Genomic DNA, 144179 nt, shown 5'->3' on the forward strand with positions numbered 1-144179 from the left:
GAAGTTTACAACATTAACTGGATAGAGGCTGCTGTTCTTTTTTGGTACTGTATTCTGAAGATAATAGGACGAAAAGACATAAATTTAATGTTTCGAAAATACAAGCTAAGTTACAGACAAGACAGTTTTGTTTTTCTAACAAGGTAATTACTGACTTATGGAACAACTTGCTATGGACAGTAATGCAAACTAATAGTTTACAGGAGGTTAAGGAAACAGAAACATATATTTACTCATGTACCTCCTGGTGCACCCTAGTGGCTCAGCGGTATGTCTGTGGACTTGCAACGCTAAAAATTAGGTTTCGATACCCGTGGTGGGCAGAGCACCGATAGCCCCTTCTGGAGCTTTGTACTTAATTGAAAACAACAACTACCTCTTAGTATTAAATTAATAAAAGTAACACATTGTTTAAATCGCAATTATTTATTACTGTAAAAATAAGAATGTTTTGAAACATATTTTCTGTGAGAATATTTAGAATAAAATAATGCACTCATAATATAAATGTGTAGTAGTAAAAACGTTGTCTATTTTTTGAAGTAGAAATATTCAATGTGCTTACACTTAAACCTTCAGTTAAAAATGTTAACAAATAATGTTCTAATACTGTCAACATTCACTGTAAATTTGAAATGCATGTGATTGCACTAGAAAAAAAAGACAAAACCAAGTCGAAAAAAATGTAATTTACTAGTAGGATGTGTTTTTCTTATGGTAAAGCCACATGAGGCTATCTGCTGAGTACACCGACAGGAATCGAACCGCTGATGTAAATGTTGTAGATCCGTAAACGTAACGCTGTACCAGCGGAGGGAGTTACCAGTAGGGAGAGCAATGATTACACGTTGTTTGTTACTGAATTTATAGATGAATTAAATGAGCATGAGTGCACATTTTTTTATTTGATTGTAAATTACCACCACTACCCACTCTTGAGTTACTGTTTTACCACTAAATAATAAGATTGACAGCACATTTTAACTCCCTATGGCTGAAAGGATAAGTATATTTGGTGGGACAAGGATTCGAACCAGCAGATAGCGACGCGACCACTTATACACCTGGCCATGCTAACCCTGATTTTATGAGTGGAAGACGTCGCTGTAATTTTATATGTTTTATAATGGCTAGTTTAATAACTCATTCTTCTCTATGTAACCACAAGTTTTTTTCACATCTTTCATAAGTTACTTTTAAAACCTCTTTAATAACAATCTTTATATGCAGTAAAATAATAATAAAAAAGAAATAATTTCGTACCACGCTTTAATTTAAAAAACAACAACGATAAAGCTAGATTGTGTAAATGCGTAGTTGTGGTGTTCGTTTATTATGTAGAAAGTACACATTTGGATTTTATCTAATAAATGGTTCCAGGTGAACATGGATGATGGTGAAATAATGTCTTTGAATTATTAATATATTTTTTCTTCCTTTAATTCTGAGGCTGCATGACTTGCTCGAGGGATAACGAGAATAGTTTTTCTAGTTCGCTAGCTTTTCTGAATGACAACAAAGATAATTCATGTAAAATAATAATATTAATAAATAACGGGTCTTGTTAATCCTTATCATAATTATGATGACTAAACGACTTCAAATAAAATTTATGCTAATTACAGTTCACTTATTTAATTTAGTTTACAGCATTACAGTTATTTTTTGTGGTTTGTGCAGGGTCATGTAAACTAACCGTTCCTGATTTAGCAGTATAAGACTAGAGGGAAGGCAGCTAATTCATGATTGAGATAGCACTTCAACTACTAGAATGTATGTTGTATCCCAATTGATCTGATGAACCGAATATAGTAGGTATTATATGTTTGGCATACCATTACATGTTATTCTTTTCCTTCACCCATAAGTCCTTAGAATCATATAGAGTCCACCTGTAGCTCAGAGTTGAAGGTTTGTAACACTAAAATTCAGGGTTGATATCCGCGACGGATAACGCAGTGTAAATTATGTGTTGAAACAAAGAAACGTAAGCTACATGCTCTGAATAGAGCATTGTGAAACAAGAGCCACAAAAAGAAATACATTGATATTAAAAACTAACTCATTTACCTGTGAAAGATTTACTGAAATTCATGATGTGTTGTCTTAAGTCTGGAGAAAAACAAACTATGAAACGTATGTCTTCATTCTAATGAGTTTAGGGTCAAGTTATGGTACTGTTGTATAAGAACAGAGCATTGATGTTTCTAGTTACAATCTTGATCAATGGTAAGAAAAATTCCATCTTGATGAAGAAAACGTCTCTCGTACTCAATTTTATCATCTTTACAGAAAGGTCGCACGTTCCTGAACAATACCGTTGATGTGAGCTGATTATTAAAGACTGCGCACTCCTGGTGGCCTCACTACACCCGGATATCGTCCTGAGGTGATTGACTTAAAACTTACCAGACAGCACGCATCTATTATCAAGGTCAGTTGTTAGGTTCGTGCTTTTCATGGGTTTCTTACCGATACCGATAGCCTACGAGTGGGTTTGCAAATCTCCACACATATCGGCTTGTTCGAAAAAAACAACAAAAAACAAACAAACTGCAGTAGCTAATTAAACACAAACGAAAATAAACTAATGATTTGTATGACAAATAACGAGGTTATAAAATAATTCAATCGAAATATTACAATTCGTAGTAAAGTTTAAAAGATTGATTTGAGATAAACTATTCTACATTTGATTAGGCATTTCAGGCAAAACTTACAATGAAATAATCCCTAATAAAGAAATGAAACACAGAATACAACTCAAAAGTTGTTATACACTTGAGCATAAAAAAAGATACCTTTAAATAGTGTAAGGTAGATGTAAGGTAAGCAATATATATATATGTCCTTTCCATAGAAATATTGTATAATTATATAAATAGCCATTACCCAGATCAGGGTTGAACTAAATAAGAAAATAAGCAGTCTCATGTGTGGCTTGGGATCTGGCCAAATGTTTTATATAAACACATTTTTAAAAATATCAAATTATCTCTACTTGAACAGTTCTGCATGGCCAGGTGGTTAAGGCAATCGACTACTCATTTAACAGTCGCGGGTTCGAATCATCGTTGCACCAAATATGCTCGTCCTTTTAGCCGTAGGGGCGTTGTAATGTGAGGGTTAATTCCACGATTCCATTGGTAAAATAGTAGCCCAAAAGTTGGCGGTGGGTGGCGATGACTAGCTGCTTTCCCTCTAGTCTTACAGCCCTAAATTAGGGACGACTAGCACAGATAGACCTCGTGCAGCTTTGCGCGAAATTAAACAATCTATAAGTGCGTTGCGCTAGAACTTTTTTATGCTAACTTTACAAACTGTTGCCATAGGGCATAGGTGAAACAGATATATTAAAACAGCGGGAAAGTTTTGCTGAGATAAAGTTTTCTTATTTAAAAAGTGTCAAGCCTGGTTTGCTTATCTTGGATATTCACGCCTTTTTTTTCTTTTTTAAGCTACTTAGAGGTCACATGGCCGTCTTAATTTTAAGAACTGAGATACTAGAAATAAAGCAGCTAGTCAACAGTTCCCACCGTTAAGTCTTGGGGTATTCTAATTGCCTAGTGTGAGTTTGACTGCCACTCTTGTAACGTAGCAATAGTCTTAAAGTGCGACGGACCTTTTTCTTTTCTTATGGTGAAGGGACACAAATGCTGGACCCACATATCCATGGTAACTACAGGTCCAAAATTAAGACAGACAGCGCAGACACTGCTTTTGTTGCTTTACGCGAATAATGAAAACAATTTCTAGAAAAAAAAAATATTTGATAAGAATATCTTTGTTTTATATTTAGATATAATTACATTTTCACGAATCTAACTGCATAAGACGTTTGTTTAACCACGAGAAATTTTCTATGCAGTAATAATTATTGGTAGTGTAGTATAGCCATTACACCTCAATAAAGACATCTTATATATTACTTGACGTTTTATAAATGCAGCATATGTTCCACATACACGATTTTAAAAATTATTCTTTGTCTATATCTATCAATAGGCCACTAGAGATGACCCACAGAAAAATAAAATTCATATATTGTTTGGTGAATTAAAGTTTTTATTACATTTTCGTTCTTAAATAAAATCATAGAATGATTCAGTGGGAAAAGTCATTCAACTTTTGTTTGCCAACGATGAAGATGCTAAGGGAATCTTGTAAATGTTTACCCCCCTTTTCCCCATAAACTCAACATAAACCAGACTCACCAGATTGTTTAATTAGTCTGTAGGCTCGGTTGCCTGTTGAATCAAACGAAGTTTCTGGGGTCTTGAAATCTGAAGTAGTTCTACGAAAAAAAACCAAAAAAAAACCGGTGTCGCTTTTTGTGAACTACTTGGAATCATACAATAAGTGATCTTTTACTAAGACGTTATTTATTTTTGTCATACTTATTTTTTTCTTTTAAAGAATTCCATTGTGTAACTACATCTGTTATTTCGGAATTGATTATGGCTATAGCTTAATTAGGGTAAAAGTTTTAGAAAAGAAACATTGGGAAGGTTTATGTGGTTCCTCAACTGATAAGATCTGTTAAAGAAGAGGGGGGGGGGGCTGAGGTAATTTCCTACCACAAGACGCAATGGATTCTTATAATCATTGGTCTCAAATTTCCGAGCCAGCGAAGGCAGTTACTTTTATGTTTTGGGTAAGCTATACTCCGTTGATGACAGTCACAGAAAAAAAAAAAAGTGGCCTTTTTCAACTAAAAAGATATGCACGTGGTTTACTTCAAGAATCCGCGGTTATAATTACAAGTCCTGATGATGGCAGTAGCCACAAAGCAAGTGTGTGACACATGGCCAGAGAAAACATGGATATCATATGACTCAAAAAACCGCGTGCAACAGCTGTGCATAACGTCAAATCACCTTTCTTGTAAACCTTTTACAGGCAAACTGAAACCATAATATCTATGTTTTTCTTACCCAGTGTATACTATCACACTTGCAAGAACATTAAAACGAGAACGTTATTTCAGTGAAATAATAAATAATTTCATAAATTCACTCCCAGCGCAAGTATGAAGGTAAAAGTTATCTGTCAATAAAGAGTGCTTTGTTCTGTAGGACTAATGTTTTAGCAATGTGCTAACGTTGATGAGGCATGTTAACAAGAATTTAATGGCATGCTTCATCTTTCTGATGAATATCTTAATATCTGGCAACTCATAGGCTCACTTGATATATAACTTGTATGGACAAGCAACCGTAAAAAAACTTACTTTGTGAATGTTAATGCTATATACCCCAATAAATTATTAGTTCTATGTTGCCATGCCAAACTACTTTATAATGGACGTTTGCTACTTAACATTAAACTGTTGCCCAGGCGCTAATATTATCATCGTTCTATCTGTTTAAGTGCTAATGTCACAGTCACGCTGGCTGTTCATGTGCTTATGTAACCATTGCACTGTTTTAGGTGCTAATGTTACTATTACACTGCCTGTTCGAGTGCTGAGGTTATTATTATACGGTGTATTCAAGCTCTAATGTTATTGTCTGTTCACGACTTTTAGATGTTTGTTTCAAGTTGCAAACAGCCATAAACTCGGACAAATGGATGTGTGTAAAAAATCAGCATCAGGCGTTAAAATATTCATACTATCATAAAATTAAAATATTTTCACTGAAGTTTTGTTATTAATAAATTATTTAAAATTCAGAGTGAAATCCATGAAATTTGCGGTTACATCTGTTAATGTTTCAAACGAGCTAAACCGGATGCATACATTTAACACGTTGTTAGTTGCTCTTTATTGAAAAGTTCGGATGTTGTTTTCTTTGACGCGATAATGCTGTTAAAAGGTATCTTAATAAATGTTCCATTCTATCAGTATAAGAAATTGTGACATTCCCAAATTTTCAGCTCGTTACTTGTTTGTAGATATTTATAACTAACTTTCAGTTGCTAATCACGAAAAACAAAAGAGTTAATATACAGTTCTGCTAAATAGTTACTCTGTTCAGGAATCAAAGTTTATTTAAAGTATATTACTTGCAGTTAAGAATTATCCTTGGTCCATTTTATTTATTACTAACTTTTATATTTGTTTGTAGGTCTGATTCTCAAAATTAAGTTTAACAATTAAACACATGTATATGTTTAATTAGTAAATATCCTACATTTAAGTTGTATTCTTGTCTAATTAACACTAACTTTCACATTGCTTATCCTTCAAACCTTACCATCCCATAGCATGATTCCATAATATTTACAACACTTGAATACTTCACTGAATGCATGCTGGTGTGGTAGTCAACTAACAGTGTGATTTTTCTTTCTTCACTGAATAACGATTATTACTCTAAAGATAGATTACTGCTTCTTTGTGGTGATTAAAACAGTATTAATATTTGGCATCAATCTATACGTTAGAAAAAAACCCGTAACTTTAACCACTCAAACTAGTAACCCTATTCAACAGTTTCTTACCCTGACGTAGCGATGTAAAGAAAAATACTATTCAGTTTCAAACGTTCTGGCATTCTGATAATCAATCAGTCTTGATAAATAGGAATTTGAAGCATCCACAGAAACTTATTTCGTCGCAGTGATCTGTTATCTGTTATGTGGAAGATTGGGTTAGGATCCTCTAAGTTGCTGAAAAACATTGTCTTCACGAGCTTCAGCTAAAGCTTGGCAAAATCCCTGTTTTGTGCGATACTGTAGACAGAGTTCATTAGGAACTGGCACTGAAGCATCGTTTATGAATCCACGGTCTTTAACTTGACAAGCTAAGTTGAAACATCTGCTCGTGATACTTTAGAATGTGTGAATATGTAACGCATGTGTCTCCGTAAATATATAAAAAGCTTTTTTTTAAAAAAAAACTTTCACGAAAAAGTGTGTCAATCCTTACTAATATCGATAGAAAACTGGAATAGTTACACTTGTATATATAATCATTTTCTTCGTCTTGATTTTTCAAAACAACATTTATAGTTACTGGCAATTGCGTTTTTTTTAAACTATACTCTAACGGATTTTTATTAATTCAATTTTCATTCTAAATAATAGCGGGAAGCTTAAATAAAGCTACTTAAAAATGATAAAAAAAACTTGTCCCATAATTTTAACTATGCAAAATTTACAAAATTATATATAATAAATGCCATTTAGATCTCGAATTTATCTTTTGAAGTTATTTTAAATAGATTAGAACCGGAGCAGTATTTTGTATCAGGGTAGAATAAGTTACTTATGCAAAGTTTTGTTTTGTTTGAAAGTAAGCACAAAGCTACACAATGGGTTGTCTGTGGCCTGCTCACCACGGGTATCGAAACCCGGTTTTTAACAGTGTGAGTTCGCAGGCATTCCGCTGTCTCACTGGTGAACTTAAGCCTCGCTACTTCGTTATATTCAACATTACCTTTCTTAAATAGACGGGATTGTGTTATATAAAACTGTTTGACTTATTCACTTAGCGATATTAAGAAAACTCGTTAGTCCTAGTGATTTAGGTTTTTAATTAATTTACAAAACTTTTATTGAAGTACCTGAAGGAACGTGTTGTAAGTCCTTATATTGCTGACTCGTTTGACAGTAAGCACTTATAATATCACTTTATATTTTGCATTGCAGTTTTTCATTATATTTTTTCAAGAAAATCATACAACTTAACATGTTAAAAACAGTGGGAATATTTTTAATGTCAGCAAGAACACAAAATTAGCTCGTAAGAAACTTGGTAAAGTATTCTACGTGTTAGTCCTTAGTTTTAAATAGGTGTATTAGCAGGAAGGTAACCAAGCGCTTAGGATTCTCTTTACTAATCAATAGTGAGATTGACCGTTACATTATAACGCTCCATGAGGGAAAGAGTGAGTTGTGAATATGAAATATTCGGTTTACGTCCGGTTGCTGCAAAATCGTGTTTTGTACTTTCTGCTAGTGGACGCGTTGTAAGAAAGACGGTCAAATCCACTACTAGAATGTAGTTCCCAAGAGTTGGTGGAGGGTGCTGTTGACTAACTCTCTTACATTTAGTTTATTAGTTCAAAATTAACGACGGCTAGTTCAGGTAGTTGTTATGTAATTGTGTGCGAATATCCGAAACAAACAGAAATTAAACTTAATAATTATATATAGCATGTTTTGATATAGAATCTTTGCAAACACATTTCCACTCCAAGAAACTAATAGTCTCATCTTACCAAGTTTTTTTGTGTTTTATAAATGATATTAACAGATGACAGTGTCCTAATTTCGGTAACTTTTGTGTGTTGACCCTTTTTTCAATGAGGTAGAAAAACGACTAAACATTATTGTCGGTTTGGTTAAAATGTGTTAACGTTATAACACTATTTATAATACACGCACTTTCTAACCGCTCAAACAGCACGATACACTTACTATAGGGTATCCTAACCAGTGCTGTTATTGATTAGATACAACTTATTACGAATAATTAAGATTGAGTTTCAGTGAAGATACGATCAGTGTGGGATCTAAACTTGTTCCTGATATGTTTATTTTATTTCCGAGTTATTATTAGAAACATTTTAATAACAACTACGCAATTGGATAAGTTCTTTATTCATAATTTCATAGTTAGGAAATATTTGTAATTTAAGGTTTCGTTGAACATGAACATAGGCTGAGGTACTGAACTTAGGTGTTTTATTTCCCTCCCACATTCTTCCACCTAACAACTTTATCCGTTCCCGCGATTACTTAACATAGAACAATATTTTCTGGAGCGTCCATTCCATTTTATAGGTTTGAGTACTTAATTAAAAAAAATCATTTCGAAAGAGCCCTGATTATTTCATCTTATAATAGTGAGAAAAGTTATTTTTCTCTGCAAGAGGTTTTTGTTGTTTATTTGGAATTAAACACAAAGTTACACAATGAACTATCTATGCTCTGTCCACCACGAGTATCGAAATCCGGTTTCTAGCGGTGTAAATCCACAGAAATACCTCTGTGCCACTGGCGAGTATTGCACGAGCTAATGAACAGGATCAACAATGGATGATTTTTTTGTATACTTTATTTGTAACACCCCATTTCTTGCAGTTCGTGTTTTAAAAACCTATAATAATGGCGTTAATATAACAAGGTCGAAGAACACTTTTTTTTTCAAGTTTCATTTGTAACATTTCTGACACCCATTGTTGGACTGGGGAAAGGGACAAAGTGTGTCATTGATCCCTCGAATCGAAGAATACTTCAATGGGAGTGAAATAAAAAATCTAAAAAATAATCGATGTGCCATTGAAAATCATGTTTCAAACTGTGTCAGTCTGACAACAGTGACTTCATGGCCAAGCGTGTAAGGCTTCTACTCCGAGTGTCGCGGGTTCGAATCCTCGTCATACCAAACATACTCCCCCTTTCAGCCGTGGGGACGTTATAATGTGACGGTCAATCCCACTATTTGTTGGTAAAAGAGTAACCCAAGCGTTGGCGATGGGTGATGATGACTACCTCTCTTCCCGCTAGTCTTACACTGCTAAATTGGGGACGGCTAGCGCAGATAGTCCTCGAGTAGCTTTGCGCGAAATTTCAAAGAAACAGAAACAACAGTGACTTACTCGTTTCGTATAAACCAATGATTTTGTAATTTTTCATTAACATATACTTATATCTTGTTATTTCATAGATATTTGCTCGATCATTTAATAAAAATATCATTTTTATTATACAAAATTGTTGCCATTACTGTATATTTATTATAAATATTAGACTTAATATTTTGTGTATTATTTACCAATTATATAATAGTATTGAACTATATTTAACATATATATCAAGTTCAGTTTTAAGCTCCTTCCTTATACAAAATATTCCCCGAGTCTCCTGTTTCTAATCCACTCCTGCTAACATTCCACAGTTTTTCATTTCGTGTTGCAGAAAACCTATAATATTAACTTTAACATATATATGAATTAGTGTTCTTTGTACGGAAAGAAAAGGTTAACAACATTTTAGTGTATCCATAAATAGCAAACATAATATGAAAATTGATTTTATAATATTATATGCTATGCAAAGAATTACGTTGAATCTACGAAATAAAATCACTATTGGCTGGAATGAAAGAGCACGAATCACAGTAAAACCTGGGATACATTTAGTAAATCTCGCTGCATTTTATCAGATTTAGTATTCTACCTTAATCTCGTAACTTCATTATGGTAAACACATATCAGGATGAAGTGTCGCTGAGACTTAGTTCATGTTAATCTGACGCCAGACGTAAATTAGTTCAAATTCTCATTTTTATTAAACAAATACTGTTAACTTTATTGTATATTTTGATATGACAATATCGCCAAAAGTTTTGATCAATTCATATTTACATGGCTTATTTGTTTAATACTGTTTAAAGTTGAGATAATACACTCTAAACAAAATAACGTATCATATTTTACGTCTTATAATGCAAAACTATTTCAGGCAATGTATAAATGTTACTTTTAATTATCACAGTTCAATGGATTGTGTTTGAAATAACGAGTTAACATTTTAACATACAAACAAGTAATTCAGATCGCAGTGGAGGAAAATAAAAAGTATTGTGTATCTCAGAACGGCTGGTATGAAGATGACGTAGGAAGGTCGAAACGTTCTTCTCTGTCAATAAAAGTGTTAATACCCATACCAGCCTTTCTGAGATACATTTTTATTTCAAGCGGGTTTCTCGTCATCAAGAAAAAGTATTATATGGTGAACATTTTGTCCAAACGGCCTTCATGAGTCTATATAAAGGTCGTTTAACCGAAGCTTTTACCACATAATTTATTTTGTTTTACAATGATTGTAATAACTTCAGAGTATTTGTCACTCTGTTGGTGCTTTTCTAATATGGTAACATTTCATAATGCTTCTTGTATATGTACAAAATGTTTAATAATGAACTGCTTAATAGTTTATACATGATATTTATTTCTGTTTATTAAACAGATAATACAAAAAAAAAAACAAGCATTCATAAACTGTCTTATCGCCTGTCGCTACACACAGCAAAAATAATCACACTACTATTTTTAGAATAGTACTCTGTATTCATTAAATATTGTGGAACAAATAGTCTAAATAGCCAAATTTAAACTTCCAAGGCTAAGGTATGGCCGTCTTTAACTTCAAATTGCAAACTGGAATAGAGAAAACAGTCAACAACGTCTGCCACCTGCACGGCTATTCTTAAAAAGATAGCGGGGATGATTGTTACTTTTATAACATGCACAAAGCAAAAACTGCAGAGTATGTTCAGCGGCATATCGCGGACTCCACCATTACAATTTTTCATCCATGTTATTTGGCCACACCTGGCTCCACTCTTTGTATATGTGTGTGTTCGAGTGGTTGAACTTAAGCATAAAACTACATCGTGGGTCATCTGTGCTCTGCCCATCACGGGTATCGAAATCCGATTTCTAGCATTGTAATTCCACAGAAGTACCGTTGTGGGAGTTAGTTCCACTGTTTGTAAACGAAAGGTATTTACCTACGAAGTCAAATAGTAAGCTCAATATTATCCAAAGGCTCAAAACAGCTTACGATACAAGCATGAAGTCTAATGTAACTTATGTATTAACTGAACTAGGTACTCCTAATTCACTCTCTCTAATATAAAAATTAAACCAAATAACCAGTTATCCTTTTTTACTTGACATCTTTACATAAAACTAAATGTCATGGTGGTTTGCCAAGATCGTCGATTTTACTTTTTTTTTCGTTCCTAAATTTTAATAATTAGAGTGAGAGCATCGCTATGAAGAAATATGATTATACGTGTAAATACGTATATACATAAACGCATTCACTCATGACAGAAAACGGTTAATACTTTTTTTAATCTGGACTTTAAGATTCAGTTAAGATTACTACAAATCTTTCCTTCAACAGATTTTATAGTTCATATTTTACTTTTATGATTAATAAGTTAACTTTTACACATTGCTTCGTATATCTTTTACATTATTTACACTAATTAACAAAGGAGATATTGTTTTCACTGAGAATTTATGTCGACAAATTATTAAACATACGCGTGCATCTTCCAGTTTCTGTCTCTACACATAAGGAAATTTCAGTTTTCGACGTCAAGAACTTCTGGAGGATGAGACTGAGAGCTTCTGGGCTCAACATCTTGGTGAGAAGAGACGCGCGAAGACAACGAACTACAAATCATCTTCTCTCCTGGCAGGTCGAAGGCGTGAGTAAGAACGTGCCGGCGAAGGTCACAGTTTCGACGGAAAACCTTACTGCATGAACCGCAATTATATGGCTTGAGGTCGGTGTGGGTAAGGAGGTGTGTTTTCAGGTTACTCCTTTGGTTGAAAGTGCGGCCACATGTTGCACACTTGTGAGGAGAACTCTCCAAGTGGAGAATTCTGTGGACCGCTAAAGTCCTAGACTGACAAAAGCCTTTTCCGCACTCCGAACACTTGAACGGTTTTTCTTTCGAATGAATGTACCTAGAAATGTAGAAGGTAAAACAAAACTTAACATACTAGCTATTTAGCCACATTTGATACATAAACCAATTCATTAAAATACTTTCTAATTATGTATCCTTACTGTCCAATTTAGCTAATATTATTCAAGAAATATGATTATGTCAATCTTATACATAAGTTAAAACACGAAATAAAGGAAATTTAAGTTACATAGAATTACGTAACGATAAGAGTACTCAGAAATAGTAGTCTTAACAAGTAAAAGCTATTCGTGGGGTATGGACCGCCCTCTTCCACAATTTTGAGTCATAATGTACGATCCGTTCGATCGATGCCAAGGTACCCGTGATTAAACGTCACTTACATTTTGGGGCGTTAGTTTCACGTATTATGCTACCGATATCCTCGCTTAATTGTGTTTGTGTGTTTTGTCTATGGCAAAACTATAAGACTATCTACTGCCATTCGTAATTTTGAACAGCTAAACAGAGAAAAGATAACCAGCGGGCAGTATCAAACGCCAATTCTTGGGCTAAACGTTTATCAACGAATAGTAGATGTTAACCGTCATACTGTAACGCTCCCACTGCTGAAAGAGAACGCATATTTCGGCGCAAAGTTCTAATAATACAACCCGAAGATTGCGAGCGAGCGCCTTAACCAACAGGCTTTTTTCTCGCTTGTGCTCTCATTTGTGTTATTAAAACGGTAAACTGAAATGACTGTTAAACGCAAACTATTCGTTTGAAGACATGCTCTTTTCGCTGACACCAAACAAACAAATGGGCATTTCTTTTTTTTATGAATATATATAAGTTCATTTTATGGATATCTCATTTTACCCTATGAGTCCCGGCATGGTCTCGCAATCTGAGAGTCGCAGGTTCGAATTTCCGTTCCACCAAACACGCTTGCCCTTTTACCTGTGGGAGCGTTATAATGTGATGGTTAATCCCACTATTAGTTGGTAAAAGAGTGGCCCAAGAGTTGTCGGTGGGTGGTGATAACTAGCTATCTTATTTCTAGTCTTTGTTAAATTAGGGACGGCTAGTGCAGATAGCCCTCGTATAGCTTTGCGCAAAATTTAAACTAAACCAAATTTCACAAAGAATGTGATAAAGAGGAACGTAGAGGAAAATAAGCAACCTTTACTTATTGTTTAGAGTTTCACAAAAATAATATTTTATTTTTCTCTCATGCCACTCACCAGTCTCTGATCATTTGTGATTACTAAATTGATTCGTTTGGTGTGTTTTGAATTTCGCGCAAAGCTACTCGAGGGCTATCTGCACTAGCCGTCCATAATTTAGCAGTGTAAAACTAGAGGAAGGCAGCTAGTCATCATCACTCGCCGCCAACTCTTGGGCTACCCTTTTTACCAACGAATTGTGATCGTCACATTATAACTCTCCCATGGCTAAAAGGGCGAGTATGTTTGGCTTGGCGGGGATTCGAACCGGCGATTCTCAGATTACGAGTCTAGCGCCTTAACCACCTGGCCATGCCGGGCCTACTAAATTGAAAACAGTCAAATTACTAGGCATCTATCAAAATTCACAATCTGTTTCACTGAGCACAAACGTTTTGTTAACATGATAAATCTTTTTTACTGTAATCTTTAAACTCCTATTAAATTGTGCTTTGTTTAAAAGTAAGCAAATTACTTTCTGCAAACATAGGAGTTATATCTGGAAGTGAGATACTAAATAGTTTATTTCTGCATATCAATTGACTTTGTAGCGCTCACGACAATATTTGCAAAGAAATCAGTAATAAACTTGTACAGCATTTATTAGAACATAAACATCTGAAATATAAGTATCTGAAGCCAGTGACTTCAAAACAGACAAAGCGTAATAATTATCAGAGATTCTACAATGACGGAAGAAAAAAAACAACGTAGAAACCACGCCGCAAGATATTATTAGCACTTCTTACAAGCGCCTAGTGTAATATTCACGTGGTGTCATACGCATGCATCTCTGGCAGGCGATTTTTAAACTCGCACGTGAAGCCCACCATTGAACTATTAGGTGTTAATGCTTACCTTGACAAATGAAAAACGTACATATTTATTTAAGATGTAGTCAGTTATAATCTATTAATTTCCTCTTCGAAAGAATTTACTGATTTTGGAGCAGGTTAAGATAAAATGAGTTCTGCCTCTTCAATCACACATTACTTGTGATAATGGGAAAATACCTTGTACGATAATTCTGTACAGGGAACGTATATTGCACTATCTCTAATCCTACATTTATTTTTAACATGCAAGTATAACTTTAGAAGTTTAACCCTTTCACTGTTTGGCACAAATTCATGACCCAGCCTGTGATGCTTTTTGACCTATTATATGAATTACTTAATTACTAAAATATTTTTGTAGAGTTATTAATTAGAGTATGCTCATGACTGTGACACTTACAAAACCTGATTATCGCATGTGACACTCAAGCGTATGAAGGTGTTTTTACTCTTGCTACATCTTGAGTATAATAAATGATTGATTGTCATAATTGGTCAACATTCCACAGTATTACATCATCATTGCCACTTGCCCGGTATTTGTCTATATAATAGTTTGAAGGGAAAATTACACTCTTCTTACACGTCTAGTAACAATCAGAGAGTAAATGGTACGCTTGATTTTATATGATACTCAAACGTGTCAGTCGAACCACGCGAATACCAATTTTGATACTCAAAACAATGAGACAGTTAATAATTAGGTGGCTGTTTATTCCCTTACTTGAGAGGATTAAACTAATAAAATTTTTTCAAGATGTCTTTCGTTTACCTGTGATCTCTGAGATGATCTTGTCTTCTGAATGCTTTCTGACATACATCACAGGTGTAAGGGCGTTCATCAGTATGTGTCCGTTCATGAATCAGTAAGTTGTAGGACTTTGTAAACCTTCGTTGACAGTACTTACAGATGAATTCTTTCTTGGGGCGCGAAGTGCATCTACCTCGTGTCCCTTTACGGCTAAACAGCCCAGCGCCTAAATTAGTGTAGTAAGGCGTTGCTAGTGGAAAGGTATGGCTGGCAATGATGGCAGACATTGATGTTTGGGCTGGATTGTTCCGTCCTTGAATGTCTACGGATTTAGGACGAAAACAATCCAGATCATCGTCTTTCGATGTAGCGGATTCAGCTAACTTAGAAAAATCAAACCTAGGTTTCTTTTTAGACAGAGAAGTGGATAAGTCAAAGACTAAAGCCTTTTTCTCTAATTTGTCATCAGAACTTTCAGTCCTCTCTTGACCCGCTTCCGGAGTGTGAGTAGATTCTGTCATAAATATCGGGTACCTTCCCACGTGTCTAGTACATTCGATCATTGCGACAAAAGGATGCGGAAGCAAGGGGAAAGGAGCTGCGATATGCATCTGAGGTGGAGAGTAAAGGTTCTGTAACATCGTGCGCATGGTGCAAGAATTCCCAACTTCCGTAAACTGATGTTTGTACGCTAGAGAAAGCAAGCTGTTCCACGACGCTTGTGTCTCTCGTTGGTCTGTCACTGAATAACCTTCATTAACATGCATGGATGAACACTTCACACAATGAGGAGTTGTGGTTTTCTGTCGAGCGACACCTGTCGAGAAGATAAATATGTGTATATGTGTAAACAACACACAGATAAAAAATCGTATCATTACAAACTTCTATGATACTGTGAATATTTACGGAATGTCTTTTTGGTGTCGTGATCACGTAATGTCGATTGAAATATTTTGAGATAGCTAAGTTCAATAATCTGAAAATTTTCGTAGAATTAATCACACAAAAATAAAAGGTAAGATTGATTAACATATTTAAACACCATGGAAGATATTTCTGTTTAGGCTAGGACTAAATATTATATAGAAAAAAATTGCAAGTTAATAAAAATTATGATAAAAAAGTAGAAAAGTATAGTACACTGGGTTTTATGGCTTTTGATACTTTTAGTTAACTTCAGAAACGTAATTTGGATGCAGCGTTATGGTGCCAAGATAATGAGATGTATACTTAAGTATTCAAAATAAGAAAGATATCTGTCTGAGTCGGCCAGAAGTTTAGAGATTTGTTTTGAAATTTCGGACAAAGCTACTCGGCCCTCCCAGCCGTGGGGGCGAGCATGTTTAGCGCGACATGGGCGCGAACCCGCGACCCTCAGATTTCAAGTCGCACTCCTTACGCGCTTGGCCATGCCAGGCTCGAAGTTTAGAGCGATTACGTGTTATTTCCGTAACGCTGTTATTTTACTTTAATTCAGAGCTTCTGGAGCACTAAAAAACTGAGTTAATGAAATGAGCAACGAAATATACAACTTAACATTACATTCAAAGAATAAGCTTAAGTTTAAATTTTCAAAATAAGTTCGCACTTCACAACAATGTTGGAGGTTACATAATATATTTGTGGTTCTGTAACCGTGAGAATGTACAAGACCTATATAATATTAAACAGGCCTCGGAACAACGACTACACCACATTCATTAAATGAGAACACATGAATCGTGATAGCCTCGTTTCTATACTATAAATAAGGACATAATTTTGTAGACTAAGCTTTGAGTTATTTATGAAAACATTATGGGCGCCATAGTGTGCGGAAGAATTCGTCAAGGACTTCTTGATTATGAACTCACCTGAGCACTTGCCATCAAGTTACGCATAAAGTCTTTAAGCAATATCTAATGTCTGAAAGTTGAAATATTGCCTATATAAGGTTAGTGGCATGGGTCTGAAAGACAAGTTTATATCTGATATGTTTCTGCTTTTTTATCTTCTTTTCTTGAGTCGTTAATACTAATAATAGTCACGTGAGTTGCAGATCCGCGCAGAATGGAGTCAGTGGCTAAGCCATTTAATTTTAACTTTAAAAGCCTAGCAATTTTCGATGACTTTCCCATATTTACCCAGTTCACCAACAACAGCCAAGCCCAAAGCCGTAGCAAAGTACACTGTAATTTACTAACAGTTACACAATAATTTTACATGGCTTAGAAGTTGGTTTAGGACTCGGTAAAATTTTTTGAGAAAAATGTTTGAGTAGTTTGGTCACGTCTGTCTCTGAGACCAACATAAGCTCTCGTGCATCTGCCTCCAAATTTCGGAGAATGACAATAGAAAGAAAATTGTTGTCATTGCTACTTTGAAACTTGAGAGGTTGAGTTCTATGCTATTAATAATACCAGCTTGCGGTTCGTGCTTCCTTCTTTCAATAGACACCACACCCAACCACGCGCCCTTCTCACACCCAGCTACCTTCGTGCTTTTCAAGGCTACGCATTCCCTAAGTTAAACCACTGAATTCATCTCACGTCAGAAACCTTTCTGTCTGAAATATAATAATTTAGAACCGGTAGAAATTATGCTTTCACCTATTATTATAAATTCTGTTAGATGGTTTGTCTGTAAATACACAAATTCACAGGCGAGTTATTCCCTGGTTACACCTGAAATCTTAGTTTCTCGTCTTGTTTCAAAAATGTTTCATGGCATGGAATCTACTTGCTACTTGAGAAGGCTATTTTGTGTTTAGGTATCGTTTAAAAACAACTGATGGTTTAGGCTAGTCATTTAGGAATGGTTAGGCATGAATTAAGATCAAAAGATCGGGTTGGTACACCTTCTAAATGACTGATGATCATTTATAGCAATGACGTTTCGGCAAGTTAAGTGCTACTAATAACTGTTATTATATTCTAAGTCTAAAAGCAACGACTCACAGTTTGATTAGATGACAGTTTCCTAACTTTAATATAAAATACGAGGACACCTTACATCAGTATATAAAAATAATATGTCCTGAAATGAAAATAAATCATAATTTTAGTGTCGTACATAAACCTTATCATACAAAGGGAAAAGACAAGTTCTGGTTTTTACAATATATACGAAGGTATAAACTGGGAATTATAACCATCCTATAATCTGCAAATATTAAATTATACCCGCTTTATATCGCATTCATCAAAATATACATGAAGGTTGGTGATCTAAGCTTCTTTATAGTGTCCACAATTTCATTATTTTACTATAATTAAGCAAGAAATGCTTTCAAAATTTTGATTTCATATACACTATAATCGTAATGCAAAGAATATAAATGAAATAATTCCGGAGTAAGTATATAATTTGTGATTAGTATCGACACAAAGAGTGGGTGAACAAACAATACTTAAACAATACTTTTTATGTAAAACAATAGCGGATATACACAGTTATGCATCTGATTCTATAGATTAACTTCTGACAAAGCATATTAATCCATTTACATCCACATAGGATTATGCCTTATTTGTCTATCAGTATGCACAAAAGGCACAGACTGTACCAATCTCCAAGACCAAATATGGCCTATTTCAAAACTCTAATTTTACAAGAATATAATTCAAACATTCGTTTTTATTTATTAAAATCGTATTTTTAATCACGGAATATTTATTTGACAGAATTTTACCACAGTGTACAAGCACGAGCCACGTTTTTATCACGTGATTTACTTAAGTACTTCAAAAACAGTAAAAATAAAAACAGCTTTAAAAACAAAACAATACGGCCAAACAAACCTCTTGAAGCTACGTTTTACATTAATAATGATAACTGTAGACAAAACATTTCTTTTCGTTTAGTTAATGCTATATTTGCGGTATTCTTACAGCGTGAATTTTGTTTATGTCAAGTAAAATGTTATTTTTGTAGCTCTGCCATATGTACAGGAATAATTGAAATACTTGATTCTTTGACAGATTTCAAAGAAAAATAGGTATTAGATATTGTATATATATATCTGAATATGAAGGACAGAACATAGCTAGAATTAGACATGTATTTACATGATAATAATAAAGGTATTTAGAATAGATTTTGTAAAATTTGTTGTAAATATATATATTAACTGAGTTTTCATTGATTTATGGTTTCGAAAACAATTCTATTTCAGAACTTCTACTGGTTGACTCACGACTTGCAACAACAGATTACCTTTTTAAATTCTGTTGATAAAAACAAACAGTTACACATTGTGATGTCAGAAGACCAGAATAAAAATAAGTCCTAATAATTCTCTTGCAATTAAAGCGACACTTACAGAAACACAACTTATTTTCTACAGATAATGCTGTAAAGCGTAATTTAGAACTTTTTCCTTGTTAATTACCTTAGATTTTGTTTTATCTATAGTTAAGCACAAAGCTACATAAAGGGCTATCTGTGCTCTGCCTATCACAGATATCGAATCCCGGTTTCTAGCGTCGTAAGTTCGCAGACATGCCGCTTTGCCACTGGCGCCAATTACGTAAGGATGAAAGAAAAGGAAAAAAAAATCAAAATACTTGGTACCTCTGTGGTTCTTTATGGAAAATGCTTATGCAACTGTTTCACTTTTTCTGACATGAAAACTAGGTAAAGTTTGTTTGTTTGGAATTAAGCACAAGGCTACACAATGGCCTCTCTTTGTTCTGCCCCCCACGGGTATCGAAACCCGGTTTCTAACAATGTGAAACCGCAGACATTCCGCTCTCCCACTGGGAGGGGCTATGGAAAGGCAATAAATAAATAACAAGAAAAACACATAAATTAAAATGAAATATATTAAAATATCCTTATTTCTGGTTAACTTGACAGTCAAGTAACTGTAACTTCTCTCTAAGTTTATTTAAGTTTTAAATGAAGTAAATAGAACAGAATTTTATAAACAAATAATATCACTGCAGCCGCATCTTTTAATAAGCTACTAGATAACATACGTGAAATAAATTTACTAATAAAGAGGTTCTTTATTGATATATATTAAATGATCATAGCAGATAAGCAGCTGTAATTGTGTGGTCTTTATCAATATGCATTAGAACAGTTTTTCTCACCCAACGGTTCGTGGATTGGAGTCGGTCCGTCACAACCACATTAATTATTCATGATATTTCATAAAACAAATAAACAACAGACAAGCCAAAATGATAACAGAATATTCATATGCATATCCTAATGATTGTACTTACATTTACCTGGTTCACAACAATTTAAGGATGCAGCAAGACAGTTTTAGGTTTCGAAAAGGTTAAAAGACATTGTACTAGAACAGTAGTTCTCTTGCTGGGGTTCGCGGGAAGGTTTCATAAATACCGAAAGAGATAGCGTTTCTAGATCATGGAGCACATTCGATATAACTGACCTTAAAATTCAGCTATATAAGCAGAATAGATGTGTGTATGTGCGTAAATTAAGAGGAAAAGCCTAAAACTCTACGTTATTCGGCTTTTGAGTGAGCAAATGTATTCTTTAATAGAGGCTTTTCATGCAATGTAAAAATAATGTCTTGGGTACCGATTCATCCATGAAAGAAGAAGGACACTTGTTGGAGCTTTCTAGCAACAGACCTCCCAATGGCACAGCGGTTCGTCTGTAGATTTACAGCGCTAGAAACCGGAGCACACATAGCTCATTGTGTAGCTTTGTGCTTAACTGCAAAGAACACAATACTAGCAACAAAAATTAAGGTCAAAATTTTAAAAAAAATCATTGTTAAAGAATTGGACTCAGAAAACTGGAAAGTATCCAGAACGTATAAACAAAGCAGTCCGTTTTCTGATGCGGCCCTAAAAATCAGATACAAAGCAGGATGGACACTGAAACTGACCCAAGACTAACGAACTGACGGACGTTGTATGAAGGAAATTACAGAATTTTATTAAAAATAAACAAAAACAGGCTCATCTACTACATTAAGAAGTAAAAACTTAAGTTTGTTGTTAATATCATACTGGTTTTAATGCGCTTATTTTGTTTTGCTAAACTATACGGTAGTTGTTTGGTGTGCTTACTTTGTTTTGTTAAAGTATATCGTTATTCTGTGATCCGCCGAGTCTCCTTCCTCCAAAAAAAAATAATTATCGGATGATTTGAAAACAAGAAAGTTTCCGAACCATTGCTTTAGAATATTTTAAATATTGAGTTATTTGAAGCAAAATGTTGTGCGTCAGTACAAACAGAAGTAACTTGTACTTAAAACAGTTGACTGATAAATGTGGTTTTATAGATTTCCAAGACAAATTCAAGTAAAGAAACAACAATAATAAAACACACACTTTCCATGTTTTTGACCCAAACGTCTGGCATTGTGCAGTGAAAAATGAGTCAGAAATGAATAAAATAAAACGATACAGAGATCATTTATGACTTTATCTTTTCGTAAGGCTGGTTCAGACACAACCTTGTCACCAGAACTTAAAACGAACGTTATGAACATCAAGGAAATCTAGTTAAGATTTTGTAAAGTTTGGTAAAACATTATTAAAAAATCAAGGTAATCAATCTAAATGTTCCTTAACTCAGACACTTTTTCTCCTCACGAACGGACATATTTATTTACTCCACTTACAAATGGTAGGTCGCCCACTTGATTTTCTTCTTTTCCAACGCAATGCTTTAAACCGAAAATGTTGAAGAGATGATTTGAACACATTTTTTATTTTTTGTGTCATTCAAATTTTTTTCTTCTTCGTTTTCTTCTAAACTGCACAAAAACGACAACAACAAAAACACACGCGTAAACCTACACATGGAAGCTCCCAGTGGTCTTCGATCATCATTAATGCGTTAGCGGCATAAGATGTACTGTAGCGATGTTGACTGACGTCTGTGAAATCAGATCCTAGAGCACATTAGAGTTTTATGCCCCTCGTATTCAATTTAAATATCCAGCTCTAAAAACAGTGTTTTTAACTGAAGAAACATATAATTTAATCCTAAGTGCTATAGAATTCTAAAGTTACTTTGAAAGAAATCAGATCCTACATTAGTAAAGAAGGAGTGATTGAAAATTCATTCATGAACTACCATCTCTGTCGCCCACACATATTGAGCTTAATAGCATTAGGATATTAAACTATTATTTTCACACCGCTAACTTAGACACACATAGTAGTTTTCAAACATAACGCCATGTTTCGTGTATAATGGTTTACTTTCATTGCACTACTTTACGATGCGTATAATTATGTATTTGTTGCACTAACAACCAAAGCGCAATACTTTGGTGAACAGTATAATTTTACATAAACAATGACATGAGAACAGGCTTTCTTGGAAGGTTTTTGAATCAATAAAAATTTTGTAAGGCATTTTAAAACCATGAATCGGAGTTCATTAAAACCATTATAATTATCTTTAAAATGTCATAATTAACTCTCATATTTCAACTGTTTCTTTAAATTTTGCTTAGGATTGTTTTTTGAATTTCGTGCAAAACTACACGAGAGCTATCTGCGCTAGTCGTCCCTAATTTAGCAGTGTAAGACTAGAGGTAAGGCAGCTAGTCATCACCACCCACCGCCAATTCTTGGGCTACTCTTTTATTAACGAATAGTGGGATTGACCGTCCAATTATAATGCCTTCACGACTGAAAGGGCGACATGTTTGGGGTGACGGGGATTCGAATCCGCGACCCTCAGATTACAAGTCGAATGCCTTAGCCCACCTGGCCATGCCGGACCTCATTTTGCTTACGAAAAACTTGTAAACGTAGTTTTATAAAACGAAAAATTATACACTAAAAATGCTAAAAAATATTTATTACTGTTTTTTCTGTTTAGTTTCACTCTTTTCTGTTTGTTATGAATAAGTTCTACTTACATGCAGATTAACTGTATCAACATAAGCTGTTTTTATATTTTTCAAGAATGTTCAATTCTCTTTCAAAGAATTCCGTGAAGACCTTAAACAGTTTTTTAAACAATACAAAATTATATATTTAGGAGAAATAGTTTATTTGCAAGTCTGAAATAAATACTTTATTTTAGGTGATAAAATATAAATATTCTATCAGAAATTTTACAGATTGTTTTTTTCAAAGTTATATGTTAATTTGTCATAAACATAAGCCTGGCATATTACATATTACTTTTTGATACGTCATTCCTAAGAACGCGTAACATACTGTGAAGTTAGAAATAAAACAGAGGTCTATCACGCAGTACGGAAGTTATTCAATTTTTTGCAAGGGTGATCTCAGTATACTAAATAGCGACGTGTCGTCTATAGTACACTTTTAACCACACCATATTATAGAACCTAACCTCCCACTTCGTAGCTAACTGAAATAGTTTTGAGAAATCAAGCTTCACCAACAAAACGATAGAAAAGTGCAATCGAGACAGTCAAACTTTGAAAAATTCCTTTACGAGCCAATCAAAATTAAGATGATTCATAAAATAAATTCGGGGCGTTTTTGAAGAATAATTGTTGTCGAAAATCAGTTAGATTTACGACTTGTAACATATAGAAAACTCAGTACGTTTTGGTAACACTATGAACCAACAATGTTTTTATGTCATGTCGCTTAGCAACATAAGCATATTTTAATATTATTGTTAATCTATGTACTGAAAGTATAAAACTAGCTATATAGACAACAAAACTGGTAAACAGTTTGTTGATTTCTGAAATTAAGTCTTCGTTGATTAAAGAGGTTTGTTTTTATTATAAATATCAGTGGTATTATAGTAAATAGTTTAACTAAAAAACAATGTAAATTTAAAATTGAATCAAAATTTTTACTTTCATGATAAATTTGGCTCTAGGTTAGGTGATCCCACACTACGTCTTTACTTCAGGCTTAATATACCAATATCCCCTACATTTATACGTTCTCACGTCCCCACTCACTAAAATCGTAACTGGCAAACAGTAATCGAACTATTATATATGGAGAAATGCATTTTAGCTTTTACGACTCCTCCTATTCCAAGAAATCAAGCGTGACGTGTCACACACTCTCTTTTATATAGGTTAGATTTTTTTTTTATAACTACTAAAGTTCACAGTTTCTTTTATTATATCACACAGGCATGAATAATTAGAAATGTTAGTATTATTGAGACCTAACACGATGGACAGACCCGACTGACGCTTTTTCACTGGCTTGATTTAATAGGGTGTTAGAAATCTGGTTCTCCACCCTTAACTACTTGTCAGTACCTCCTAAAATAGTCCGGCTTGGCACAGGGGTTATTTGTAAAATAATAAAAAAAAACGTTTTGCTGTTCAAATCTTAAAATGTATTTCGTGATTGTTTAATTCTGACGTGCTGTCAACAGTGATAACCATCTTGATATGAAGTGTTCTTGAACATTTGTCTTTCGCCAGGTAATTTTGACAGGCGTCACTTTGTTCTAATATGAACGACACAGCTTGTATTTATAAAACCTACATAAAACAAAAAAGCTCTGAAATACTCTCGTAATTTTATTTGTTAACAACTAAGCAGTAAATACACATACTGCTCTTTCTAATGAGCAAGTATGATAACGAACATTAATATAAGTGTATGAAGTAAGTTAACACAGAAACTACGTGTATAGATGTTCATGATTTCCACACGTTTATTTTTTTCCCTTTTTATGCTAACTAAAATTTACAATTTTTGAAGTTTACAAGTTCACAAATGGGAGGGAAATGCAAATTCTATAATTCGAAATGACGGCTTCTAACCGAATTTTTAAGTAATGGATTGTGAGTTCGATAGTTTGAAGAAAAACTATTTTAACGCATTAAAGTGACCTGGAAGTAAACAACATATAACATACATGTCAATTCACTTTTATATGATAAATTAAAGTTACCTCTATACCTATAGTTTAAAGTTTAGTACAAGTTTCATGGCTTACAGTTGACTACAAATTACGTAGCTTTAGGTTTCACGAGTTGAAACATCTAGGCATTACATATTCGTATTTTGGATGTGAAAATGAAGAGATTAGAAAAGATTAATCGTCATTGATAAAAAAAAACAAAACGTGTAGTATAAATGTTTATGTGCTAATTACATTATACGTGATACTCTTTAAACAAGTCTATGTATTGCGCACATACACTGGGTAATGAACTACAAAGCATTTATCATGTTATAAGAAACAGTTATTCCAGGCGGAAAACAATCAGATAGAATTACTAACACCTATGGTCATCAGAGTTAAATGATACATTTATTTATAACTAATGCTATAGGGAGTCGTACAACACACTCAGCAGTAAATGACTTAACAATTCCTGGGATTCGTATTTTTTCCACTTATATTTGGAATGTTTTTGATATGTCTGGATACTGTTTTTACCGAGGATTTCAATGTTCTTTTGAGAAAAGCAAATGAAGATACTCGAGTGTCTAGTCAGAGGGTCTGAATGAGTTGCAACGTTTCCCATTGAGGACTGAAACGACTAGTTGGTCTTATCAGCTTGTTGCCCGAATATCAGATTTATTGTACTCGCTGTCACTGGACTCTCATTCGCAACAGCAGAAAGACATTTTATAATGACGTTTAGCACGGTTGGGTTACTAGTAATGAGTGTATATTTTCTAAAGGTGACAGGTTAGTGGGACGCATATCTTACCCCTGCCTGATTTAGCGACTAACTCTACTTGTGCTTCGATTATATAACTTAGATTGCAAGCTCTGCCTCTTATTACTGTGACACACATGAAATAAATACTGCTCCTATGTCTTCAGAATACGAATAAATAAATAATTTTCACAGATAAATTCATTAAGGGTATCCCTTACAACCATTTTACAATTACCATATACCTTGCTTAGATCTCACATTAATAAATTAATTTTGTTTGTTGGTCATTGAGTGCTATATCCGTTCGTTAAGAATCGAAATGTTTATCAACTGGTTGACTGTGAAGATATTTCACTAAATCACAGATTGCATATTAAGTGCACAACGCTCCTCATGAACGTTTATCAGTTTTGCCGCGAGAATTGACAAAAACCTGGTTGAAATATTTATGTGTAAAAGTGCTATTATTTTTCAGTTACTACTCGTAGTTAAAATGTTATTGTTCTCAAAGCTAGAGCTAAAGTTTTTCTTTGATGTTGGTTAAAGACAGATGTTAGGTTAGAAATAGGATGTTATAAGGCTATATGTTAGTAGAGAAAGAGTCAAATGTCGTTTGGATATTTATAACCTTCTGATAAATAACTTTTATTAGTAGTGCTCAGTAAACAATAACAACATGTTAAAAGGAATATGACCATCTACTTGACATATTCTATGGTTAAAATATATGATTTTGAACAGAAAAGAAAAAAATTAGGTTGCAATATTTCTTCGATAAATTTTGGATTTCGAAAATGTTTTTATAGTTAATTTGACGTACTTTAATACATATAAAGCTATTTAGCAAAGGGCTGTCCTAGATAAAGGATATTTTTGTTCTCTAGCATGGTTGAATTGGATTATAATAATGACATTCTTGTTGTGTTTATAGTTGCTGAATGCCGTGTTAATAGGATCAGAGAAAAGATATTTAATCTAATCAATTTGAGCTAACATATATTTAGAGCCTTTGAGAGTTATGGCTTATATTTGTTTAAAGTGAAGCACGAAGCTGCAGAATGGGTTATCTGTGCTCTGCCCGCTGGGGTATCGAAACCCAGTTTCTAGGGGTGGGAGTCCGCAGACAAACCGCTGTACCACTGGGGGAGGCAGGGCTCATAATTATCGGTTGTTTTTTTTTTTAATAAGAAAGGAAACACATTAAGAACTAGTGTTTATTATTGTTATTGGATAAACTGATGCACCGTAATAAATAGAGAAAATTTCAAACAAATCAACGACTTTTCTAGATTTAACTATATTATTATATCAGCATAAGAAAGCTATGTTCTGAAGAAAACCTACGTAGTCAGGTGATGAAGCGATGAGAATCTATCTGTATATATATATAAATAACAATGTTAATAACTCTAATCTCTAATATAATAGTAACACCTGTCTGATCCTGTGGGTTGGAACTCAGCTCAGTTTCAACACATATTAGATTTTTAAAGATCCATGGTGGAGTTATACAAAGTACAGCACGGTATCAGCCAATCTCAGAATACTATTGAGAAGAGCAAAAGAAAGTCAAAAGCAAGTGGTAAATTAGTAAAACTGTATCTAGAGTTGTCGCTCTATGCATGTTTTTGTAATCAACTGGAACCTATGAATACTTATACTTTAACTGCTCCAACATGAATAACAAATATCGATAACAAATAACAATCTTAACCCAACCCTATGACATTTCCATTTATCCCTCTCTATCGTTTCCCCATCCTTTTGGTCTATCTATCAATACAAGTGAGAACTTAGCTTAAAACTGGTAAAAAAATACGTGGAGGTGTTTGGAGAGGAATGCGATCGATAATATAACTTTTAACATATTTATTACTTTAAAATTTATATGATGTTAATAGTATATAACTTACTCATTAGATTTTAAAAAGATAATACTCTGATAAATCACTCAGACGTTTTCTATGAAGAATCAAACGACGAGTGGCTTGACAGTTTATATCTTAATTAAGAAACGATGTATGGTATGCTAGACAGGGAAATGTCCATAAATTTAGAAATCAATAAAGATTAATTAAATAACCTATAATAAAATACAGTAGAAAAACAAAAGTATAGTGTTAATAATACTTTTTTTTTCTTTCCAAAACATAATTTTGGTGCTTAATGTCATGCTTCTAAATTTAAAGGAAGATAGAGGTATTAGGACGTTGTTGAGTTAACCATTGAATGTGACTTATTTCATTAATAACTTATATGAGTACGGACAATCGGACACGAAACTGTAAACGTATTGAATATTAATAGCTTGGCAGCTTAAATTAATAGTATACACACTTTTCTAAAGGTCACAATCTGTACAAAAAAAAAAAAAAACACGAAAAATTAGTGTGAAAGCGAATATTTTTAAATGATTTATTTTCCGTAGAGTTTAGTTGGCCTGAAGTGAGTATGGCTAATATTTTCAAAGGTTTGATATAAAAATAATTATAACGTCATCTGAACCTGCTTTCTGCTTCTCAGTGTTATTGTTTTATTTCTATTATCTTGTAACATTTTCTGGAAACATACCGTAATTTGTTTTTATTTATGTGTTTCTGTTGATTTACATTTCTGTATATCAGTATCCTAACAATGCTCTTCCCATAGCCATTGTTGACTTCTGTTAGTCTTAAGCGTATAATATTATTTAAGACGAGCAAAATATTTTGTATTTGGTTTATTTACTTTGATTACTTTTATTTATATTTATCAACCTGGAAATAGATAACTTGTATCACTTAGTTCTCAAAGTTTACGTTGACTTCCCATGTATTAAGAAATCCTGCTTATTTATATTAATTTTGTCTTAAATTTCAAAGTATAGTGTTAGATGTGAATTCCTCTTTCAATATATTACGTAATATTTACTTTAGTTCATGCAATAGCTTAAAAGAATTTTCCAACTTGTTTGTACAAAGTCGGTTTTGATGTTTCACAAGGAACTTACTAAACTGAATAATTAATTCAAAATATGAATAACAGCGACTTTTACATTCAAAAAACAAATATAATGTAACTTTTACCTGATAATGACCCAATATTACTGTTCGAAATGTAATAATTAAAATCAGAATTTGCCCACTGTAAAATTGGATTTTGTGCTTTTGTGTAACCATACATAGACACAGTAATTTACCCTTGTCCTAAATTTGTTACCTAACGAAAAAACATTAAATAGTAAAAACACGTAAAATTGAACAAATTATAAACGTTCGTTAAGATAAAAACTATCATCTTTAAACTATGAAATATAGAAGAAACACTAAATTATTTAATATAAAAAATATTTTAGTGTAGTTTCTACACTACTTAATTTTGTTGACATCACTAATCTATGTGTATGGTGCTTAAAGGCATGTTATATTAACTAACCAGTTTTAAATCAACGAGGCTTAAGAATACTAGAGGAGAATTCAGTAAGAACGTATTTACAATTTACGACGTAACCTGTTTGGTCCATGAAAGAATCTAATAAGTCTTTTCTTGTGGCCAATTAAAACTATATCTAAAAAAAAAAGAGGATATAATTTCTTTGGCGGCCACATGATTGCATATGCGAAGCTGGTAAGTTTAACCTCCCTTCCCCTTCGACTCTATAATAATTCCACTATTGAAAGTTGTTCTTGTCTAAGGGAGAAGTTCCGGGAATCATTAAATGTCAACTTGATCTAATCTTTTTTTCATCAGTTATACTCTCTTTAACATCACATGTCTACGAATATCCTATCTTCTATTTTGTTGTTACCATTTATCATTCATGAGGTAAACTTAATCCTCACCAAGGACACCTCAGCTTGCTCTTACTCTCAGTTATCATTAATCCACCTGTGTCATACATGCACCTAATTTAACCCTGAACCAAACTTTTTCATCAATGCGCCCTCTTTTGGCACCAACTTTAATCAGAAATTCTTCTGAACCAACAATCCTTTTTCTAACAAATCTTCCAGCAATTTTTGTTTTTTACCTCATTTTCTATGCTAATGTGTTCTTCCAACTAACGTTAGCAGTTCTCAAACTTATATATACATATAATTTTCTTCTGTTAAATTATCCGTCTTAAACTTTATGCTTTAAAGTTCTGTATACTTTAAACAAAATTCGAATATCTTATAACTTTCTCAACAACAGCCGAATATCATGTTTGATAGGTAATCAAATTTTCCTTGTCTGGCTCGCATCTCAGCAATCTAGTCTAGTGAACATCTCAACAATCCAAGTATCAACTTTTCCTAGACTGGCGAACATCTCAACAATCCAAGTATCAACTTTTCCTAGACTGGCGAACATCTCAACAATCCAAGTATCAACTTTTCCTAGACTGGCGAACATCTCAACAATCCAAGTATCAACTTTTCCTAGACTGGCGAACATCTCAACAATCCAAGTATCAACTTTTCCTAGACTGGAGAACATCTCAACAATTATTGCAAAGAGAATGATGGAAATCTTTGACTACATTTCTCAACAGTCAAGTTTTTTTTTTCTTAGTCTGAAGCTCTTCTTTACAAAATGAGAGGTCAGCATGATCCTTAGCCATATTGCCTGCAATTAACGCTCCAAAATTTCAAACTTAAGGATTATCACCCCCCTTTGAGTTAATATTGTTTGTACTCCTCATATCCCCTAATAAGTACGATATCTCGGCTCCTTAAAATATCAAACTGTACATATTGAAAATGACTAGAACGCTTACTTGTGCTTACTGAATACACCGCGAATATTTGAATATGAAAGAAGCTTTTATAGACCTTTGGCACACTGACCTCCTGCAAGCTAGAGAATGTTGATAAGTCCCTTCACCTGTAACCCTTACCATGGACTTCGTGCCTGGTTTCCATTCTTTCCCCCTTTCTGCCAAGTAACCTATTGACTTCTTGTTCCCGCATCTCCTCATGTTTATTACTTCATTAACTAGCTACAAACTCTACCGAGTTGCTTCTCAGCACGAAGGAAAATATGAACAGCCAGATGTTTCTAGGCCTAACATGACGACCCGTGGATGAACAGGAAACACAGCAGGACCAAATTAAGTGCTCCTCCGTACTCAACCATTATGGTGATTTTCTATTTACTGACGCTGGACCTACTATACTTAGTATCAAGATGCAATCTACATCCCATGGTTCACGCTGACAATGTTGAGCTTTCATCTCACAAAGCTTCAGATCTCGATCTAAACAGTTTCTAAGCGCCAATCACTCAAAGTATTTTTAACTACGATTTTATATTCAGGAGACCTGCAAATAAGTGGCACTAAACTATTCAGTAGTACTAGAAAGGAACAAGAATTTACCGAAACGTAGGTTCAAACCTTATCTTTTAAAATATTAAAGAGGCCCGAACAAAAACTGTGTCTTTCTTCGAATTATATTTCTTCTTTACTTTGACTCGTAAGTTAAAAACTTTGAGTATAAAAAAACCAAACAAACTCGCTAAATAAAAGTATTTAGTAAAACATACGTTGAATTTTTACACCTTATGACATTTCTACGTAGCGAATATTTTGTCCTTCTCACGGATTTAGCTGTAAGGTTACGAATTTAGAATTCTAAAATCCGGGTTCATTTTCTCTCGATAAACAGTTCGCAGGTAGCCCACTTTGTTTAGTTGCGTTAAAACAAACAAATAAAGTAAAATATTTTTAGTGAGTATCATAATGAGCAAGACATGTAGTTTTCTTACGAAACAGGAATTTTACAAGGCTATTGAAAAATTATCACGATATAGTTTAAAATAAACAAACGTAAAACGACTGACCTCACGTGATTAAAAATAATTGCAGAACTTGAACTATAATTAGCATAAAATTAACCATTATTTTCAGTTTATCTAAAATTAAAACAGTCAATAAATATGTTTATTTGTATTGGTATACAAAAACAAAATCCCATAAAATATGTTGGAAAACTAAGAGTTAATAAATAAACGGTTTTAAAACAACTTAAAAAGTATCTATGATGGATGAAATTAAAGTTTCAAAGAATTACTTAAGTACCGAAATTGAGTGTTAAACTAAGCGGGAAATACAAACCTGTAACCAGAATATCTTAACTATATTCTCGGAACTTGGATTAGAAAATCGTAATGAACTAAATAGTCAAAAGTTGTACTGGAAAACCTAAATTAATTATATGGCTCGAATTTGTTTATTTTGAATAGTGGTACTGAATGTAACATTATAACGCCCTCAGGGCTGAAAGGGCAAACATATTTGATGTGTTAAGGACTCGAACCGATAGATCTCAGATTAGAAGTCAAACGCCCTAACCAGCTGGCCATGCTGGGTCTTCCTAATTTACCTAGAAAAGTATTAGTTAACTGTGTACTCCACACTCCGAACTTCTGAAAGTCGTAATCAGTTATAAAGTCCAAACTTGCACCAGAAAATCTTAATTAATTATATACTGCGAACTTGTATAAAAAACGTAATTAACCTTATACAACGTACTGGTATCGAAAAGTCTTACGGATAAGATGCAGTTTTTCTTTAGAATTTATTAAACAATGGAAGTGAATGAATATCAGGATTTTAATACTTAATTTGGATGTATTGTTAAAACAGAGACTTTGTCCAAATAAAACACTTTGTAAAACATATCGATCAATTTCAGTACAATACATCTGTTCTTCATGGTTTTTGTTTGTTTGGTCCCGATTTTGTACAGACCTACACAATTCGTACAGACTTCCCTAATTTTGAATTGATATATATAAGGAAAGCAGTTAGTCAATAGCATTCACTGCCAATTTTTCGATTATTCATGTTTGACCAAATTGGCCCGCCTTGACCAGGTAGCTAGGACACTCTAGTCGCAGTCTGCAGTTTGCGGGTTAGAATCCCCGTCACATGCATCATGCTCACCACTTCAGAAATGGGAGCATTATAATGTTCGGTCAATCCTACTATTTGTTAGTAAAAGAGTAGCCCAAAAATTATCGATGGGTGATGACGACTAGCTGCCTTCCCTCTAATCCTACGATGCTAAATAAGGGACGCCTAACATAGATATACTTCATGGTTTGCATGGAATTCAAAACAAACCAAACTGATTAAACAATGGTATCTGGTCGTCGTGGCTCTGCACGAGCCTGCATCTCAAAGCGCGGAGCACGTTTCAGCGGCTTTTGTTTGTTTGTTTGGGAATTTTGCACAAAGCTACTCGAGGGCTATCTGTGCTAGCCGTCCCTAATTTAGCAGTGTAAGACTAGAGGGAAGGCAGCTAGTCATCACCACCACCGCCAACTCTTGGCTACTCTTTTACCAACGAATAGTGGATTGACCGTCACATTATACACCCCCACGGCTGGGAGGGCGAGCATGTTTAGCGCGACGCGGGCGCGAACCCGCGACTCTCAGATTACGAGTCGCACGCCTTACGCGCTTGGCCATGCCAGGCCGTTTCAGCGGCAAGAACACAAATAATGGTTCCTCAGGTTAACAGCCTTATGACGTAAATACTGGGCCACTCACAAGCCAGCTTTATAGAAATTGATAAAGTATACATTATGTAGTATAAATGTTGAATCTGAAATGATATCTGCTAATGTAACCTTATACATACTAAAACCGTTGTAAATAAACCAAAACATGAAACTAATACAATCACAGAAAAAGTAAATATAAGTTTGCAAAGCTGAAAAATAAAGAAAATCCAGTAATGTTTTAGTTGTTACGTTTGTATTTGTGTTTTCTTATAGCAAAGCCACATCGGGCTGTCTGCTGAGCCCACCGAGGGGAATCGAACCTCTGATTTCAGCGTTGTAAATCAGTAAAATTACCGATGTACTAGCGGGGGGCCAGTTGTTATGTTATCTACAATATTTCCCTATAAAAGAGCAAAACCAAAACAAAACTTTAAAAAAATGTACAAAACGTATGCGATGTTTTGTGTACTGGATTAAAACGTAGAATTAAGAACTAAACGCTCACCAGAAGTAATAAATTTTGTTGCATAAAATAAAATAAGCAGACTTAGACATTTATTTTCAGAATGGCACAGAGCTTCAAAGGAGGTCAGAATTCGATCGTTGGTGTATTATGTTTAGAAAAGGTGACGTGGTTCATTACTAACTTGTCAAGTAACACAACTTTCCTTTGTTGTTTAGAGCAAGAACAGAACTACATAACGAGGTACCTGTCTATTACGGGAATCGAAACCTGGTTGCTAGCGTTGTAAGTTGGGTGACATACTGCTGTGCCACTGGGGGAGTATTGTAACACCAGTGGATCAGTTTAAACTAAATTTAAAAACGCTGCAGTACACACTCAAATGAAGATGTCTGTTAATTACTATTATCACTTTATCGCATTAAATACTGTTATAAGTTTAAATGAACACCGGTAATAAATATCTGGTTTTATTTTTCGACAAGTCATAGTTTTATATATGCTATAATTATTCATTGGTTTGGAAAATTCCCAACTGAAAAAATTCTCTCGTAAGTAATAATTTCATTCTTTTGTCATTTTTTAAAAAAATTGTTTAATTAACTTACTTTTTTTTTTGTTTTGGAATTTCGCACAAAGCTACTCGAGGGCCATCTGTGCTAGCCGTCCCTAATTTAGCAGTGTAAGACTAGATGGAAGGCAGCTAGTCATCACCACCCACCGCCAACTCTTGGGCTACTCTTTTACCAACGAATAGTGGGATTGACCGTCACATTATACACCCCCACGGCTGGGAGGGCGAGCATGTTTAGTGCGACGCGGGCGCGAACCCGCGACCCTCGGATTACGAGTCGCACGCCTTACGCGTTAGGCCATGCCGGGCCGTTAAATCTTACCTTGATTTCTTTCATCACAACTCTTTTTTTTTTTTTTACCGAAAACCGTAATTGATGACAACTGATTTGAAACCTACTACTACTTTTCACTGGTGATTCATTTTCACTCAGAGTATACTTCTCATTGAAACATCATTAAGAGTATTCTTACTCATAATAATTTAATCTTTTTTGAGCTGAAATAAGTTGTTTAGTGTTTTGCTCATCAAATATCTCGTAAGATACGCGTGTCTCACTTTGCTATGCATACATTTTACAGTGTTGTAGAAATTAGAATGCTTCCTGGTGGCTCAGTGATAAGTCTGAGAATTTACAACGTTAGAAATCTGGTTTCTATACCCTCAATGGACACAGCAGAGAGCCCGTTGTGGCTCTGTAATAAAAAAAACACACACACCTGTTAAGCGTGTGATAAGAATGCTCGGGCTGAATTCCCACATATTCGATCACGAAAGTGAGAGCAGTTATAGAAAAGCATCCTGCATCATACTCATTTACCCAGCATTAAAATGATATAAAAACTTCATTTCTTTTAAAGGATGCTCTTTTGAAACAAGCTCTTTAAAGTGTTCAAAGGAAACGATGTGAAGAAAAGGTTCTAAATGAGGAAGTAAAATTATCACATATGAAACATATCTTTAAAATAATAAAGAAAAATAGCTGGAGATGTAACATATCTTTAGATAATCACATTGTTGATAATTCCAAACAGACTGTGAGCCCACTAAAGAAAAACAAATATCACAACCTTAAACGATCGCATGCATAAGCCCATCAGAAATTTTAAAAAATACTGCATGAAACAATGAAATTATTAACGAACATTACTATGAAATACATAACTTACCATTCACTATTTCAAGGTGTCGGCGTTATGATAAACTCACGATAAGTACTGGTCTCGGGTAAAGTACACATTTTCTCTATTTTGTTTTACAAACTGTTTGCGTATGGTTAATAAGATGTATAGACTTATAGTAGAAAAACTTAGTTTTCTTCTTTAACCATTTATAAAAATGAAAACAAAACACCCGATCATAAGTCGTGCATCTCTGTTCATGAATGAAACTCGTGGTGCGTTGTGTAGTGCATTTTTCATTCGTGTTTCTTGTGAGATCTCACTTTGTGGCAAATTTTTGTAAGTCACTGCAGGTCACGATGTGTTGCTTTAAGAAATGTACATGATATACCATGTGTGTGGTGTCTTATGTGGACAATCAAACAAACCATGAAATATTATATGTATATTTATTTATAAAGGTTTAATCATTATCTTTTATACTACAAGACAAAATTGATAAAAATAAGAATTGAAGAAATCATAAACGTGTTTAATCTAAACACAAGTATTACTTTTGGACGTATTGGTTTTCGCTAATATTATTTGAAACAATTATTTCGATACCATGTTGATGATTTTAGCAAAGTTAAAGAAGCTTATCTGGTTTAAACTGGAGAGGACGAAATATTCTTCAGTTAAATCACAGAACAATGTGATGACATTAAAAAGAAAGTTTACTGTCAGTCCTAATCTTTGATTTCAGAATGCGAAGTACAGATACTGCGGAGAGTGTCACAACATAGATATAGAAGAACATTAAAATATGTTTAATTAAAAGCGGTTTAAGCTCAACAGCTAACTGATTGGCACCTAAATAAAGGGCGTTTACGTGATTTCTTACCACTGCTCTTAGTTGAAACAGAAAAATAAGTGGCAACACGTGGTTGCTGTCAGACCAAAGAAAGAGACCCCCCGCCTTCTAGCTTAATGTGGTCGGCAGGGGACGTTAAGGTGTTCACAATAACCGCCCTGGATTGGCCTGTCAGCTTCTAGATTAATATCAGACACCAATTATTTACGTGTTATTTCTCAGAGAACTAGAAGTGTCGTCCCCAACTACACTGTAAAAATCTGTTGTTTGTTAACGAACAGAGCAATTGTTATTTCTAGCATATAATTATAGGTAAAAACTGTACATGTAATTATATTTTGAAGCTTCTGCAGCATAAGGATGTTACCTTGAAAGAAAGGCAGGTTTTACTTTTATATCCTGTGACTTTCTCTTGATTCAATTAGTTCAGTCTTTCTTTTTTATTTAAGACTCCTTTACTTTCATGCTAGTAAAAATTACGCCATTAAATTCAAAAGTTTAAAGAAAATCATGTAAAGTAAAACCTCCTGTAACGACATTCTAATTTACTGAGATATTTTAAATAGATTAACGTACCTGTAGATTGGGCTGCCCGTAACTGAATTAATAACTGTTTTTTTTTTTTAAAGCAGTACTGTCTATACTTACTTGCTTGTATTCAGTAGCCTAACTAAAGAAAGAAAGAGAAGTGAAGAGACCGTTGAAGACAGTAAGTACGAAAATAAAAAATAACAAATGATGGTACTGATGAGTGGGGCATAAAGTATGATTAAAATTACCAAATAACGACGAACTAGAATACATAATAACCGTACAATAGGTATTAATAGTTGTACATGTTGTGACTGCTATATTATTAATAACAATTAAATAAGATAACAATTGTGATACACAGGTTTAACGTGCACGATTATACGAACATTTTCCAGCAATAACTGTTTTCTTGTGAAATTTGAGTTGGAAAAGCTTGATATACCTTTGCGTGTTTGGATTTATCTTTGTCCAAATGTTTGTTTTCTTTATAGCAAATCCACATTGTGCTATCTGCTGAGCCCACCGAGGGGAATCAAACCCCTGATTTTAGCGTTACAAATCCGTAGAGTTTCCGCTGCGCTAGCGGGGGGGAACTTTGTCCAAAGTGATTACTTTGTGTCAATATAATCCCAAATTACCTATAAATAAATTATACTGAAAGACTTATTCAAGAAATCCGTTTATGTGAACAATAATTTTGAATTTTTGTTCTATTATATATATTCTAGAAATGTATAAAATGTACGAAAAAGCAGCGGTACTAATATTAACTAAATTATCACTACTCTTAATATGTTTCTAGTCTAATCTAATGTATAATCTAAGTCTGTATATAAAATAGTATTTAACAGTAACGATGTGCATAAAAATCAACATTCTTGTATATTACAGTTATTCATACAGGACACTATATAAAATAGTATTTAACAGTAACGATGTGCATAAAAATCAACATTCTTGTATATTACAGTACAGTTAAAATAGTATTTAACATTGTGCATAAAATCAACATTCTTGTATACAGGACACTATATAAAATAGTATTTAACAGTAACGATGTGCATAAAATCAACATTCTTGTGTATTACAGTTATTCATACAGGACACAAGGGCTAGAGATATACTGGCGAGAGAACAATCGATCATATAAATACTTGTTCACGTGTTTAGATTTGACTTTGTTTTATAAAATAAACATTGTGGTTATTTAGATGCCGCATCCAATTTCTTTCTTTTGATAAAGGTTCAGTTTCAGACAGAGAAAATACAGTGTTGCTCTTTAATACGGTATTATACAGGGTGTTCGGAAAGTCACTGCGCACTTATATATTTATTAACAGACATGTTTCAATATAGAATACAGGAGGTAAATATGAATGGCAGTTATAAAAAATGTTGAAAGTGACCCTCATTGGCATCAATACAGACTTGAATTCTTCTTATTTTGTTTCTAAACACTGCTATCAGTTGCTGGCTTGAAATAGACTTAATAAAATATGATTACAAAACTGCACAGTGACTTTCCGAATACTCTGTAGAATCCTCCTGTTTTTGAGGTTTCTAAGGCTACTATTAAAATAAAATCAGGATAATTAAGATACCACATTATTATAACTACTTCAAAAACAAAAACAACCATTATATTTTTTCCAGGTCCCATACTTTCGTTAGCTCATCTTTATAAAATCAGCCATGTAATTTCATATAGGAATGAATCGTTCAGCTCTTGTTCTGTATATGTATAATTGTCTTACACAGTTTTGTTTATGTTGCCTTTTTAAAATAATTCATGCAGTTTAAAGCTTTTTAAGTTGCCCTTAAAGAGTGGATAAGCCTCAGAAAAGACATCTTAATAATTCTCTCATGTGAAGATCTACTAGGCTAATAGAAACTTGCCAATAACAGTAGACTGCTGTGAATTAGGTACAAGTTTCTGAAAGTATCGCCGACAGACCCTTAAAATGTTTCCCAGCCAATGTTACTGTTGCTCGAACTCCTGGACAAGGAGAATGACCATCGAAAATACAAGATAACTGCTACCTACCACTTCTGAATTGTCGTAACCTCAAGGTAACATCTCTGAGATTGAATCAGATGTTAAAATCGTAATTAGCCGTTGTTTCAGAGTATCAACGGCTAGAAACAGGGCTATCCTATAAGTACCCATTGAGGTACATTCAGCTCATTACAGGAAACAATAAAACTCTTTTGCAATAATGCCGATATCACATCGAGAGAACCAAGGATCATGTGAAGCAATATTCTTTTATACAGATGAAGCGCACTTCACTTTATTTGAAGAGAATCTGGAACAAGGTGAAATTCCGTTTCTATACAAAAACATGATATATGTGACGATGGTGGAAGTACGGAGTTGGAATAAATAAATATTCATGAACGTACCGATATTAATACTATACATTATAGGGATGACTCAACATGCAAACTGATGACATAGTTTGTCTCTGGCATTAGTACAATGAACAATAACGCCCGCTTTACTTTTAAAATTTGTTGAACCATTTCTTAAGGTAGAATTGATTGACCGAACGGAATGACCTTTACGCCCACTAGACTTAATTTCTATTGAGTTTGTACGAGACACTTACGCCACATTCTACCAAGTGACTCCACTTCAAGCATTATAAAACTGTTTTGAATGCCGCTCTTTCAGAGGAGTGGCCGAAGATACCTCAGAACCTCATCAAAATCTACTTTCCCTGATGTCTGACTTCCATTAAAATGAATTAAGAGAGAGTGAATAACGTACCTAAAGCAGAAGTGTCGGAAATATATTCAATTCAGCATCATACGGAATTTATTATAGAATGGTAATCTTTTAATTTCCTTTCAGAATAAAGATTTTTTACTTGTATAACGAGAAAGTAATATTTTCTATTTCGTAATGGAATACCAACATTATTATTTCATCTTTTTGAAGTTCTATACTTTATTAGAACGAATAGAAGTTTAATTGTTTGAATAAAACTTATATTAAACGTATGTGATTATATATATATAATTATTTTTGTTCAAATTACTTACATTTTTGTTCCACTCTCATCTGCTGCTGTCTTCAGATAGGTTAAAAAAAAGACAATTTCTATAGGGGTATTGGCAGTGATTTGAATCTGAGCTTTATATAAAAGGATTAGTATTTTGTTATCTACCTGTCCACATTCTGCCTTGTTAGAATGTTAAGTAACTATCTTATTTGAATGTTTCCACAGTATGTTTGTTGCTTTCTGAATTTCACGCAAAACAGGTCTATTTGTGCTAGCTGTCCTTAATTTAGCAGTGTAAGACTAGAGGGAAGGCAGCTAGTCATCATCACCCACCGCAAGGAGTAGTAGGAATAACCGTCACTTTTTAACGCCCCAATGGCTGAAAGGGCTAGCATGTTCGGTGTGACTGGGATTCGAACCCGCGATCCTCAGATTACGAGTAGAGTGCCTTTAACCACTTGGCCATGCCAGGTCCTCGATACAGCATGTTATCAAGGTGGATGTAGAAGGGTTCATTTATAAAACATAACCCCCGCTACCTGTGTATGTACAGCCATGTGAAAAAGTTAGGACACCCTATGAAAGCCTCTGTATTTTTGAAACATTTTTGGATATATAGATATTTCAACAATACTGAGAGATTATAGGAATATAATTAAACAATTAAAACTGAAGAAAAGACTTTTCAAGATCTTCTTTAAATGTAATTCTACAAAAATGCATATTCTAATTGAGGAAAAAGTTAGGACACCCTACCCCCTAATAGCTAGTGTTACCCCCTTTGGCTGAAATAACTGCAGTGAGACGCTTCTTGTAGCCATCTACCAGTCTCCGACATCGGTCTGAAGAAAGTTTGCCCCACTCCTCAATGCAGAATTCTTTCAGCTGTGAGATGTTTGAGGGGTTTCTTGCATGTACAGCCCGTTTCAAGTCACCCCACAGCATCTCAGTGGGATTAAGACCTGGGCTTTGACTCGGCCATTCCAAAACTCTCCATTTCTTAGTTTTCAGCCAGTTCTTGGTGGATTTACTGGTATGTTTCGGGTCATTGTCGTGTTGCAGGATCCAGTTCCGCTTCAGCTTTAATTTTCGTACAGATGGTCTCACATGATCCTCAAGCACCCTCTGATACACAATAGAATTCATGGTAGATTCTATGATTGTGAGCTGTCCAGGTCCTGCTGCAGCAAAGCAGCCCCAAACCATGACACTTCCACCTCCATGCTTCACAGATGGTATGAGGTTCTTTTCCTGGAATGCTGTATTTGGTTTACGCCAAACATGTCCTCTGTTCTGGTGTCCAAATAATTCAAATTTGGACTCATCTATCTAAAACACATTATTCCAGAAGTCCTGGTCTTTGTCTACATTCTCTCTGGCAAACCTCAGTCTGGCCTTGATGTTTCTCTTAGAGAGCAAAGGTTTCCTCCTTGCACACCTCCCATGCAAGTTAAACTTGTGCAGTCTCTTTCTGATTGTAGAGGCGTGCACTTTCACATCAACAGTAGCCAGAGCCTGCTGTAGGTCCCGTGATGACATATCAGGGTGTTTGGAGACCTCTTTTAGCATCTTGCGGTCTGCTCTCAGGGTGAACTTGCTTGGACGATCAGACCTGGGCATGTCGGCAGTTGTTTTGAAAGCCGACTTGTTGACTATTTTCCGGACAGTGGAATGGCTGATTTTAAAATCCTCTGGGATCTTTTTAAATCCCTTACCAGACTCATAAGCTGCTACAAATTTCTTTCTGAAGGCCTCAGATAGCTCTTTTGCTCTCACTTTCACTTCAACAGTCAGGAGCACACCAAACTAAATGTCTGAGGTTTAAATAGGGCAAGCCTCATTCAAAATGCTGAGTAACGATCTTCTAATCATGTGCACCTGGTGTGATACACCTGTGTGTGAGTTGAGCCATTTTAAGTGGGAATAAATGTGGGGGTGTCCTAACTTTTTCCTCAGTTAGAATATGCATTTTTGTAGAATTACATTTATAGAAGGTCTTGAAAAGTCTTTTCTTCAGTTTTAATTCTTTAGTTATATTCCTATAATCTCTCAGTATTGTTAAAATTGAGATTAAATATCTATATATCCAAAAATGTTATAAAAATACACAGGCTTTCATAGGGTGTCTTAACTTTTTCACATGACTATGTGTTTGTCAGGAGGGATTCTCGAAAAAGGTTGAATGAATTTGGACGAAAGTGAGTATATAATTGGAATTTGTCCCAAATTAAAAAATGATTAGTTTTGGAGGGTCAGGGAAATTTAAAACTCTATATCTGTTAAAACGGGGACCGATTTTTCACACCATTTGTGCTCTATAACTCAGTCAAAAACGATTGGATTTTGGTGAAATTCTGTGGCCTTATGTAGCATACTATTCCTTATTGTTCTGCCAAAAATAATATGCGTCCATTTATAACGACAGACATATCCGTATATTCTGAGAGCCGCATATAATCAACGAAGTGGAGATTATCGCCCTCCTGTGTGCTTACCTCGTATGTTCTGTACGATTTTATCTTATTATTTTACTTTTATTACAGTTTATTGTATGATCTCTGGCGTGATGGGCTGTTGCAAACAGATCGGTATTACAGAGTCTTGTATGTGAAGTAGTCTCATGAACTCTAGCTTTTTGTTGTCTTTTTTCTTAATTGTATTGAATTTTACACTCATAAGGTATATTGTATTTGTTTGTTTTTTCTGGGATTCGCGCATAGTTACACGAGGACTATCTGCGTTAGCCGTCCCTAAGTTAGCAATATAAAACAAGAGAGAAGACAGCTAGTCATCACCAGACATCGTCAACTCTTGGACCACTCTTTTACTAACGAATAGTAGGATTGATCGTCACACTATAACGTCCCCACGACTGAAAGGGCGAGCATGTTTGGTGTGGTGGGGATTCGAACCCACCACCCTCAAATTGTTAGTCGAATGTCTTAACCTCCTGGCCATGCTGGGCCGAGAGAGATGTTGTAAAATTTTTTTTTCCTCTCTCTAATGGGACTAGTGTGCACTAACTTCGATTATGTTGTGACTTAAGAAATCTATTCCGACTTTACTCTGTTTAGTCCATATGTGACTGTAAGAAAATACAACAATAACAAGACAGATATAAGATATCATGTTCAGCTGCACAACACTACAATAATGTTTGCCAAACAAAGAGTAATCCTCGACTAGCTTTGCGCAACATTCAGAACAAATATCTCAAGGCTGCTCATCATTAGTCCTTGTTAAGAACTAAAAATGATTCCAATGTAAGACTACATCACACTCTTCCAGGCATGTTCTAGTATACTCGTTATATTCGGATAACCTAACTTTTCATGTTCCTTCGCACGAGTTAACAGTGATTGTAGTATAACCATGCTGACAGCAAGAACAGATAAATTTATAAACAAAATTTGATGATTTAATTGAAGGATTACGATCTGTAAACTTGAAAAATACTGTAGGCAGCCGTCAGATTTGAAAATACGTCTCAACCGTATTTGAGAATCCACCAAATGACCTACAATTCGTAAGTGCTTTTGTACATTCAGAGAATATGATAAGTGTATGATAACGAGTAATTGGGAAGTTTGTACATTCATGATTTCATGATATTTTACTTGTTCAAATAGATCGTAACAATTTAAACGACAACTTGTACACGAAGAACATTTTATGCATAAGAATTATTTGATATTATTAAATTCTTTAGGCACGTATAATCAATATTTTAATAAAATTTTCTTTTATACATAGTTATTGTAAAGCTTATGTAGTTAAAGTAAAATGCAAGTGAACATTTGAAGTTATCATTGTGTTTAATCAAGGTATCCAAAAATAAGAGTTTCTTATCTCAGTGACATTTTATATTGTAAGTCTGCTGTTTCATGGTAAACGTTTGTAACGGTGGTGAATGTATCATCTACTTACCCACGGTAATATTTCATACAATCATTTTTTGTTTCAAAAGATTAGAGATGTTAATAAGCAACGTTACGTAATGCAAATAAAAACTGAAAGGTCAATGAGGTATTAAAATGTTAAAATACATAGTTTATTCTAAAAAAAAATATTTTGATTCCATTGTATATATTAGGAAAAGAAAGCAATAGTCATCAATCTAGAAGAACCTAGATGCTAAAATAGTACTTACTTCAATATTGAAGTGAATCTGTATATTTGTTTTGTATTTATGGTAAAGCAACTAAGGCTATTTGTCGCTTGTCGTCCCTATTTGGAACAATAAATATATATATATAATTGTTTGTTTGTTTCTTGAATTTTGCACAAAGCTACTCGAGGGCTATCTGTGCTAGCTGTCCCTAATTTAGCAGTGTAAGACTAGAGGGAAGGCAGCTAGTCATCACCACCCACCGCTAACTCTTGGGCTACTCTTTTACAAACGAAAAGTGGGATTGACCGTCACATTATAACGCCCCCACGGCTGGGAGGGCGAGCATGTTTGGCGCGATTCGGGCGCGAACCCGCGACCTTTGGATTACAAGTCGCACGCTTAACGCGCTTGGCCATGCTAGGTCCTATATATATATCTATATATATAATATACTGGCTAGAGCGAAGGCAGCGAATTAACACCCTTTATCCATGTTAAGGGATAGACTATCAGTTTTATAACTCACCCACAACTTAAAGTGCAGGAAATGTTTTCTGGTTTTCGCACAAGTTCGAACCTGGGTCGGTAGCTCCGAAATTCACTGCTCTACCGCATAGCCAACTCGTACACTAGAATGAATGTACTTGATATTATTTGCATCGTTTCTAGGCTTATTTAGAGGATGTTAGTTTTCGGAGGTGTGTACATCAGATGGCATCTTACTCTCGTTTCTGCTATGAACATTCATGTCTGAGGATATAATTTTAGAAATCATGACACTTTCAACGTTTTTTTTTTTTTTCAGTCTATATGCCTAGAGTGATTTAAACTCGTGGCGCCACTAGAAAATTGGCTACATTCCCTTAGAGACCCATTAAGTACAAATGTCGGCAGAAGACTTGCGAGTTTTTATATTAGAACCAATGTAAGGGTCAACCTTTCGTAACGATGTAGTGATGAGGACGATTTTGAAGGAAGATCTTCTAAGAAAGACCGGATGCTATAAATTCATAATTAACCTCCAACATGCACACACAATGTTACCATTGTATAATCAGCTCTGATGCTGCTGGCTGCTTGGAACTAGCCCTCACAATGGATAACAAGTACGACTTTATTAATTAAGTTTTTTGTGTTTTTTTTGCGAAATCATTCATTGGATTTAATTAAGTAGGAATGTTTGTTATACATAGTGATGCATATAATAATTTAACATACATTTAATTACTAGTTTATTTCAAATGCTTATGTTGGCAAAACTAATAAATAAAAGCACTTAAAATGTGAAAAAAATACAAGTGTTTTTTGAAAGATTTATTTCCTTTCAACAAGGTAATTTTGAAAATTTGGATAAGTTATTTAGAAATACAATCCAAAACTCAAACTCAAACGATGTGAAAATCATTCACCTGCAAAGAAGAATGAAACAGATATCATTCAACCTTTTAGCGTGTAGAACAGTAGAGTTAAAACCAAAATTCGTAATGTCAGAAATATAAAGGTTATACAAGCTATCATTGAGTTATTTAGATCTTAAGCATCTACGAACAAAGTATGATGTACACAATATATTATTCAGTGAGCTTACACATAGCCGATCTTATAAGAAAGAACAACCATTAGGGAGAAACTTTTCGTCGCAGACATGACTTATAATACTATTACTTGCAGTGGAAACGAGTAACGGTTAGTTTTAGTACCTGCTGCTACCTCTTTTATCATCTCTTGTCAGTCAAATGTCCCCTGTTAGTCACCCTTCAAGGGGGCTCTTTTCTTTCGACTGCTCATTCGTTTTGAAGCACATTTTCAGTTCATTAGGATCTTTGAGAGAAAAAGTACCAAAAAAACTTGTCTTCAATCCTAAGAACTGGCAGACGCATGTTAAGTTTAACCTCGCCGAACTTCAGTTTTATAAGTTTTTCAAAGTTGTAAACTCACATTTCACTCGCAGTTATGCAAGGGTTTCACTACAAGTGTAAATCATTAATACATTTCTGAACATAACTTTGTACAAAGTCACAATTAACCAAATCTTCATACAACGTTTTATTACTTGCTATTCTAACACTTTTGAGAATTAAAACATAACCAAGATATTTATTTTAGGAAGGTAAGTTAAATCATTAGTATACACATATGTATATACAAATTGAATTTGACTTCTCTCAGAAATAGTCCTAACCCGGATGAAAATAAGATATTAAGTGTCATCGGTTTATTGGTTAATTTATCAACATAGAGATTCTAAAAATGTTTCAGAAATATTTATACTCAAAATGTCGACTACCTGTCAGGTCTCTTCAAATTATCCCGGTCACACCAAACATGCTCGCCCTTTCAGCCGCGGGGGCGTTATAATGTGACGGTCAATCCCACTATTCGTTGGTAAAAGAGTAGCCCAAGAGTTGGCGGTGGGTAGTGATAACTAGCTGCCTTCCCTGTAGTCTTACATTCCTAAATTAGGGACGGCTAGCGCAGATAGCCCTCGAGTGGCTTTGCGCGAAATTAAAACAAACAAACAAACAAACTCTTCAAATTCTATTGCTAGCTTAAAGTTCGTATTCTCAATTTCTAAACAACAACAAAAGAGACCAAACTAGGGCTGATTCCATTCTTAATATCCTATATAGGAATGTTTATATTTTTTGAATCAAAATATCGGGACAAAAAAACATTTTTGTTGGAAGTAGAACGTCAGAAATATTTCATGGTTGTTACTTATAGCTTTATTTGTTGATTCGATAAACTTTACAATTTAAAGTAGCATTCTGTTTATGGACTTCTTTGTGAACATCTGTAACGGGCCTCGCATGACCTGATGGCTAAGGCACTCGACTCCCAGTCTATGGGTTGTGAGTTCAAATACTTTCTCCGAATATTCACCTAAATTTGTGGTATGTAATATATTTAACGTACGAATAACAACAAATGTGCTATTTTTATTATTTAAAAATAAAATGGTTTTCATACGTGCGTTATGTTTCCGAATGTACAAACAACAAAAGTCAGTTAAAGTTTCAAGGACTCAGAGTTATCTTAATTTTGTTTTTATGGAAATCGCATATCGAATGAACATTGTATATTGTTCCATAAGCAAACGCTTCATGACTGTTATATGATTTGCATATTTTAGTGTAATTTTGTTATACTACTTTTTTTCTGTGTACTATTTGTGAAACTAATTATTTTTCAATGTGTTATTTTCAAAAATGTCAAATTAAAAGAAAACACTTTGCGCCAAGCCTCTTTAGGGCTAATTAAGCTAGTTGTTTTTGATTTTAACTGATGGACTAGAAAGAAGGCAGTTAGTTAACACAACTCACCGCCAACACTGGAACTACTCTTTGCTAATGAATAGTATGATTGTCCTTTACATTATAACACTTCTACCCCATGGTTGAAAGGACCGTATCAAGCTTAAAAAGAAAAATACTTACATGTATACAGATAGTTAATGGTAATTTTATGTTTGTAAGAAATAAATGTCGTTTAGGAGCTACAGCAATTGACGTCAAACTAAAAATCTTTTTGAAACAAATTCAGGAGACAAGAAGCTTAACAGAGTGTGTGATGATTATGTAAAAATGAAAATTAACACCGCCTGCTTGCAGGCTTAGCTTGATTTATGGACAAAGAGTGGACGAAAAGTGTTCACAATTTGAAGAAAAAATATGAAATTTCATATCAAAATCAAACGTCACTTTCAGCTATAATTCTTTTTTAATCATTTTCACGTGTTTAGGTTTCTTCTAATGCTGTTCATCGGTGCAACATTTTACTTATTTGAATTTGTTTTATTTTTAACGCATAGCTAATCTCACTATAGATTTATATAAATTACACGTAAAAAAAGACGGGTATAATATAACTTAAACAGACACCAATTGTATCTCGAAGAAAATACCAAAAGCATCATGCATTTTATAAGTGTGTAATATGATACGCGTATAAACATTCCTTGTGGTTGGTGATTAAATGTGTCTCATGAGAAGGACATAAACATTAATATTGATATTTGACACCTACCACTGGCGTACCCTCGTGTGTCATTGATGTAATCAATTACTGTAATTTCTGAGAACCAGTTTTCAGGAAAGATTATAATAAAGATGCCCGCCCCTGGTGTGTAGAAAGGTCTTATGATATAAGTTCAAAACATGCAGCTGAACATTGGGCTTTTAATAAAAGTCTTATTGCATAAGTCATATGAAACAGATGCTTGTGGGCTTAAATCTTTAACAAACTGTTTCACGTGCAACGAATAAATGTTTTAAACACACGTGGCACATATAAGTTTATAGCCGTTAATTCTGTTTTTTTTATATAGCCACAAATTCAGTTAAGATCTATGATTAATTACACTTTATAAAAACGATCTACATGTCCTGATACAGTAGCATGTCGCATCAGACACGAGTAATGGTACCACGGACGATATATTTATCACCTATAACTTTGATTTAAAGCGAAAACCCGATAATTCCATGGTGAAGTGTCACCACGGTTGGACTTATGGACGGAAGCATGTATGTAATTACCTAGAAATGATATTCGCATAACAAGTTCATGAATCAAAATAAAGGACACAGATTTTCGAAGAAAGAATCCTTCAATGCTTACTAAGCAAGCAGTAGTGTGTTTAGGACAGTAACAGGCTTGGAACTCAAACCATAAGCCAATCAATATCCGCATAGCAAAAGCTAGGGTTACGAAAGAAAATTCTTTGACTCTGAAAGTCATTGTAATAAAGCTAGACATATTTCGTACTACTGTTAACAAACTAATACACAAGAATTTATAGTTGACAAAAGTCACAAGGCATAAGCATACAAGCTGTAATCCAACCTTTTTTCACAGAAATAGTAGCCATATGAGCTATAATCACAACAATTCTATTCGATTACCTCACTAACCTGAATTTGTGACGATTTTGTAATGTGAGGTTAAAAATAAAACTAGCCGTATATTCTCACATGGACTGTACTTCGAATCAAGTTGGCATGCTCGGTCAAGGCTGTTGCGAAACAGTGCAAGTGCGTGCATTATTAATTAACTCTACGTATACGGGCTTATCCATTGGACCGAGTCTATATTGGAGAAAGAACGATTACTATAATATCGAAGTTACTTCCTGCAGGCTCGGCATGGCCAGGTGGTTTAGGCGCTCGATTCGTAATCTAAGGGTTGTGAGTTGGAATCTCCATCACACCAAATATGCTTGCCCTTTCGGCCGTGGGAGGGTTATAATGTTACATTCAACCCCACTATTCGTTGATAGAATAGTAGCCCAAGAGTTGGCGGTGAGTGATGATGACTAGCTGCCTTCACTTTAGTCTTACACTGCTAAACAAGGGACGGCTAAAGCAGATATCACTTGAGTAGCTTTGTGCGAAATTAAAAAAAACGACAACACATACTTCCTGCATCTTCACAGCAATTGACAGTCTTCAAGTAAACATGAAAATTATGTTGAGAAAATGTCAGGTATTTTAACGCAATATGTATACTATAAACTGAATCAGTCTGCGTGAAAGGTGAATTTCATGGTAAGAATAAAAATACTTATTTTCATTTCAATTTTTTTATATTTCTTCCATACAATCTATGTGATCTTCTTAATGAATATTATTATTTTCCGTAAAGTTGTATAGTTTATCTGTAGACTTTCTTTTACATAAATAGCATGCGTAATTCCAGCATCAAATATGTGAAAAGAATGGTTGAAAAACGTGAAATGAATTTGGTAGAGCACTTCTTTCCTTTTCGCTATTTACCTTAAACTAAAAGTTACTTATATTCACAGCTCACATGTTTATTTTTTCACTATTTTTTTTAATTTCGCGCAAAGCTACACGAGATTTATCTGCGCCTGCCGCCCCTAATTTTGCAGTGTAAGACTAGAGAGAAGGCAGCTATTTATCACCACCCGCCGCCAACGCTTGGACTACTCTTTTACCAACGAATAGTGAGATTGACCGTGCCATTACAACACTCCCCGGCTGAAAGGGCAAGCATGTTTGGTGCGATGGGGATTCGAACCCGCAACCCTCAGATTACGAGTCGAGTGCCTTATCCACCTAGCTATGCCGGGCCCTTCTTGCACAAAATATATTTTTCTGGTATTACCGTGTTATAATACAAAACTGTTTTTTTAGATTTCAATAACTACTAAGGCTTTACAGGATCATAAAACCGCATTGCTAGCTCCTCCTAAAGGTGACTAAAGAAACGTTTAGTTTTCCCCGTGTTTGTTGAAGTTATCTTATCTACTTTGTACTGGTGTCATATTGACACTTAAGCCTACTGTTTATTTATTTTATACTAATTTTTTTCTTGGAAACTTAAGGTCGTTTTAAACTCGAGGCCGTCGTGAATTCTGGTAAATTTGATACAAACCTATATAATATAAGGATGATCACACAGAAACTTGGTGCAACGCAAGTTCCGTCATTGATAGTATTGCGAAAACATGGTCATCAAATTGAACAATATCGACAATGGACATATACTAGGTTGTTCAGAAATAAAAGTCCTTTTTGAACTACGAAGTTTGGAAAAGTATAAATCAGTGTCTTTAAACATGCTTTGATCAAAGTAAGCACCATTTGTTTCAACAGACTTTTGCCAACGTGTAACGATGCTATTTATGCCTCTGCTGTAGAAATCAGTGTCTATAGTCAATGAACTCCCTGAAAGCTTCTTCTGCAGCTGCCTTGTTTTGAAAGCGTTTATTGTTCAAAAGTTATCAAAGTGCTTGAAAAATGAAAATTTATTGTGGAAACGTCTGATGAATAAGGTGGATGAGGCAGAACTTTGATTCCCAATTCATTCAATATTTGGGGCGTCATCCTTGACAGGTCTCATAACGCCGATTTTGTTGAACTTCAGTCAGCTCATGCGGAACCCACTTATCCAACTTTTTCGTCTTTCCAACCGCACTCAGGTGGTTGGCAATGCTTGATTTGCTTGTGGCTCGCTTTTCTGCAAGCTCACGTACTGTTGTGCAAGGGTCTGTCTTAACTGCTTCCATTAATGTGTTTTCATCTAAGGATGGCTTTCTTCCACGACTTTCGTGGTATAAATATAAAAACCTTTGAAACCAACATTGAACTGTACGTTCAGTAACAGATCTATGGTCGAATTTCTGGTTGATGTTGCGTGTAGTTTCGGTAGCTTTTCGTCCAAGTTTGAAGTCGTAGAAGAAAATCAGACAAAAGTCCTTCTTGGCCATACTGCCTTGGGGGTTGCGAAACTTACTCTGGGTAAAGTTGAAACAGCAGACAATTAAGACACCTTGTAAGCGTCAAACGTTGGATTAAACCAACCAACCAACCAACCAACGATAAGTTACTCAATATTCAGCTTATAAATGTCATCGTGAGAATTCCGACATTTATTTCTGGACAACCTAATAGTTCCATAGGAAGCACAAGACCTTATAAAGCGCTATCACTCAGTACTCATCTTCATAGTGCTTGAAAACATAAAACACACATTTACGGACAGGTCTAAGAAAATATGAGCGTTTCTAAGAAAAGGAGATTTTTGTTTCCAGAGACAGAAGTAACAGTTATATGAAGTATTCAGCGTTAAATCTAAACAATTAAATAACACTAGTATCTGTCGGTACATTTTAGTCAGTAAGTAACATACAGAAATGTGGTTTTGTAGATTAAAGCAGCAATAATGCGGTGGGGTTAATTAATGTTGGGAGCTACAAAAATGCTAGGTCAAAACCTTTAATGGTTTGTGAAATGCCAAATAACGTAATATCTAGATGATCACAAACAAACAACTGGCTTCTGACTGTATTCGATTACTGAAGAAGCCAGAAAAAAATAAAATTTACAATTCTTTTTTTATGACTACTGATTGATGGTCCACTTACTGTCCAAATGACAAAATGCGGTAATTAAATAAAACCGATTTATATGAAGAACAAGTTTTTTTTATTAAAAAAAAATCCCTTTGAGCCAATTTGGCCCTACGATACCACATTGAAAGAGTAGCTTGGCTAGCCAATAGGGTACGGTCAGACACCTATGCGCCAGCGATCCGACAAATAATATTCACATGATTGAAACAGCCCTGCTTGACAAGAAACAGATCGCTGGCGATATCGTGTTACTTTTAACTACTACTAAGTTACTCGACATAAATCGCAAACAATGAATTGTTGTTTTGTCGCAGTGCTTTTATTTATCAACATGGCTAACAACCACTCAACCTCTTTATTTTCTATAACTTACACAAAAATGAAAATTATAATTATAATAAGCCGTTTTCAAATCCCCGAATGACAACTATAAGTGGACAACACATAAAGTGAAAGGTTAGGACGATGTAATCCTTACCATAAAAAGTGTAGTTATCTTGTCTGTTAAAAGTGTTCGAGGTCTTTCTTTTAATTTAGTGATTAATCTGATTATTTTTATGGGTTTTTTTTCCAGACGAGGAACGAAGTTATAAAGTGTACCAAGCACTAGTACAGAGCACTGTAGTCTCTAACCTTGTAAGTGGTTATATTGGGAGTTTAGAAAAAGTAAAACTCCCTTTAGCCATCCATTTTATAGTAGAAGTTTCGACCATATTGTGGTCTAGTCAGAAGACCAAGAATGCTAATGTCTTGACTTATCAAGAGGTGGAAAGTCGCTCTAAACCGTTACTAATTAATACAGGAATTTTCTTTTGATGTAATACTGCATAGATGTTTTCTAATAAGCCACCTAGAATTGAATTTTCTTCCTATTTTTTTAATTTTGTTCAGCAACTTTAGCGTAACATATTGTTTTCTGGAAAATTTGGATGTTGTTCCTTTATTAACTTATATTCATTACGTTATTTGTCCGGCTGATTATTTTTATTTTATGACAGGTCCGTGCTAATTTACCGACAAAAAAAAAAACAAAAAACGTTGTTATATTTTTATATGAATATATTTTTATTATCATATATTCTCAACAGCTAAATACGTATCTTCAGATTTCCTTCGAAAGAACAGAGAATTGATCGTAATTCTTACATAAAATGCATATTCGAATCGATTTGAATAATTTGAAAAGGGTGAAAAAATATCAAAATTTATATACAGTTTATTCAAAGTTTAGAAAAACCCAGCACATAACACAATGTGTATGTTTCTAGATAGAGGTATATGTACGTATTAATATCAAGTATTTTCTAATTTTACTCAACTTTTTAACTTCATGAATTGTCAGTTGATTGGAAATTATCATAACACATAAAATATATTTTCGCATTTCAATAAAGTAACACTATCTGAGGTTTAGTTTTTCATTATATTCATGTGGAAAATCTTTTTTCTGACAAAAGTACAACATTGTTTTATTCATATTTCTTCCGAAATGACGAATTTCTATTTGTAGATTAATTTTGAAATACTTTATATTCTTTACATTCTATTCCAATTCTTGTAAAGTAAGCGAAGCAACTGAACTGAGTGAATGACTAAAATTATTTTTATAAAGGTTCTTCTTAAATTTAATATCAACTCAAAAAACATTAATTGTAGGTTTCTTCGAGTACACGTCATTCACTCTGAAAATTATAATGCTGTTTGTAATATTAATAAAGATTTAGGAATAAGACAGACCAAATAAGTAGTTGTTATGATTATATAGTTCTAATTTTCTGATGTGTCATAGTGAAATTAATTGTTTATACGTGCAAAGTAGAAGAATTGTTTCTACAGGTAACGTGTCACTCCCTCAGGTAAGAACTTACTGACCAACGCCCTTTTGAAACGCACCTTTTTTTCCTTATAGTTATACAATTGTACAAAGGCTTAAAATACAATCAGTGATCAAATTCCTTACACATGATAAATAAAAAAGTGAATAGGTGTGGGCGGAACACATGAGGGTGTTTCATTAACACACTGATATTTTTTCCCCTTATCGCCAACGCATTGGAGAGGAGAATAGATCCTTTGATCAATAATCGAACTTTCTCCTTTTGTGGTAAAACGTCCAAACATTTGAGTAATTTCAATATTACATATATATGGTGCAGAAATATTCATATTTTTAATAGTATTTCGATGAAGAAAAATAGTTAATTAATTGTGTACGTATTGGTCACTTCTTTATCGCCACGAAAAGTAATGACAACACTATTTCTGACTTATTCCTGAAGACTTCATTGGTAGTTAACATTGGAATTTGACAAATAGAAAACATTAAAAAATGAGAATTTTTTCTCCTTATCTTATATGAATATATGTAATTAGTATTAGAAACAAAAAATTAAACAAACGAGTACGGGCCCGGCATGGCCAAGCGTGTTAAGGCGTGCGACTCGTAATCTGAGGGTCGCGGGTTCGCATCCCCTTCGCGCCAAATATGCTCGTCCTTTCAGCCGTGGGAGCGTTATAATGTTACGGTCAATCCCACTATTCGTTGGTAAAAGAGTAGCCCAATAGTTGGCAGTGGGTGGTGATGACTAGCTGCCTTCCCTCTAGTCTTACACTGCTAAAAAATGGAAGAACTGCTAAATTAGGAACGGCTAACACAGATAGTCCTCGAGTAGTTTGTGCGAAAACAAAACAAACGAGTAATAAAAATACACATTTTACAGAATTATCGAAACTGAAAACCTAAAGTAAATATTGATAGTGAACAAAAGTAATTTAGGTTTTTACTACTATAATCCTTGAGTTATAAATAAAGACTTTCAGAAATGACATATACAATTATATTCGTAATATTTAAGTATATTTTTTATCAGTACATCCATCAATGTAGCGTTAGTGGTCAAAAACAGAAAGTATTTTGCAAAATTTTGGTCACTATTTATTCAAATAACTCATGAAACTTAAACGAAGATTTGCATGCATATATGATATCAGATATTCTTTCAATCTCATTTGAATGAGGGAAATTATATAAGTAAATCTGTAACTGGATTTTATCCATCAAAATTTCGAAATTTTGATCAATAAAACTACATCATTAAACATTAAATGAATCTATAATCCGCCACCACCAAAAGAGATAAAATTTACATGGCTATCTTAGATGTCACTGAGACAGAGCAATTATACCATGAAACACAGTTGTCACTATTCAAAATGTGACATTTGATTTACATCAGACATCACTTTCCTACAGGGAGATGCTATTAGTGATAGTAATAGCATGAACAATAAAACCATTACACTTCACCATTGTTTTACCAATTTTTCATTTTACCATGATAAATGGCCCAGCATGGCCAGGTGGTTAAGTCACTCGACTCGTAATCCGAGGGTCGCGGTTTGAATCCCAGTCAATCCCATTATTCGTTGGTAAAAGAGTAGCCCAAGAGTTGGCGGTGGGTGGTGATGGCTAGCTGCCTTCCCTCTAGTCTTACACTATTAAATTAGGGACGGCTAGCGCAGACAGCCTTCTTGTAGCTTTGCGCGAAATTCAAAAACAAACAAAAACAAACAAACATATTTCAACAGACACAAGTAAGCTACCAAATGTTACTACAGAGTTATTGAGGTCTAGTCACTTATATAATTAAGAACCTGGTTTTGGCAAATATTCTAGTTTATTACAGACTTAATTATTTCGGAATAAACATGACATTTTATTTATACCTTGTGTATCGTTTCTGCAAAAGGTATATGTATATATATATATATATATCAATTAAACGAGAGAAACATTTTTAACTTAGAGTTAGTTAATTGCACTAAAAATATGATTAATATAAAATTTATAACCAAACCAACCACGATAAAGGATGAAATTTAACTAATTCAACATAAGATAGTGAAAAAAATCATAGTTCATTAAATGGGTTAAACTTTCTTTGATTTATAAGTTACTGGAGTATTGTGCGTTGTTTATAAAAACCAAAACGTTTGAAATGCTTGTGAGTGAAATAGTATCACATAACGAACTAAAACATATCTACGCTATTTTTTGCTCATAAAACTCCTTTACGCCACACAGAAATATCAAAGAGAAAAAATAATTTGAAAAATATATTATTACATCTTTTACAACTAAACTGTCCCCTGCAGGGTGATGTCAGATAATGTTATTCGTTCAATGGAAGAACATATAATTAAAGTTACTTTAATACATCTATTACGTGCGTTTGAGTAAAACGTTAAATCTCATTGTACAATTATTTTAAGATGCAGATGTACAAAAGTGATGCTCATTTGCCGTTTTGTTTAAACGAAATACGTCGAGGCATTATAATGGATAGGATTAAAATATGACGTTGGAAAACGAAGTATTTGTTTGGGGGTGTATTAGGGAGGGTAATATCAAATTCCTTTTTTGTGTTTCGCTCTTGCCCTTAAACAATGAAGTGTTATATAAAATGTTGAATTTTAATATCAATACAAACATATTTAATGAGGCTGCTTAGATCTGTTAGAACGTCTTGTTTGGATAAAGATAGTTGACAACTTGGCGAAAAAAACAACAACTTGAGGAAGTGAAAATGTTAAATTATGTACAGCAATTCATCAGTACGGTGAATTTTTGTATAACGTTCAAAACTTATGATATCAAGATTGCCAAGAGTAGAGTTATAATTTTTAGATGTTAATAGAAATATGGATGCTTATTAACAACATGAAAATATCACTTTCACATGGTTCAAAATCTAAACCAAAATAAAAAGAATCACAATTAGCGATAGTCCAATATATGTACCTACAAGCTACAGAAATAAAGAGTGTGATCGTATGCTTCATTTATGCAAGTTTTTATATCATTACAAAAGCCTTCAACCGTTAGTCCTCCACTGGTACAGAGGTAAGTCTACGGATTTACAAAATCAAGGGTTGGATTCCCCTCGGTGGACTCAGCAGATAGTCTGATGTGACTGTACTATAAGAAAACACACATAGACACTTAACCGTTAGACCCAAATAAATGCACTCGTCCTTGTCGGCTTATAACGCTAAAGATCGGGTGGAGTGAACATTGCGTAGCCTTTCACTTATATACAAATAAATGTATAGAATTATTTCATTCAGCCTAGCAGTGTAAAGAAACCACGCTTACATCCACACCAAATTTAGATGATCTTTTAAGAAAAGGCCCGGCATAGCCAGGTGGTCACGGGTTAGTATCACCTTCCACCAAACTTGCTCGCCCTTTCAGCCATGGGAGCGTTTTAAGTTAGGAGCAATTCCACTAGTCGCTTTCCCGCTGGAACAGCGGTAAGTCTACGGATTTACAACGCTAAAATCAGAGGTTCGATTACCCTCGGTGGATTCAGCAGACAACACACACACGGCTCGGCTTGGCGAAGTGGGTTAAGGCGTTCGACTCATAATTTGAGGGTCGCGGGTTCGAATCCTCGTCACACCAAACATGCCCGCCCTTTCAACCGTGGGAGCAATATAATGTGACGGTCAATCCCACTATTCCTTGGTAAACGAGTAAGTGACCCAAGAATTGGTGGTGGGTGGTGATGACTAGCTGCCTTCCCTGTAGTCTTACACTGCTAAATTAGGGACGGCTAGCGCAAATAGGTTTTGTGTAACTTTGCCCGAAAATTAAAAAAAAAATAAACACCCTTTTAAGAAAAATGTCGACTTTAGTGAACTTCACTTGCAATGAATATTCCAGTTCCTATCCAGATATTGTTTTGGTTTGGTTTGTTTGGAATTTTGCGCGAAACTACATGAGTGCTATCTGCCCTAGCCGTCCTTAATTTTGCAGTGTAAGACTAGAGAGAAGGCAGCTAATAATCACTAGCCACCGCCCACTCTTGAGCTACTCTGTTACCAACGAATAGTGGGATCGTTCGTCACATTATAACGCTTATAACGCCCCCACGGCTGAAAGGGCGATCATGTTTGGTGTGACAGGGATTTGAACTTATATAGTGCTGAGCAACTGTAATTGAGGCTACTGAAATGCCAAAGTTTGTAACAAGGTGTATAAATGAGATATTCTCTGTTTAGTGGAAAACCTCTGTAGTCATGCAATTATCTTGCAAGAAGCAGATTTGGAAACCTCAAAGTATTATTAAGTCTAACCGTTAAAAACAGTTTTACAATTCCTTAAAAAGCATCGTCTTGTTGTTTCTCGTCTGTTTGTAAGGCTTCCGTGGGAGTCAAAAGGTAAATTTAATACACTTACTGTCATACCACCTGAACACTGATAAAACAAAGTTCATTCCATGACATCTTAACCATCATACTTTGTGGTTCTTATCCTTTTTTATATCACATTCCCCAATTTTTATCTTCTCAGTAAATACAGTTGTCATAGTATACTAAGGTATAGCTAATACGTGCAATATAACCTGTTTTTCTACTAATATGTTCCCTCATGCAGCATCAGAATGTAATATGGGGGATTTAGAGAAAATGTTAAACCACTTCTTCCTTCAAATAACAACTAATTTAGTAATTTGACTGATAACAGTTTGATTAAGCAAAATGTTGAAAATATTTATATTGAAATATTAACTAGATCACACATATTCAAAGAAAGGAATAATCATTGAAAATATCTTTAATGTAATTTCTTAAACGTACGTATTTATTTATTTTCATGAGTAGCTTAAATTAGTTCTAAAATAAGTGCACATCTTAAACATTACCTGAAAGGATATTTTCCATGATATCTGCAGGTATTTCCTTATACCAGCATATTAAGCGTAATAAATTTTGATATCACTGCAATTTACCTGAAAGCATCAATAATATTATTATTGCCATTGATGCAATTAAACTATATTTTCACACTATTTCGAGTTATTTAACCGTCGTATTTTATGCTATAAAAATAGGAATATGTGTAACAATTATACTGAACGGATAAATTGATGAGGTAAAGGAGAATTCTTGGAAACCATTTATGTATTCATTTCCATGTGGCTTCATTCCCGACATGTATTTTCACTCATATTTCCAGTCACTCCTCGCTAGTGTTAAACTTGATAAATTTCTTTAATATCACTCCACGATAACGTTCCTTGCATAATTATTGCAACAACACATGTAGTAAACGTTTTAGAAGTGATATTGGTATAATATTTATATGTGTATTTTAAAAACACTACCCTGTACTCTGAAACATACGGTGTTCGTTTGCCAATTAGTCATATTGTTTGTTCAACATAACATTATGTTTAAATCGTTTTGTTTTTTAAACCTTTACAAAATTACGTAGGTTATCCAACTTTAAATTACTATTATTATTAGCTGATTACGCTTTAAGCTACCCTTACATTTTCATGAAGGCTGCTGACATAAATAGTAGATTTTATATCTAAGTCATAGAAATAACTAGGAAACTGTAAATGCATGAAACGAAGATTAATAAAACTGATACATTAGGTGTGTAAAGTAGTGTTGAAACACGTATGAAGCTCCAGTTAATCGGATGATAATTGACACTGTATTCAGAATCTACATCAAATAGAAACCCACCTATAAACATGAAAATCACACGTACAACATAATTACATTTTTAAACAATCTACTTTCTAGTTAGGTGTATTTAGTCATGATGTGGAAACACGTAACTAAAAAAAAATCAGTTAAGGACAAAAATAAGAAACCCTATAAACCCAGCATCTTCGATAGGTTGACTTTTCTTGCCAACGATGAAGGAAGGTCTACCCTATGAAAACGATGGAATTATAGTTTTTTTATTTTTTCGTCTTTGGATGTATTAAGAGATGATGTAACCATCCTTATAGACCTATATGTAGAAATTTAGCTAAACTTTCACTTTTGTTTAATAATAAATTTGATTGGTGAAATAGTATATAACCTTGTTTTTTGTTTTTTTTCAAAATAATGATATGCAACAAAAATTTAAAACCCTCAAATTAATAAGCATATTTTTAAATTGTGACAGAGCTCAGAACATTATAATTAAACAGGAATAAGTTGTTTTATTACACTTGAAATATTCTAATCAGCTTTCGCACTGTATCACTTACTTAATTTTGCAGTATCCCAATTCACAACAAAAGAATATTGCGTACTTGTGTTTACTGAGACGTTGCTGACCAATAAGCCTCGCAAACAGAGAACTGTTGTGTACATCTGTACATTGTTACGTCAGTAATCAACCAGTTCGACAAATTAGGAAAGTATTGTGTTTATATATATATATATATTGCTATGCTCGCTGTTACGTTGCTAGCCAACTGACCTCGCAGACAAAAGAATGTTGTATATAGTTTTATTAACTTACGTTGCTAGCCAACTGACCTCGCAGACAAAAGAATGGTGTATATACTTTTATTAACTATTACGTTGCTAGCCAACTGGCCTCGCAGACAAAGGAATGTTGTATATACTTTTATTAACTGTTACGTTGCTAGCCAACTGACTTCGCAGACATAAGAATGTTGTATATTCATCTATTCACTTTTACATTGGAAGTTAACCAAGTTACAGACAAAACATTGCTCATATGCTATTTACTACTATGTAACTGAACAACAAGTCTCACAGACGTGCGTGATTTCAACCACATTACATTAATATGAAACATGCTATTCGTAATGATGACAAGAAGAAAGCATTCAGTTGTGATGACGAATAAAAATATATCAGTATTTAAATATTCAAATCAAAAACCGAGTTCTGTCACCACATTAAAACCTAAAAGTACATACGGTTCTCATTGAGACATCTGACTCATTTTCATATGTGAAAAGTTATATTATGTTACTAACGATAGCAAAGAAATGTGATATCTCTATGTGTGATACTGGAAGGGCTTAGAGTATTTATTAACATTTGTACGAGTGTTAGGTTTAAATTTGATACTAACTAAATATAGGGGCTGAAAGTAGTTAAGTAGTTAGTATTGCCTAGGCTGTGAATCCCTGAGATCATGGTTCGCGATCTGTTATCGTAAAAATTTGTTCAGCAATGGTGAGCGTACTATAAAAGTAACAGTCAAATCCCACGTCCCGTGAGACAAAGGCAGTCCAAGAGTTGGCGGTGGGTGTTGTTCACTAGCTGCTTTCACTCTGATCTATCACTTACAAATTATAGGGATGTTACGCGCAGATAATCTTTGTGTAGTACTTGTGTACAATTCTAAAACATACAACCTAACGTATTCATAAGTGAAATATAGTTCGACTATATAAATACATACAAAAAAATTCTCAACTGACAGGTGTGAAAGAACGAAGTTTCATAGAGAATGGTATACCGTACGAAAATCACAAAACGTTTAATAAAAAGAAGGTGCCGCTTTGTGGTGAATTGTACCGGTAATTTCGAATTAGTCAGCAGGAACTTGCTTTGTTTACTCCTGATAAGAGGTCCAAAAAGCTTTATCCGGTCCACATACGTTTTCCTTTGTAAAATCGATTTACCGCTCAGTGTCGGCACTCTTACTAGCCCACTGAAAACACATTATGGCACTTAAAGCCAGCATAACAAGTTCGTGAGGTACGTTTTGTTCCTGTTTATTTTGTCACCCATTTGAAAAATACAAAATTTAACTTTAACATTTGAAGTGGATAGAATTTGTCAAACGCAATTTGCAAAAGATTACCTGAATAAACTCATAATATATTTAATTTTTACTTCATTTTGTTTGAAGAATTATTTCCAACAACTTATGTATTTGAATTTATGGCAAAACTACTAAGACTTACGTCCCTATTTTTAAACTATTATTATTATTATTACCATATACGCTAAGGAAATGATTAATACTCTTATAACGCTCCCACTACTTAAAGTTCGGGAAATATTTTATGGTATCACACGGATTTGAACTCAGCTCGTTAACTCCGATATACAGAACTACACCACATGCACGTGCTGGGCGGCTTCTGCCTGGCTAATTTATGGGAAAATAGGTATTTTTCACTATAACTGTACGTCTTTCAGTTACAAACTTCGACACCACTAGTTTCAATTTTACTATTTAAAACAGCATAGATGGCAACACAGTACATTTTGGAAAGAAATTACATACCAAACTGCCATATCGAAATAACATCTTTTCCTTTTTCTTTTCAAGGGTGTGTTGTATTAACGTACAATTTCGGAGTTACTATAACGATTTATTTTCATAAAAATCATTCATTATTGTTTCTTATCTTGTACTTCTTTGTTCTGTGTTATAATAGTGTTTTTTAATTTACACTGTAAAGACTCGTAATTTTATATATTTTTCAAAAAGATTCCTCTTACTTTTTCTTCCCAAGTAATCCAAACGTTGCACTTATTATTTTTCTGCTTTAAATCATACTTCATGTTTTACAGAGACTTCTGATAATTGTATAACGTCGAGCATTATTATACTCTTTTCAGCCTTAATTATGTGACTTGTTGCTTCATATTAGTTTGGGTAAAAAAAATCTTATTGTTGTGTTATTGCTTAATATTGAGTTTCAAGTTGGTGTATGGTATCATTACTTACTATGTTAATAAACCTCACAAATACGTTACAAATAATTCATTAAATACAACTACGTAGTGAAACTTCAGCGACATTTTTCCATGGAATATCTTGCTACAACTTAACGAAAAAACTCACATATTTATCAGTATAGCTCAGTGAACATATATAAAACCTTCTAGAATGGCATGTCCCATAGCAAATTCGACATTTTCAACGATATTTTTCTAACGTTAAACAATTGTTCCAAGCTCCTACCAATATGATGACGGAAATGTTTATTGTTTCTCATCATATCTTCCTCGGTGAATTGATAACAAGTGAATTACTTGAAACAAGTTTAAACTTTTCTTAAATAATTCATCATTAAAGTAGTTATTTTTGCTCCAAAGCATTGATAATCTTTGGACTCAGCCATTTCCATACAAAACTAGACAAGCACACACAACGTAGTCTTGTTATCTGTATATTATGTCTACTTCGGAATTCCAACTTTAATACCGTAGAGAAAAAACAACAAACGAAATTTAACGTTTTTCCAGTTGAATTTAAGAAGCACTTGAGATTGTAATTGTGAAAGTGTGTGTGTGAATTTGAGTCACTGTTACTCACACGGCCTTTATAGCTATAAAAGGTTTGTATGTAAGCGTCTAAGCATCGACACTCTAAGCACGTGAACTCCATGTTAAAAGACGCACGTGAAGACATCGTCTCGGATCGACGACAGCGCAACATAACTTAATACTCGTATTTTTTTACGTAAATATGGTGAAAACTGCTAGCAAGAGGACAAGCCTAATTAACGACGTTTTCAAATGACGCTCTCTTACCTCGAGTTACAACACTGACAAAAATAAACCCACACTCAAAATATTGTTCTGCTGTCAGTCACTTTCTCGATGCAGTAACAGTTGCACTTGTAAAAAGAAAAAAAAAACACTTATAACCAGCATAAAAGAGACTAACTGTCACGTGAGGCAATATATAGATATATTAAGTAATGTTTGTACAAAGTTTATAGAAAATTTCCACAAACATACACACTACACGGTACTGAATATTTATATGTTCAACAATTACAAAGTAGGTTTTGTTTTGTTAATTCAATAACTGTCTAAACACGTTTAGTGAGTAATCTTAAATGTTATTAACACATGTTAGCCTGTGTGCCCACATGAGCCATGTTCCAAACACTATATACAAAACTTCCATGTTTTTCTACTGAACAAAAATGTAAACCTTATTAGTTTCACTCTCTTAAAATACAGTTTATAAAAGTTTATCAACAATAGTCTTAACCCTGCAGAATTAAAGTACCGAAAAATCACGTGATGAAAAAAACCTTTGCCTTAAATATTGTATCTTTGTGCATTTTCTAATTTTTCTGATAAAAAGTGATAAAACAAGTTATAGCTTTAAATATGTAACTCATTTTCTCAGGACAAATTCTAATTCTACAGTTTGGAGTTGTACCAACTTTCATTAGCCCAACAAGATCGGTTACACGGATGATATCCAAACGAGTTTTGTATTTCTGATAGATTTGAGAAATAACTGATGTAATATTTTTTTTTTTTTTTTACATATACAAACTATTTTGTACTCTTTCATTGCTTAATGATTTTTTAGGCAATTTAGTATTAGCCCTCGGGTGTTTTTGATCTTGTTATCTGTTCTGTAAGCATTCGATGTTAAAGAACAGAACATATTTATAAAAAGAAGGCAAGAATTCTCAGTTTACTCACCGAATTCAGCGTGATACATCACTTAAAACTTGAAAGGTGAAGACACTTCCGGTATCCAAGTGGAACTGTGTGGGACAAAAGATTCATTTCCGGTTTAATGTTTGATTTGGCAGGAAAATAAGATTTATATTAACGTACTCAACATATATGTAGTACTGAACGACTGAACAATTAAACTGAAGGCCGTAGCCAAGTAGAACACTAATAATTTCGTGTGTTCAGGTAAAAAAAAGATATACATTAAATGTTGAAGACTGAAACAACAACATCTATATTTCTTTACGTTTTAAACTTATTCTTTTTGAAAAAATTGCAAAATTTTACTGTTTAATTCACCTGCAAAATATTTACTTTGTTCATTTGATTTTAACAAGCAAAACAAAACGAAAAACACCACATTTAATAACTATTACTTGAATACGTTTCTAGTAGATATATCACATTTTGTCAGAGTTAGTAATTTGGTGTTGTGTGTGTTAAAAAAATCAGAAATAAAATGTTAATATTTTGCTGAAAAATTAAATTGTGTTACTTGTAAACGATTTAAAAAAATATCTTTCGAAAATATGTATTTATGGGTGGGAGTGGGGAAGGATATATGGTTTTACGTTAAAGTTTGACTACTAATAAGATTTTACTTGAATAATTAAAGTTGATAATAGTAATGTAACAAGTTCAAACAAAATACGAACTGGGCCTATTTTCTCTACTTACCTTTTGCAGTAACAAACAAATGAAGTAGCGTGGCTCCCTCTAGCAAATAAAAAAAACATAAGCAAAGCGAAGGCGGGCTGAATATGAAGGGAATTCTGCGCGGGAGCACGAACAGCAGCAGAAAAGTGGATAAAAAAAAAAGAACAGGAGCGCGTTCACTTCCACCAGTCTCGGTTGCAGCGGTTGGACAGTACTTCGAAAGTCACTGAAAAAGACTAGTAAGAGCAAAGTGTGGACCCATTTCTAAACAATCTACAAGCAAATCTAAACTTTGTACTCCTCCTTTCTCTTTTCTTATTGGAGGAATTCCCTTACGGTTTCCCGACTGTGACAAAGTTTTTCCACCAATCAACAATCAGTATTACTAGTAGCCTAGGAGTTGTGTGATATTGGAATGATGCCAAATTCCTTTAGCGCTTATGTTGCCGTAAACGTTCGATAACTTTCGGCGTTGCTTCAATAAATATTACAACAGCCTTCAAAGAGGTAATAAAGAATTAGTAATATCCGGCAATCTAGTTACTACTTTCAACTTATCATTACATAAACACCATTACACCTTTGAAGACTGATAACAAAAAGGAAAAACTTCCTATTTTAATGTGTTGCACTTCTTTCGCCCATGAATCAAGAAACATTTGCGGTATAAAAGAGGATTTTGATGCTAAAAAAATATATTTATGTGAACTGAAATTTAAAATTATTATTTAAGAAATAAACATAGTTGCTAAATGCTGTTGTTGTCTCAGTACAAAACTACACAATGGACCATGTTCCCTTTGTTCACTGCTGGCAATCGACTAACGGAGTTTAGCGTTCTCCATGAGCTTATCGCTGACCCAGCGGTGGACATTAAATGTTAGTATGTTGAGAAGCATACAAACTGTTGGTATATTCCCAGGTAGATATAATTCAAAAGAAAAAGTCTAGTTATATTTCCATTAAGGTATTTAAATATATGAAAAATGTGGGATTACAACGCTTTTCTGTTGTTTAGTTTTCAATTCGTATTTTTATATGAGTGTCATGTGCATTTCTATGTACAAAAGAAAAAATATATATGAGATATACCACAAAGCATGATAATTAATATTATAATATTCGTGGTTTCATATATAGGTTAAACAGTGTGGAGCGGTGGGTCACGTCCCACAGTAAATCAAAAGCCATGAAATTGTTGTATTAATTAAAATATACAGTATACGCTTAAGAAAGCACAATATCTCTTTAAGTATACATTGGATGCAGATTAGATAAATTAGAACTATAGATCTACTTCGTTCTTTCTACTATAAGCATATTAACAACGTCACAAAATGGTCAAGAGAAATTATAAATCGCAGTCACCACATTTTAGTTTACCTTTATATAGATTACAAATAGAACATAAATATAAATTTTATCTTAATAGTAATAGAACATTACAAGTTAAAAGACGTAATAGATTTGAGTAAAGAACGTTTTAATATTAACATAAATAAGAATAATCGGCTGTTAATATGCTTCTATCGTATCGTTTTAATATTCAACTATTGAATCATGTTTGCCAGAGAAGGAAGCTTTGTTTTAACAGTCGGTTTCAAAAGACAAATTATGTAATGTTTTTATGTATGTTGAAGTTACTAGGTGAAAGCATATTATTGTGTTATTTTGAAGATCTACAAATTTAGGCGCTTTTTGTTACCCAAGCATTCCAGTTCTTACCAAAGTATTTCGCTGTTTTTTGTTTGTATTTTCAGACACAAAATTGGAACATGTTAAAAATTCATCGGATTAAAATATCGATATAGGCTAGAGCTGATGATATTAGTTAAATTTCCTAAACTAATCTTATCAGATAATTAGTTTTCAACACTGCTCACATCATCATTTTTTTATGCGAAGCATAACCTAATGAAAGTTTCGTATAGAGTAGTTTTCTCCTGATATTTGAGTGTTGAAAAGTCCTTCATATAAGGTTATAAAGCTAAGTACGAGTGAAAGAAAGGTTAATCTGAAAAACAAAATACACAGATGTTGTTATTTTAAAAACTTACCCCTTAGCGACGTGCAATGCAGTGGAAGTAAGTCTCTGTAAAATTGGGGGATTGTAGTTATTTGAGTAGAAATGTATGTTTTCAGTTTCATTCAATGAAGTTGTCAGAAGCGCCATTAAAATGTTTGAATTCTAGAATATACATACAATTAAGGGTTGACAATATATATGCATACGAAATAATTAACAGGGGATATTTTCAAGAGTCTTCACGATACAGTGTTATGACATCTTTCTAAACTAACCTCTGATTGTAATTTAGAAATTTATGCCCGAGTGAGCGAACAATAGAGGGCAGTGTTGTGAAGTACAACCACTCTTACCTTTGAAATCGCCCCCACCCAGTGGCTCAGCGGCTGGTCTGAAGGTTTATAATATTAAAAACCGGGTTTGGATACCTCTGATGGACACAGCACAGATAGTCCATTGTGTAGCTTTGTAGGTAACAACGAAAGAAACAAGCGCTTAGAAGTCATGTTATAATTGTAGCATCTATAATTGTTCCACATGATAAAAAATCGCTCATTTCGGTAATTTTCGTTTTCAGAGGTAGAGTTTTAAGAATAAGGGTTTATCGTACCAGAGCTAGCGTGTACCTGATCAGGTTGGTGAGAAACGAAATAAACTTGTTTTAAAGTAGGTAACACTTTAGTTGTCAAGAACCTCTGTTCATGAAATTAATTACTGTATATTCTGTTATGTTTGTATAATAAAGTTAATTTCGAGAACAATTTTGAATAATATTTTTCACGTTATAAAACCGTATTTATAGGTAATTACAATCGAACTTCATCTCTATAGTTAAGCTAAAATACTAAATCTATCAGTGTCCAAAATGCTAACTTTAGCATTCAGTGTCTGAAAGAGCTAATGCTGAAGAGATTAGGTATAATTGACGTTTACGGCCCGGCATGGCAAGGTGGGTTAAGGCGTTCAACTGGTAATGTGAGGGTTGCGGGTTTGAACCACGTCGCACCAAACATGCTCGCCCTTTCAGTCGTGGGGCGTTATAATGTGACTATCAATCCCACTATTCGTTCGTAAAAGAGTAGCCCAAAAGTTGGCGGTGGGCGGTGCGCGAAATTAAAAAACAAACAAATGACAGACTGAATTTATTTTCAATTTTGCACATTGGTACATGAAGGCTATTTGTGCCAGCCGTTTTTAATTTAGCAGTAAAAGGCTGGAAGAAAGCTAGCTAGTCATCAACACTCATCAACTTATGGGGTTTACTCCTCTACCAACGAATAGTGGGATTGATTGTGAAGTTATATTGTGAAAGGGCGAGCATGTTCGATGACGGAGGTTTGAGCCACACGTTACCTTTGTGTTATTGCTATGATCGTTCACTTTACTCCAGTTTTTAAAATAGTTAACACTGATGACTTTTTCTAGTTGACATTGTTTTCCTTTAGTGTAATGTAGGAGTCGCTTTAAGAGTTCAAGACTGCGAAAGCTTAAGTTCAATTTTTTATGTTATTTTAATTCTCGAGATTGCTACATTATTAAACTATCCGAGAAAACCCATGTTTGGATCACTCGCTCAAACTGTTTGCACTGAAAGATTGTTTTCTGTTATTAGTATCATTAAATGAAGAGTGCTCTAAAGTAAGCTTTTGAGTGCACTGATGGAGACATTGTTCTGACAGTAGTGATTCTAAAAACTTAGTGGTTGCATATGGTAACATTTTACGATGCCATAAACCAACAAATGCTGTTATTAGTCAAGAGTGGAAGTTAAGCTCTGAATGTTAGACATTTCTATGGCAAAGATTCGAGGCAAGTAATTTCAATGTATTATATCCTAAAGTAATTACGTCAGGGAGTAAATTAGTGTTTTAGAAGGTTTGGAAAACTGTGCCTGAGAGTGTAAAGCTAGAATATTAGTGTTTAAAGAAGTAACTGGCTGTGTTTTTGGATGAGCAAATGTCAAATTGAATATACAGTAATAGACCTATTAGTTTTAAAAGATGATTTTAATGTTTAATTCTTAAAACTATAAGTATTTATTTCTAAAATAAATTACACGCCTGTATAAAGTATTTGTTAGAAGGGTTTTAGAGTTACCATAATCTATCATTTTGCTTGTTAACAACGTATGATATAGCGATTTGAAACAAGTGTTTTAGTATGGAAAAATCAAGCGTGCGTCCGTTTCTGAGAATTCCTTATTTTGATGACTGCTTTGTAAAAGACTGTGCACAGTTTTAAAATTAGTAGTGAGTTTTATGGATCTGGATCTTAATAAAAATGAAGGAAGTATCATTCATAAAAAGTGCTCGTTTTTATAGATCCCTTTTACGTAGTTTTGTTTTCCAAAATCCTAAATCAGTACAAGGTTTATTGGTTTTTTGTGAAATATATATTATACTTTGACGAGGTTATTAGTTATTGTTATGTACCAAAGGAAGTGTATTTGATTCGTTTTATAAAGTATTTCGGTTTATCAGAATCTTATTAACAGAGAAGGATGTGTAATTTCAGGGGAACCTTCATTTTTGTGTGAATCGTATGTACAGTAAGATGTAAAGGAGTTTTCTTCATCAAAATAGATAATTATTGTTTACAATATCAAAAGTTTATGTGAAAAATTTTAATGGTCTTTATTCACATATTTAAGACGTTTGTGTTAGCTAATACGAGTCTTTATTAAGCCTAATTGCATCAACAAACTGAGACGTCGCCTCTATCTAGTTTGTTAGAGGATCACTGACAATCATATTCTAACAATAAATCATAGATTAAATCATAACACCTAGAGAGAAACATGTAAACTATGCTTGAAACAAAGATTAACTCTTAATAAGCTTTACGTGTATGTGCAAATATCAGTTATTTCATTGTCATTTGAAAGTGTGTGTCAAAATTTTAAGAATTGTTATTTTCAACGTCTCATTTGGATTTTAAACCTATCTCTATTCCCTCGAAAAATATTTGAATAAAATATGTCGAATGTATTTTTCGACTATCAATATAAAAAAAATGTCGAATGTATTTTTCGACTATCAGTATATATATTTTTTTCAAATCCGCATGTCCTTTGGATTGTGTATTATAAGAATTAACTGCTTTTGTGAATAAAATTAAAAATATTCTAAAAATAACATATGTATTCTAATCTTGAGAATATTAAGGTGAAAATTTTGAATGTTCTAAATAAAGAGATTAAGCTTGCACTTAAGAAGCGAGTTGCTAGTAATCTTTTAGGTTTGTCACGTTACGAATATAATACAATAATGTACACACATATTGTCTTTAACTAACGCTCTCTGGTTACTAATTTTCATATGTGGTTTGTTGATTTAAATGTTATTAAGTGTTGTGTTTTTCAAATCAAAATTACGGTAATAAAAGTGGATTATACGTTGGATTACCATTGCTGTCACACAAAGTAAGATTTATAAAAAATAACGGGAAGGCGATAATTAGAGAGAAGAATTTGATTAGGGGTAATACGATATCGTATGTACAACTAGTCTACACGAATGAATAGTGAACCCAAACACACAACAACAATAACTTGCTGTTGCAGCATTGAAACCCATCCCAGCTTTTAAATAACCCTTCAGTTATGTGATTATTCCTTCTGTGAAACCTGTACATAACACTCGATCAGTAAACCAGTATTTGTTGACTATCTTGTGTGCATCCACTCAATTCCCTAAAGCTATTCCTTTAAGAAACATTTCGGAAAAAAAAGCACCTAGAAACTAAGGCTTTAATTAATTTCTTTACTTTTGTTGACTTGCCCAAAGAAATTCAATCTGAACAAGGATCGAATTTTATGTCTGGGTTGTTTCAACAGGTTGTTTACCAACTCGGTATTAAACAGGTTAAATCTAGTGTGTACTATCTTAACTCGCAAGATACTCTTGAGAGATTCCATTTTACCTTTGCTCCCCAGTAGTACAGCGGTACGTCTTCGGACTCACAGCGTTAGAAATCGGGTTTCGATATCCGTGGCGGGCAAAGCATTGTGTGGCTTTGTGCTTAATTCAAAACAAACAAATTTTACTTTGACAAATGTGGTGCGGACTTGCTGTCTTTATATTGAGAAGGATTGGGATGAAGAAGCTTTTGTTAGAGTTTAACCCCTTTGTGTTGGTGTTTGGCCATTCAGTGTGAGGTCCTTTAAAGTTGCTGAAGGAACAATAGTTGGAAGTTGAACCGAAAGAGATGCACTTACTGGATTATGTTTCAAAGTTTAGGCCCAGATTGTTAGGTGGACATGGTTTTAGTATTGTTATCCATTATGAAACATCCACTCAAGGCTAGTTATCATGATCAATGATACAGACTGTATTGTAAAAAATCACCTGATCATCGAAAGGATACCCAGTCGTATAATATCAATATATTGAAACTCTATGACATCCAAAATGAATCTAAAAACGTTTTATCCACTGAGTGTTTTACTTATACTGATGACAGTCTTTTTGACTCGGACACTCGTAGATTTGAAAATATTATAGATGAATGCGACATCAAAATGATTAATTCTGATTAATCTTTATCAAAACTCGATCACTTGTATCCAGAAGAAAGAAATCAACTTGCTAATTTATTGATTGAATATGAGTTTTGATTTACTGATGCTCCTAATGAAGCCAACATTACTGTTTATGATGAAAATATTGGTGATGTTTCTCTTGTGAACAACATCTCTATCGTGTTAGTCCAGTCAAGGCTGATAAAATGAGTAGAGAAATATCTTATATGCTGGAAAATGGCATTATAGAACTCAATAAAAGTGATTGGTCTTCACCTTATGTACTGGTTTCTAATGGTTTGGTTAGACACTGTACAGACTTTCACAAAGTAAATGTTCTGACAAAGATAAATTCCTATGCCATTCCAAGAATGGAGGATAGTATTGATGAAATTGGAAGAGCCAGATATATCACAATTTTTAATTCTTTAAGGATTTACTATTATATATTTATTTTAATATCTATGGTTGTTTCAGTTTAATAATATTTAGAAATGCATGTAACTTATATTGTTAAATGTGAATTGCGAAAGTTTCACCTATTCTCTAAAGTTGTAAGAGATTTTCGAGTGTAAAAGTCAACAATATATGTTTCACGAAAACACTAGCGTATTTTTGAACTTTGTTACTAATTGAACTTTCAAGAACCTCATCCTAAAAGTTTATAAACTGACGCACTAAAAGACAGTTTATGTTGTTGGTTTGCTATTGTCAGTATACTATAAATCCCTGAAACTATAATTGTGACAAAAGCTTATTAATTGGAAAACTATAGATATTTGAACAGAAACGATTATAGATTTTGAAGATTAGAAGCCGTTTAACTTCAGCGGATTAACTATAAACGTTAATATTTTTAGGAAGGCATCGTATAATTTCGGCTGTGAAAAATCCAGGTGTGAATAAATGGTTAGCTACCCGTTAAGCTTGAAATTAATTAGCTCATCTTGAACTGTCCATACAGTATTAAATTCCATACCATATAAGAGCCTCAATAATGTTTGTGACTTTGTAAAATATATATATATATATATATAAACTATTATTTGTAATAATTGTATTAAAGTTTATGTATTGAAATATATTTGTGTTAAGAAAGAAAATTGTGTGTATCAATTTTGTTGATAAATATCATAACTTAATATAATTAACTTCTAAATCGAAATTACAATTTAATTCAGTTTTAGGCCATTTCAAATTATAATACGTACATTAATAGACACAGAATATGCAGATATCCCACTTCCACTTTTCATCAGTAGATGATTTTACATTATGGCTTTTATCTAGAGAGATGCAAGTATTATAACAATGGAAACTTGAGAATCCAAAGAAAACTTGTTTGAAAAGATTTTGAAAAAGTTCGAAACTTTTTCTTGGTCAGTGATTTTAAAACAGGATTGTTAGTTATAACAGGGTTGGTTATTAAAGTCAAAGTGAAGAATAACCACGTGTCTATGTTTACCACTTTGCATTGGTGCTTTTAACTTGTTTTTTTTTTTAAATTAAAGAATAGAACCTAATTGTGTGTATTATTTCTGCCTTTTCAGTAGAATTTTACCTATCCTTTAATCAGTGTTGTGCACCATCACATGTATGTTGTGGAATCTATGCATTTCTATCTAACATAAAGACAAAAATAATAACTACTTATCGTGGCAGAATCGTGTGGAAGGACATACTGCCAACTTTTGCAGCCATGCAACTGAGAACATAAAACAGAAACATTTTACAGCCTGATCTTCTGTAAAACCAAGCACGATATATTTTGACTATCGTATACTTTCTGTTTTCACACTGAGAACTGATACATATTAGAAACAAATCCAGCTGTACCTAGAATCGTTCTTTAAACCTAACTATTTCGTTGTGCAGCTTTCGTCTATGATTTATATGACAGCCCTCATGTACGAACTGGTCTTGGTATGATGTATGCTGGTTTTTATAATGAACGAGACGACATAAGACCATCTGTTCTGAGATATCAATTATACTTAGTTATCTGTTTGTTTTAGAACCTTGTGCCAAGCTACTCCCTTTCGTAAAGACGTATTAGAAGTTTCATGTTTACATGCAAATTTGCATCCATATTAGTGAGGTCATGATTATATTACATTTCTATTAGTATTAATAAATTAATATTTACATGTAAAGTTGTATTAATATTAAAACTTAACGTTTACATAGATATTTATATACACATTAAGAACTTCACGTTTACGTGTACATTTACATACATATTAACAACTGTATAATCACGAAATTGTTTTAATCGCCAATGCCTAATTGCATTCACAGACGTTCTATTTTACACACACACATATATATATATTGTTTTGATTGTTTGATTGTGTTTAAACGCTATTCATCATGTTAAAGTTGTTTTAAGTGCATTTTGTCCCCTAGTGGGACAGCAGCAAATCTTCGAGTTTACAACACTAAAATCAGAGGTTCGGTTTCTCTCGGTGGAAACGCACATATTATATCGGCGGTGTTATACACTCCAATTTGCATTCCTGCCAATACCAATAAAATATGGCACACGACTAGACTTTTCTTTTATCAAGTAAAGCTTATACACTTTTAACATGTCGCTTACAATTTCGGTCCAGAATAGCATCGAAAAACAAAAGTGAATAAAAGCATGTCGCTATGAAGGGAATAATAGTAATAGCATAATAATATAAGTAAAAGAATTGAAATTTAAAAACCTGCAGAAGGGATAGTAAACAAAAGGAAGGACATAAGGATGGAGATATTACAAACATTTTTACTCAAATCAAAAATCTACTATTTTGGCTCCATGCTGTTACCTAGAACTGCATTTGGTGACGTCAAAATATATTTGTAGTTTGAGTAAACAATGTCTACGGTATCTCCATCCTTGCTTTCTGATTTGTTTACGATCTCTATTTTGCAGTTTTATAATTAACAATTATTCATTTATTTCATTTTTTGCTGGATTTTTTTATGCTCAACTATGGGCAAAGGATTACTTAATATGTTAGCAAACTTTATACGTTGTAATGATAAAAACATAGCTAATAGCTAACTGATACAGGTCATGATGATTTACTATAGCTGTGGACTATTTGCTCGCATTAGTTCGAGATGTAGAATGTTAACTGCAGCTGAAGATTGTCATGGAAATTTCTTCGAGAATGTAACGAGCGTTTATATTTTCTGTGTAACCAAATTTTATATGAATAATGTATAGCAACGGACAAAGATAGGCCTAGATTAAGATAGAATCACCACTTAGCGCATATAACAACTTATTAATAGAAAAGCAGCTCTTTCAAATAAAACATATATGTCTTAAAACATCGCTTTAAATAAACGTTTGTGTCGTTTAAAGTAATTATTCTTCTAATGTGTTCATAAAAATTTAATATTGTGTATATATTTTTACTTCATACATAATATGGAGGTTTGCTCCCAAAACACTCGATTTTATAGCGTACAAAGCATTGAGTGACAGGCATCTAATGCTTGTTTATTATTGGCTGGTAATTTTTGTATCACCCTGTACATAAGGTTTTTAATGTTACAACTAAGTTTGTAAGAAAGCTAAATTCAAAGGGTAATGATAAAATCGTTTACACGAGAATTATGATGTGTCTAACTTGTTAAAACATAGAAGAAACAAATGTACTTTCTAATATTCCTAGTACCTTAGCAGTATCTCATTTGGGTGCAATATATCTAGCCATTTTTGTTATAGTTTGACAAGAAAATAATAATAAAAATGATATGAAGAATTACAGAGTGGTCGTTTTCAGTGGATTTTCTTTTCTTTTTACGTTCAACATGAAAGCATTGTATGTGTAAAGCCTTAGCAGCCAATAGTAAATGTTCTAGTGTTGTTTGAACCGAATCTTTACGTTTTTTGTCCAAATGTTTTGTTCGAGCTTTGTGCAATTCCATGAGATCCCTATCATGATTCATTATAATCAATATATACTTCTAGATGTTCTTATGAGGGAAATAACAGCAGAAGTGTAATAAACAAGAAATAATTCCACATGTTGTTAAGAAAATAATAGTAATAGCGTAACACTTCGAAATATTGCTATTAAGAGAATATAACAATTTTATCAATCAAGAAACACTTTCTACTGTAAAGTGTATCCTTTCTAAACTAATTTACTTTTGGATTTCGTTTTTTTTACTTTAGTTTCATGTTATTGTTTTCTTGTAAACATATTGATAATTAATTAATTTGTTCCGTAGAGACGTCGCAGTAGGATATACTTTTTTATCTATTTTATAATATTACTGTTCTCTGTTAAACTTTGTTGCACATCTAAAATTATCACAATACTTTGTGTGGTTATCAGTTCTCCATAGCTGTTTGTGCACCAAAATTCGTCTATTCACCCACACTCTCCCCTGCACTCAGTTCTCTCTGCGAGGATTCCCCGTAATGTGTATTCTGTCTTATAAGGCCCTATTGTTTTCATATTTATCTTTACTGCTTGTTTGGTGAGCATCGTGTGTCAGTTTTCTGTGCTTGAAGGTAAAGTAATGCTCATATTTCTCTCACACGTTCTACTCAAAGTTGTAACTTTGTATTATGAAGTGAAAGACTAATCCATTTCTTTCAGTTATGGTCTCCAAATAGTTCTAACGGAAGGAAAAACTGATGACAGGTTAGCGACCTGTGATAACATGATTTATTGGTCATTGTAGAACACCTTTTACGACGTTTACGCCTTAATTTAATGGAAGAATACCTACTATAGATCTGCAGTCGTGTCACTAAGGCGTAAGTACTATAACTTCAGAATTGAATAAGGTATCGTTAGACAAACTATATCTTCTTTATTTGTCACCATAACTCAAATTTTAAAAATGTTATCCGGTTCGGTTGCAGAACCGGTTTGAAATTGTTACGTCATAGGCCTAGCTCTTCTGTCTATAGGTGAGTTTACTTTTCTATTAAGTACTAAATTAAAACAGGACATGCAGACGTTGAATAAATTCAGTTTAATAAATTCAGTTTATGCACGGATAGATTTTGGAATTCAAATTTATTTTATTACAGACAACCCTACGACCAACATATGGACAATAAAAATATCACTAATATCCTGAAGCCTTAATAAACTCGTCATCGTAATAATTTAAATGATAATGATTTTTTTAAAAAGTCAGTTATTATTGGTATATCGACCTGAATCTAAATCATTATCAATGCAACTTATAACTATATAGCCAATAACAAATATGAGTTCTCTTCTCTGTGTGCTAAAACAAATACCATCTGGATCAAGCTTAACGCTACAATGCAATTCCAGATTCAAAAGGCTATTCGTGTAAAGCAAAAATGGGGTCTGTGTAGGACTCTGCAGTTTATACTACGTATTTATTGACTCAAAATTTTTCATTTTACTTATGTGCTTTTTCTTAGACAAATAATTTGCAACAGATTTAAAGAGCGTCTTAAAGTACCGTATTTCTCAACTTTGGGGCATAAATATTCGTAAGTTATTGTTCCAAACTCTTAATCACTGAATGAGCAAAGACAATATGACTGTAATGAAAATCCATTTCAGCTTTTTGACATAATTTATTAAAGTAGATTTGTAGATGTGTAAAAATCATATTATCATCTTACTATAATGGAACTCTTTTTTTATGTATGATACTGGAAAAAGGTTTTTTATTACACAATGTGCAACCTACAATTTCGCGAAATGTTTATCCTATGTGCATGCAGATTTGCAATAGTGGTCACAATTGGTCTCGTTTCGCCTCTGTTTCCCGTCACAGAGAAATTATTTTTTCTCCATTCTAAGGGTGCAAATATGACGTCATAAATACGTTGCACGCGGATTTATTGCACTAGCGTCACGGGTAATCGGCTGGTACTTCAACCATGGTTTATTAGTAGTACAAATTTAAATGGATATCACTGTATAATTTCAATGATATTTTGTATAGTGTCAGAACAATCAGATTAAATACTTGTAAGTACTCGTCCTATTGCTAATCAGCCTCTTTACCATACAGTATATTAATTTGTACTGTAAAATGCAGCATTACGTGACTTTAAGAAATTTAATGATTCTTCGCTGACAATGAATTTGACATGAAAAAACAGCATTATAGGAGCACTAATAGATATAAACAAAATTGTTTTTTAGAATTTCGCACAAAGCTACTCAAGGGCTATCTGTGCTAACCATCTCTAATTTAGCAGTGTAAGACTAGAGGGAAGGTAGCTCGTCATCACCACCCACCGCCAACTCTTAAGCTACTCTTTTACCAACGAATAGTGGGATTGACCTGCACAAAATAATACCCCCACAGCTGAAAGGGCGAGCATGTTTGGTGCGACCGTGATTCGAACCCGCGACCCTCAGATTAGGAGTCAAACGCCTTAACCCACCTGGCCATCCCTGGCCTGTATATAAATACAATATAAGAGCTAGTAACAATGTATGAAATGCTTTTGATTAACATATTACCTACTGTCTTTTATAAATTTTAATAATTTTGGAAACCGTATAAATTTAGCATTTAATTTTGAACTTTGAGCGAAGTTCTAGGAAAGTTCAGTTAGCCCTTCAGTATTGGAAGATACGCTAATGTTTTCGTAGAACATGTATTGTTGATTCTTACACTTGAGAATCTTCTATAAATTTAAAGAACAATTGGGACTTGTGCAATACACATTTAACAATATACTTTACATGCATTGAATGTAGATATTAAAATAAATGTATAACAGTAAATCCGTTACACAAGTAATATTGAGCATGCTTAGATTGTAAACAACAAATACAATCACACATGATATATGTGATGATTTCAGCTGACTTTACTTAAAGCAGTTGATTGATTCATAAGTTGTCCCATTGTCTTACTTTGAGATGTTTTAGGCTTTTTAAATTCTGTCCTACAAACTAGTTTTTCTTCTCTAAAACACAATTGATATTTTAGCAGATTAATGCTGCTGCGTAAAAGGAACAGATGACTCTTGCTTTTAAGTTAACAATAATTATTATCAGATGTACAGAGTCACGACGGTGACTCTAGTCAAATTAGATTCTATATACAGGACTGAACATTTGTGAGCAAATCCTATGTTCCATGTTTTCATTAATGTGTCATATTAATTTTATGGAAACATCTCCAGGTTTCTTATGGTAATGTTTATATGTAAGAAACCTGGAGATGTTTGAAATATCGAGAGGTTGCTATAATTTTTTAAAATTTAAATCACATCCTGTGCTATTTCATACAAAATTAAAATAACCAAACAAACCAGTGTACTTCATAACATAAATATATATATATATAAGTTCATATAATAACGTATCAGTTGATGGGATCTTTTTTCAGACTTTATTTTTTTCTGAAAAGAGGGTAAGGACAAAAACAAGAATTTGTACAGAAAACAGAAATATAAATTCAAATACTTAACATGGGGTTAGTTTTTAACCATAAAAGTATGGTGAGCTCTGTACATCATTGTTGGTATAGTATAGTATCTATTAACAGTATCTGCTGTATCATGTACATTAACACTGGTCATCGTAAACTACTGCAAGGTAATTGACAATGTATTTGTTGATTTGAATTTCACGCAAAGCTACACGAGTGCTATTTGCGTTAGTCGTCCCTAATTTAGCAATGTAAAACTAGAGGGAAGGCAAGTAGCCATCACCACCCACCGCCAACGAATAGTGGGATTTGCTGTAATGTAACAGCGCCCCCACTGCATGTGAGCATGTTTGGTGTGACGAGGATTCTAACCCGTGATTTTCGGATTGCGAGTCGAGCGCCTGAATCACTTGGCCATGCTGGCCTGTAACTGTCGATGTAATTGGATATAATTTATTATCATGTTTGTAGTATTGGTAGCTGTGAAATTAAATACAAAAAATTTTCAACAGTAAAGTACTACATGTGTTGTGAAAGTTCATGAATAAACGATCATGATAATGTACACAAATAATCATATACGTATATGAGACTGCATATTCACAAATGTGAATTTCTAGTGAGTGATGCATATATAGCTGTAAACGTTGTTGTTTTCGCATTGAATAAAAACCTAGTTTTCTTTCGTTAAGTTATTAATCATGTAATTATTCACACCGCCATAATTTTGATTATTTCAGTTTGCTTCACCATTCATAATTTGGTTTTGAAACTATTTCACTCCAGGTTCATGTTGCCGTGTTTCATATACGCCGGATTGACATTGTGCTAAGTTTGGTGTTTTAATCATTTCGAGGTTTTTCCGCGAGTAGAGAATAGTTTATACAAATATAGACCAACAGTGAAGACAGAGTGTCGAAGAAAAATAACAAAGTTTCATCTTCAAATTATTTATCATGTTACACGTGTTGAAAATCATTCTAAAAGATCAAGTCAGAAACGTTAAAAAACGATAGGCACGTGTAGGCAAGTTAGTTAGTTTCTGATATATTTACATGTTTTATGTTTTGTCTATTCTGTGTCTGAATAAAATATAAACAGCTTTCAATACAAAATTTGAAACTTGTACTTAAAAACTTATTTTTTTTTTAAATAAAAGAGTGTAATTTTGTAAATATTGAAATCTTTCCATGTGATGCAATCACAGATACGTGTCAGTGTCTCACTTTGTCGTTGTTTATAAATTTGGAAAATGACTGATGTGTTACGTTAAACGTAATGTGTTACGCAAGGGTTATTCTTCTGATAGCCTAGATGGTGATTGGCAAGCTTTTCTTTTAACTCTTATTGCTAGACTCAGTATTAATTAACATTTGGTACGATAAAATTACATTTTGTCAGTCATCAATTATTCTTTTTTTTTCTTAATGGCTAGATAAACAATCACCTCTCACTTGGTTTTTAAAAGATGTTTTAAACAAGTGTTTATCACCGTTACTGCTAATCTACTCAAACGAAGAGAGGTAAAACTTCGACTGACTCTTTTCCGATTTTTTCAATTTAACCAAACAAGCTTGTCTCCTCGTTCGCGACTTTGTAACACTGCATCTCTTGTAAGCCAACATTTCTTAAAGTAAATAAACGTTGGACATGTTGTTATTAGGAAAGAAAACGTGGTCGAAGGAAAAATAGTAATTTTGCAAACATGTCTACTTATTTGTGATAAGAACATGTAATTGACCGAACGTGTTCTTTTTAATATATTACTTTCTTGTCCATCAGGGTACAACTGGATCAGAAATAACATTTAGGGGCAATTCGGTTGTTTACCGCTTTTCAGAAAAGGCTAAAAAAGACGTATTGTTTCCACAAAAACGTTCTCACACTATTACACCACTTCCAGCAGTCCGCAGTACTAAAACAACACAAACAGAGTCAAATGCATCATATCGTTTTCTCAGTTTTGCTACTTTAATATCAACACACTCATTCACTGCTCACAATTCGTACTCTAAGCACAAGTGAATCTGAGATAAGCATGTTTTTGGAATACTTGCAGCTACTAAGTTGCTATATGACAAATTCGTCATAAGGATCCTGATTTACAAAAACCAACTAGGCGATGTGTTGTATCATACTTTCGCAGTGTGGTCGAATACATAATAATAATAATAGTGCTGCAAAGCTTTTGTATTTGCCTTAAACTTTCTAGAAACTGAGATGTCCTTTGTATGAAATAAATTCAAAAGTATAAAAGTAACGACAGTTATTTTCTTTACACAGTTATCTGAGCTTAATCCAAATGAACATGGTTGAATTGGTCCCAAACAATGATTCACCACTATTCTCTTCTACCAACAACCGCAAATAAACTGTAGATCATAGTTCATCAAAAATCCACTGCAATCAAACACAGCAGCTTTCGATCTCAGGTGTAGTCTAGGATATACTTATTCAAGGTGTCACTGCAATGACAGTTGGTCTGACCTGACATTTAGCAGAGGTTCAAGTCGAGTGGCGATCAGTAGCTTTTGTTGAAAATTTCCTTTAATCAAACCAGATAATTTTTTGACTAATTTTAATTCAATCCGTTTTTGAAATCAAATGAAATAGTTAGAAATCACTATCTTATAAGGTTTATAATTTCTGTTTTCGCTTTGCACAGTTTTGGTACAAACCGGTGGATTTGTAGTGTAAACTTAGATTACATATTCAAGTTGAATTGAAAGCTCTTTCCTGAGGTTAAATTTCTTAACTTCTTTATTCTAATGTTGTTCCTAGATTAATAATCCTAACTAGAATTACAAGACCATTCACTATTTAAATATATTTTACATATAAATTTAAATAAAAATTGTTGATTACTCTCGTCTTAGTGTAGGTTTTATGCTTTGCTTTTAATAACGCAAATTGAATTATGTATTCGACCCGATAGAAAATATACACTGTATTATTCAAGTGCATCACTTTTGAAAGTACTGTTATACACCCAACTTGTACAAATTTTCTTCTTAACATTTTATGTTAGGTTTTTTCTTATAATCAAGACTATCGTTAATGTAAATATGTTTTAGAAATATTCAAATATTCTAAGCAAGGGAAAAGCGTGCTATCTGATCGAAACATCTTGAGCGGTTGCACAGACAATCATACAAACTGATTGTTCCAACTTTAAAATCCGGAATTCGATTCCCCGCAGTGGAAAGAATTTTCAGCTAAAACAAACAATCAATCAATATCTGTTACTGACCCCATTAACATTAAATTTCTTATCTTCCAGAAATTATTCTCTCAGTGAAACTACTGTCTGTACACTGTTTAAGCTTTTCCAACCACACGTTATGCTTAACTGTTAATATTGTCCATCAACCCACTGCTAGTATTATTACGGAAAGATTATTAAGATTGTGTATGTTATTCATATGCAATTTTTTTCTGATATTATACTGGTTACTGGAGAATTTGTTTGTGAATTTCGCGCGAAGCTACATGAGGACAATCTGCGCTAACCGTCCTTAATTTAGCAATGTAAGACTAGAAGGAAGGCAGCTAGTCATCACCACACACCGCCAACTATTAAGCTACTATTTTACCAACGAATAGTGGGATTGACTTACACATTATAACGCCCCCACGGTGAAAGGACAAACATGTTTGTTGCAACGATGATTCAAACCCGCAACCCTCAGATTAAGTCGAACGCCTTAACCCATCTAGCCATGCCGGACCCGTTACTAGAGAAAAACATCATTAAAAGCATAAAGCCTTAATTATACACAAAACAAAATTTCATAATTTTCAAACCAATTCATGATTCACGATTTACTGCCGCAAAATTGCACTTCCCACTTTGAACCATGTGTGCGCTAGACGGTGAAATTCCACTATTCAGTTAGACACGAGTAACCTAAGAACTAACGGCTGTTTAAATGGCTGCTTTATCTTTAGTCTATTAGTTCGAAATGAGCGACAGCTATGTGCAGAGTCCTTTGTGCACTTTTACGCAATAGTTATGAAGCAAACAAATCCTTTAAGAAAAGACCCAAGTTGCACAGAGAAAGTCTGCCATGTTACAACGCTATAAAGCCAATTTTCATACCCGTTGTGGGCAATCACAGATAACCCGTTGTGTAGCTTTGTGCGAAAATTCAAACAAACTTTAAGGAAAGCGCCTTAACTGAAATTACGAAGCTAATTTATGGGGTTATATTTCGAAGTAATAGTTTTTATTTGAAGTTATTTAAAAAAAATCATTTTTCAAAAATTTTTAAACCTTATTGAAATATAGTTTTAGCCTTAAAAATAATTGTAAGACATTGTTAATGCCCGTAATGGCCAGGTGGGTTAAGGCGTTTGATTCGTCATCCGAAGGTCGTGGGTTAGAATCCCCATCGCACTAAACATGCTCGCCCTTTCAGCCGTGGGGGCGTTATTACATGACAGTCAATCCCACTATTCGTTGGTAAAAGAGTAAGTGGCTCAAGAGTTGACGATATGTGTTGATGAGTAGCTGCCTTATGGCCCCCCGCTAGTACAGCGGTATGTCTCCGGATTTACAACGCTAAAATCAGGTGTTCGGTTCCCCCTCGGTGGGATGAGCAGATAGCCCGATTTGGCTTTGCTATAAAAAAACACAAAACACGCTGCCTTGTCTTTAGTCTTACACTGCTAAATTAGGGACGGCTAGCACAGATAGCCCTTGTGTAGGTTTGCGCCAAATTAAAAAATAAATAGTCGTTGTTATAATGCTTGGGTAGAATGCGTAACATACGTGTAATGACAAATAATGTCACTGCGCTAGTAACATAAGTGTAAGGTGTGTGTGTGTTTTTCATATAGCAAAGCCACAAAGGGCTATCTGCTCAGCCCACCGAGGGGAACCGAACCCCTGATTTTAGCGTTGTAAATCCGGAGACATACCGCTGTACTAGCGGGGGCCGTAAGTGGAAGGACAAACATTACTGTATTAGTAACATGGAATTAATATTACCAAACTTCAGTTTCCTTTTCAACTCTGATAAAGACACGTTGACGTAATAAAAAATATCACATTTTAATGACTACTCCCAGACAGTTTGTTATATTTTCTTATCTATCTGAAAACAAACAGTATAGGCACAAGTGGTCTCTCACACACGCGCGGATATCAGTTCCGTGGGTAATAACTGTCACGTGGAACTGTCTTTGAAAGCAAAACATGCCCCTCATAATAACTAACCCTCAATCATGAGTATTATGTTATAGGTTATTATGTACGTACTTCCTCGAAAATATGATAAAATGTAGTTATTGTTCTTAAATTTATTACAGAGAAAATATTGGAATTAACTGAGAACAAGCTTTAGATTTCTCTTCCACCAAATTTTTTTAAAAATTAGCATGAGAAAGAAACACGTGCATTGAGTTACAAAGAAAACTTCCATAAAAGGAGAAGCAGTGATATTATACAACTTATTCAGACAACGGAATGCAAGGACTTCTAGTTCCAGCCATTTTATATCTTTTTGTGCTGAAATACGTAATGGGTGTGAAACGAATATTCAGAAATATATTGAATTGAGTTCGAAGTAAGGATTCATTTGTTTGTTTAGAATTTCCTACAAACCCACACAAAGTTATCTACGCTAGTCATCCTTAATGTGGAGTTGATATACTGGAAGTTTGTTTGTTTGTTTGCAATTAAGCACAACGCTACACAGTGGGCTATCTGTGCTCTGCCTAAGATAGGTATCGAAACCCGTTTTTTAGCGTAGTAAGTCCGCAAACATGCCGCTGTGTTACTGGGGGAAATATACAAGAGAAAAGGCAAATAATCAACATCTACCACTAAGTATTCGGACAGTCTTGTCAAATGAAATAGTGGAATGGGCCGTTATTCTTATCACCCATGGTCCTAAGGTGTGGTGCACGTTTTTGAATATTCAGATTCACAGTCTAGCACTATAGCTACTAGGATGTGCTGAACACCTTTGATTGAATCCAGTAAAAGTCCGAAAGAACTGTTAGTTTCTTGACGTTTTCCGTTAAAGAGCTCTTATTATTTATTTTTGTTTTTATGCACAACGCTACACAAAGGGCTATCTGTGCTCTACCAACCAAGGGTATCGAAACCCGTTCTTTAGCAGTATAAGTCCTCAGATATACCACTGAGGAGGGGTTTGTTTTAATCACGACAACCCCACGCTCTCATCATTCAGTGTGAAATGATCCACACTTTGTGTTGATGACGATACATATATATTCAACAACTGTTTTAAAGTGGGTTATGGATAACAGTACAATACACATAGAGATTGTTGTAGTTCACATTTTAGATGAAGCTCTTTTTTGTATTGAAATAAAATAAATGTTTGTTTTTGAATTTCGCGCAAAGCTACACAAGGGCTATCTGCGCTAAATAAAATAAAAATTTGTTGCTACATTATGAATTCTGGATTTAACTTAAAATGTATGTAAAAGGATGTTTGTTTGTTTTCAGTTTCGCACAAAACTACACAAGGGCTATCTGCGCTAACCGTCTTTAATTTAACAGTGAAATTTAATCTTTCATAAAGAGTCTGTTTGTTTGTTTGTTTTGAATTTTGCGCAAAGCTACTCGAGGGCTATCTAAGCTAGCCGTCCCTAATTTAGCAGTGTAAGACTAGAGGGAAGGCAGCTAGTCATCACCACCCACCGCCAACTCTTGGGCTACTCTTTTACCAACATCACATTATAACACCCTAAAAACTGAAAGGACAAACATGTTTAGTGGGAAAGGGATTCGAATCTGTAACCCTCAAATTGCAAATCAAGCGCTCTAACCACCTAGTCATGAGCGTAGCTCCTTTTTAGATAGATTGGTGTAGTGGTGTAGTTCAAAGCTATATAATTCTAAGTCCCCTTGAGTAAAAGTAAAAAAAAACAAACAAACAGAATTATCAAGTCTAATATGTTGCACAGGAGAAATGAAGAAAGTTTATTCCTAATTATAGTTTAAAATATGTTTATATCATATGCATATGAAAGTACGAAACAAGGTCCATCTCGTACAAAAAACAATGAAATTCATGGTGTTACCCAACGCAGAGATATGCTGCTGTTTGCTATTAAGTACAATGTTATATAAAGGAATATTAGTGCTCTGCCCACCACAAGTACCGAAACTCAGTTTCTATAGGGAGAAATCCGCAGACATGCCATTCTGCTATTGGGGGAAGGCAGAGATAAAGTATCAAATTTCAAACAAGGGTTATCAGATAAATGTCCCAAATGAGGGGGAAAACTCTGTTAGTGTTGTTTTATTAGTTAAACATTTTGGAGAATAATATTTCCAATTTTTATCTGGCAGCAGGTTTCAGTGTTGAGAATCTTTCCCAGCTGCAATAGTAACCTTAAGAAGACCACAGGAGCTTTCTTTTTGCTTTTCTTGTAAAAATGGCATTTCCTGGAAACTGGTAAACGGTATCCACCCTTTCAAAGAAAAGTGGATGGACGACTACTATCTACGTCCGACCTTGAATCTAGCAGTGATATGAGGGAATTAAGAATAACCTAAACAGTAAGAACCAAACCTACGAATAAACTAAACAACAGCGTCGTTAGTATGAACCGAACGTACAAAGGCACTAAAATACAGTCTTACTAGTAGGAAACAAACTCACTCAGTTATACAAAGTATGTTTTATAATGCATATAAATATGAAAACGACTTACAACATTTTTCTTTTTCTGATTACTGTTATCTGTGGATTATCATATATTTCACTTCTTGCTCTCAGTATACCAGAATCTTTCCATTTACTAATAACGTTACATTTTTTTTCTTCATCATAAAAACTGACTGATCGTTTTAAACCTTTATCACGTTATGTAGTCGATACACAAATCTTGCCTTTAAGTTAGAAAATTTCTTTCTGAAGTGAATTATTAATTCAAAGGTAAAACTTTTAATTTTTAAATCATTCTTGAAATTTTAAGTATGGTGATTATAATAACTGTTCAAATGAAATACAATTTTGCAACTTTTTTCACGCTTTTTAAAGTGACGTAGTAACTCTTCAAAAAGGCACGGCATGGCCAGGTGGTTAAGGTCTTGACTCGTAATCCAAGGGTCGCGAATTCGAATCCCCGTTGCACCAAATATGCTCGTCCTTTCAGCCGTGGGGGGCGTTATAATGTGACGGTCAATCCCACTATTCGTTAGTAAAAGAGGAGCCCAACAGTTGGCGGTGGGTGGTGATAGCTAGCTGCCTACCCTCTAGTCTTACACTGCTAAATTAGGGACGGCTAGAGCAGATAGTCCTCGTGTAGTTTTGTGCGAAATTCAAAACAAACAAACAAAACTCTTCAAATAAATTGCTGTGGCAGTCTGGAAAAGTACCGCAACACCCACGATATCAGCCACTAACATACAACCACAACTAAATAGAATAAGTTAATACTGTCATAAATATAGAATAAAAATAAATACAGCGAAAACACAACTCGTAGTCTTTACGAAATTGACAAAACACAAAAAACAACAGCCAGAATTATATAAGAATGGCACACTACTTCAGATTGCCCAATTGGCAAAATTTTTAGGTCTGACCTATGATTCAAAATTAACTTGGATCAATCATGTTAACGGAATTAAAAATAAAGTCTGGCGGAGAACTAACTATGTTAGAAGTCCAACTGATAAAAACAGTGGAGCAGCTACAGATAACGTACTAAAAATCTATAAGACATATATTAGAGTATTAGACCAGTAATAGATTATGCATCTCCAGCATGGATAACTGTATGCAATAAAATAATTAAAACCAAATTACAAACAATCCAAAACACACTCCTCACAACAGCATACAGAGTTCCAACAACTATATCATCTCAATTCATTCACGAATATTCGAACATACCAACCATACCAGATAGACTCCTACATGGTACAGTAATGTACTTCGATAAGAATTAGATGAAAAACGAATTACTATGCGAACTAAATAGGTACCTTATACATGATGAAGCTAGGCCTAAATATCTCTCCCCAGTCAATTTATATTTTAAACGTAAAAATAAATAAACACATTAAAAATAATAATAATAATAATAAATATTAAAGAATAATAATAATAAAAATGCCACCAACAAACTTGACATTCTGCTAATAGAGTAAAATAATAACTATATATAAGCCACAATACATGGACATTGCCCTGAAAAGGATCAAAATAATATTCAGTTCTACAATTACAAATACCAATCCGGCAAGAACATAAGAACGGGGAGGAGGAAGAGGTCATAGAGAACCTGACCCTCCAGGTTGTGGACTTTTCTTACTCAAACACAGAGAGAGAGCGAACAATGATCGAACTAAATTGCGATTTTGAAACTCTTTTTAATTTTTTTTTCAGTAGCAGGTGGCAACAGATTGAGGTTAGACAACTGGGCTCATTAGGCACAGCAATATAAGAATATATAACCACAAAGACCTGTATTTGTTATATAAACAACGAAAAATTATGGATGTTGTTTAATTTTTTTTTTTACATTCTTCTTAACTATGGATTTTACGTCATATATGTGTGTGCGTGTGTGTAAAAATAACATATCAAGTCCATGTTTTGTTCAAAAGTTTTAGCTGATAAAAAATTAAATCTAAAGCGTAATTTTTGTGAATTTTAACTAAAATGTTAGAGCTGTTGATTACATTAATTCACCAATTTCGACGTTTCTCTCCAAACGGTTTATCAAATGTTTGTCTTTCTTTATCTCTAAATAACAACCAAACAAACCGATAAAGTTAAATAGAGACTAATTATGAAAAACAATAACAATAGGTGCAGTGTAATCTTAAAGAAATATGAAAAGGAACAGAAAGTTAAAACAGAATAGGTTATTGTTATCTGATATTGGCATCCTTTCAGTATCAATTAACAAGTTTTCGCACTAGTTGAGAAAACCAAAGTATCTGTAAATTGTTGAAAGTGTTCTACTCCTGTATTTTTCTTTAGCGCTGAATGAAAAGCCACCCAAATTCGCCGAAATAAAACTTTTGAAAAGATGTCTTTCAGTAAGTTGTTCGTTCGAATGTATAAAATGTTTCTCAGAATGAGTGTGTGTGTATTTGTGTTTTTTTTACAACAAAGCCACATTTGGCCATCTGCTGAGTCTACCGAAGGGAATCGAATGCTTGATTTTAAGCGTTGTAAATCCGTATATTTACCGCTGTACCAGCGAAGGACTTATCAAAAGGATTGCTTTGACATAACATATATTTATAAAACCTTAAGAAGTCTTCAAAAGTTTTGTATGAGGTATTATAGAATTATATTCGGTTTATAAAGAAGTGACTATCACTACCAAGTACTAATAACAAATAAGCTTTTTATAAACATGGGAAATAGTTGATTTTGTTTTATTTATTTTACATGGGTCCGGCATAGCCGGGTCGTAGGTCCAAATTCCAGCCACACCAATTATGTTCGCCCTTTCAGCCGTGAAGGCGTTATAATGTGATGGTCAATGTTAGATATATTTGTTCAGCTACGTTAAACCTAAAGTAACTTCGATTTATACACTGCTGGCCAAAATCTTAAGCCCAATGAACATAAAGAAAAAATATGCATTTTGCGTTGTTAGACTCAACCACTTATTTGAGTAGAGCTTCGAAAGATGAAAATAAGAAAAGGAAAAAAAAGTTTAACCGAGCTGTTTCGTGGTGTAGAAGAAGGCGTGGCCTTTGAAGACGCTTACTGTTTTTAAAGCCTTTCTCTCGTAAATGCTGTTTTATTGTTCTTGAGCTGCATTCTGCGTCCGTAAGGGTCTTAATCTGGTTCGACGATCAGCTGGTGTCTTGCCGGACAACCCGTTGAATCCTCCTGCTCAACGCCAGCGAAATTTTCTTGAGCCGACCACTTGAAATTTTCGTTCCGTATTCCTCAGGGTTTTTAAGAAATCTGCAACAGCAGTTTTACTACGCCCAATCTCACCAGCGATAGCATATTGAGAGAGACTTTGCTTTTGCAGCTCGACAATTCTGCTACGTTCAAACTCTGTCAACGTTTTAGCCTTTGCCATGTTTTTTTCCAAAGTAACATAGGAGATGTTGACAACGCTAATGCTTGAATACAAATAACTAAATTTCGTTTCGTGTTTACCGATTAACACTTCGTTTCAGTATGATCTTAAACTTTTGACCAGCTGGTATTTAGACAAATTTTATAGTGTTCACATTTTCCCTATTAAATGCTAAAAAAGTTTTTTATTTTTATTTTCCGTTTTCTTATTTTCTTCTTTCGAAGCTCTACTCAAATAAGTGGTTGTGTCTAACAACACAAAATGCATATTTTTTCTTTATGTTTATTGACCTTAAGATTTTGGCCAGCAGTGTATATAAACACCAAATTTCACACCACTTAAACATTGATGAATATAGGAGTTTATGTTGCTTTTACATATTAACTACATCTTGTGTGACACACCAGCGTTTAAGTAAATTATAACATACTCACTAAATTCAGTTTTGACGTAGTCGCAAACTGAAGACTAAATAGTACGAGAGAAACTAATTCTTGTAGAAAACTAGCTGAACACATACAACATAGGAATGGAGAAATTTAGGAAAAACAACTAAAGAGAGAAATACCTTGATGGAACGGCACTATCCAACCTGTAGTGTTCCTTAAAATTTCAAGATAATTCTAATTAAAATAATGAGAAGATTTATGGGAGGACTGTCACAAAACACTGGAGACTTTCACAATAGAAACAATACAAGAGAACTGTCTTGACAGTCTGTGAATACAGCAGGTAAAGAACGGTTGGTTATAGTTACGTGTTGATTGTTTTTTGAATATTTACCTTCCACAGTTTCAGAAAAAAACAAGTAAATTCTTTCCCGATGACATGTTATATTCGTAAACCGCGCTAATGGAAAACACACGAACTCATAAAATAAAACAACTTTAATGAAACATAAATAACAAACTACAGAAAATACACTATTATAATTATAGAACTATGTTCTTATTGCTCCAAGGATCCTATAGATACCTGACTCAGCTCCATTATCAGTAGCATTTACTACTTTCCCCTTTCACAAACGTGACAATCAATTAACAAAAAGACATGACATAAGGCGGCGTTTCGTATTTAGTATGGGATTTGGTATTTCTACCTTGAACAACATATCCTGATACACATTGGCTAAACGCTTATGTTAGGAACTTCAAGTTTCAGACATACCCCTTTGTAGCTTAGAATTTTTTACCATAGGGAGTGCAATCAGTTACGGACACACGCCTTTTGCATGGGTACTGCTAACTGAATAATGCGAATGAATGTCACTTTTATAATACGCTCAAAGATGAAGGTGTAGAGCAGTATAGCACATTCAGGATTCGAGCTCTGATCCTTCTGTCAGCGGCCTGGCATGCTAATCACTAGCCACGCCAGCCCCGTGTTGATCCATGGATGAATTAACCGTATAAAACAAACCTAAAGAGAGATATTTACTGACTGGCAGCTTTTGAAAAATATTTCACATTTCAGCATTTTACATGAATGGTTTTATTATGTTATTCTTCGATACTAACACACATACTGTAATATTTCATTCCATTAATACAGTTAACTATTAAATATTTCAACACGAAAACAATCAGGAAAGAGCACGCTTTTTTACAGAATTATTACAGCACACTAAAGGCTCAGCAGTACGTTTGAGGGTTTATAGCTTTAAAATTATGATATATATCTCTATGTTAAACATAACGTCAATAGCATATTGTGCAAATTTGCTCTTACCTATGAATATACATTAACTGGAGAAAATAATAGAACCAACTAATATTTTTTTAACTTCATATCTTGGCGCCACTGAAAGAAGAAAATCTTGCCATGCAGTAATTTAACTGTGCATTTAATTATTCTATATCATTAATTTTGTCTGTATACAAATAGTGTGTTATTGTTGTTGTTTTTCTCAGATAAAAAGTTCTAAAAATATCAGGTTAAAAAGGTTTGCAAGATTTTCAAACGGGCATTGTTTTAAGTGAGCATCTGGCTGAGTCTTCAGTGAATGCCTGTTATAAATAAACATCTAGTTAAGTCTTGAATAAAAAAGGCACCTAAAGTAATAAACGTGTTCTGTAGAATAGTATCAAAAATTATATCAACATGGATATCGAAAAATAAAGTCAGGTCATACAAACATAACAGTGGTCGAAAACTAAACTGACGAATTGTGACAAAAAATCATTTAGAGGAGTTGTGAGTGCATTTTTCTTATAGCAAAGCCATATCGGGCTATCTGCTGAGCCCACCGAGGGGAATCGAACACGCTGATTTTAGCATTGTAAATCCGTAGACTTACCGCTGTACTAGCGGGGGACGCGAGTTGTGAGACAAAAACTAAATGTTAAGCGTTAAAAGTGTGTACAGTATTGAAAGTTACTTTACAACAACTCTTGGTGAAGAGAACTGCAAGAGACGGATTATCGTGGTAGGTCTGCCATTCAGAAACCTTCAATAACAACAAATAGAACAACGAATACCATTGACGTAAAAAAGTGGTTTGATCAGGTGGACCATTTTTCACATTTTCACAAGAAAAACAAATAAAAGAAGAAAAGATGCGAAAGAGAAGTTTACTCTAAGCTTCAATTTATAACAAAACAAAAAAAAACACGCGCTGAAAAGAAAAACGATTAATTTTTTGTTCATAATTTTATTTTTTGATTCCACTTTGGATCTATGATAAATGGAACAATAAAGTACATTTATTACTGCTTGAATAATAATTAAATGTTTGAAAACTCTATTGAAATACTTGGAGTGCCGCTTCACAGTGGGTCAGCGGAAAGCCTGCAAGCTAAAAGCGACAAAAACTGCGTTTCAATACCCGTGATAGGCAAAGCACAGGAAAACATTTACGCTACTTTGCGCTCGTTCCCGAATGGGACAGCGATATGTGTGCGGACTCACACCTTTATAAATCGGGTTTCGATACCCGTAGTAGGCAGAGCGTATATAGCCCATTATATAACATTGCGCTTAATTCCAAGCAAACAAACTTTGCGCTTAACAACCACTAACTACTACCTCTCCCTAGCGTTTCTCTTGTTTCATAACTTACCTGATTTGTTTAAACACTTTTGCTTTTATCAACTGGTATAGATTACCGAATGGTTTTGAAACATTCAAAGTGGAGTCGTTACATCTAGTTTTGTTTGCATCATAATGCTCAATACCTCGAACTATTGCTTTAGTTTTTGTTTTTTTCTGAATATTAGGTTTTGTTTATCAAATTGATGACAAAAGCGAATAAAGTAACTACCATTTCGTTGTTTTGCATATTTGAAAATACATCACTGCTGACTGTTATCCTTTTATAGAAGTTGAAAATCTTTTTTCAGATATAAATATAACCATATTTAACTTCATTTGCACTACGTAATTAGTAAACATGAAAGTTTTACTCTGTAATTTTCCACGTGTACTTTCTTATACTAAAGGAACATGGGGCTATCTGTTGGGTTCACCAACGGGAAAGGAACCTCTAATTTTAACATTGTAAATCCAAAGACTTACTCTGTCTCACCGGGAGATATTTAGCTCCGTTGAAAGTTAGGAAAACTATTCTCACTCTACATAGATGAAGGTCGAGATCTGACATATAAGAAAGATTTTTTTGTTTGGAAGTATCAACCCACTAGTCGTTGTTAAGATCTGTCATGTAACTATAAGGAGTTAAAGATGTGTTAAAGAAAACTTCCAAATTTGTCTTTATAAAATAAGAAAATTGGTGATTTAACTGTTTCGTTGGCCCAGCATGGCCAGGTGGTTAAGACACTCGATTCGTAATCTGAGGTTCGTGGGTTCGAATCCTTGTCACACCAAACGTGCTTGCCCTTTGAGCTGTAGGGGCGTATAATGTGACTGTCAGTCTCCCTTGGTAAAAGACTAGCCCAAAAGTTGGCGGTGAGTAATGATGACTAGCTGCCTTTCTTCTAGTCTTACACTGCTAAATTAGGGACAGCTAGCGCAGATAGCCCTCGTGTAGCTTTGCGCGAAATTTAAAAAACAAAACAAACATTTTGGAAATAACCTAAGCTACGTCGTGACGGAATAGATTAATTTTCGTTGTATGTGTTATGAAATCGAACTTTAATATTACACCTGCAGAATCTTTCTTCATGTCATTAATGAAAAACCTACGTTCATAAAACATACTTAAATCACTTTTGTAACTAGAAAAACCTGCAGGGAAGGAGGATAAATAAAATCCAATATCGTCTTCCTTCAGTTACAACTATATTGTACCTTTCATTAGTCTGTGTCTTGTTGTTGTGGTTTTTAGAAAACAATGTGCTTCTTTCATATTATTGCATACTTTATGTTTAAGAACCTTTTTTATAGTTTTTGTTATAATGATATTTTTTTCGTAAATGGTATTGCTGTACTAAATGTACTAGATGTTCAGGTTGGGAATAATTATAACATTATGAAAGGCCCCTTTTGAAGCTTTCGTGTTAGAAATTTTAAAGAATTTTAATAGTATTTTATTTTAGGTTATAATGTCTAACCTCAATTTTCCCAGGTAGAATGATTTGCTATTATTATTATGCTTTTAGTAGAATATCGTAAACGACACGGTTTAAGGAATCGTTACTGTTTGCATTGAAAAATAATAACTATTTGATTTAATCTGAAAATGAAATGAAATAAAATTTGGAACAAAAAGTTGATCATGCATATTGTCAGTAATATGAATCAGTTGTGTTTCTCATAAAGTGTTATGGTTTCACAGTATACCTTTTCTTGAAGAAGCAGTGTGTTATAGACTGTCCGTATGCTTAAATGCATGATTTACTTTAACTTTCTCGAGTAAGGAGGTGTTCTGTTAGAAAGGTAGGCCTCACACAGTTTCGAAAGAAGCCATAACAGTCATTCAAGAAACAAAACACAAATACTTGAAAACACCCTTATTAACCACTGATAAACATAGTATTTTTGTACTGCTTATTAAAGACTATTTATTGGAGACATCGTGTGTTTTTGTTTCCTTTCTTCAAAATTACCGCTACTTAATTTGTATTCTGAAGCTTTCTCCAAAACCGTGTTTACTGCGAACCTCTTAAGCCTAACATACAATTAAATTGGCTACAGGAAGATAGAGACACGAGAGATGTTCACGCCAAGTATTTATGTCATTGTGGTGGAATGTTAGTAGCCAATTGTCCATGATTATCTTCTCCACCAGAATCCCATCTTTTCTTCTCGAAAGTTAATGGCGCCGTCTGAGCCTAGTTTAAAATCTTTACTTGACTACTACTACTTGAAAATGCTATAGGCTATACTTCATTCTGGAATACAAAGACCCGTATAATTAAATAGCGTTTCTAATGCTCTTTAAAAAGTCCTCTGTCAGTCGTCAATTTTTATTCCTCTTCTTCTGTTTGTTAACGTACGTACAGACACATGCAGAGCGAGACATATGTATACATACTTTAGAAAGACACCCATGATGACTGTTCATCTGTAAAGTACAGAAACGTACTGTATTCATATCTAAATATTATTTGTTCCTGGTGTAAAACTTTTTTCACTTTTTCTCTCGATTTTTGTTAACTTCACGTGTAATCTCAAATATCCTTTTCTGCAAGAAAGTATTTAGAGAAATTTACTCTGAATTTTAAGCACATTTAACTACTGACATTCAGTATCAATTTGTAAACTGTTGAGCTTTTACTTTAACGTTACGCAAACTTTGTCTCGAAACAAAAAAACTGTTTTTGTTGAATTTTGTGCGTGCCTACTACAGCGCTATCTGGGCCATCCATCTATAATTTTAAAGTGATAGACTAGAGGGAAGGTAAATAAAATAGTCAACAGTAACCATCAGCAAGTCTTAGACTACTCTGGTGAAATCAAATAATGGGATTGGACCGTCACCCCATTAATACACCCACGAGCACGATTTTCTTATCCGTAACGGGCGTAAACAATGGTACCTCAGATCTAAAGTCCGACACGCTTGCCAGGAGCACTGTAGGACCCAACATACACACGCACACAAACCAAAAACAAAACGCACAGTTCAGTTGGGTCTCACGTGCACACCTGCAAGACAACTTCAATTAAAATTAGCGGAATTTTTTCAGAGTCAAAATATATATATATATATCGTAGCAAAATAACTTTCTTTCGTGATTCCCTGAATGAATTGTGAAAATGAAATCCAATACAATACCTAAACTTTATTTATTAATTCATGAAATGTATTTTTTATTTGCATAAACTGAGTTTCTTAACTTATAACCAAACGAGGGTTGTTGCTCAATAAGAAATTACTTGACAGTCGCTTTGAAAATTGTTGGAAAACTAGGTAGTACAGTTGAGTAGGACAAGCTGTGGAAAAAATATCATGGGGTTTAATAAGCTAAAAAAGTTAGAATGTACGAGTGTTAGTAAACCTTTAAATAGGGGCAGAATAAAGGTTCTAAAGAAACAAAAAGATTGTTGCAATTGCACAATCATAATAGTGAGAATTAATCACACATTATAGGTACGATGTTGTAAGTCATGTAACGTTCTTTGATCTACTTTGTTATGGATAAAGTTCAGTCTCATAACCTATTTATACACTCTATCGTAAAACGTTGCAGTTAAAACGGTAAAGTCTAATGACCTATTAATGCATTTTGTCACATAACATTGCAGTTCAAATTGTAAACCCCTTGTGACACAGCGGTGTGCCTACGGACATACATTGCTAGAAACTGGATTTTGATACTCGTGGTGGGCAAAGCACAGATAGCTCATTGTGTAGCTTTCTGCTTAACTACAAGCAATCAAATTGTAAAACAACAAGAGCGAAGGATGGCGAGGTTATTGGTTTGTTTTTTTAATTTCGCGCAAAGCTACACGAGGGCTATATGCGCTAACCGTCCCTAATTTAGCAGTATAAGACTAGAGGGAAGGCAGCTAGTCATCACCACCCACCGCCAATTTTTGGGCTACTCTTTTACCAACGAATAGTGTGATTGACTGTTATGTAATAACGCCCCCACGGCTGAAAGGGCAAGCATGTTTGGTACGATGGGGATTTGAACCCGCGACCCTCAGATTACGAGTCAAATGCTTCAACCCACCTGGCCAAAGATACGGTATGGCCAGGTGGGTTGAGGCGTTTGACTCGTAATCTGAGGGTCGCGGGTTATTGGTTGATCACATTTTGACAGACCTTCCACTGTATGTGGGTACCAGTTTCCAAGACCTCATTAAATCAAAAGGCACAAAGAATCATTGCATTCGATAGGCACGTGTTCGAATGATATTGTTGTGCTTCTGGTTGTTTTGGCCACTTTTTTCATGGAAACACCTGTGAATTTGAAGGTGTTATTAGAAGCTTGCGGTCTTTTGGCTCATGAGCTTTCGTAAACTTCAAATCATTATTTATTGTATTGTTAACTGCATCAAAGGATATAATCAACTTTGTCATAATAACTGTTTTGTGTTAGATGATTCACTTTTGTAGCCGTAGTGTTGCTTCAGATATAGATAAAGCGTTATTGCAAAATGCTGTATTAAACGCTCTGCTATGTAAGTTTTATTCCGATGCCACGTATGCTTTGGATCTTTTATTAGTCTTACTGTATGAATAGTTTTCTTTGGAAAAATCTGTACATATTTTTAAACTTACCTCTGGCGACGTTTCACTGTCGTATGTAAAAAAAAAAAATCACCACGGTTTAGATACGCGTGAACTAAATATGACACAATGTTGCTACGGTTAACATCTGCGGCGCTGGACCACTGTTGTAGATTATAAAAACCGTTTAACCTTAAAATTACATAATTACAGACAGGGATCGTATTTTCGCACGAAGTTGCTTGTGGAACTGCGAATTTATTAGCTACAGAGTACTTAATGGTACATGAGTCATACGATAAAATTCAACTAAAATGCAGTCGGAACTACAGTTGATTCCACTAATTATTGCCATGGTTTTATATCAAATTTAAGTAGAAAATGCATAATTTCATTCAGTTGTATTGCCAATTTTTACAGTTTTGTTACAGGCAAAAACATAAAATTACCCAATATAATATTATACACAGACTCACTGATAATTAGCAGTATATAAACAAATCAGGAACTTGAGGGCTAAATACAACTCTTTTAACCTTTTGAGATTAAACTTGATCTAGAGGTTAACGTGTTCGAACTGTAAGTGCGATGGTTCATGGTTCGTTGCCAGTTTTGAAAAAACAAAACACTCCTTACTTTGGATCCACTGGATGCATTACAAAAGTGACAGACGAGACCAAGTAATGGTTATATACAAGAGTAACGAAAGAGTTGGCTGTTGCTCCTGTTGACTGAGCTATCTTCTCACTAGTTTGTCAACTCAAAGATAGGAACGACGGTTAATGCAAAAATAGCCCTATGTCTATCTTTGCACGAAATTAATGTATTATTTTTATTTAACTTTGTATGTTTTTTTTTAGTTATACAAAAGATAAGTAAAAATGATAAAAAGTTCTTATTGTTTTCATAATTTTTACATAATTCTTACGAAGATAGAAAATTATGTATTTGTCTTGAAGTTCGAATTTTTATATTAACTTAAACATAGTCTGGTTATTCTAATTTATACATTTTATATTAATCATATTTTTAGTGCAATTAACTAACTCTAAGTGAAAAATGTTTCTCTCGTTTAATTGATATATATATAGATATATATAATATACCTTTTGTAGAAACGATACACAAGGTATAAATAAAATGTCATGTTTATTCCGAAATACTTTAAGTCTGTAATAAACTAGAATATTTGCCAAAACCAGATTCTTAATTATATAAGTGACTAGACCTCAATAACTCTGTAGTAACATTTGGTAGCTTACTTGTGTCTGTTGAAATATGTTTGTTTGTTTTTTGTTTTTTTAATTTCGCGCAAAGCTACTATAGGGCTATCTGCGCTAGTTGTCCCTAATTTAGCAGTGTAAGACTAGAGGGAAGGCAGCTAGTCATCACCATCCCCCGCCTACTCTTGGACTACTCTTTTACCAACGAATAGTGAGATTGAACGTGACATTATAACGCCCCCACGGCTGAAAGGGCGAGCATGTTTAGTGCGACGGGGATTCGAACCCGCGACCCTCAGATTACGAGTCGCACGCCTTAAACCACCTGGTCATGCCGGGCCCTTTTGAAATATAAAGGATATGATACTAATTACCATTGTACGTTCAACATAAATGTAGCTTGATTGTTTTAATCAGACACACTTTATGTTTATTGTTATTATAAATTTGATAACTGTCAGTAACAATAATTAATTTTACTGTACCACTAAGGGGAAACGTGGTGTTTATCAGGAAATAATTAGCACGCTTCTATATCTTAGTCATGCAGAAAAGAAATTGTATGAAACTGTTAACTATTAGAATGCACACGTTAAGACTCATATTAAGTGTATTTTGAATATGTTTAGTACATGGTACCTGTGATTGTTGATATGTGAATAGTAAATGTTGGAAATTATAAATTTGGGAATGTATGTGATATACCTTGAAAAATTATTGCAATTTTTTGTTTATTGTATCTTTTGTTTGTCTGTTTTGAATTTCTTGCAAAGCTACAAGAGGGCTATCTGTGCTAGCCATTCCTAATTTCGCCAACTCTTGGATAACTCTTTTACCAACGCATAGTGGGATTGACCGACACATTATAACGCCCCCACGGCTGGGAGGGCAAGCATGTTTGGTGCAACTGGGATTCGAACCTGCGTTGTTGTGTTGACTTTGAAATTATCGACGTGGCTATTAACTATTATTATATGACCGGTAAGTATTGGCAAATAGTCAATACCGACGTGTGACACTGTATTTCCATATTTTTCCTACCTTAAAATAGAAATGTGTTAGTATTTTAATTCTAAACAAATGGTGTATTTAAATTGCATAAATATTTTACCTCTTATTAGCGGTAAGATTGAGGGCTTAGTTGCTAACGCTCAGATTAAATAATCATAGTGGGCACAGGGCGGATAACTTACTAGTTAGCTTTGCAGTTAAACGGAAAAAAATAATTGCATAAAATAACGTTTTGTTTAATGAAACACTATTTCTGTACTTTAGTGTGTATGTTTTTTGTATAACAATGCCATAAAGTGCTACCTGATCAGCCCACCGAGGGGAATCGAACCCCTGATTTTAGCGTTGTAAATCCGGAAACATACCGCTGTACTAGCGTGGGCCCTGCAGTTAAGATAACAATAAAGTATTTTTTGTATACAGTCAACGATTTTTTTTATAGTCTTTATAATGATGATGTAATAACCTGAGAACTTGGAAAACTAGCTAGTCAATGTTTAGCATTTTTATTGATGTAGATGAATAAGAAAAACGATTGATGCCAAATTGTTGCTTACAATGAGAAATAAAAAGTTTTAAACTTCTGAATCATTGGCCTATTTTTATTGGATCCTTAAAAATACAAGATACTTACAAAACTTTAAGATCTATGTTTCAATTAAAAATAAATATAGAACATCATATTTTCCTAACGAACTAGTCCACCGTTGGGACAGTGGTAAGTCTACGAAGTTATAACGCTAAAATCAGGGGTTCGTTTCCTCTCAGTGGACACAGTAGGTAGCCCGATGTGGCTTTTCTGTAAGAAAAACGCACACTAATTAGCTAAAGAGAGTCACTATGTTCATTTGGTTTCTGATCTAAGATTTCTTTTGATAATATTTCCGTCATCCTATTTACTCCATACGATCGATGCCAAACTATGTTCATAGGCCTTCCATTGAATTAAGCAAGACGAAACAAGTGTGGTTAAGAGAATAGACAACTAACTAAAGGAAGTGTAAAAAATCATGTATTAAAGAGAAAAAATTCAGTTACGAAATATTATTCAAGTAGATTTACTGAGTTGTCTGATGTAAATTGTCTCCATTGTTGCTTTTGGCTGATGGCGATTAGAAAGTTATGGTCTGATATTTCCAAATAACCCATTCTAAACATTAAAAAAAAAAGCCATCTAAACTTAGATATGAACTGTTTGTGAGATATTGGAAGACGTTAATACTGTTACTTTAAATTAGGCATGTATTACTTTGCGACGGACAGTATTTTATTGTTCAAACAACACACTGAATTGCTGAACAAAACATATCTGTCTTGACTCTTGGAACGTGTTTCTTTATGATCTCTTAATATTCATGAGCAATTAGATGTGCAAAAAAACTTCAAAGACATATCAACACTTAATGTCTGTCGGATACGACTATAAACACTCACCACAATCATTTAGCAATGGACCAACAGAAATCTGATGAGCAACCATTACCATATGTCTGGGTGTTGGTTATGCATGAAGGTATCCATAACCTGGTAAACAATGGAATAAATGTATCATTACTGCTAATTTTAACTGCTCGATTACTTTGTTCAGTAAAAGATTGGTGTGCTTTTGAGGTCGTGAATGTAAGAATAGCAAATTATTTATATGTATAATTTAATAAACGATAAAGTCATATATATATAAACCTGTTCAATGCAACACAGTCATGCAATTCCATCTGCTTTCCGGATCTACAGTTCAGCCATTTCAATTATCACTTCGAAACTGGTATAAGAGGGTTTTAATAGATCAGTAGTGACAGCTTTCACACAAAGCAAAACGGAACAATATAAAGATTGTGTATCCAAGTGATCATACTCATGGACAGCATATTCAGAAACCTCATAAATAATGTCCATTCACAAATGATAATATCAGATGCAGAAGAGAAACTACTAAGTCGTAAGAAAAAGATATCTTCAAAAACTTTGTCACTTCTTGAAAGTTTAAGACATTTTATTGTTAAATAACTGTTTCAAAGTTGTTGAATGTCTTATCCATAGAAGATCAAACTTGTTTAACATTTTCAGCAACATGTGATATATCCTTTGTCAAATTTCTTTAATTTTCTATGTTTTTCAAGCCTTGCACACATTATACAATATAGTATATGTACTCGACTTGTCTCTGCATTTAATCGTACAGAGTTTTTCAACAAAGAATGGTGGATGGGCAAAGTTACGCGTTGGTGTTTTGATAAGTTAGAAAAAAAGTTTGTGATTTTAAAAATGAAGAACACATTAGATCTTTTGTTCAATGTTTCCTTTGCAGCTTACACGAAATCTGCATTCATACACCTAGTGAATTAAGTAAAAACTCTGCTAATAAGGAATTAGAATAAAGATTACATTACACACAGATAAGATTAAAAATTTCATTACAATTGTAGGAATAATTGCAACAGCTTTTGTGTTCTATGAATACTCATATGAAGATGATTAGTTCAACTTCTGGGCCCTGCATGGCTTAGTGGTTAGGGCTCTCGACACGCAATTTGAGGGTTACGGGTTCGACATTATAATGTGACGGTCAATCCCATTATTCGTTGGTAAAAGAGTAGCCAAAGAGTTGGCTGTGGGTGGTGATGACTAGCCGTCTTCCCTCTGATCTTCCATTGCCAAATTAGGGACAGGTAGCGCAGATGACCTTCATGTAGCTTTGCGCAAAATTGAAGACAAACAAACAAGCACAACTTCAAATACGCAAACAAACATATAGGCAGTAAGAATATTAACAATAACACAGTTGTAAACGTCACGAACGATGGTTACACATTGAAGCTAGATAGATACTTCAGCTAACATGAACCTCTTGTATAACGACTTCTAACTTTTCCTACAATTGATTTTTGCGTAAATTATTTCTTGTGTTTTTGACAGTTACCGTTTTTTATTACGTATGCCATTAATTTAACATTAATCGCATAAATAAAAGTTGCTGATCTTCCGCCTGTTTGAGTGTGTGGGTGTGTTTTCTTATAGCAAAGCCACATTAGGCTATCTGCTGAATCCACCGAGGGGAAATGAGCCCCTGATTTTAGCGTTGTAAGTCCGCAGACTTACTAATGTACCAGCGGGGGACCCACCTTTTTGATCTTTCAATATATATTTTTCCCTATACATTTTATACACAAGGTTTCTAGAGGTGATTTTCGCTCAGCACCAGAACTCACCATATTGTTTAGGAATGGCACAGAGAAAATATGTGCTGGGACGACATTATTTATAATTATACATATATATAATTAGTCAAAGGTTTGGATTTGCTGTTTTTAACGCAATCCTTCCTTGTGATTTTACTTATTTTACTATTTATTTTCACTAATATATATATAAGAAGACATAGCAAAAGACAAGTCGAGGAGAGATTGAGATAAGTTAGGATAAAAAGATACTGCACATGGTCTTAAAAGTTTGTTGAGTATAAGAGTATTTAACACTTTGCTGCCAATGAAGCTTTTCGCTCAGCACCAGAACTCACCATATTGTTTAGGAATGCCACAGAGAAAATATGTGTTGGAACGACATTTACTTCAGTCACTTATAAAATAACATAATATTTTGCTAAAGAACGTCTTTTTCTGGCAAAGTTTGATCTATAGATCAGTGATTCATGTGATCGTATAGCATACGAAAGCCAATAGTAATGTTACAAAAACCACAAATAATGTTTCATTAGTATAAAATATCATACACCACAATGATTATTAATTAATACTTTTGTCGAAAGTTTTTGTTTTCCTTCACTTGAAAAACTCGACTTAACAGCTTCGATTTCATAAACATTTTAATAAAATTTCAACGTGTTCAAAATCCTTTCACCCTCTTTACTAAATGTTATTTTTCTACACACAAAATGAACGACTACTTTTAGTAAGGTTTACAAAATACACTTTCGACGTTTTCTTAAACAAGGATATGGAACGAAATTACAATCGTGATTAAAAATGTTAAATATTTATTCGCTCAGTTTCTGGAATATGTAAGTGATGCGTGACCAGTTAAAACAAACTGGCCTATTATATTTTCATTTTGCTTTTTTTTTATGGTGTACATGTATCTAATTGTTGATTTATCTTAACACACTAGGGTTACCTAGAAAAATGCTCTTTTTTATTTCTATTTTACGTTTAAGAAAAGAGTTCACACTCATTTTTATCATGAATAAATACTGCCTCTTCTTTTATTGGCTTTTAGGAATATCCAATCATTTATCACTGTCTTAAATTGCCAGAAGGAGTAGTTGGGTTTTGTTTCTCACTTCGTGGTTTGACCTGAAGCACACTATACGCAGTCAGTCTAGCACATTTACACATACTTACTTGTAAGGCATAATTATATACTTTTCTTTACATGATTCATTAATAACTATTTACTATAGGAAGAAGTTTCAGTGGACGTAGAAATAGATGACATTTCATGATGTCCACACCTTTCTAATGATAATGTCATATATTGTGTGTACGTGATAATAACTACTGATTATCGTTAATTTGTTCACGCTTATGACTAATTCTGATTAAAGATTTTTAGTTGCAGACTCAATCAGATTTGTGTCATTTAACATCAAGAGCATAATTGCTGTGGTGAGTTAAGAAAAAGCGTTGTAACTTGCACTGGGAAATTTAATGTAATTTAGCATCGAAAAACAAAATATTTATAAAAATGGTTTGGCCAAAATAAAAATTCTACAACGTTAAGTTGTAATATCACTAACGGTGTTTAAACCTGTTGCATATCTTAATTATTAAACAAATATTCAGTTATAAAAAAAATCAGACCTTGAAGTTGATACGTGTATACGTATGTAATAACTTTAAACGCTATAAATAATTCCTTACCGGAACCTAAATACTTAGTCCAAAATCATGGAAAATCGTGCCTAGCCTCATAGCCATGATTAGGCACTTTTGTTCGATACTGCAAATTCCATTGTATCAAGCTTCTGCGAAGGATGGTAAGGTTAACTTTAGACTACACATCCTGAATACGGGCTCTCTGCGGTACGTGAGTGTTGGCAATCAAGAACACATATAAACAGGCCAAAGGCACAACAGTGCATTGGAGATGCATTGGGGGACTTGATAGAAATATGATCGAATAAGATTGCTGTGATTGATTCCAATTTCTTCGACCATTGCCTTTTTAAAAATTAGGTGGTGATTTAAATCTGTGGTATGGCCAGGTAGGTTAAGGCGTTCGACTCCTAATCTGAGGGTCGCGGGTTTGAATTCCTGTCGCATCAAACATGCTCGTCTTTTTAGTTATAATGTGACGGTCAATCCCACTATTCGTTGATAACAGAGTAGTATAAGAGTTGGCAGTTGATGGTGATGACTAGCTGCCTTCCCTCCAGTCTTACATTGCTAAATTAGGGACGGCTATCGCAAATAGCTCTCCATAGCTTTGCGCGAAATTCAAAAACAAACAAATAAACATATATATGGTTCGAAGTTTGTGAGCCTTCGTCAAATTTAAATCCTCTTTTCTGAGTGGGGGTCGAAGAATTATCTTTCTTCACCATAACCTTTATTTTACGGATGAGGGCTATGCTTTAGTTCAATTTGGGGTGCAGTTTCAGAGCTCTTTTGGTGAACTAAATGCTCATGTTTACTTAAAAGGGATGTGAAAAATCTTTTAGATATAAATATTCATGAAGACATTGCACTGTTAGTTATCAATAATTCGTGGTTGATCGAATATGTAGGCGCTAACATGACACAGTGTTTAGCAGAGGTCAATAATTCTTACAAAGTACGGGTGACTCCAGGTCCTTTAACTGTCAATGTATTAATAAATAAACGTAGCAGACATGTATGATTATTAAACAAAAAATACCCTTGGTGGGAATTTGATGCAATTTTTAAACAATATCGTACAGGAAAATATAATGTGACGTTTTTGGCCAGGGAGTGATATTGAACTATTAAAGAACAATTGACAGAAAGAGGAGTAAATACTTCTTACAGTTGTGATGTTAGCTATTTTATAGTTACTAGTATACAGCTACATAAGGTTACTGTCTTGAGAGCAAAATCAGTTATAAACGATTGACACGAGCTGTTTTTAGGTGTCGTTCTTTATTAAAAAATAAAAGGTTTGTTTTGGATTTCGCGCAAAGCTGCACGAGGGCTAGCTGCGCTAGCCGTTCCTAATTTAGCAGTATAAGACTAGAAAAAAGTCATCTACTCATCACCACCTACCGCCGACTCTTGGGCTACTCTTTTACCTACTAATAGTGAAATTGACCGTCACATTATAACACCCCCACGGCTGATAGGGTTAGCATGTTTGGTGTAACGGGGATTTGAACCCGCGACCCTCAGATTATGAGTCGAGTGCCTAAGCCACCTGGCCATGCCGGGCCTCAACATAAATAAAATGTGCAAGACGAATTTATAATAAAAAATAAACCCAACATTTTACAGGATTGAGTAAATTATAATAAAACGATATATAATTGGCCAATCAGCAATTTATGTAGTGGAACAGGATGTATCTGAACTATATTTTAACTGTTTTATGCGTGGTGGTGTAAAGCACCGAGAACTGTTCACGTTTGGAAAAAAAAATATGTGTACATGTTAAGCACTCGGATTCTAAGGATGTGTTTAGATCAGGAAGTTAGAATTTACAACATAGAATATGTCTTTTGAACTTAATATTATCGAAGAAAATATAATCTTGGGGTATAAGGACCATTCAAAAAGAGATCTGCAACAATCATGGTAAGTAAAATGGAGCCACGTGGTCTCCGAACCTGTGAACACAATAAATAGTCAGTGGCAAAAGCGGTTTACGTGACCCAGACAACAGTACACAACATAATTAAAAAGAACATCCGTTTAGGAAAGCGACGCAAGTCACGTGTACACAATTTGCTTCTATGACATTTCTTATCTTAAGCAAGTGGAGGTTAAAATGAATATTGATGCCGTCCAGTATGATGACATGCCGGCCAGACATTGGGCGCCAGAGCCTATAGATTTATGTGTGATCAGACTATTGAAAGGGTCACTGAGATAAACGTTGTTCTTATACACTAGATGGATTATTGAAAGAATTCCAGAAGAAATGCTGTGCTTTGGACATGAATGTTTTACAGTTGAGACTTTTCCAATAGAAGCTACTCTGAAGGGCTATTGTGATGGAAACGGTTGTCAAGTAGAACATGGTCAAACATGGCAACATGGACTGTAACTACGTGATGAGGCTTTAAATATTTTTAATATAACGTACTCAACTATCTGTATGTAAAACAACAGAGGCCGAAACGACAGCTTTAGTTATCGAAAATGTTTGAAAGCTAAAATATCTACTCTTCTAACCAGAATAACTAATTTCATTGGAAATTCATTGGGTTATGGTTATAAAAGCAGTTCGAAACAAGCTATTTTAGAGTTTTAATGATTAGCATAGTAACCAAATTTCTTTTAAAATTTGAAATAGGAAGCTGTCAAAGTTTGTAAATGAACCAACGTAGACACTAAGCACTTTCTGTAAAGTATTTACTATCAGATATCAACCTTTGTCATAGTTAGTATATAGGATCAACTATATTTAATTATTTTTGATTACTAATTAATAATCTTTGCTAATTAATGATTAACAGTGGATAGCTCATCATCCTTTCTATCAAGGAAATCGAAAACTGAGTGCCAGTCATTACTGTCACGAAACATAGTATATAAACCAGTTTATAATTAGTGTACAGTACAAAAAAAACAAACGAACTATGAACGACTGTACTAACTTCGGTACAGTATTGGCTAACATTTATGACAACAGTATAGCCAACTCTATGATATATTACTACTGTTAAACTATAATTGTTAACTTGCGAACTTGAAAAGTTGAGCTTTATTTGTTAATCTCTCTTATTTAAAATATTCTCATATCAGTTAGATTAAAACTAAAGTTTTAATGGAACTTGAAACAAGGATGTTATTTAATAACTTATATCGTTCATCTCTTTCATTTATGGCCTAGCGCGTTAAGGCGTGCGCTTCGTAATCTGATGGTCGCGGGTTCGCGCCCGAGTCGTGCCAAACATGCTCGCCCTCCCAGCCGTGGGGGCGTTATAATGTGACGGTCAATCCCACTATTCGTTGGTAAAAGAGTAGCTCAAGCGTTGGCGGTGGGTGGTGATGAATACACTGCTTTCCCTCTAGTATTACACTGCTAAATTAGGGACGGCTCGCACAGATAGCCCTCGAGAAGCTTTGTGCGAAATTCAAAAACAAACGAACCTATTCGTAATTATATAAGCTATCCACGCACTCCTCATTGGTTTATAGACCACGGATTGAGAATTGCTGTTTTAACATTTATACCTCTACTGTTTGCATAAAACAGAGCCACCTAGGGCTATTATATATATTTATAGTTATGAGAGGAGTATAGTATCGTTATCGCTAAAACAAAACTCGTGGCACTAGCTAAACTTATTAATCAACAGAGGACAAAACGTTGCAACTTAAAATTTTAGTATTTCTTAAAAACATCTTATTTTCACCGACTGTTGAAAAACAGAGAGGTTTGAAACTGTTTTATACGTATATTTAGTGCTTTTGGAACAAGGTTGCAATTATTTTCTTATTATAAATACGTAGTATTTTATAACCTTATTCATTCGCTCAGGAAATAGATGGTGCTTGCTGCCAAATGTATATATACATACATATATATATATTCTGAAATTGTTCTGGTTTTAAGGATATATTTATAGAAAGAAACAACGGTTTACGATAAGCAGACAAAAACGTCACTATTTCTTTTTACTTTCACATCGATCATGTTTAACAATAAATATTTTCTTTGAATCGGATTGACATTTATAAAGATCATAATCTGCGTCTTGAGATACTGAGTTTTGAAAACCAATAGACAACCAGTTTCTAAACTATTTTTTTTATCATAAGAGCAGATAGTATTAATTAATAGTTCCGCTGGTCTTTTAATTAAAATGTCAGTTCTTATCTTGACAAGGACAGAAAATTGGTGTTAATTTTAGACGCTGTTTTAGAGTGATAACAACGAAAATAAGATTTATATTTATGTTGAGAATTGTTAATCTTAAATAATAAGTAGGTTTTTGAAAACAATAACAACAACAAACCGGATTTCTCAATGCGCTGTTAATTTTTTTTGGTAAACGCACGAAACATAAACAAAGAAAAAAAGCAATATTTCTGACAACTTCTAGTCTGTAGCGCCCTCTATACGGTATTACTTAATTACAGGGTGCGCAGAAATTCAAATTGAGAGTTGTAGGTTTCATGTTCTAATACAATAGCACGAGGCAGTCTTGCTCTCACCAGAGACAGGACGTATTCCAGAAAATCATAGGTATAGAGGACAAAATACCAGTTTCGACAGTCGAAAACTGAAAGTAATGGGAGGGCAAAACAAAGTTTTTGTAATTTATTATTTGTTTTTAACGAAAAGCCAATAAGGGCGATCTTCCCTTTTCATTCAAAGTTTCAAGGAAGTTACTAAGCCAAAAAAGAAAATAGTTTAATGTTAATTATACACGTGTTACTACCTAAGCCAGTATAATAAACGCAGTTGATGAAAAAAAGACACTATAAGTAATTAATAGAGGCGGTACCATTTGTTCATGTAGAAAATGGGGGAAGAAGCGATTACATCACGACGTAAATGTTCTTTTTATGGCAAGTGGGAAGTCCTTCCGGACATGAAAGTTAACATCATGGTTTCAACTTTCATGTGCGTATATATGTATATATACATACATATGCGTTTCAAATATAAATGTTTTAATGCTACTAAAATTTCGTATATTTTTAGGTTACAAATCATTAAGTAAGTATTTTATAAAAGATTGGAATAATTCATATAAATATGTCATATTTGAGTGTTCAAAAATCAGGAAGTTTTTTTTTTAATAATACCGCTTAATCATTATATTTCGAAAGGATTACCATATTGTATAAATGATCTAAATATATGATTATGTACGTCTTGAAGCAAATGTATGAGAATACACGTTTGTTGTTAACTGATACAATTAAATAAATGACGTTACATTTGTTGTCAGATTAAATATTTATGTTATAGTATATCTTATGCTTGGGTTCGCCATGGCCAGGTGGTTTAAGGCGTTCGACTCGTAATTTGAGCGTCGTGGCTTCAAATCCCGGTCACACCAAACATGCTCGCCCTTTCAGCCTTGGGGGCATTATAATGTAATGGTCATTCCCAGTATTCGTTGGTAAGAGAGTAGCCCAAGAGCCAGCAGTGGGTGATGATGACTAGCTGTCTTTCCTCTAGTCTTACACTGTTCAATTAGGGACGGATATCGCAGATAGCCCTCGTGATGCTTTGTATAATATTCAAAATCAAACCAGCCCAACCTTATGCTTGTTTCTGAGTCAGTTAAATTGCAGTATTTATAGTGTTTGTTGCTAAACGAGGCAATAATATTACGATACATGTTGTGTTTGTTGCCAAATAAGACAACCAGATGATTCCCCAAGTTATTGAGTTAAAAATATCTTCCTAGGTTCGTAGCTTATCCAACGAAAAATAATATGATTGTGTTTTGAACGTGACTTTGCTATTTACCAGAAAATCTTAATAAAAGTTTCAAATCATCAGAAAATGCTACTTTTATTATAAACTATTCTGGTTGCTTTCCAGTAAACTAAATCAGATATTTTTCAGATGAAAAATAGTTGCAATTTAAACAGAAAGTTTCTATACTTTCGATCCTGTGTTTCCATTCTTACAGTAAAAAGTATTACCTACTTTCGTGTCTGGCTCAGTCGTTCCTTTCCACATATAATGAATAATAATTTAACTAAAATATGTATTAAATATGCTATTAAAATATGAGTGGAAGAAGTTAGTCTAGGACATCACTAATCCAGGATATCTAAAATATTTACCTATAGAAGTGGACAAGCGGGTTGTCTTGAATCGTAGGTTTAGGAATAGTTTCAGAGATCGTGACTGTGTAGGTGAATTATATACATATAAAATGTTTTTGTCACGCATAAAGAAAATGTAAGTTTACATTAAGTTTCCACCTTTGTTATTCAAGTAAGCATATTGCTGTCACGAGTTTATAGCGTGTTTTTTGCTTTCATTGTTTAATATCGTTATCGATATAGCTTGTTGAAAACAACCTATAGAGGTTTACACCATATAGTTTTCAAACCAGTTGCCGGTTATAATACTATGTCAGAAACCACGACTATTGTTTTTATGATTATTCATGTCCTTTATAAGTTACATGTTACTTTTTTTCTTTGATTCTTTATAAATTAATTTTGAATGTTATTCAATTGAAAAGAGAAATGTAGATGTTTTGAGAAAAGTTCTAGTCGAATAATGTCTATTTAAATCTATGTTTTCTAACAATTTAAACAACATTGAAATATGACAGAAGCCCATATTGTCACGATATACTTTAAAACATGAAGAAAACTAACTCGATACACACTATTTAAAACATGTAGAAAACTAACTCGATACACACTATTTAAAACATGTAGAAAACTAAATCGATACACACTATTTAAAACATGTAGAAAACTAAATCGATACACACTATTTAAAACATGTAGAAAACTAAATCGATACACACTATTTGTTTCTTAACTTACTTGAGCGAATTCACATCTTTCAGTCACGTGCTTCTTGTTCTTCCCAGTACAAGTGAAAATGGGCTTATGTTTAATTTTTAAATCGCAGTTATGAGATAAACGGAACAAATACAGTTTAAATTTAAGTTTACAATTTGTTTTCCGCTGCTAGACATCTAATAAAAATCATTAAAATACTTTAAGGTTTATTTGCTTAGTTTCTAGCGCAGATCTAGAATGTCTAAGAATATTCTAAACATCAACAAGAATAGAAATCGACCATCTTCATGACGTCGTATAAAAATAACCTCGACGTATATTTATAGGTAAAGCTCGGTAAATATTACAGAATACGTGCATCCATGTAACGAAGAAAATGATCCAGCAATTAACTGTATTTTTGTGAGATCGAATAATTGGATAATGGAGAGAAGGTCAGAGTCACAAAGAAATCACTAGATTACTATCCTTTACGTGTGTCTACAGAGGGTGGTAATGGTAATGTAGTTTTGTTCCCGTCGGAAAACAACAGAACGTGGTGTGAGGAAAGTCAAACGGCCGATAACTGTTGGAGACGGTGTACATAGCTGTTTGATGACTATCCTGCAAGCCACGACAAAATATTGTGGTACTTCTGGCGGGCAGCTTGTTGATCACGTCTGGTGTGATGCTGCTTGATATATCACAGTTCTTGAGTTAAGAACTTCTACCTGTCTACGTTAATGACCACTTTACTGGACAAGGCAGTGTTTTCATCATGTATAGAGTTCTTACTCGTTCAGCACGAGCCAGAAACTAATGGTAATTTTATAACCTTTGTTTCACGTTTGTTTACTTGACAAAACGGCCTTCATTTCAGGGGTGAGTATCTCTGTACTTACTGATAGGCTGTATTGGAAATGCATTATGGTTAAAAACAGGAAGGATAAACTGCTCAATTGCAACGAGTTATTATTTGACATTCTGTAATAACTGAAATTGAATAATAATTGAAAGAAATACATATGTACTAAAAATTCAAAGATTCAAGATATAAACGAATACAATACGGTTGTTATAATGATTATTGTAGTTCATAATATCCAGGAAATGAGTCAACCGTAAGAGATTAAAAGATTATAAGTGAACTTTGTCCTCGAGTTAAGTCAGGCAAATCAATAATAGTAATAATCCGGGACGCTTTTATGTATGATTTATTATACACTCTCGTTGACATTCACCGTTAGAAGAAATAATAATCATACTGAAAAGCAGAGAATCCAAGTTAAGCTACACGACACAAATTTATTAAAGAATAGTGGAATTATGATATATGGTTTGTGAAAAGGAAGAATTGTGATTTTAGATGCTAAAGCCCACGTTTATAATTGAATATTTGATTGAGGTAACATTATTTGTTTACAGTTCTTTTACCTCACTTAAGTGAGGAGCATTGTCACCACAAACAGCGCCAATGTCGCACATTTTAAATCAAAGTTCTGAGATGTCCTCAGTCACTCCTCTGAAGAAGCTGTTTGCAGAGAGTGTCTGTTGTTTGAATGCACTTGATGAGATGTGACGGGTTTCCAACATGTCATATGTGGTTGATGACACTGAGCTCTAAACGTGCTGGCCACATGGTCAAGCTCCCTTCTTTTTATTGTCGATGAGCAAGTTGGCAGTTTAACATATTAAGCTAAAGTCAGAATAAATTGCAACTTCATATTGCAGTACAAATGATACTACGGTGTGGTTCTCTAACATTCTGTACTAATGGTATTGTTCTGTGGAATGCATAGGTCCCACAATACTTATTTCTGACCACACCTTCTTAGGCGGAGGAACAGAAGGGGGGCACTGAGAACACGTGCACCCAAATTTTGACTCGGTAGCGAAGTGCCTCTTTGAGTGGATAATAGAAACGTGTTTAGAATTATCAGGAAAATTCACTGTTTCAATTCTGAATTTAACAGTCATAGTTAATAAAGCAAATAAGGTGATGATCTTATGACCTCCTCAAGTGCAAACCGTCTGTACGCACCATACTTCTACCATCGTAATGCGTGATTAATTTGTTCATTACGATGGAATTTGATTTTGTTTTCTCTAAATGCCTGTTACCTGGCTGCATGGTAGATATGAATTTTGTCAGAAGAAAAGAAGAATATTAACCGTTAGGTCATAAGGTGTTTTATTTAGGGAGGGGGGTACCAATGTAAGTTATCTGTTGTGTGCCACAGACTGGCCTTGTGAAGAAGTATTGTTTTCTACTTATCTCTACACTGACTGATACGGCGTTTACATGGAGTTACAAACCTTGTAGCAGGTACCTTATGTAAGTGCTGAGCCAAAGTAGATGGAGCCTTGTCCAACGTTCTGCTGAAGACTGCTACCAACATTTTTAATGCTTTGGCAACTGATGTGACTGACTGGCAGCCATTGGCTCGAATACTTCTCATAAGAGTGAAACATTTAAATATCTAGCAATTTGGAGTACTCAAATGAATTCACCCCTGTAATTCACCCCAGGGAGACAAATCTGAGATAACTTATCTCTCTCTCTCTCTCTGTATATATAATGGCGGTTTTACTTTGTCAATCTTATAATATCAGTAATTCCAAACCTTCCCCCGGTGGGGATTCTCTCACTTAGCACACTACAAAGAGCTCATTGTTAGCTTAACATATATAAAAAATATTCCGATTACTCTTGTTATGTACAGTGTGTTTTTGATTACAAAAATATGTCGAGGAATCAGTGTGTACTGATATTAATATAAATATATTGTGAGCTCAAGATATTGTGGCCGGGATCGTATACAAATGCGTCGAGGGTCTATGTTAGAGAAGATGTGCCAAAGATCAAAATTAGTACATGAGTAATCCTACAAACGTGTCGAGGTTTCTTGTTAGAATGGCCGTAACCATACAAAAATATCTAGGAAATACGTTAGGATGATAGAAGTTAACATAAGAGTGTTAGTTAACATAAGTTAACAATTTAGAGTGAACGTAACCATCCAAATATGTCAAGAACCAAATGTATAGTAGATCAGATCTTGAAAGCAAGAATCAAAATTAAAGTAATTAATCATATATTTACCCAATAGACACAAATTTGGATTGAAGACCTCGCTTAATCAATCAGTACTTCATGATAATATGGTTTTTACACACAAAAATTTGAGGTGTTGTGGTTGTAACAATGATTTGTATAACCGTACAAGATCATATTTAGGATATGATTAACAAACGCTTATATTAAATACCAATTAAAAAGCAATAGGTTAATTATAATATGATGCCTAAGTAAAGTTAGCGACTTTTACTACATAGGCTGCTTATGGATTAATTATAATATGTTGTCAAGTTAGAGTCAGCGACTTTAAGTGTACAGGTTGTTGTAATCTCATAATAATGACAAAAGGTTAGTAATGGGCTTAATAAAGATTAGTAATATCATATGTTTCCTAAGCGAGTCGTTGAGAACTCTATAAACCAAGTGAAATTAATTCGCATGAAGTTTCAGTTTCATTGTCATTATGTTTGGAAGCTCAGTCTCTCTGTCCTATTCCTAAGTCATCAATTACTTGTATTCCTTCAATGAGGTGGAAGGGAGTAAATTATCTCTTTAGTGAGTAATAAATTATAGTAAGGTGAATCATCACCTTTAAAGATGGAAAAAAATAACCATAGTTGAAGTCTGCGATAAAATTCTGGACTAATAATTAAAAACCAATAGGTTTGCAATTTGTGCTTAAGGTAAACTGAAGATATTTCTCCATGTTCCTCCTGATTTTTTTATGTCTAATTTAAAATCAGAGACGTGTAAACAATATTTGAAGTTTTAGATCAGTTCTTCCTTTATCTGTTATAAGTCATTGGTCAAGAAACGTTTCGTTCAGTATCAGAACTCGTGAGTTTATTGGTCAATGAGAATGAAACATTCTCCGAAACATTATATGTATGTATGTTAATGTGCAGTATACTGCTTTGAAATCTATGACTTAAAGCTGTCTAAATGTTAGAAACTAATAAGTCTACAGTTTGTCACAAATACTGCAAATTGGATTTTTTTTTGTCCATTGCGGATTAAACGTTTGAGATGTGTAAAAAATAGCAGTTCAGATCTATCTCCTATCTCCACCAATTCATAGATCGAGAAACCTTTCGTTAAATACCATAACTCGACCGTTGGGCTGGAAGTTTACAGACAAAAGTTTCTCTGAAATGCTATTTATATATGTGAAGTATAATGCTGTGTAAACTACAGCCGAAAACAGGCATTAGAAACTGATATGTATATAATTTATGGTAAAAGTTGCATAACCTGCCCGAGATCACGAAAAGCCTATAAATTAAGTCTTTCGACATAAAACATAAAAAGAGAAACAGACTATCACTGGATTGAAATATTAAATTGAGGAAAATTCATTCTGAAGTTTATGGAATGAAAATATTTTAATGACACTATGAGGAATAGTTACTCCCTGACTACATCTATGTTATCATTCCACCTCAGGTGTTTCACTCCACGATTCAATGCAATAGAGATTTGCAAATATGAACGATGATCTATTTCTTTGCAAACATACTAATTTTGACAGGAGTGAGTGAAATTTACTGATTTCCAAACAAGAGTACCTTCAGTTAATGTAAATTATGTCTAGAGTAAATGAATTGTCGTTTGTAAGTAACAGCAGTATGCTTCGATTTCCATTGAAAGGGAAAAGAAACTCTTTAATGAAAATTAAAAAAAAAAACATCAACAGTGTGGAAGTGACGTGCTTTCAGCGAGAGAGTAAACAGTAGACAGAAACTTTTCACATCTTGCACGGGTGTCAGCTCGTGCAGAGCACGCTGTTTGGAAGACATGCAACTTCCAATCATTTCAGATCTGAGGTCGCAAGCTCACGAGCTCCTGATTCTAATTGCTTCTTTTGCCTTGGCATACCGGATCTCGTGGAGGGGCGTGTTGCAGCTGCTTGCACGTGGTACATACTTAATGCATGAAGAATAATAAATAATTTGGCAAGGTAGCATTTCGAAGGTGTTGTGCTCACTGTTGTAGATATTGATAGACTAAGAAGGAGACAATATTAAATGTGCACAGAAACAAATGTGTTTTATTGGCTGATATCGTCAATTACAACGTTACTTCTAATTTTCAGATTCCAGCAAGCTGTAAACTTCACTCATAAAACACAGATATTATATTTCATCCAGAAACAAACAACAGTGTAATTTTCAAAGGTCTTTCTTATGAGCTCTTGATATACACTTTTCTCAGAATGTAATAACTTTAAACACTTAGGTCATTAGGAATATTTAACTGATTAATAGTATTATTTTGTACAGATAAATATTTACTGTACAGTTCAACGTGTATTTCACAATGTTCTGTAAACATACAACGCAGTATGTTTGTTTTTGAATTTCGCACAAAGCTACTCGAGGGCTATCTGTGCTAGCCGTCCCTAACTTAGCAGGTAAGACTAGAGGGAAGGCAGCTAGTCATCACCACCCACCGCCAACTCTTGGGCTACTATTTTACCAACGAATAGTGGGATTGACCGTAACATTATAACGCCCCCACGGCTGAAAGGGCGAGCATGTTTAGCGCGACGGGGATGCGAACCCGCGACCCTTAGATTAGGAGTCGCACGCCTTAACACGCTTGGCCATGCCGGGCCCCAAAACGCAGTAAGTGGCACTGTACAGTTCAACACGGTTTTCATAATCTCCCGTGAACATACAACGCAATAAGTGGTACTGTACAGTTCAACTTTTATTTCACAATCTCCTGCAGTAAATGGTACTGTGTAGCTCAACGTGTATTTCACAATCTCCTGTAAACATTCAACGCAGTAAGTGGCACAGCACAGTTCAAAGTGTTTTGCATAATCTTACGTGAACATAAACTGCAGTAATTGGTACTGTACAGTTCAACGCGTATTTCACAATCTCCTGTGAACTTACACCGCAGTAAGTGGTACTGTACAGTTCAACGTGTATTTCACAATCTCCTGTGAACTTACACCGCAGTAAGTGGTACTGTACAGTTCAACGTGTATTTCACAATCACCTTCAGTAAATGGTAATGTACAGTTCAACCTATTTTCCATAATCTCCTGTTGACATAAAGCGAAGCAATTAGTCTTCGTAAGTTTGGACTTCGATCACAGGTAAACCCATCAGGCCTAAGGGAGAAAATACATAAATATATTAGCTACCCGACCACATCTTGGAGGTTTTTTTGTATTTTCTACTATGATTTAGTCCAAGCGGTTACCATTGTCGGCGGAATCTAAGAAAGCTTAATCGTTTTTCGTTTTTAACAAAATTCAACCTTTTATCGGGTAAATTCGATAAGTACTTTATATTGTAGACGCATTAAACACTGTTTGATTAAAGGACGAAAGAGATATTCCCCAATGTGTCCTGTTTCTCTCTTACCCACCCCACAAAAAAAAAAAAGATTTTTTTTATTTCTATAAGTAGATCACACGACCCCATTGCCAGTGTTTACCAAAGCCTCGTGTTTCTTAAACCACGTGCCGAAAGTGATCAATTGAAGAATACAAAAATGACTATTTTTAGAAGAAAGCTATTGATATAGGTATTTTGTTCAGAGACATCAATTATTTTCTAAATTATTCAAGTATTTCAATAAGAAGGAAGTAAGGACTTATTGTAGCAAAAAACAGTGTGCGTATAGTGGAGTAGAGTTTGTTTTTTTCACTGGAATTACACTATCCATACGTTTAATGAAGAAGAACTTAAGAGTTCTAATACTAATTATTCACTGTATCAAATACTTATTTATGAACAAACTTTTATACATCCACGGTTTACACCACGTGCAAACAAGTGACAAATAATTCCAACAGACTAGAAGCAAGCATAAGTTTGTTTGTTTGAAGTTAAGCACAAAGCTACACAATAGGCTATCTGTGGTTTGCAAACCACGAGTTTCGAAACCTTGTTTGTAACGTTGTAAGTCCATAGACATACCGTTGTGCCACTGAGAGGCGTAAGCATATGTACGTTTTAACGTATTTTTTTCACTTACTTTGAAATATAATAATGTAAACATTTATTCGTACCTTATGTTAACTGTGTTCGTAATACAGAACCTTCCCCAAGAAAAAATCGAAGAAACAAAAATGCTTCATTTTTTTTTACCATTATCGTTAGTACTTTTATATTATGAGTTTAATTAAAGCAGAAACATAATTTCAAGGAATATAGTGATACCATCATAATAGCAAGAAATAGCTAAAAAAAGGGGAATTTAATGTTCTGTAGGAATATGTTAATTGTTGTTGTTGTTTTGTAAAATGGCGAAATGTTTCATTTTCGATTATTGTTTCCAGTTGTTTGTTTTATTCGCCCACTTCTTTCTTTAAACATCAATATTGAGGCAAAAAATGTCGTTTATTGTGTCATTTGGTAAACAATAAATAAATAACATTACAAAACATTTACATGTAAAGTTAAGGCTTAAATTATCCTTGTAGAATAACGCTTTCGGTTATTCTTGTGATTACTCGGAATCTAAACTGTGGGGCCTGACATGGCCAGGTTGTTAAGGCACTCGACTTGTAATCCGAACGTGCCTATCGAATGCAATGATTCTTTGTGCCTTTTGATTTAATGAGGTCTTGGAAACTGGTACCCACATACAGTGGAAGGTCTGTCAAAATGTGATCAACCAATAACCCGTGACCCTCAGATTACGAGTCAAACGCCTCAACCCACCTGGCCATCCGTATCTTTGGCCAGGTGGGTTGAAGCGTTTGACTCGTAATCTGAGGGTCGCGGGTTCGAATCCCTATCGTACCAAACATGCTCGCCCTTTCAGTCGTGGGAACGTTATAATGTGATGGTCAAACCTGCCATTTATTGGTAAAAGTGTAGCCCAACAGTTGGCGGTGGGTGATGATGACTAGCTGCCTTCCCTCTAGTCTTATACTGCTAAATTAGGAACGGCTAGCGCAGATAACCCTCGCTTATCTTTGCGCGAAATTCAGAACAAACCAAACTGATCTGTGGTAAATGTCTCTTTCATTTATTGGCGATTAGGAATGTTGAAAGAACCCTTATAACGGGTCTCATGTTTGTGGTGGTAGCTGTTGGATGTTTATCAGACGAGGCAAGAAGATATTCACTGTCTAACTTAGACTGCCGAAGTTAAAACAACTTGTAAACCTACGATAACATTGGTGAAAGATCACTGTTTGAATTATGCAGGTTGGCGCGCCAAGAAAGTAAACATTAACTCTTTCGAAATATGTAAGTAATTTTTTTAAGACTGAGAACGTACATCCATATTATAAATGCTATCAAAAATGAGAAAAACGAGTTCATACTCTTTCTCACCTTTAATATGTTATTTAAAATTAAAGTCATTTTAATCACAATAATATAATTGTAGTGCAAATACTGTGACACTTCTTACACAGTCATTATCCTTTCACTTTAAGTGTCTATCAGTTTTTGTTTGTTTTTTTAATTTCGCGCAAAACTACACTAGAGCTATCACCTGCACTAGCCGTCTATAATTTAGCAGTGTAAGACGAGAGGGAAGGTAGCCAATCATCACCACCCACCGCCAACTTTTGGGCTACTCTTTTACCAACGAATAATGGGATTGACCGGCACATTATAAAACTTCCCCACGGCTGAAAGGGCTAGCATGTTTTGTGTGACTTACGGATTACGGGCCAAGCACCTTAACCACCTGGTCACGCTGAGTCATATTAAGTAAAAAATAAATTTATCGTCGGTTTTGTAATGTTTATTTCATGTCAGAAGCACATGGGTTATACCATCACAATATTTATCTGCATAATTTACATCTTTTATAACCAAGTAGTTTCTTAATAAATTTCATTAAGTAATCGCTCGTCGATTTTACATGTTCAAGGAACGAATTCATGCTGGAAAACGCTCAAATTAAAGTACGACTTAAGAAATGATGTAAAAATAATTTAACATTAAAGGAGTGTTTATTTATATGAGCTTTTGGCTTTTGTCACAGCTACTGAATTTGTAGATGTAACAGCTCGCATATCGGAGGCTCACAAAATAAATAAGGGAGAAATGTCATATATATTAGATATTTTCTGAAAGTTAGTTTTACAAAGTTAATCATTTGCTTTGTTTCTACCAAACTATTATTGTTTCTAAACCAAATTTAAATCTACAAGACAATCAAAATTAATAACTTCCAATTTTATTTATCACTGTAACATTACTGAGTATTAATCACAGAAAGAAAAGTTAATAACCATAACCAGATCCTGTTAAGATAGAATTAGGAGGACATCACGAATTATTTTATTATGAGGCTTTAAGGTTTTAATTTAGTGAGAGACAGAGGGCGTGTGTTGATTATGACAATTTTCTTAGAGTCTTGTAATTTTCGATATTTCACTGTTAAGTGTGTTAAAGTACCAAATACGCTGGGGAAGAGAAACTCGCAATGTTTTCGGAATATCTCTTCTGCGGGTGGCGAAACAACTTTCCGCCAGAGGGGAACATCGACGACTGGGCGAAGAGGATACTTCATTTACTATGTTAACAATGACGGTTAAACTAGCAATCGAAACAGCGATTTTAACTGATAGTTGTATACATGACTCTTTTCCGCGTTAAAAAGATACTTCGCTACTAGATCAAAATTTATGGGAAAACGTGTTCCCCCGATTCAGCCACTTATATCTTGTTCATGGACAAAAATATCTCACTAAAATTGTGCAATGGAACGAAAAAAGGCCTAGCTTTCTCTTGATACAGCTGTCTGTACAATAAAATGACAGTTAAGTGATGATGTGTTTTAAACTACCCCGAAATGCTTATTTCAGGTAGTATAGTATTAAGGCTATAATATGATGTATAGAAAATTTAATATCTTGCTTCAAAACGATTTTATGGTCATCGATAAATCTTAACATTAATGTATCATCTTTGAAATTCGTATGAACATTTCATTTTCCAGGTGTAATACTACACTATCCAGATCAATACGCATTCTGCAGAATTCTAGCCTGTTAAATCCTTGTTAATAATAAAACCAATTGCTTCTTTTAACACAAAATTAGATTTTCATTGATATGATCTAGTGGTTAGTGTTTTCGGCCTGAGAATAGAAAGATTTGTGGTTTTGTCTTGTTGTCACAAATCGTACTCTACACTTTAGTGTCATGGGTTTACTGTAAAAGTAACAGTCAAATCCCACTGTTAGGTCTGACAGTAGTAGTCCTAGAATTGGTGGTCAGTCTGTTGACTAGCTGTTTTTTTCTTATTTTTAAGTTCAAAATGACGGACGACTGTCATATAAATATACTATGTCTTTTCTAGCCTCCTATATTAATGTCGCGAGATCGAATCCCGGTCGCACCAAACATGCTCGCCCTTTCAGCTGTGGGGGCGTTATAATGTGACGGTCAATCCCACTATTCGTTGGTAAAAGAGTAGCCCAAGAGTTGGCGGTGTGTGGTGATGACTAGCTGCCTTCCCTCTAGTCTTACACTGCTAAATTAGGGACGGCTAGCACAGATAACCCTCAAGTAGCTTTGCCCGAAATTAAAAAACAAACAAACATACAAACAAACCTGTATTAATGTATAGATGTTTTATGATTCGTTATTTATTGATTTTTCACACCAAGTTGGTCAAGAATGTTGTTAAATTCCTTTCACTTTAGCTACGCATTGTGTGGTATCATTCGCCCTATAAAGCATCACCTTCTGTGTTTCGTGGGAAAGATTGTTCTAAATACCATACAGTACATGGTATATGAAGTTAAACAGTTATATTTCTTACCTGTAGTCACATGGTTTATGAAGGTAAAGACCTCTGTCGCATTTTTGAGCGAATAACCAGTAATGTGGGTAGTTTTAATTGCTTTGGGTAAGTCTAATATTAATGTTTTAAATTGCTAGCATGAGATTTATTGAGTCAGAAATGTGATCTCAAGCGAGTAGTTTGGAATATGACCTGAGAGAGATACAGTTTGAAATTTAAAATTACCAAGTTACTACCAACTTTTTGATTTTCCCGTTACTAGGGGGCTTGTGCTATTGCCGTAAATGGAAACAGTATTACCTGAAAGAACCATATTGATATGCGTAATTTAGCTACGGGTAGTTTTACGCTAAAATTCTAAAACAAACAAATATATTTCATCAGTTATTTATTATTGGATATCATAAATATGATACTTATATGAGGGCTCTCGGTGGGCTCAGCGGCAAATCTGAAGGATTATGGTGTTAAAGATACGGTTTCAGCAAACAAAGTGAGCAGAACACAGAGAGACACATAACTTGCATCAAAAGACAGCTTGTTTCTTTTTTCTTAGACTCGACATTTCTGTAAATGAATAAAATTTCCGAAAACATTAGCCGTAATCCCAACGTATATGTGTATCATGCTTGAGCGAAACTGCACTTTTACGAACTTAATGAAATTTATTAAAATTAGTAACAAATGGATATTTTAATGTGTAGAATATTAAAATACAACTAAAAACTAAGCACTTACGTATTAAAAGTTTATCATAAAATATTAGGATACAACTGAATAATAAAAGAGTAAAAGTTTATCATAGAATAACAGGATACATTTAAATACTTACACAATAAAAGTTTATCAATTTAATTATTTGCAGAAATACCCAATAATACAACGATAATTTCAAGACATTCAAGCGAAAGATTTTTGAATGTAAAAATACACTAAATGTTTAAACATAACTCAACATTTTTGCCATGAAAATTTCACCATAGCTCTGAAGAATTTATTAAAATTATTTCGTAGAAAAAGTAAGTAAACCAATAAGACTGTCTCTTCTTATTCATTGAATGAAGGTGGGTTCTAATGTTTCGATTGAAATACTCTGTTTATTGATTACCAGATAATATTACAATTAGATAAGTCTGAGAGGTTGAAATATATGACTCAGACTTACACAGAAAGAAGATTCTACATACCATCAATAGGAAAACTAGCACCAATACCAAGCCAAACCTTTCAAACTCAACTTTGGCAACGTTTTTAGAAAATAAAATATTTGCACCATATTTTACAGATTGTAACATTTCATATTAAAAAAAAAAACTTATACTGTCCGTACAGTAGATAATTAAGCATACCTCTAAATGTTTTTCTTTAATTCATGTTTACACGCACATACATACATACATATATAATTAATATAAACACCTTCTAGAATCTGGTATTTTAAACTTCAATGGCACCTTATGAGACATGTAGGATAAACAGCCAAGTAAAACATTTCTAGGATCAGGACATAGTTGTTCCTAATTAAGACTACTGATCTATGGGAGGACAACCAGTCATCGACTTCCGCCGCCTACACACTACTTTTAAGCATAAAGCATGATTGGTCGCTGCTTTTATATTGTGGCCTCGGACATATGACTTTCTGATCCTCAGCCCAGCAAACAAAGTCTAGTCCACGTCCGGTCTAAAAACATTCTGCATATATATAATCTGTTTTGCGTAAATACCTATGACAAACGTAACAATACAGATATATTCAAAATGTAAAATATATTTTTGTATATAGGGGTGTGACCTTCGCTTGGTTTAATTTAAGTAATGATGGCATATCATATGCTGAGCTTTGTTGCAGGGCATCAATGCTGTATTCACCGTATTGGTTCTTTTGTGGATGAATTGTTAAAATCATATATTGAAAATTAATAATTGTATGAAAGATGATCTAGATTCGTATCAAAATTGCCTCGTGAAATTGGCCATAACACCAGTTTAATTACACTAATATTGAACACGAACTGGTATTACAGCTATAACTTATTTTTACGAACGTTATTCAGTTCCTTTGCATTCAAGAATTACTGAGGAATGTTTAAGTGAAGCTGTACAATTACTACTGACTAATAATTATAACAATGATTTCTTCCACCGATAAGAGAAACCACCATGTTTTCACCAGTTTAGTAAAGGATCTCTTATAAGAGATGTATACCATTATTGATCAAATAATAATCTTATTTATTTTGTGATATCTTATTGGTACAGATAAACTGGCGATAGTTCTATTTTTTGAAGTGAAGATGTAAACTGATTTCACTTTTATGAAATAGTAACTGTCTAGATAAAAACAACAAATTTATTGTTCAAAACTATGATAAAATTATACATTTCTGGATATATTGATTGAAATATTTGGCAATAACTCTTTAAAACTAATATTTTTAATAAAACAACCAATTCCAGTGTTTATTTAGATTTTAGAAATAGCCATCTTAGACATTTCAAAAGAAATGTCCAATAGGTTAGCGAAGAAAATTGCACAGATTGTTTACAATCAAGAATAAACAAATATCTGATTCAATGAGTTGAACACGTATTTATTAAATAGAAATTATTTAGAATGCACAGTTGATAAGTGTATACTTCTTGTTAAGTTATATAACCCGAAAGCTAACCTTCAGTCATGCAGAAGTGTTACCAGTCCTTATTAAGTATACCCCAGGGTTACAAGTTAAAATTGTTTGTTTGTTTTGAATTTCGTGCAAAGCTGCACGAAGGCTATCTTCGCTAGCAGTCCCTAATTGAGAAGTGTAAGACAAAAGAGAAGGCAGCTAGTCATCACCACCTACCACCAACTATTGAGCTACTCTTTTACCAACGAATTCTGGAACTGACCGTTACATAACGCCCAAACGGCTGGAAGGGCGAACATATTTGGTGTGATGGGGATTCGAATCTGTGACCTTCAGAATACGAACATTCTTATCACCTGGCCATGCCAGGCCGAAATTAATATTAAATAATCCAAAGCTTTCATTGCTTTCTGTACAGCTATAATAAGAACCATAATTAATGTTAGTATTACTGTAGCTAGAAATGTGAGCTGTTTGCTTTATTATAGACAGAAAACTGAGGATATACAAAAATATATTATCCAGTGTAAGAATTTAGGATGCTAACTGACTGTAATCTAAGTTGTATTATCAATACTGATATCATTAGAAATACAGATGAAATTATTATGATTAAAAGAAAAGCTGTATTTATATGTTAAAATACATAATATTTAGTGAAAGATTTAAAATTTAGAATGAATAAACTTATATTTAATGTAAGAAATCTAAATCATAGTCCATTAAGGCGATTACAACATTTTTAGTATAGCATCTTAAACACCTATAACCTATTACAATAAATTTTATTTTTTATGGACTTTAAACAATATATATATACATCCTTAATTGATTTTTAGAATATAATTACTAGAATTTATGTACATGTATATTTATATATCAACTTTATTAAAAATTATATGTTATTTTAAATTTCATTGGCCGAACAGTTGTGTCAAAGCTTCGATTCGAAATAATATGAATAAAAGCAAAAGATATATTGAATGTGGTGGCGTTTTGATAACAATAACAGATTTCCATCACAGATTAAACTTTAGAACGCAAATGTAGTTAATTGTTGTTAAAAACAGTAAAAAAATTATGGTAGAAAGTAATTTTTGTTAAAAAATGACTTGAAATAAAATATTTTGGTCAAAACTCTATAATTAGTTTTTCGGGCTTAAAGCAAGTGAATGTTATATGATTCGGTTCCAACAGATACAAATGATATTTTCAGACTATCAAAGCTCTCACTTTAAAACGTTTAAGACTATAATTACACATTTATATCGTTTGTTTGCTAACATTACTAATAACGCATCATTTATCATAAATTATATAAACAACGTAAATATTGTATTTGAGAATTTTTATCCAAAAGAGTTCAGAAATCGATTATACAAGTTGTTAAACGATAAGTAACTTTATTAACACTCTTAAAGGTTGAGATGTACTTTGTAGTACAGAGACTATCACATTCACCATAATATATTAGAATTACAAATCAGTCTTATAAAAACTTAACTATGCTAATTAACGTGAAAGTATATAATAGAGAATAATAATAGAGAATAATAATATAGAGAATAAATAAAGAAGTTGTGCTGGTAACAACTAATATACTCCGTTTTCACATGTAATAGAAATATAATGTGTCAGTAATATTTTGCCAAAAGAAATAGTTCAATGTTTTGTTTGACAGTAATCTTATAAAGCAATATTTAACACACAATAAACGTTTTCACGCGTATCAGAGTATGAGAGTCATTTTGCAGTTATGTTTTTGTAAGGTTAACTAATATGACGTCTTTCTAACTATTCAAAACTTCAGTCGCTTATTGGGAACATTTTTGTGTTGTTCAGTGACGAAAAGCCCAAACTCACAACAGATGATGTATTACCTGAAAAATAAATTGATGAATTTATTGAATGAATAATGGCTATAATCTTAAGATACTATATGGATAGTAACTGTACTATTTGGACATTCGCTATAAACATATAGTGACACCACTGAATATTAATAATAATGAAACTCTTACTTATATGATGCCGGAAAAACGTTTTATTACGCCCCCACGGTTGAAAGGGCAAACATGTTTGGTGTGATGGGGATTCAAACCCGCGACCCTCAGATTACAAGTCGAGTACCTTAACCACCTGGACATGCTGGACCATTTAATACTATTAAAACTAAGTTAAGGTACAGTCGATGTGACATTATTTAGATTTTTTAAAATTAGCTTTGTGTTCCAGTTTTGTAAGCTGATTGACTCCAGGTATTTCTTTTTCATTGTAGAAATATGTTGCTTGTAATTATATAATGATAACAATATATTCAGATTAAAGTAAGCTATATACTAGACCGAAACTAAAATAAACTTGTTCATCGGCATGGCTAATTAAATATACTTTCATATAAAGCCATTTCCATACGTTTCTATATATTTTTTAGTAATAAGCTTGAAGATTAATAACATGTCAATGACAATTCTTCTAATACTTTTAAGACTAAGTTAAAGTTTTCGAAACGTTGTCCTCTACACTTGTGCCTCCACAATAGGCAGTTTCCGTCCATTCTACAAAGTTTCATCATGAATACTCTGCCTAAACAATCTATCAAAGAATACTTTTTTCTTATCGTAGAGAACACTTCTTTCTTGAAGATAATTTTTAATGAGAACATTACTTTCACAAAATACACGTTACTGTAGCCAAAACGTATCCTTCCTTCAGAATCCTTATTCATACACACACATTTATGGAACACTTTACCTATTTGCATGTAAAAACTACTGTAATTGTGTGGTGCGTTAGGTGATTACTTCGTTACTCGCAGAAATGTAGTCGTTAGGGTTGCTAAGTCTGCGTTCTTTTCGCGTATTTGGGCTTCTTTACTTTTACAGTCCTTTTAATACTTGTTTCTATATTGTGTTACTATAACATTTTAACATAATTGAATTTTTTAACGTTGGTTGGTTAAAGAGTGGCTTGTTTTTGTTGTGAACTCAAGTAACTATTGTAGTAATATCACGTTTAGTCAGCAAAATGCTGTGGTAAGAGAAGACATCATTCTTAATTGCAAAGGGAATTGGTGCTAATTACCTATCTAACAAAAACACTTTCATAAACGACCGTTTAATCAAAAAAGAACTGTTCCAGTAACAGTTGTAGACAGTGAGAAGCATTTAAAAAAGAATACAATTACCACTAGGAAAAAATTACTTCTGTTAAACACTGTTGAGAAACAGAAGGAGACGACTGAACGCAATGTATAACAATTCTAAGGCTGTGTTTCAATTTACTTGTACCTTTAATAACGACCAACATTTAACCACTCCAATCATACTGTCAGAATTTAAAACCACTCAAAATTTATGGTCAGCATTAGACTATTCCAAATGTGTCGTGTAGAAAGAAAGGACGTTACAAAAACTGTCATATAACATATGATAACTGGTTTGAAAACTGGTTGGTAAACATGAAAGCGTCCCACGCTGGGACAGTGGTAAGTCTTCGGATTTACACCGCGAAAGTTAAGAGCTTAATTCTACTCGGTGGGCGCAGCAAATAACCCGATATAACTTTGCTATAAGAAAAACACACACACAAGCACGAAAGTACTACTTCAGTAGGAGCAAGTGATTTGGTTGTCGAATTGTGTGTTACACCTATTTTGTGCTGACGGATGATTAAGAATATCTGGAAAAATATATAAAGCGTTATTTCCTTTGTTGATGCTGATGTTGTTGGAAAATGCACGTTGAGTTAATGGAGTGATAACTATTTTGTGTTAGACGTGCTTGTTTGTTTGTAACTAAGCACAAAGGTGCCCAGTGAGTTATTATGCTTTACCTACCATTTAGCACTTTTTAAAAATGCCTATAACATCCAGAGTGTGATAGAACGTTAATTATGATCTAATCAGGTGTAACACACAATGTTAACTTCCAATCTTGTTGGAGAAACATATAGAGCAACTCTCCACCACGATCCTGATGTCTAAAATGGATGCGGCGAATACGAAATCTCAGCCATTTTCCTTAATCAACACAGTTACGAAATCAAAATATGACATGCTTGAGTTTCGTAGTCGTAATTTGCGAGAAACTTGCAGACCATATTTCTTGATGAATGGACGACTATATAACGAGGCATCTTTCGACGTTTTGTTGAGTCTCTTACAATTTAAGCTGAGACTGTTATTGCGGTGAACGATGTTTCAAACAAAGTTATTAATTGGATGCTAATATATTGGCCAGACAGAATATTTTCTATCGTGATGGAAAGCATAATTAATGTTCACACTGCTTTTGAATATTGTTCTCATGACCAAGCAAACGTTCCAGTTTTAGCGTCGCGAATTAAACTGTGAAGCAACAAGAGAGTTTGTTTTGTAAGTGTGTGTGTATAATGGTGCTGTAACGATGGGAAAACCAATGTGAAATAAATATTCATGAATAGTTTAATTATTTAAGTTGAGAGTAACATAAGTGTTTTAGTCTAATGGCAGGGAGTAAATCTTCCCAAACAGTTTTCCTTGATGTTATGTTATCATTTAAGTTTGGGACAGAGCGCTCCTATGAATTTTAAGAAGCTGCAGTGCAACTTTGATACGTCAAGATGTTCAGAAGGGGACAAAACCACATGCCCCCGCTAGTAGAGCGGTATGTCTCCGGATTTACAACGCTAAAATCAGGAGTTCGATTCCCCTCGGTGGGCTGAGCTGATAACCCTTTGTAGCTTTGCTATACGAAAAACACACACACACACACAAGACTACAAATTAATAGCGCTGATAATTATAAAAGCAGTGACCCTTGAAACACGGTTTTCATATAGAAATAGAAAAAACAATACTATACCATATGGCACCAAATTATTATTCGAGAGTAAATTGCTTCTAAAATATTATTTTAACTAATATAAGAAGGCGTGTACATTTTTTTTTGAGTCTGTTGACATGTACATTTGTAGGTAATAATAAGCAATCCGTAAAGAGTATTTGTTATTCTAAAAGTTACAATGATTTTCACTTTTTTATTATGTACTTCTGTGTAGTTCTTTAACTGTCACAGATACTGAAGCGTAGTTATAATAAACAAATTACCAATTAAATTTTGGAACAATGTAGCCATTTGTTTAAAATTAACAGAGATGAAATTCAACTTCTTTCTCAATAGACGTTGAGGGAGAATCCTGCAAAACAATTTAGCCTATTTTTTATACCTTTTTTGTTCTTTATCTCTCAAATGTTGTGAAAAATAATAGTGAAATAGGTAAAATTAAATCGGTCATTGTTGAAGTAAATCTAAGAGTCAACAATATCTATATTTGCCCTAAACTACAGTGATGGTTATCTGTGAACTCCAACGGAACGTTTTATTAATTGACTAATTTATACTCTATTTGCCATTACATACACGTCAAACTCTGGTCAGCACTGCAGGAGGGTTAAAATTTATGATGTCAGTTACTTTAATGTTTTACGCCGCCCTTATTTACAAGTAGAGAACAAAGTTAATATTATACTGAAAAATCAACTGGATCATCAATTTTCATTTTTCCATAGAAAACCAACTTTATGTTACTATTCAATTAATTATACTGAAGTTTTACTCTTAATTACGTTCCATCCTGTCATGATCGTTCTAGCCACCAATTGAAATTGATTGATATGAGAAAAAATGTATTTAAGTATACTGATTCTTTTAAAGAGCGGAATATTTCAGTTCCACCTACTTCATTATTTCTGATTTCAACCATTAATAATGTTCTTTATTAAATTGCCGGATGGATACAGAGAAAGGCGTGGCATTAAAATTATTAGAATGACGTACGTGTAAGTAACTGAAAGCATACGACGGATTCGTTTGAACCTATAGATGTTTTATAATGTTAACAGGTTTGCGAAATATCATGCGTTTGTTTTCTACAATGATCTTATTTTCGAACATTATATTAATGTTCCTTATCTTCTTGCTTTTCCATCAAGAGAAATAGAGGTGTCGGAACGCAAAGAGAACAGAGAGTTACGTATAGATATACGCATGGATTTGGGGCAAGTTTAGTTTTAGGGTGAAGAACTTTGTTTCTTTGTTATTAAGCAATGAGCTGTCTGTTCCGTACACGACAGGCATCAAAATATATTTTTATTGTTATAAAAGCACTCACACTTATTGTTGAGAGTCAGTGTGAAATAATTTGTTTTTCTTTTTGTTTGGTGTTTTTTTTTTTTTGCTTTCGATTTCATTTTAGTTTTAAACAACTTCGATCTTCTACGGTAAATTATAGAATAAATATGAAACTCAATTTTTTGAAACGTTTTGTTATGTTATGAAAACAAACAGAAATCCAGGGTAAACATCCTCTAAAATACTAAACACTATTAGCTCAGTTGATTAAAGCGTTGTGCTAATAGCACAAATGTCGTGGGTTCGATCCACATACAGGCCAGTAACGTATCAGTTTCTTTTCCAAACATGCTCGCCCTTTAAGGGGTGGGAGCGTTATAATGTTGCGGTCAATCCCACTACTCGTTGGTAAAAGAGTAACCCAAGAGTTGGCGGTAGGTTGTTATGACCAGTTGCCTTCCGTCTAGTCTTACACTGCTAACTTAGGGGCGGCTAGCGCAGATAGCCCTCGTGTAGCTTTGCACAAAATTCAAAAACAAACCAAACAATATCGCAAGTTGTTCATCCTTTAGGTATGCACGAGATAAAGTCAGGTGAACTATGTTGCTCCTTTATTACCAATATCCCTCGGTAGCTCAGTGGTAAGTCCAAGGACTTAACACTCTGAAAACCAGATATCGATCTTACCAGTGAGCACAGCATAAATAATCTATTGTGTAGTTTTGTGCTAAATAACAAACAATCCTTATGCAGTATTTAATACACAACCTGAATAATATAGATATTGAAAACAATATTACAGAATAATACGTTTATTAAATGTAACCAGAGGTATTCTAATGTAAACAGAATGAACTGCTATTTTAGTGTTTGACAATTAACAATGAAATGTTTTTCCAGTACTTCAGAAAACTGAAACGTTTAATCTTCTGCCTCAGAAGTTAGGTTGCTCTTTCAGTGTTCTCTGGTGTATATGGTATTAAGAGCATAAATACAGGTATATAAACAAAGGTGAATGACAACGGACTTTGCTCTTCAAAACAATTTTTTTTAAATACACAAATTATAGGCTAAAGATCTTTATTCTGAATTTTGAAAATTAGCAGGTGTCTTCAACATGAACACAATATGTTGTCGACATGAAGAGAAAAATATAAAAACAAAACTGAAACCGTAATAGATCTCGGTGACTTATTGTGGTCTTAACCTTACATTAGTGTACCTTGAATGCGTTTACACATGGATAAAGGTACATCTAGAATAACTAAAAGTATAAAGAAAAACAATATAAAAAACAAGGAAAGCAAGTAATAGAATGAATATGGAACCAGTAAACTCCAGGAAGTGAAACAGTATTGAAATATAGTAACATAAAAGGGAGGAAAGCTGCAACCTAAAAACATTGAAACGTTCGGTAACTTACAAGTCAGTGAATGAGAGATAAAATATAATATGTTATGGTCAGAAAGCAAAAGAAATATTATATGGAAAAAAACTCAATATATAAAGAAAATATGAAATGTACATAATAATTAACATGTGATTTTTATAAAGGTAAAATGAGTATTACATGAAAATAAACACAAATTATATGCGTGATATATTGATTAAAAATCAAAGTCAAGTGAAGATATGTGAGAATAAACACTTTTGTGTTATTATCATAGATGGTTATTTAAAACTGGGAGTGGGAAGTAGTTAAAGCTTTGTCATGTCTCCCAAATCTGCTAAATTCTAATATTCGCAATGTGGGTAGGTCGATCATCTATAAAAGTCTTGCACTGACGTCAAAAAGTCACGTGATATATAAGTTACTTCACTATGTCGGACGTCAAGTGCATACATCTGTCTCAGGTGAAAACTAACAAGCTTTTCTTTTAATAACTTATTATCTGACAATGTAAATAATCTCAGCCAAGTAAATAAAGAAAGATATATCGTTAGACTGAGTAGCCTTTAGAGTTTCGAATCCATATATTTGGACAGTATGTAAAGCTTTACCGAATTTTACACTAACATGAATTACCGTTGATTTGTGGCAAACAGTGTTTGAAGTTTGACATGGCGTCGTTGAATGAAATAGGAAATTTTATGACGTCTCGTGCAAGACCTTTATAAACTTGAGCTTCTGAGTTTGAAATCATCAAATGAACGTAACTAGTCTGCCGTTTCTTATGACGTATTCTTCATACATAAGTACTGACAAGCTTTTTTTTTTGTTCCAACTGATTCTGGCTGAGTTTTCATGCTTAGCACGTGCAAGTTACGCACCAGGCTCGCTGTTGTCCCCTTTTCTTGGAAATAATTTGTTTTCTTGCCACTCTTGTGTCTTGTCATGACTGACTGTCGTGCCCATATATTTAACAGTTGGAACAGCTTGACCTAGTGGCACACCCTTTTGTTCTACGGTTTAGCCTTTCGACTGTATATTTCCTTGTGAAGTTCGTCTTAGATTTGACTCTGTTATTTTATGGTAGAAAGTACAGTTTACAGCAAAGGTGTTATTCAAATGTACATTTCAATGCATTCTAATCATTATATATTTCAACTTGAAATTAAGCACTTGTTCACCGTTTATTTCATCATTTAATTTCAAAATTTAGCTTTTTTTAGTTCTGATCTACATAGTTATCTTTCTCTTTATTAGAAGTTACTGTTAATTAGGTGTTATTATAGCTTAAATAGAATTTCTATTACGATAATAGATTCCCAGCCTACATGTAGTGTACCCGTTTAATGGGAAAGATAGAAATGGGGAGATAAAACGGGCGAATAAGGTTGAAATGTACATAATAGAATAAAGCTTACAGTGTTTAACCAAAGGTAATGCTAAAAGAAGGTTGATTGTGGAAAGCTTTAATTAGTTTACACTAATAGGAAAGCTTAAGACACCTTTCAAATGAATATTTCGAGTGTATAAAACGTGGATCTGGAACAAACACTTTATATTATCCCCAGTTAAAAGCTGTGAAGTTACACATATGTATATTCATTATTTTTCAAAGGGACATAAATATGTTGAAGTTAAATTGTCTAAGTACAGCACGAGTGTAACAGGTGTTCAGGTGTCTGACATATGGCAATCCACATGTTTGTAACGGAGTTTATTTACTTTATCATTTAATTATGCGTTACAAAACAAAAGCACGTTTTCTGTACTATTTTTACACGTTTCGGTTACTTGTTCCAAAACTGTGTATGAATGCTCTTTAGACTTAATATTTCTTTCACAACATCTGCATTATCATTTCTTTCTTACAGGTCCACACTTGTTCAGATTTTGCTAATAAGTTATTGAAAGTGTGTATGCATATTATTCGATACTTATCTCCTCGTAATGTTGACAACTGTTTCGACGTGAGACCGAACTTAGACGAATTCTCACAACCATTATACAGAAGTAATAGTCTACTTTTTCTAGCTTCATTATTCAAAATAATTATTATAAAATGATCTTTTCGTTAAAGTCCAGCCAACAACCTAGGAACGTCAACTACCAAGTTAATATTGCTCAATAAATCAATGAGAGAAAATATAGACAGTTTATTTAACATGACACTAATTTTCTAAGCTTGTTTGTTTGAACTTGTGCACAAAATTACACAATAGGATGCCCGTGTTCTGTCCCTCAGGGGTATCGAAACCCAGTTTCTAGCGCTGTAAGTCCGCAGGCACACCACTGTACCATTGGTGGGTCATTTCTAACATACTGGTTTAAGGCAGTCAAAGGAACTTTTCTGTAAAGTAGAAATATATCTAAGTTTTAATATTGTTGAATTAAATTTACAGAAAGATAGGATGAATATTTCAAGATATGACAAATAATCATACCTGTGTATGGTGTCACAGCGTATGTTAAGATTCTGTGATTAACCAACAAATTTTGATTTTTCTGTCGTTTTAACTTTACCAAATCCCACTTCAACTGTTTATTTTAGAATTTCATATTATCATTTACAATGTACAGAAAATAAAATATTATATTATCTAGGAACTTCTAGTTTAGTAGTTCAATGAATTTAGTAACAATGTTTCAAAAATAAGTTGCGTCACATTTAGAGATCAATGATGGCCGTCATATTCAGATTACATGACTATTAAATAAAGTATGGTCATATTTGCTCATATCGTTATTTCTAAAGGTTCAGGAGGCCAAACTAACTTAAATAAGTACAAGATGTCAGTAATATGACTCGTAGATAATATTATCTACAAGTCAAGTAAATTGCATAATAATTGTATGTTTATATATGCTCATATGTATTTGATTTTGTTAAACTATTTCTGATAAAGAGCTTCCAACTAAATGTACAGAAACATTAAATCTTCCGAAATAAAAATAAAAACAACACAGTTTTAATAATTCAACAGAGATGAAATACATACGATCCCTCTGAGTGTTTATCTATTTCCTCATTTTTTATTTTAAGTTCAAATTCATCTCAGCAAATCTTTCTCTTTTTGTGTGATTTTGTGACATTGCTGTTTTCCACTGGAACAGCAATGCCTTTATGGATTTACAACGTTACAATCTGGGGTTCGATTCTTCGCTGTAGGCAGAACGCAGATAGTCTATTGTGTAGCCTTGCACTAAAACAAATAGTGAACTTTTTTATTACTTACTTTATGAGAACTACGAGGTAAATCAACATTAACACAATATGTGTCATGAATACATCCACACACACACACACACACACGTTCATAAATGTGTGTGTGTATGTGTATCTATCTATCTATCTATCTATATATATATATATACACACACACACACGCCCTCACGCGCACACTCACACACACACATATATGTATACCCATTTGGTTGGCAATATTTTTTTTGTCCAGATATACTGGTTTAAATTCTTGACTAAACTAAAGTTATTGTTTCTATACTAAAGATCGTGAACCATTTTCCACAACAAATCACTTGGAACCCAAATATTTCTACATTTAGTTAAGAGTTACCCAGAAGTAGGTTACTTTCACAATAACAAAAGGAACACAAGGCTTTCATTCAATTGTTATTGTGGATAGCAGTAGCGTGTACGATCACCTAAGTCTAATTACAGTTATTTTTTATATCTATATATTACAATAATTAACTGGTTTTATCCTACAGATCGGCTACTAATCAGTTGTTTGTTTCAGGAAACTCCCATGAATGACCTCTTCTGTGTTGGTAGTAGCAACAAAGTTCGATTCTGGATTTTTTCATAGTATAGCTGATGCGTTATATACTCATCTGTTACTTCAAAGTAGGATAAGCTGTGATGGACATTGCCCTGGCTCCTACATTTTTCTCACTGATACTAATTTGAATAACTTGAGGTCACACGTCAACTCCGTTCATTCCTTCAATACACTACTGTATGAACTGCAAACTATTTAAAAGATACAGTTTTAAGAAAACACATTTCATAAGTACATCAATTTTTCTTACTAAGTAGGTTAAAATTATTGCATTAAGGTTTATTTGGTCACAGTCATAGAGAATGCTTATCCCATGATTCATTCACAGTATTTATACAAATAAAATTCGTTTTATTATATTGTCTTTGCCATTCATTAATAGCAACTACTTTATCATAAAAAGTAGCGGATGATAATCAGTAGCTTCAGACGTGGGGTTGAACACCAACATCTTCACATTATACTTATGTTCTATTTTCATTTCTCATATGAGGCTTTCAAACATAAGTTAGATCTGGTGAACAAATCTTATCTCTTTAGCTGTGGGTTTCATACTTCTGGAATTATACATTTTCTCAAAGAATACATTTTTTAAATTCCAAATGTGTTGCTGGTACCATTACATTGTTTGCTTCACTTTTATTGGTTCCGCTATTTATTTCAATGTGATCGTTTAAGAAACATCATTTCCCTATATATTGCGTTTAAATCTATCTTATATACAAATATTTGTATGATCTTTAAGAAACAACGTTTGTGTGATTTCCAAACATCATTGTTTATGTGAGTATTTTAACTCTTAGGAATCTTTATACAAGATTTAGTAAAATTCCAACGAGTAACCTCGAAAAAACGTTCTTGTTACTTACAGGAATCGCTGTTGGTTTGATTATATGTAAAATTCATTTAGTAGGATTTATAAAATATTATTTGTGTTACTTTCAAGAATCGCTGTTCATCTGTTTTAGTGTTAAATTCATATAGTTTTATGAAACATCATTTGTGTTAATTTTAGGAATCGATGTTCATGCGTCCCGGTATGGCCAGGTGGTTAAGGTGCTCGACTCGTCATCTGAGGGGCGCAGGTTCGAATCCCTATTACACCAAATAAGCTCGTCCTTTCAGCCGTGAGGGCGTTATAATGTGACAGTCAATTTCACTATTCATTGGTAAAGGAGTAGCCCAATAGTTGGCGGTGGATGGTGATTACTGGCTGCTTTCTCTCTGGTCTTACACTGCTAAATTAGGGACGGCTAGCACAGATAGCCCTCCTGTAGCTTTGCACGAAACTCAAAACAAACAAACAAAGTTGTTCATGCAAAGTAAAATTAATATGGTTATTACCATGAAACATTGTTTGTATTACTTCCAGAACACTTAAAACGTTCACATGAGTAACATAAGGAAACATTGTGCTACCTCAGAAACATCATGTTACTTCAAAAACTGTTGTTGATGTGACTGTTATAAGAACTTACGTGAAACAAGACACGTATAATATCCGGGAATGATTTTGTTGCGTTTGGTTTAAATTGTATATGAGTAAATATTTGATATTCTGAGCATGAACAGCACCTTATACGACAGAGGGTATGAACGGCCAGGTCGAAAACCTTTATGGTTCAGTTATAACAATTTGTATTTTTACATTGTGTACTGGAGGAGGGAAGGAAACGTAAAACGCCGCAGGAAGGGCTTTGATCTAGCTTTGAACCGAATAACAGAATTAATTGTTACTCATGCAATACATACACAGTTGAAAGTCTAGAGTGTGTTCAGTGTTATCGTGACACGAGCCATGGACCTTCCAGCTTGTAGCTAACCAATAAGCCAGGACCCATTGAATGCAACTTCTAGGAGGCGTTGCACATGTGACTTATGGTAAAATATATATTTATATATTTTGCAATTTCGGAAAGAAACCGTGTATGTAATGTATAAAAACAAAATTTTTGTGTAAATTCTAATATAATCTGTTTGTATATTATTTTTATTCTAAACTGTTTTAATGTATACAAAATACATAGTCTTATTCAAATTCTATTAGTTGATTTGTTGGGTAAAACTACGCTCTTCAATACTAGTTTATCTGTTCAACGATTATAGCCAATGACGTTTTTCAATGCGAAGTTTTTTTTTTTTTTATTTAGGCTAAAATTATGGAATCATGGTGCCAAACTAAGTGTAATGTTGTATTCTGTGAGAAAAAAAATATTAACAACAATGGTTATCAAGAAGAGATTACAAAAGGAAACTATAAATATATGAAACGTGTCAGGCTTTTAAAGAATTTCAGGTTGTGCCCATGACTTTCATCGAAAATGTCACGATTTCTGTGACGAAAAAAAAAAACACTTCAGCTACTTGGATATTTTAAATGGACAAGATTTCGGCCAAGGCTAACATCTATACAGTTGTGGAAGGTGCAGTTGTTCTGATGTACATTTTAGAATACATATTTTCAATGAGTGAAATTTAACTGTGCTGTTGAACTTATGTAGTTGAATCAAAGTTATTCACAAAAATTTAAGAAGATTTGAAAGCATTTTCAGTTACATTTAGGAATATAGATACACAAATATAGCAACTGAAGTGAAACATTGTACACTATCGCCAAGCATATACATATTACGCTTGTGTATAATTGTCGTCCCCTCAGAGATCGTATATGTAACATAGGTATTTAAGTTGATGCAAGAAGGTAAATCAGTTTTTTGTTATACCAAATGAATAAATAATTTATCTTTGATTCACTTACAACACACTTCTGTTTGATGTGTGTAACGAGATCAAAACCCTGCATCTTAAATATTGAATAGTTTTTGCTATGCTCAACAAAGTATGCTTTAAGCAAACGGACACAAAAATATAAATCATCTATAGGAAACCACACCAGCGATATCTCATTGTATGTTTCATCCAACAATAAAATCATCATATCAGTTGTTTTTTTTAATGTGAATTGTGGGATTCCGAAAAAATTCAGTTATAGCTCGATTTAATTTTAGTGATGGCTGATTACGTTTTTATGGATAATTTTGGCACGACCGTAAAAGATACCTTTAAATAATTGGAAAGCGGGTGATTTTTAAGATGTCAAATATTCACTTCTTTACGTCTTAAGGTATGAACACAGTTGCTCGTAAGAAAACCACATTTGTGCAAGAAATCAAAACAACAATGATCTTTTTCAGAAGCTTTGATTACGATATTTATAATAATATTTGAAATGATGTGTGATTGGGATTTATTAAGTCCTGTTCTACTGAAAACGTGGACATCCTCACGAGAAGCGGAAAAAATGATGTAACAGAATCATGTCTGGTAACTCATAGTAAAAGTGTAAAATTATATAGAGTAATCTGGTTCTTGCAAATTGATTTTACATGGCAGTGGTCAATGTGTTTCATTTTATTAATAAACAAAACTAGAGTAGTGATGTCAGAGCTTATAAAATAACATTAAATACTGAAATTTTAACTTGAATCATTTTGCTTCTGATAGATCAAAATTTGTCAGTAAATTTGACGAAGCATGAGTTATATATAATAATAGCAATAAACAAAATAGAGTTAGCTTTATAATGAACAGTAATTTGAATATTGTTTCAATTACGATCTTGTGGGTTGTAAGTTGTACAGCCTAATGAGCTCTTTTGCTGTTGGAAAGGTTTCGCTGGTAACAGCACAAAATAAGGTGTAAGTAGAAATGCTATTACACACCCTTAGTACCAGAATATTGCACTGGACGGTGAAGAATGATCTGATTAAATTATTATAAGCCTTACTGTGTTATAATAACACATACACTACTAAGAATAATTTGCTTTTTTTGTACAATAACATTGAACGTGAAGACATAATTTGAAACAGTTGAGTCAAAATAACAAGAAAAACAATTTGAAGTAGCTATGAAAGAGGGTTTTTCTTGTTGTTAATCTTTGGTTTTACATCAGTGATATTTAGCAAGTAAAGTACAATAGATAAGTAGGTGTCTCTATTGTGTAAAAACGTACAATAAAGATTAGAAAGATAATTATCGATTATTCGTTATTCTTAGCCATAATTAAGGCGTAGCGGCTGCTGGTGGCGACAGTTATATGAGAAATGGTGAACAACTTCGTTATTTAACTTAACGCATCATATATAATTAAATAAGCAGTTAAGAATCAGACATTGACATATTCGTAATTAGGAAATAGTAGCCTAACTTTCACAAACACGTGAGGAAACGTCGAGTTTTAAAAAATACGGATTAAGGATTATTATTGGTGGACGAAACTTAAATAGCAAGGAAAATATTTCATTTTATTTCTAGTATTTTACCATAAAATAAAGCATTTTAAAAGTGCACATTTTGTTTTAATCATAGGTATTGGTACATGGATTAATAGTTGTTGAGTTCTTGTCACATGCTGACAGAAAACGTAAAAAAACTACACTAATAGTTCTTCTTCTGAACATGTTTGAATCGTGCTTAATCTCGTGCTCACTGTGAACACATAGAACACTCGTAAGAGAATGATATAGGATAACTTATATCGATACCATCTCGATTCCTTATAGTTTGTAATCAGATTTCTTGCCAATAGTTCACAATTGTTGTTTTTAAGCAAATAATGTTTTTATATAATGTCTTGAGTGCACATGGAAAATACACTTGTAAAAAGTATTAACTTCTAATTTATTTTTGTTTGATTATTTATATATATCATCTGATAAACAACCAGTCGTAAGAAACAAATGTCATCCGTGAACTGTATGCGAAGTGCCATTTTTCTTCAGCTGTTCATTTTTTATAGATCTGATTGGCAGGGTTAAGTGTCACTGATGGAAGATTGACCCCCACCTTGCAGTTTATGTGTTAAACTATGACGACGAAGGTCACATTTTCTACGGAATATTTTACTGCAGATACTGCAGTTATAAGGCTTGAGGTCCGTGTGAGTGAGAAGATGCGTTTTCAGATTGCTCCTCTGATTGAAAACACGATCGCAGGTAGGGCACTTGTGAGGAGAGCTGTCCACATGGAGAATCCTGTGAACCGCCAGGGTCCTTGACTGACAGAAGCCTTTTCCGCACTCTGAACACTTGAACGGTTTTTCCTTCGAATGAATGTACCTAAAAGTAGATTTAAACATCTTGAGCGTTCACTGAATCGACGAACTTTAATTATTAATAATGGATGTGTAACTAGAAATTAACATGTTACTACGTATAGCTAACATATTGGTACTTTATACCTACAGGTAACATGCCATTGTTAATATATCTACAACTAACTTATCACTATTTTTATATCTACAAGTTGTTTAGAGAAACAAACGTCTTTTCTTCAGATTCGGATACAAAACAATCTGTTGAAATACCATTAAATCTGAAAACCACTGCCCAGATTTAATTGAATAATCTCACCCTCAGTAGAGTAAAGTGTATTGTAATTCGTTTCGTAAAACTATTAATAAAGAACTGGTGAAAATTAATATTTCTTTGTGAATAATCTCTATCTGTCATATAAATCCTTGAACGCAAGTTTCAATAAAAAAATATTTAATCACGTGTCAAGTTTCGCCTTGTTTATTTATACACAAGTAAAACTTTGAATTAATAACAAAACTAAAGAAATCATAAATTATACACACGTTTAAACTCAAAATAGTCATGTTATAAGTGACTTCGACGCTTTAGACAAGCCCCATGTGCTTTTGATTTCACAAAGAATGCCGTGTATGTCTTAAGTAAGCGATAAATATTATACCTGTGGTCTCTGAGATGATCTTGTCTTCTGAAAGCTTTCTGACATACATCACAGGTGTAAGGACGTTCATCAGTATGTGTCCGTTCATGAATCAGTAAGTTGTAGGACTTTGTAAACCTTCGTTGACAGTACTTACAGATGAATTCTTTTTAGGGCGTAAAGATGTCTGATTATATCCCATTCGACAGGTGTAGAAACTAGTAGTTTCCATAACTTCCGGAAGACAATCTGTCTGGCTGTGTAAAGATAGAGTGTATCGCGGGTTTACAAGAAATGGGCTCAATGGCTGTAAGGTGGGCATACATGGTAAATAGTTATTTAAACCCAACTGTAACGGCTTGTTAAGCTCTGTTGTCTTCAGGGATGATAAAGAATCTCTTGTAGTTTTTTTAGTCATGCACCATCCTCTCTGTTCATTCCAGGTTTCAGTTTCCTCTTGGCTTGTCGCTGACTCAGCCAGACGAGAAAAGTCAAATTTTTTCTTTCCATTGCTTGACAGGGAAGGATTTTGATTCAACTGTTTTGAAAACAAATGACTAAGGTGAGAAAACTGACCATCAAATGAATGCACTTTTCCTAACTGTGAAGTTGGACTAACTGGGCTTGACTCAGATAGCCAATTCAACTGTAAGGTAAGAGGGACAGGGAAGTTAGTCATTCTCGAATAATTGACAGTGGGAACATAATGCGAGCTTGCTTGTACCTTAGATGTAAGAATGGGGGGCGTAGTTGCGGACTTGGACGATGGTAACACTATTCTCAAGTTCGATGGACCAACAGACATTTCCAAAGGTGATGTTGTTAATTCCACAGATGAAGGTACAGACGCTATTGAAGATATCACTCTTGTATCGTGTGAAGGAGTAACGAACGCTGCAGAAGAAAGAGATTTTGACACGATTGATGAAGTGATACAGGATGTCGGAAGTAATACTGTTGTCAGACCGAAGGGGAGTGATGTTCCGTGGTGACTGGTAGGGGTCAATGGTGGTGTAGGGAGAAACGTTTGACCTTCTCGATAAACATCTGTGTGTTAAGCAGAATTGTCAATCAGTCATTATAAATAGCTTGAAACAGCTTGTTTTACTGACATAGTATATTGTTTACTTAATTTCTGAAGAAAGAAGTTACTTCCAGGGGTTGAAAAATCAAAGGTATTGGACTACTGTTGAAAGTAATTAACACGTTGGCTGACACATAATAAATAAAATATAAATAAACTCAAATGGTATCCAGGAGCAGTCAAAGTGTCCAAAACTCATATGTGACGAGAGAAATTTGGCCTTTCAACATAAGTGTCTGTGATCCACCAGCGGTCCACAACTAAAAGTCGATTGTGACCTACCGGTGGGGTACATGGCAATCAACGTGTTAATTGACTAATGTATTAATCTTAATGCGTATATATCCATATATAACATAATGTAGATTCAGTTACATTAGCTTTTATTTTGTTTATTGACATATCTATGCACGATATACACCAAATGTAAAGGGTATCCTTAATACCATCGTTGCGCCAAAGCAATAGTAGGAATACGATGAAAGCACAAAATATCCATTTGCAACATATATAACGTTTCACCCATGTAACCTTACCTTCAGCTAGACTGGTGGCAGGTGTTTGTTTTGTTTTTTTGAATTTCGCACAAAGCTACATGAGGGCTATCTGCGCTAGCTGCCCCTAATTTACTAGTGTAAGACTAGAGGGAAGGCTGCTAGTCATCACCACCCGCAACCAACTCTTCGGCTTCTCTTTTACCAACGAATAGTGGGATTGACCGTCACATTATAACGCACTAACGGATGAAATGGCGAACATGTTTGGTGAGACAGGAATTCGAACCCGCGACCCTCGGATTACGAGTCGAACGCCTTAACCTACCTAGCCATGCCGGACCATAGGTGGCAGGTATGCCACATATATCTTCACCTATGGGTTTTCGAATTTAATCGCATTGGTTGCTGTCTTCAGTGAAGAGGAGGGAACATGAAATAAAAATATTTAAAACTTAGTAACCAGAAATTAATGTATTCTACAAAAAATTTAAAAGTAAAGTATTCGAGATATTCACATTTGTCCACCTGGGTGATTTTTTCCAAATTTGGAAGCTTCTTGAAAATGATTTAAACAAAACTTTGAGGGACATTTAATAAAAGTATTTAGTAAACTGCATTAAAGTTACACGTTTTTATACCAAGAAGCCTTGTTATTAAGGCGAGTTAAAATTCTCGGATATGCCACACCAAGCGCAACAGTGGCCAGGAAGGAAGAAACGGAACTACATTAAAATATCACGCACGGGCATATAGGAAGGGCACGTCGAAGGGGAAGAGATTTCAGAGTATTATTATAATTATGAAATGAAACATCAGCATGGAATATTCTTACAGAAATATACTGTGAAAGTGTGACAGTTCTCGGGTTTATATTAAGTTAGAACGATTTGATATATATTTAAAAATTCAAAGTGCCCCCCGCTAGTACAGCAGTAAGTCTACGGATTTACAACGCTAATATCAGGGGTTCGATTCCCCTCTGTGGGCTCAGCAGATAGCACGATGTGTCTTTGCTATAA

The 144179-nt window shown here is 33.9% G+C and overlaps 2 protein-coding genes across 3 annotated transcripts in view; both read right to left on the bottom strand.

The window, feature by feature from the left end:
- Positions 1 to 10884: 10884 nt before the first annotated feature.
- On the bottom strand, positions 10885 to 64935 carry LOC143223178 (uncharacterized). Of its 2 annotated transcripts, XM_076450755.1 has the most exons (4): positions 64709 to 64935; positions 63995 to 64059; positions 15217 to 16012; positions 10885 to 12437 (listed from the first exon to the last, which is right to left on the bottom strand). In XM_076450755.1, the coding sequence occupies exons 2-4, from the start codon at positions 64011 to 64013 to the stop codon at positions 12050 to 12052; spliced, it is 1203 nt and encodes a 400-aa protein (XP_076306870.1). In that variant the 5' UTR covers positions 64014 to 64059; positions 64709 to 64935; the 3' UTR covers positions 10885 to 12049. The 2 variants fall into 2 exon arrangements, with proteins under 2 accessions (XP_076306870.1, XP_076306871.1); XM_076450756.1 differs by lacking the exons at positions 63995 to 64059; positions 64709 to 64935 and adding an exon at positions 44408 to 44501.
- Positions 64936 to 140182: 75247 nt separating this feature from the next.
- Positions 140183 to 144179, bottom strand: part of LOC143223179 (uncharacterized) — a 9414-nt gene continuing 5417 nt past the window's right edge. The window contains exons 2-3 of the mRNA XM_076450757.1: positions 141601 to 142626; positions 140183 to 140963 (exon numbers count right to left, since the gene is read on the bottom strand). Of these exons, the coding sequence (XP_076306872.1) occupies positions 141692 to 142626 (935 nt within the window). The 3' untranslated portion in view covers positions 140183 to 140963; positions 141601 to 141691. The remainder of the gene's footprint in view (positions 140964 to 141600; positions 142627 to 144179) is intronic.

This window comes from Tachypleus tridentatus, chromosome 8 (assembly GCF_004210375.1).
Source record: "Tachypleus tridentatus isolate NWPU-2018 chromosome 8, ASM421037v1, whole genome shotgun sequence".
Classification (NCBI taxonomy): domain Eukaryota; kingdom Metazoa; phylum Arthropoda; class Merostomata; order Xiphosura; family Limulidae; genus Tachypleus; species Tachypleus tridentatus.

Bases quoted from the DNA above. Each gene is read 5' to 3' on its own strand.
- LOC143223178 (XM_076450755.1), bottom strand. The intron at 12,438-15,216 runs GTAAACGAAAGA...CTACATTTCTAG, and splicing joins GATCATCTCAGAGATCACAG to GTACATTCATTCGAAAGAAA.